General features: G+C 42.4%; 3 protein-coding genes across 5 annotated transcripts in view; all 3 read left to right on the forward strand.

Annotated features, from left to right (window-relative positions):
• Positions 1-4,866: 4,866 nt before the first annotated feature.
• Positions 4,867-19,849, forward strand: kmt5c (lysine methyltransferase 5C). 2 transcript variants are annotated; one of them, XM_083930751.1, is made up of 9 exons: positions 4,867-5,164; positions 7,171-7,303; positions 8,081-8,246; positions 8,437-8,546; positions 8,644-8,807; positions 10,463-10,482; positions 10,655-10,791; positions 10,926-11,098; positions 13,132-19,849. In XM_083930751.1, the coding sequence occupies exons 2-9, from the start codon at positions 7,191-7,193 to the stop codon at positions 18,366-18,368; spliced, it is 6,120 nt and encodes a 2,039-aa protein (XP_083786877.1). In that variant the 5' UTR covers positions 4,867-5,164; positions 7,171-7,190; the 3' UTR covers positions 18,369-19,849. The 2 variants fall into 2 exon arrangements, with proteins under 2 accessions (XP_083786877.1, XP_083786878.1); XM_083930752.1 differs by having other exon boundaries at positions 10,926-11,086.
• Positions 19,850-54,108: 34,259 nt separating this feature from the next.
• On the forward strand, positions 54,109-118,258 carry shank1 (SH3 and multiple ankyrin repeat domains 1; the record flags this gene model as incomplete). Its single annotated transcript, XM_083932075.1, has 26 exons — positions 54,109-54,612; positions 72,691-72,894; positions 73,372-73,443; positions 73,627-73,735; positions 77,713-77,867; positions 78,651-78,818; positions 81,580-81,696; positions 82,241-82,318; positions 82,933-82,999; positions 83,259-83,428; positions 84,975-85,096; positions 85,574-85,722; positions 87,747-87,860; positions 90,038-90,113; positions 102,950-103,032; positions 103,148-103,272; positions 104,252-104,387; positions 104,486-104,566; positions 107,931-107,957; positions 108,062-108,118; positions 108,304-108,419; positions 109,923-110,046; positions 110,713-114,220; positions 114,492-114,503; positions 114,749-115,639; positions 118,171-118,258. 26 exons carry the CDS (start codon positions 54,109-54,111, stop codon positions 118,256-118,258), a joined length of 7,353 nt encoding a protein of 2,450 aa, XP_083788201.1.
• An 11,133-nt stretch (positions 118,259-129,391) lies between these two features.
• Positions 129,392-133,187, forward strand: part of LOC310959307 (protein kinase C and casein kinase substrate in neurons protein 3) — a 21,167-nt gene continuing 17,371 nt past the window's right edge. Inside the window, exons 1-2 of one of the 2 annotated variants that reach the window (XM_083930608.1) lie at positions 129,392-129,651; positions 132,732-132,799. In XM_083930608.1, coding sequence (XP_083786734.1) covers positions 132,740-132,799 — 60 coding nt within the window. In that variant the 5' untranslated portion in view covers positions 129,392-129,651; positions 132,732-132,739. Of the gene's footprint in view, positions 129,652-129,915; positions 130,093-132,731; positions 132,800-133,187 lie in introns of those variants that run through there. The other variant, XM_083930609.1, reaches the window with a different exon arrangement.

Here is a 133,187-nt window from a genome sequence, read left to right on the forward strand (position 1 = left end):
GTCACCTCAGCCAGCGTGAACGCGTTTCTCAGGTCGCGGTTTGTGGAAGGCGAGAGACTGAGGATAAACAGCCCCACAAACCAGCACAAAAAGAACAAAATTAAATCACATATCATTGCATTGTTCTGGATTTTTACTCTGCTGATTGGCAGCCCTATAAAAACGGGTCTGGGCTAAACGGTCGCCTTCAGGACCCCTTGGTGGTCTGGGGGTCCCAAACAAAACAAACCTTACTTGGTTAGGTTTAGGAAAAGATTTTGGTCTTGGGTTAATATACTAAATAATATAAGTACGTTTTCAGCCTTTTAATACTCCCTAACACTCTTAATACTACGTCATCTTGCATCCTCGTCGCGTTCGAGAAGGTAGTGATAAGCAACTGATGACGTCAATTGTCTAATGGCGGTTAACTCTGCTCTTAGAGACAACATTTAATCTTTGCAAATGGAAATGATGTACGTGTTTATTTGCACATAGAGCTGGGATGTAAGCTCAGATCGCGAGTGGTCACTCAAGACACACTGCCGATCTACGTGAAGCTGTCCACTGGGGATCGGATCACTCAGGACGCACGTTAATGCCAGGTCTGAACGGGGCCTAAGATCAACTCAGGAAGTGAAACTTAAATTTCAAATAAAACGTATGAGGAAATCATGTTTATATTCATGTAGTAAGAAAAACACATAGATAAACGCCATTTTCACAAGATATTCACAAGTCCAAGGTTTTTAAGGTGGCTGAATTGACAATAAGAGTGATCTGTTGCTTTGAATCCACCTTTTGTGGATAAACTCGATACGATGTAAAAAGATACAATGTACAGAAATGTGATTTAAAGGCTTTTAGGATAATAAAACGTTACGCTCCGATGTTGTGGAGACCTCTTCCAGTGTCTTCAACAATGCAAAAGTGTCTCCTGTAAGAGATAGAATAACGCTACAACATTATAAATAAATGGTCCAATAAAGACCACTGTCATTCACTTTTCCATAGCTGTATAAACTTCTGCTTATTACATTTTTGTTACTCTATACTTACTCTTGTTATAACCTCTAAGAATCCGGTCTTTTAAGTTGTTTTATTGTTTCTAACTGACAAAGTTAACGCTAGATACTGCAAGCTTATTAATGTAGGATTTTTTAATCAATCAGGGATGTTTTGCACCACGCACTGTCGCTGGGTAGATATGAAATGATTAGATTATTACAGTTAAGTAAGAGAAAACAACAGAAACTCGTTTTTTTTTTAATTTACTTTGTTTTCAAATCAATCACAAATTGTCTCTGTTACAAGGTAGAAATAAAAACATGGACTTTGTATATTTGTGTCTGGGTTTTCTTTCCAAATATTCCCGACTGCAACGTGAGAAACATTCAATCTTAACATTTCACACATTCCACGTGTAAAATAGCATCTTAGCTGCTGGAAAAGACTCATTTGTGAGCGAGGGAGTGTAACAACGTCTCCACGGCTCCTGCCTCGAGGAGAATATTTCTCTAATTTTTCCTTTGCGGAGGCTGTTTCTGCCGTCAATCCAACAGTTCTGCGTGAATCAGCATGGGTGGCGTGGTGCGTGTGTCTTCTCATTTATTTATTTATCAGATATCACCTGGCTTTTCTGGCTTGGGATCAGTACATTTTTTTATTCTATTCTATTCTATTACACGGACATTTACCACATCGAGCAGTTCAGTGTGAAGCTATTTATGTAAAAGAGAAAGAAGGAGAAGAGTAAAATAAGAACAGCCTCTTCCTCCTTCGTCTGGTTTAGTCTGTGTCCATCTTTGCAGCCTTTATCTTTTCCGCTTTTATGGTTTTCTGTCACTCGCTACTGGGATAATAAAAAATCATGTGACATATGCTTTGAGTTCTGTTTCAGAGGTAATGAGCCAGAACAACTGCATTAAAACATGTAAAATGCTCAAAAGTCACTTACACACAGATTTGAACTTTGTCACCATGAAACTTAGCTCAAATATGTTTTGCAAAACACGTTTTCTTTAATTGAATGTAAAAATGAAGCATTATTTTATGAAATATGTGCATACATCTCCAGAACAGAAATGTGGATGAAACAAAAAACTGTATGAAGTCCGGTTCAAAACTCTTGTTTTCATTTTGTTGACATATTAGAGTCAAAGGGTTTTACAGAGGGGATTATGGATATCACATTGTATCACTCCATAAATCAGAAAATACTGGCAACAGCCATAAAAACAAATAAGTTCCTGATTATATGTCGAAATAGACAAATGACAAATGGGAACTGGATGAGAAAGATCTTGTGTGTAAGCATGAACAACACAGTGCCCAGTACACTCATATGCATACTGTATAAACTAACTTTATGATGCACTGTATCAACAGTCGTAAAACATAAGTGCATTGCATTTTCACACATTAAATAGCAAACTACTACAGCTGATTGTTGAGGTGTGTATAGGTGATGATACTATTTTATAACCAGTCAAAAGCATCCATAAACAAACTCATGAATCATTATAAGTCACATCTATAATGTTTTATGACTGTTGACACGGTGCATCAGAAAGCAATAGTCATAAAGCGTTATAATTCACTGTAAACACCCTCGTTACGCACTATAGATGTGTTCTTCATAGAAAGGGAAACTTTCCGTACATGCAGCAGCACTGGTACGAGTGTGACGGAGCTGCAGATTGATGACGGTGCAGCAGGAAGTTCTCTACAGCGAAGTCCCCACCTGTCGGCTCGTAAATCTTCCTGTTGATTTATGAATCAGACTTCTCCTTTACCAGACAGCAGTGCCAAATCTCTGTGTGTGTGTGTGTGTGTGTGTGTGTGTGTGTGTGTGTGTGTGTGTGTGTGTGTGTGTGTGTGTGTGTGTGTGTGTGTGTGTGTGTGTGTGTGTGTGTGTGTGTGTGTGTGTGTGTGTGTGTGTGTGTGTGTATGTGTGTGTGTGCGTGTGCGTGCGTGTGTGTCTGTGCAGTTTTATGTGTATGCACTAATGAGGCGGAGGAGAGACTCGGTGATAACTGTGTAAAACTGCACCATAATCTGTGATGGATGAATAAAATACCTCAGCTGAGCCTTCGTGGTGACAGAGGGGTGTCTGCGTTTCACTTAAGTCGTTGGAGATTGTTGTCTGTGGCAGCTTAAATGCCTTCACGCCTTTTAAAATATGCAGTAGATCTACTCTGGGTTGTTTACCAGTTGGGCTTTCTGAGACATTTCAACATTCAAGAGTTGTTGGGAAATCTATTAATGTTCCTTTAAGCAATTGTAATAGTTTCATTGTTAAATACATGTGTCTGGATGTATTTTCTTTTGAAATAGATTTGCAAAATGCAGCTTGTGGCTTCACAGCAGTAACAAATAACAATGTCTCCTATATACACAGCTGCATATAAGTCATTATTTCAGTTCTTTAAGGAATTTGTACGTCTGTTTTCAGAAGAAGGTCATGATCGATCAACCTGACGCCCTGGAGTTCAAACTTCAAGGACAGGAAGGTGTGCATCAGAAGATATGCACTTCTCAAACAGTGTGGGAGATAACGTGATCTTTCAGAGTTGACCTTTAACCTTAAAGGCACAATCAGGGATCCCAATGTAAACAAAAAGTTTCTAATCACTTTGAAACTGATCGACAGCTCATTTAATAAATATATTAACTCTAGACAACAACTCAATCTGTCATAAACGTTTTTTCTTTAATGTTGTAAAAGGTTTTTATGGAGCTGTCTCAGTAGGTTAAAAATATAGTAAGAAAATCCTGTATTTTGTAAGTAAAGAGAGAGAAATGCATAAAATGACTTTCTTATCCCTGTCATTTATTAGTGTTGTTAAAAAAAAGATTGTGAACAAAAACAAAACACGGTCGGCCCTTTATCTTGGACTATGATTTCAGCTGTGCGTGTTGCATTCCTCATTACAACTGGCTTATTAAAAGCTCACTGCCTAAGCCTTAATTACAGTCTGTACAATAAATAAAATAAATCTGCGTATCTCTCTGAAACAAAAAAGATATTATATTATTCACTAATCATTGAATAGAATAGAACAGAATTACTTTAATGATCCCAGACTGGGAAATTATTTTGTTTGTGTACAGCAGTAGTGGATCAGCAAATAAAACACTTTGTACATAACATACATAGAATCCAATATATACATAGTGTATATATACAGTGCACAGTGTCATGTCATCACAACTGTATGCAAACAATAACTGTTCTTAACAATCCCATCCTAGACACTGAAGATGTATTTAGTAGCCGCTCCGTGTGACAGCACGTCAATAGTGTCAATAAATAAATGCAGAAATAAACGTAAACAATGTGAACAGCACGTGACAGAAACAGTGTCAAACCCGTAAAAATGTTTTAAAAATATTAATTCAGACTAAATATATTTTTTATGGAAAAGCAATACTTTCATTCTGTTCCCCTAAAAACGGGTGTCTAATGGCGGTTAAACGTGGGTGTATTTTTTTTTTTTTTTAAATATAGCTTTTTTCCTACATATTCAACCTTTAATAAGATATGTAGTGCTTTTATTTTTTAATATTACTCCCAATTGAATAATTTTGGAGAAAGAAAATCTGCATTTATTATTTATTTATTCATGAATTTATTTAAATATGAACCAATCGTGTACATCTTATCGACTGTACTGGAAGAAACACTCACCTCTGCTCTGTATAAACCGTATAAACAGAGTAAAGTAAACCCCGCCCACCACAAACAATCTGACCAATCACAGAGTTCACAGTAATATTGACCTTGAGATCAGCGAATAGCGAAGCGTGTGGGCGTGACCAATGATAGTTCGGTTGCACCGGACGATGCCCATCAACTTTTGCTACTCGACGAGCGGTTGTGTAAAAGCTAGTTAGCTGCTGTTGGCTACATAACAACATATCCATTTTTTAACATAGTTTGTCGGGTGTATTCTGCCTTTTGTGATTTAACCTGGGATTATTCGTCGTCAACAACAACCAACAAATTCCAGAAGTGACGAGGAGACTCCATTTTTCGTACGCGGCTGCTGCCCGGGCGAGCCAGAAAAGACGGCGGAAAGCTAGTTAGCTTGTGTGCTAGGCTAACTTTCCCCTGCCAGGCGAACGGGGAGCCGGAGCGATCAGGCGGGCAGCGATACTTTCGTTGACTACAAAAGACTCCCGGGTATGTATTTTTTTCTTTTAAATCTACGTTGCTTCACAGCTCGGCACTGATCTGGTGCAGCCATGTTAACGTTAGTCACCAGTGCTACCACCATGTTAGCTTCCTCACTCCCCAGCTGATAACCCCGCATATTGCATTCCGCTAATGTGTGCTTATTCGCTTCCCCTAGACGTGCCTTTACCCTACTGCTTATTGGAAACATACAATAAATAATGCACATAATAAAATGCATGACGGGTTTGTAAGCCTGCTGCTTTAAAACAAGTGAGCAAGTCAAAACTAATGTTATGCTACCTGCTAATGTCATTTGCAGACTTGACCTGTCTGCTGAGATGGTTGTTGTTTGTTGTTGTTGTCATAGCTTTGGTACTTAGTATATATAATACAAGTAATAAAATGCATGACCGCTCTGTGAGCATGCAAGTAAAAACTAATCTTATGCTGCCTGCTAATGTCAAAGGATGCAAAGGATAGGAAGGTGTGCATCAGGTATCAAAGATATGCACATTTCAAACAGTGCGGGAGATCTTGATCGTGATCTTTCAGTGTCAACTTTTAACCTTTTAAAGGCACAATCAGGGATCCACATCTAAGAAAAAAGTTTTAAATCACTTTCAAATTGATTGACAGGTCATTTAATAAATATGCAAACACTAGACAACAACTCCCAACTTTTTTATTGATCTGCAAAGCCAGGAGGTTTGTTAAACGACAGTAAACAATCTTGTATTTTGAAGTCTGAAGTACAGAAATGCATAACAAAAAAAGGTGAAATGATAATTTTTAATATATATTCTTCGAAATGTAATTTATCACAAGCCTATGGTGCTGAAAAAGCTTGAAAATGGACCTTAAAAGTGATTGAAAGTGCTTGAATTTGACCTTGGAATAGCTGTACGAACCCTGAAAGTTTGAAGTTGAGAAATTAGTAACAATACTTTGTAATCCCTTCCATTTATTCGTGTCTAATGTCATTTGCAGACTGGATCTATCTGCTGACATGCACAAATGCACAGATGATTGTGGTTTGTTGTTGTTGTCATAGCTTTGTTACTTAGAAAATATAATACAAATAATAAAATGCATGACCGCTCTGTGAGCATGCAAGTAAAAAATAATCTTATGCTGCCTGCTAATGTCAAAGGATGCAGAGGATAGGAAGGTGTGCATCAGGTATCAAAGATATGCACATTTCAAACAGTGCGGGAGATCTTGATCCTGATCTTTCAGAGTGAACTTTTAACCTTTAAAGGCACAATCAGGGATCCAAATGTAAACAAAACTTAGACTAGAAAATAAAAAGGTTTTATCATTCATTCATTCATCCATCTTCAACCACTTGTCACTATCAGGGTCGTGGGGGGCTGGAGCCGATCCCAGCTGACATTTGGGCGTGATAGAAAGTTTTTAATCACTTTCAAATTGATTGACGGGTCATTTAATAAATTTACAAACACTAGACAACAACTCTCCACTCTATGGATCTGCAAACTCTGGAGGTTTATAATATTATGAAGTACAGGGTTCGTACAGGTGCTTGAAATCCTTGAAGTGCTTAAATTTTGGATAAAGTGCTTGGAAATGCTGGAAATTGTATCTGTATTCTATTTCTTTCACAACCAATATCTATAGAATTGAAATTTAATTTAATTTCTTGTCCTTCTGTTGTTACAAAACACAAGTTTAGTTGTTTATAGCACAATACCTTCGCTTTTAATGGGATAAAAAAGGTGAAATAATCATTTTCAATATGTATTCTTAGAAGTATGTAATTTATCACAGCCCCAAGGTGCTGGAATTTGACCTTTTGAAAAGGTGTACGAACCATTGGAAGTATGAAGTTGAGGAATGCATAACAATGCTTTCTAATCCCTTCCATTTATTTGTGTTGTGTCTAATGCCATTTGCAGAATTGATCTGTCTGCTGAGATGCACAACTGCACAGATGATTGTGATTTGTTGTTGTTGTTCTAGCTTTTATATTTTGATCCTTGTGGTTCTTGCAGCATGCTGATGGTGGGAGGCAATGGACGGGTGCACTAGAATGAGTGTGAAGGAGCTGTGTGAGACCGATGACCTGGCCACCGGTTTGGTGCTGGACCCTTTGCTGGGCTTCAGCACCCATAAAATGAACATCAGGTAACGCCTGTCACTCAAGCATGCAGGTTTGAGCATGTCATGACACCCAGACCTGTCCGTTAGATGTCTATGTAAAGACACAAAAAATGCAATTCAATAATTACAGTGTGTGGAAACAAATAGCAGTGGTTTACCGTCCTGTATTGTTCAAAAGACAAATTTGCCGTTCAGCAGAGTCCCTACACACTGTCAACTGCATTTACACTTGATGTCTGTTTCCCAACTCAACACAACACATTGAGTACACGTGCTGTAATTGCTTTTGAAACTTTGACATCAGGGAAAATTGACAAGATGCTAATCCAAGCAATCTATATTAGCTTTTTTATTCCACTCCTTTTCATCACTCTGTCACTTTTTTGCGCTGCTTTAATGTGTAAATGCCCCCGTTCTTATTCACAAGTAAACTGTTTGACCCATCATTTGGATCACACTGATTTAGGCTTTATGCTGCCACTCGATTGTGGCTGCTGGCTGAAAAGTTAATTTATGTTTTCTGTCAATTACAATACTCAAATACAACTAAACTATTGTACTAGGAAACATCCACACATGCTCAGTAATCATTATCTCAACAGTGATGTGTTAAGTCCAAGCACAAAAATGTTTCAGTGATTTAAAGCATGCACGATGACGCAGTCTCCTGAAATCTTTCTCTAAAATAGCATTTTATTTTACACAAAACATGCCTTCGACTAACACAGTGATCAGACTTGGTCCTGTGACTGTTTCTGCTCTCCTCATGTGCCGTTCTCTGCTTTTCTCCCCTCCCTTCAGTCCCCCACCAGAGATCCGGCGTTGGGGTAACCTCAAAGAGACCCTGTTGCGCTTTCAGCGTACGCATGACTTCAATGCTACGTTTGAGGCGCTTACAGTGGGTGACCCGGCTGGAGACTACTTTAGTGCTTTGGGATGCCATCGACAGGAGCTGCTGAGACAACATGTAAGCTTACAAATCAGTATAAATATGAAATAATCTCCAATGAAATTAGACAAAATGCATTAAAAACGTGGTATTATGGCATTTTCACTTGGAAGTCACCCTCTGTGTTAGGTTCATAGAAAGTTACCTTTTGATTCCCGGGTTTGTTACTCAAATGTAAGTACACAATCTAAACCATCGGTGTCTGCAGGTGTATCGCTACCTTGGTGCCTTCCTGATGGAAAGCGGTGTGAAGATAGAGTCCTGTGACAGATACTCCTCAGAGACCAACGGAGCAAAGATAACCTCGACGAGGCACTGGTAATCGCCTACTCGCACTCGGATTTGTCAAGGCAGCTTGTTACTGAAGTTTCTTTTTCAGTTGTAGATATGTGACGCCTCTTTTGTTGCCCCTCAGGTTCGCAGGGGAGCGTGTGGAGGTCCTGCTTGGCTGCATAGCAGAGCTGAGCCCCGCTGACAGCGCCGTGCTGAGGGCAGGAGTCAATGACTTCAGCGTGATGTATTCCACACGCAAACGCTGCGCTCAGCTCTGGCTCGGCCCTGCAGCTTTCATTAACCACGGTGAGTTTGTTTGCACCCATGACTCATTATTTCCCAACACACACAAACACACACACACAGATTTATCAGTTCAAAATGTTCGAAGCTGATCGAGCGAGTGAGTTTTAACAGCTAAACATTATCGCCTGCCAGGAGTGCGTTTTTAAAGGCACTGCCTGTGATTCAAATCACAACAAAAGGTTGAATACCAACATTTAAACCACAAGATTGGAAGCGGCTATCCCTCTCACACTGACTGACAGGTCTTTTATTACAAGCAGTCACACTACACAGCGATGAATTCTGAGTCGTTGTTTTCTTTTATTATTTGATTACTGACATACTTACTGAATGTGTATTGTTTTAATTCAGATACTTTCAGAGACCGGCAAAAGGCAGGTTTTTCATGTGAAACCTCTCAGTTGTATATCCAAATATTTCTGCCATTTATATGGTCATGAATGACTCTGTGTCATGTAAGCACTGCAAACACATGCACATCAGGTGAGATTAGTGTCTTGATCCTAGAATAAGTGCTCATGAGCTGGATTAGCACCAGTTTCTGCATGCTGTTCTCACAAATATATATATCTGAAGTCAGTTCTTGTGTTCACTGAACAGAATCAAACATTTATTACTCCATCGTAGTTATTTTGCATCTTTGACAGATTGTCCTCCATGAGTGTGATGTTTGATGCCTGTTTAATTAGCATCACTTTTCTCAACACGAGCAGTTTATTTTGTACATTACTTTACTTAGGATTTTTTTTCTCCCATACTGACACCAAGTGGTAAATTATTGAATTATAAAAATGAAGTCATAAATCACTCTTGCAGTTCCCCAGTATGCTCTTACACAGTTCCTTGCAGAGGCGGTCAAAAAAGTATGTTGTGTAGTTTCCACGACAAACACATTTATCATCAACTAGTTTTGCACCGCAGATAAATTGTGTGTTAATTAAAGGGTAGTGGCAAATGTTTTTTTGTTGCCACGGCTGTATCTGAATTTTAAATATTGTTACAAATCCAAACCCGACCCAGTGTTGAGCTGAAATAAATCATTAATTAAATGGATTTGTTGATTGACAGAACTTCACCTTCGTTCCAGCTTCTAAAATGCAAATATTTGTTAGTTTTCATAGTCTAGTATGATAATGAGTTGAATTTATTTTGGGTTTTGGACCGTTGGACAAACAAAACAAGACATTGAAGTTGTCATCTTTCCCTATTCATTACCATTTTAAAGATCAGATGACTCATCGTGAAAACAACTAGCAGATTAAATAGAAATAAAACTTTGAACTTTTTAAAAATGTATAATTTCATTACATGGACATTTTGTCAAGCATAGAAGCTGCCACGACGTAGAAGCACAAGCGGCGTGCTCTTCACCGACGCCGTCGTCAGCTCAGGGTTTGCACTGAATTGTAATGTGCACAAAATGTCCAGTGAAATTTGAGTTAATTCTTGCGTCCACTCAGAGGGCAGTCTCTGACAAGATCTTAAATAATGTCTGAGAGTTAATCAGCTTAGCCTTTGAGCCTTTTGCTAAATGAACTCAGCCCAAGCGTGCTGATCAACACAATATTGAGTCTTTTGTTCATTGCTGTGATTAAATTAAAACCTTGAAATCTGTTTTTTTCTGTTTTTTCTCACTTTGTCCTTCTGGGTTGAAGACTGCAAACCAAACTGCAAGGTAATCTACAACCTTTATCATCATATGTCATCAAATTGAAAGTGATTGGTGTTTTGCTTGAAGAATTATTGTGAAGTTTTGCACATTAGGTAGATAATTACACTCCTTCTGGCTCCTAACTGTTGATGTATCCCATGGGCGAAACCAACCTTTGTCTTTTTCACCCGCCCAGTTCGTCCCTGGAGAAAAGAATATCGCATGTGTGGAAGCGATTCGACCCATCTCACCTGGGGAGGAGATCACGTGTTACTATGGCGCCAGCTTTTTTGGGGAAGGCAATGAAATGTGTGAATGCTGCACCTGTGAGAGGTGTGTCCATCATTTGATCAGACATCATCCTTATTGTTGCTCTTTAAGCTTTTGGAGGTTTTGTTTATCAGATATAAAAAAAGTAACTGTTTTTTTAACTTAAATTTGATTTTATGATTTTTAATGTTCTTCAGGAATGGAGAGGGGCATTTCAAACACAAAGGGAAGCAGCCTGAATGTGAAGAAACGAAGGACGCTGTGGGGCAAAAGTACCGTCTGAGGGAGAGATACCTTCGTCATCACAGAGAGAAGGGTCACTTCACTGCGAGGCCGATAATACCAGGAACACACTCAGGTATCTTTAAAGGTAAAAGGCTCTAAAGGTTTTCTCTCAAATGGTCTTTTGCACTGAAGAATTAACATATGAAGTACTGTTAAAATAAAAGTAACACAATCAATATTGACAGTCAGCTAATTCAAACAGAAGATCTGCATTGCTGGTTTCCTAAAAGCCCTCTCAGCACCACAGAAGTGGCTCATAACCAACTAACAGGGAATATTAGCCTTCAAATGCAATTATACAGCAGTGATGTTAAGAATAACAGCTTGTAATACTAAAAGCGCGACAGTCTGCGTGTCACTTCAGTGGTTGTTAAATGCACCGTCAAATTGGAAGCCTTAAGGACAACCAACACCGCTCATTGTTCAATAAGGTCCACTTAGCTGTTTAGTTAAGCAGTTTTAAAATGACCATACGTCACATCAACACAAAAAGATTATCTGTGGAATATATCAGTTGCCTCCTGCGTTACTCACAGATTATGTCTAACCCCCACAACTGCAACCTGTGTGCGGGTATAAGAACATTAACTGTTTTAGGAATCGTTAGGTCAAATGTTTTTTGTGGAGATGAGCAAACAAATAATGAGGCAGCTTTAATCGTGCTGTGACTGTAAAATCCTAATGCAATGATACTAGTGTCATTTCCAAAGGGCACCGGTGTTTTATGTGTCAAACATGGTATGACTGCTGCGTTACACCAGATTGGGGTAACGCAGTCTGTTAGATGTAAATGAAGTTTGTTTCACTCTTCGGAGTTAAACAACAGGGTTGAATGGCTCTGTAGCCCCTTTCACGCAGCCCGTTGCGGCGTTATTTCGCCTCACTGTTCTGAATAAAAGGTACGGACACAGGATGGGGGGACAGAATTGTTCTGCTGTGAAGCTGAATTGACGTGTAAGACTGTTGTGTTACACATTCCGCAATGTGTGATTTTAGATTAAATTTCTTTCTGAAATCACAATTCAATTCAATTTTATGTACAGTGCCAAATCATAACAAAAGTTAGCTCAGAACACTTTAAAGAGTAGGTAAAGACCACACTCTATGACTTATTCATTATTTACATAGACCCAACAATTCCCCCGCACACTGGGGCAGCATTGTGCCGGCGAATCTCCTTCATGGCAGTTTTGCAGAATCTCTGTGTGAAAGAGGCGACAGTGGACGCAGTCATCCACAGCTTGTTAAAATACATGAAATAATCTTTTAGGATGCGAATTGTGTTGCTTTGTCATGACATAAGGATTCACTCTAACATGGAATCTGCAACCAAAACTTACTGAATAATTCCAAAGCACTGCTGTTTTCTTTTGTTATTAGTGGGGTTAAGATAATACTAAACGGCAGCACTATGAGTGGCATGCGTATGCTTACGTAACCGTAGCAGAACATGCATCTTTTGAGGAGCAGTTGCGTGAATCTTCTCAAGCACGAGAGCTGTTTCCTGTGACGTTGGACGTTTTATTTGCAAGAGGCAGAATTCCCCTTTTCTACAAACTTCACATACTGTAAGTTTAGGTTGTATATGGATTGCTAACTGAAAGTTTCTATTGTTTTCTCTCTTTTAAAAAAAAAAACCAACAACTTGCATTTAGTGTCTGTGTATTTCACTGCAAAATAGAATATGATAGAATCTGTAATAAAATATGCTTAGACCGTGTCAGTATAATTCAAAGTCAGTGTCGCCTTTTACACCCTCAACAATTCTTTTCCCCCCACACCTTTCTGAGCATCACAAGCTTTAGTACAGCTGGCTATCTTGGCATCTGCGGTGCAGTAAATGGCTCTCTATATTAATGATAGCAGTTTAATTAATTGACCACTTAAATCACAATGTTTCTCCACAGTCACATCTTTGGGGCTCTGGGTTCTGTCACTCAGAACATCTATGGCCAGGCATTTCATAAGTGAAATGGACTTCTTTTGATGATTGAATTCAATTGAATGCATTGCTTAAATAAGAATGATTGTTATACACTGCTCAAGTTGAATCATCATACACGTTATTGAAGAGATGCTTTAAGTTCAACTGATTTCTTTGTTGTCTTTCATTCATAGCCATCCCCTCAAGGAATTCCTTTACACAGCAGATGAGGAGAAATGCCTTGAAGAACAGAAAATTTGGTCAAAAAAAGAAGTGGAGACGAGAGAAACACAGACGATCAGGGAAACAGTGCTGGGCGCTTCCACTTTTGTCCCAATTTGCTTTGAGGGACCTCAAAGTCCGAGTACGGCGCCACTCAGTCGACTTCTTACTCAACTGTAAAGATCCAAAAAGCAAAGAAAGGGCTTTGCTTCTACAACTGGAGGAAGTGAAGCGAAAAGATAATAGGCTGAGTGAACTGAATTCCACCGGTGAAGGAAACAACAGTGAGGTAAACCTGAAGCCTTTCACTCTAAATTCCTCCATGTCAGTTCATCAGAAAAGTAGACCTGCAGCAAGCAGCGCCGGCCTTAATGGGAAAACTGTCAAAGTGGTGGAAAGACGAGTGGCTCCCAAGAGGAGCTCTTCGAGAACAAGAAGCTCGGTACAGACAGGGTCCAGTAACACAGCAGACACTACAACTGTTTGTCCCTCTGTTGAAAATGACAAAACCCGCAGTGCAATAAAACGAGAGGTAATTGAAAAGGCAATCTTGCAGTGTCAAAGCAACAAGTGCAGCAGCGTTGAATCCTGCGTCACCGACGCGGCTCAAAACCCAGTCGCTGAGCAAACGAAGCACATGACCACCAGAGTGTCGTCCGTGTTAAAAGTTTGTCAGAGGGTCACAGATGGAACGAAGAAAGCCGGAGACAATCCACTAATATCGCTGAAGCAATACCTTAGAGTCAACCTAACAAGGGTAGCAGTGCCACACAGCATAGAAGCAGAAAAGACCCCTGAAGGCAGGATAGAAAGGATGCCGTTAAGAGGAAGTGCCAGACAGAGTCCGAGACCTGCGCCTCTCAGAGTACAGGCAGTACGAAAAGCGGCCGGATCACAGCAGGAGCAGGGAGGAAGTTCAGAGATCTGCACAGCTGAAAGTAACAGCGGGGTGAGGGAAATGTTTTTCAAGGCCATCGATAAAGTAAATTTAAGGCCGCGACAAGCAAGTGACTCAGCAGGCGATTTGTCCCACAGCGAGAAAGGTGGGAATGACAAGGTTGTCGAAATACAAACCGTTAAAGATGGAACAGATGACATACAGAAGGAGCAGGACATCGTAAAAGGTAAATCTGGAGAGCAGAAAGGAAAGAAAAATGCAACTGTGGAATGTAAAAGTAACAAGGCTGTAGCAGAAGTGAAAGAGTCAGAATGTAAAATAGTACCAAGTGAAAAAACAAGAGGACAAAATAACCCACAGTGTGTTAAAATTAAAGTCGAGGAGGGAGTTGTTAAATCATCAGCACAAATAGCTCTGAGTTTTACTAAACGGCTAGGGCGTGAAGAAGATATTGTCATAAAGCCAGCGAAGGTTCTGCTCTCTGATATCTTAAGAAAAGATAAACCCTTAATGGATAAGAGATTACACGGAGATATGGTTGGAAGAAGGTTTTCTACCTCCGCCTCTAAAGAAATGCAAATTCCCATGGAGAAAGAACAGCAACAAATAAATGGAGGCAGGTGCAATCGTTCAGGGCAGAGGAGGATTATGAAACGACGGAAAATGAGGCCTAGAGCAGCGAAAGAAAAAGCTAAGCAAATCAGCCAGGGTCACTTGAGCAAAGATGTTCCAGTTAAAGCGCAGAAGACTTTGTTGAGTGAGGACAGTGCGCAGCTTCAGTCACCACAGAGGCGTAACGACCAACCGGCTATCTGCCTCAACTCACTACCTCATAAGTCACTAATGTCAGCAAAAACTACTACTAATCTGCATTCAGATACCAATCCACAGGGACACATACAGTCCAACATACCTCTGAAGAAACGTACATTTCACAGCTCTGTGGAAATAGACTCTGAACAAGGTTTGAACTCTGCTTCAGATCAAGCTTCTAAAGAATTGAATTCATCAGCAGAGCTGAAGCCGGACCCTACCACAGGTTCAGGGGAGAGTAGCCAAGTGAAAAGATATTGTAAAGGCAGATATAGGCAAACAGAACTGCAGAAGTTAAACCCCCCGAAGTTCACAAAACAAAACTCCTTAAGGCGAGTGCTGCGGTCCCGAGCTAATTTAGTTCAGCGCAGCAATTTATTGAGGAGAGTTCGAAAGTGTAAATTAGAGAGGCAAGATGAGGACTATGTCGACAACGATAAGCTCGCAGAGGACAAACAAGCTGAGGATCCTGCTAAAAATCCAACTCTAAAACGATCTCATAACAAGGATGAGGTGGAAACTTTAATGCAGCATAGCGAGGACGAGACGAAGCCGGACATTGATTTTAAGATTCGTTTTAAGAGGAGGAGAGGCAAAGTATGGGAGATGCAAAGAGCAGGTTTGGAAAATTTTGCGTTAAAAGCAGAAAATGGAGAGGAGTTGGTGACGTGCGACCCTTTTAAAGCCATCATGGATTCTGTGTCGATTTTAAACATGGAGATGGAGGCAGCTCGGGCACACGTGCAGGCTAGCAAGAAGTCAAAGAGCAGATTGCATCGCTTGAAAAAAAGAGGCGAGAGGCTGAGTGAAAGGAAAGTCACAGATGCACCCTCAGACACAAAGTCGGAACCTGATGTTAAAAATGCCTGTGGGCCAAGTGAAACGCCCAGTGACAAAGTAGAAATTATAGAGAAGTTAGAAGATAAGGAGCTTCTAGATGGAGTCAAGCTGCTGCCGGAGAAAATCGAGAGTAACTTTTACAGCGACGTGCCAGCTGTAGTGCAAGGAACAAAAATGGAAGACCGTTTTGCAAAGAATTGCTGCTTGTTTGAAACTGGGTCACAACAGAAACTCCAGACTGAATTGGACTCAAACGGTTTTCCGTTACCAGTAATTAAACTACGCAGAAAGGTGGAGGATATTTGGGAGGTGGATAGCAAAGAGGAGCTCAAGCAGACGGAACTTAAAGTAGAGCCCATTGTCAAAAAAGAGACCAAGGGTCAGATTTTAGGGAAACAAAAGAAAGGATGTCTTGATCTTAGCAAGCTCAAAGAGGAGTTCCCTTTGCAGCGACTGAACAGCAACGCGGAAATTCTGAAAACAGAACCGCCGCCGTTTTCCTTGTCTCTGTCGCCGCTTTCTCTGTCTTCCCCTCTTAATGACAATAAAACTGAAGATATATCCTCGGTTGTAGAATTAATCACTGACAGGCCAGAGATGAGCTACGGAGGAAGGAAACAGAGGCACAAAATGGAGAGACCTCGGAAGTGTCTGCCTGTAGAAACACCCTCCACTTGTCTTAGTCACACCCTCCAACAAATTGACAACAGTCTCTCCAGGCTCTCCGAGGGCTTGTGTTCATCTCAGACTTTGGAAAAGCCGACAGCGTGTGCTTCTAATTCTGTCATTCAAGCCCCGTCCCAGTCTCCTCTGTTCGCAACAGCAGATAACATGCTCTCCGGCGAGCCCAACTTCACAAACTGCTGTGATGATATTCTGGACTTTCAGTGTCTCAACTTCGAGGGGTATTATCAGCCACAGAACATACTTCCATCTTCCCCCTCAGATCTGTGTTCGCTAGATCCACCCACAGATCCCTTCAGCAGTCCCCTCTCTCACAGCCCGTCTGATACATGGACCACTGAGACGCCGTACCTTGGCCCTCCCAGTCCAGGAAATAATTTTACCAGTGAGGATCTGCAGTTTTTTCCAGGTCTGATTTCTTCCAAAAGTGACTCTGTTCCTCTGGAATGTGAAGTGAGGGATACCTCCAGAGACAGACACCCACCCAACAACCCCGGTTTCAGTTTTTCAGCTCTCTGCAACTCTGAATTCACCGCTAAGGATCGGATCCTGAGTAAAAATCCAGGAATGAGGCTGTCTAGAGAAGACATCAGACATCAGTCCTATCCTATAGTCAACAAGCCTCGGTTGATGGGTGCAACAACGTCTTCTGTTACGTCTCACGTTCCTGTTACTTTACCCCAACCCTCCAACTCAAGGATGAGTCAATCAAAAGCCCAGCTGAACCTTAAAGCCCAGGGACCCTTCCATCGTATGGCCATTCCTAAATCCCAGTCTTTTTCAAGCAGTCAGCCAAACACAGTCAGAGGTGTCCCCCAGAGCTGCTTGACTAAATCCGTCCCGCCATCTCAAATGTCTAACAAATTCCACTCTCCTCAACTCTTCACTGTGAAAAATCCTAATCCTCCTGACAATCCATTCAAGTACCATGAGAAAACCTCCTCGGTTATTCACAGGGTGCTTAAGTTTCAGGAGGGGAACCAGAGTCAGAACTTGTATAGTGCACCTTGTAAAGACGTCATGGCTGCTGGCAGCCCGGTCGTCACATCCACAATACTTGGTGCAAAGTCAGGTGCTATTGAGAAGACCCAGCAGAGTCAGAAACTAGGTGTTGGTACAGACGGTCATCATAAAGGCAACATTTCTCTTCAAGGGTTTGGAAAAGATGTCGGCCATCTTGTTTCCTCCAGCAACCCCAGCAGGTCGAACCTTCATTTCAACAAACCCAACCCTTTCCCTCAGTCTTTTGTTAAAAGTAATATGTCATCCGACAAACACGAAGGTGTTGAAACCCACATGACGTACAAAAACATACAAAGACCGTTCTTCTTTCCTAGCAAAACGCCTGACGGTTATTTGTCACCACAAGAAAAGAAATCCACTCCGTTGACCTCAGAAAAGCACCAGCCCTGTTACACCCAGCAAGACCCTTTTGATTTTAGCTTTGGCTCGTCTCTTTCGCCCACGCCTCAGCACAACAACCCCCAAGTGGCCCAGAGTACACCACCTGGCACGCCAGCACCAGCAAACAAGAGTCAGTCCTCGACGTCCTCGGCGTCTTTCCCTTACGGCTATCAAGGTCCTCCTTACGTACTAAACTTCAGCGGAGATCATTCATTGACCCTGGGTCTCAGGGACGGGGTTGAAGGTTACCCAGGATTAGGCTCCACAAACTACACCTACCATTGCCTGATGGAGCCGTCGGGCACCCAAGGGCGACTGGTTCTCGAGCCCTGTGGACCCCAGCCGTCTAACCCAGCGTCTTTTTCCTTGGGTGGATTTTCAGGGCTCAAAGGTCAGGACGAACACTGCAGGAAGGACATGCAGCAACAGTGCCAGCCCGGGGAACACCAGGGCGCATCACATTATGGACCTGGTTCATCGTCTCACTCGATGGGTGCCACAAAACCCAAGAGAGTGAGGTTAGTGGTGACGGACGGCACAGTAGACTTGGATCTCCAGTACTCTGATTGATTTATACCCCCGCAGTCACTGGATCCAGGAACACATTTGTGTTTTTCCTCTAGGATTACACGGTATCTGCCACAGGATGTTTTTCTAAACACTGTAATTCATAGTCTACCAGTTATTAAAGCCCGCTGACTGATTGACACTTTTCTAAATCCTTATTTTGATGGACTGTTAATGTATGAATGACTTGTACAGAATTTTATGTAAAATGGGCGTATCAGCGTGTTTTAACTACTGTATGATTTAAAAAATATATATATATATATAAATATCCACTACAATTAGCTGAGAATACCAAATTAAGAAAACACAGCATTACATCCTCTTGTGACTGTAGGAGTTTGAACCTTTAGGCCCTGTAGACATTGAAAATTCCTCTTAACTGTACTGCAACGTAGTTGTATGACTCTTTCTATACCGTGTATGGCCGTAGAGACAGAAGCACCGTCATCGGTCGCTGGTACTTGTATTGGTTGGTTTTAAAAAAGGCAGCTTTGTGCCTCAGTCTTTGATAATGTTCTTGTGACTTTTTGAAAGCACCTGTTGAAACAAAATCACCCCTCGTTTTTTATACTCACAGTGAGCTCTTTTCCTCACTCGGTGTGTGTAAATGTGTGTGTGTGAGCGAGTGTGTGCATGCATTTGGCAGCGCAGGTACCGAGGGATCAAAGTAAGGCGTGTTGTTATAGTCGGATCATTAGTAATTGGTGCATCGGTGGAAGGCTCGTGCATGGACGATGTACAGTGAAAACGATATATTATTCAAGGACAACTCTACACATGCTCGACGCGAACTGCAGCTTTTCACAGATGTTCTTTTGAATTCTCACGTGGATGAGAGAGCGGGAGAAACTGCAATATGTTTGGTTTTGTTTTCAGGCCGACTGGGCTCAACTGTTTGAGGTTATAGTACAACGTTTTTTTCCAGATGGAAACATTTTTGATATTACCGCGTAACATCAAGAAAAGTGACAATCTTCTCACAGAGTAACTCACTTTTTGTCATTTCTTTGGTCTCTCAAATGAGTTAATGTTAAAAAACAGAACAGAAGGATAAGTTATGCATCACCTGCAATAGCTACTGTTATTTTGTTGTGGAGATCCACATTTATAGGTGTTTATATTGTAACCAGAGTTTGGGTTTTATTTGCTGTCGCTTGTGGAAGTCACGCGAGCGCCCCCCCCCCCCCTCGTGTCTCGATGTACTGTTTGTTGAACCCCGTTCGACATGCGTGGGTGGGGGGTGTTCAGTGTGACTGCACAACCTTTTACCTTACTACCATGAAAAAATGTACTGTCTTGATATGGAAAGGCCAATTATTTATTTTAATATCCTCATCCTTGAAATGGTGCTTTAATGTAATTTATATTTCACATTGATTGTTCAAAACTATTAAATGTTTTTTATCATTATTTAATGGGACAAAATACTGAACTGAATATTTACATCAAGTATTTAATTTCACAGCCTTTTGACATGTTATCCGATCTGTTCAGTCGTTACAGGTAAAACTTTCTCTGTCTTTTTTCTAATTGGCAGTTAGTCTTACTGAGAAGTCTGCTGTAGAAATGTACAAATGTAGCCTATATCATTAAAGACACTTAATTCTTTTCCCTTTGTATCTTCTGTCTTTGACTCTCCTTTAACTACGACAAAATGGGATCGTTTGCATCACCACAAGTCTGCAAATGAATGAATCATCCGTGAAATCATTTGTTCGATTGGTTAAAACATCTTTTCCGTTGCTTTTACGACTTTTACACAGCTGGATCAATTCATGTATTTTCTATATGATAGATAGATAGATGGATAGATAGATAGATAGATGGATGGATCGATAGATAGATAGATAGATGGATAACTTTATTTACCCCAGAGGGGAAATGAGGTCATCGTAGCAGCGGTACAAAACAATCAGAAGTACAAAAAATAAAATACAATATAAAATACAAAATATAAACTACAATATAAAATACAAAATATTGACTACAGTAAGAGTACAGTATCGTAGATTTAAAACACTATTACAATATACTATGAGGATTTAAAGGTGCAAGATGAAGAGAGAAAGGTACATTTCAGTAATAAGTCACTTTGAATAATGTGTTTACTCCCTGAGCGTTGCTGTAAAGCGTTGTACAGTCTGATCTCCCCAAATACAGTGACATAACATTTAATAATATTTCAGTGTGTCCTTCATAATGAATTGACTTTATCGCCATTGTATTCAGATTTAGGCTTCAATTAACGGTCGATGAACGTTCTGAATTACTTCTTGATTCATTTATGAATGGTTTTGTCTGTAAAATGTCACAGATTATTTAAAATAGTCGTATAATTTATCTAATTTGTATGAAATCTGATGTTATGAAATAGCAGTGGTAGAATAGTAGTTGAAATACTTCTGTTTTTGCTACTTTCAACACCTACTTTATTCTTTTACTCAACTAGATTTTGATTTATTTTCATTTTGAAACAAAACAAGAATAAAAAAACCAAATGCACAGTAAACAAAGCAAACTCAATAAAAAAAAACCTCAAACTAAATAAAATGATGTCCAAAAAGGAGTAGGAAGAAGTGATGCAAACAAACCATGATATAATAATAACTAAATATTTATCACATATACACCTCCTAATTAGCCAAAAATCTGTTCTGTACGATTATTATTATTTCAATGTCTTAAACAATCACCTCACGTTGAATTATATTGAATTTGAATTAATTTCAGACGTGAAAAGAAAAGCAAATACGAAACTTTACAAAATCCAATGAGTTAAAATACAAAGAAAATAAATGAATAAAGCATTTTACAACATAAATCCAATTAACATGGACGTGTTCAAGAAAGAATAAACTTATCGAATCCTCCTCCTCCTCTTTAACAATTCATTGTTTTTACTTTTGTTCTTGATTTACCTTTTTATGCTATAATGTAATAAAGTACGGTATTAATACGGTAATAATACGGTAGGTATCCAATTTATGAATAAGATATGTATAAAAATAGATATAAAGTAATTTATACATATATACGTCACACATCTATATGCACATGTATATAACCATAACTATACATATATAGCCAACATTTATGCATAAATAAGAATGTTTTTGTGTTTTTAAAGGCCTCTATCCTCCCTGTACCTTTTTTTTTTTTTTACACATGACCGTGTTTGGACTGTCATGTTCATCCACTACACTACACTAAATAAAAAAATATATTCTTTATTGTTTATTTGACAGCTTTAGTTATTCCTTCATCCATCACTACAATAATATATATGATTCTGCTTAATGACTGCTTTTACTTTTAGTACGTAGTTAAAAACATTTAGATCAGCTCCTGTTTTAGCCTGTTTCCATTTGTGTGTTGTTCACCTTCATCTGGATGATTTTAAAAGGCATTTAGCTTCGTTTTTGATCCGTGGACGAATTCGTTTGCACCAATTTGAGGTGGAAATGTCTTTTTTATGTAAAGGAAAACATAGGTGATAATCTTAATTATCGGGGCAGACAGATGTCCGTCCTCCACAGAGCTGGGTCTGTCTGACGTTCCTGTCTGTTGTAGTGAAGGTTTTTGTTGCCACCGTACTCTACGGGGGAATTGTTGGGTCTATGTAAATCATAAATAAGTCATAGAGTGTGGTCTTTACCTACTCTGGAAAGTGTCCTGAGATTACTTTTGTTATGATTTGGCACTATAAATAAAACTGAACTGAATTGAATTGAATCTAAAATATAAATATAAATTGCGTTGAAAGGAGCCAGTTGAGGTGGTTCAGGATCATCTAGTAAGGATGAACCCTGGGGGCCTCCCTAGGGAGGTGTTCCAGGCACGTCCAGCTGGGAGGAGGCCTCGGGGAAGACCCAGGACCAGGTGGAGAGATTATATCTCCACACTGGCCTGGGAACGCCTCAGGATTCCCCTGTTAGAGCTGGTTAATGTGGCCCGGGAAAGGGAAGTCTGGGGTCCCCTGCTAAAGCTGCTGCCCCCGCGACCCGACCCCGGATAAGAGGCTGAAGATGAGATGATAAAATACAAAAATAATCATATGACTCAAAGCAAACTATTCTATTCTAAATAAACAGTGCGAATAGTTACCGTGCTGTATTAGAGATGTTTTTGCCGTGTTTATTTCATTTGTCCTCTGCTGCTTTGATGTTTTTATTGGAGGGGGACAAATGATAATTCATTATTAATAATTAGGAGCTCATGTCCCCCTGCACCCCCCCCCCCCCCCCCCCCCCTCGGGATCTGCACCCATGTTTTTTTTTGGGGGGGAGCATTCGTCCTCCTGGTTAAGTGCTCATTCTTCACCTCCTTCCTCTCCACCTGTGCCTCCTTCATCCTACACGACCCGTGTTCGCGTTCTCGCCCTCGATCCCCTCCTCTCCCGCAGCCCCGTGACCCACTTCTGCTTTTCTTTCTCGCTCTCGGTAGCAGGCGAGCAGTTAATTCATGATGCCAAGTATAACAGTTTTCTCATAATGAGGATGGGAAAAAAAACGAGGCAGAGATTATCCCTGATAGTAGTGAGGGAGAGGGCGTCTTGGAGATTAAACAAGACAAATGTGACATTAATATTAAGACCCAGAGTTTCTCAGCTGTCAAAACGGAGTTCACATTTGTTTTCCTAAGATGAATGCGAACATTAATCTGTAGATGCAGCAATTATGAAGTAAACTCCTTCAGTTTTGCTTTTTTTAGGCGGCGGACAGCGGATCTTTAGGGGACGCAGCAGGTCGGCAGTAGACGCCACATAGAAGCCGTGTACAGCATCTAAAAGCTGAGATGCAGCTCTGCTTGGTGTTTCAAGTTCTAGTCATAAATCTGCAATAAACATGGTTTTATTAGCATAGTAGTGGAGTAAAAAGTAAAATAGTTCCTTTTGAAATGTGGTCATCTTATGTTTATTTTGTGTTGTTTTGTACGTCTTTGTTGTTGTTTTGCATCTATTTTTTTGTCATTTTGCATTTTTTGTGAGGTTTTTTGCATTTAAATTTAGTCATTTTGCATTTTTGTGTTGGCTTTGCATCTATTTTTAGTAATTTTTGCATTTTTGGTGGTGGTTTTGCATCTATTTTTAGTCATTTTTCTTTTTTTTGTCAGGGTGTTGCATCTATTTTTAATCATGTTGTGTGACTTTGTGTTCGTTTTGCATCCCTAAAGTAATTTGTTATTTCTTTGTGGTCATTTTGGGTTGTTTTGTGTAAACTAGTGATCCTTTAGAATCTCTTTGTGGTCGTTTTGTGTTTACAACATTTTCAGGTCAGGGTCCCTGACTTTATGGGCCCCTGGGCCTGTGCCCTGTAGGCTTGTTCAGTAATTCAAGTATAAAGTACCATGAAATAGAAATAATCAAGTACGGTACCTGAGAATTAAGTACACTTCATGAGTACATGTTGAGTTACTGTCCACCAGTCTACTCCATGCAGCGCTGCTTCATCCAAAACACAGTAGATTTTCCATTTTCCGCCACATGAAATATTTTCCAACCATGTTGTCCTTGCTAGTTTTCCACATTGAAGGCGTGACCTCACTCGCTCCCCATCTTGTATACATCACCATTCCATTAAACTCTAACTGCATGTATGTATGCAGCTCACACGACTTCCCCGTGTTCAGGACTCTGGGGAGTATAATCTGCTGTATGAGCGTTGCACGGCAGCAGCAGCAGCAGCAGCAGCAGCAGCAGCAGTAAGTCTGTGAAATGGCTGACTGTGTTGAGTTGCTGCTGTTCTGGAGAGCTTGAACCACTATCATGAGCAACACAAACAGGGTCTTTAACCCTGAGAAACAGGAGGGGGATGGAAGAAGAGTACACATTCAGAAGAGAGACTTTCGAACGGTGTACTGCATTGCACATTATTTCCCAGGTGACAGGTGGCAGAGGCTCCTAAATGACTGGCTACTGGCTGAGGTGTCGGTGCATTAGTGTAAATTATGACCCTGCGTGTCTGACACACACAGCTGAATAAATATGTCACCCGCACAAGCAGGGATATTGCTGTTATCATTATTATGGCTATCTTTCTTTATTAAGTCTGACTGTCTGCTATTAAGTCGACTCCCACGTCTCCTTGTTCACGCTGCAGTTGCTTATGTGGTTTTGATGAAGCACAGCAATGCGACTGCTTCTTCTCATCCAATTAAGGCTCTTGGTCCGGCCTGAGCCTGCAGAACAAAACCTGTTTAACGCACCCTCCGATGCAAACATACGCACTCAATCAGTCAAAGGAGCAGCTCTGGCAGATGCAGGCTGACGAATCAATGCAAAGCTAATTTAAAGAAAACCAGTAGATCACATGGCGTAATACTTTGAATACTGCGTGAGAAAGTTACCTCTGCATGAGTCACCGGCTGAGTGAAGAGGTGGACAGCCCCCGCTGAAGCTGTGCGAGGTTTCATTTCATTCACATTGCTTTCTAAATGCCCATCTTGTTGCTAATGGATTCAATGTTAATGCGAGAGAGAAAATAGAGCGAAGTACGGTGATATTTTATAGTTATTTATACCACTTTCAAGAGCTGAGATGTCAGGGTTTTCCTGTTAGGGTGACCTTTGTGTTGAAGCACAGACTGCCTCGCCATGCCCTGGATAAGATGCCATGATATGGCGTTTGCTTTACTCGTGGTAATCATGTGAAACATGCAGTGTGGCATTTGTGAGCACATCTAACGTTATATTTAACCCAGGTACAGGATGGCAGACGGATGTGCAGAGCTGCATTTATTTTGTCGATTGACAGGAAAAGTATCTGCAACTTTATTTTTCTAAGATTTTTAAAACAAAAATGCAAAAACATCCAACTTCTTGACTGGTGTTTTTCTTTATCTTACATTATAGTAAATTGAATATAGTATATGGTTATTTAGTTTATGGCAGCATGGTCGCCAAAAATGTTGACATTGTTTTTTCAGCGGAAATTTACACTCTTTTACGTTTGTATGCAATGTACCAGGCTTTTAACTGACTAGACCAATGTTAAATTATACACGTTAATATTACACTTCCAGAGCAGGTGATGTAGTTTTATGAGTCCCAAAATCTGCTTAGGTCAGGTTGGATGGTTGGATCAAACACACATCAGACTTTCACCCAGGAGAGTGTGGTTTGTGTCCCGCCCCCCGGAAAGTCAAACTTAATTACATAACAGACCTATTTGAACCCAAACTAGAATATTCCTCAACCTTTACCATGTAGTTTTTACGCCTAAACTTAAGTATCGTTAATAGGTTTTGGTTGAATGGTGACAGGAAGGGAATGAGAACGACTTGCAGCTGTTCAGAACATATGATATAACATATCTGTGGTTTGCAGAAACGTACAACGCCAAATTTGCCAAAGCGACTGTGTTGGTTTATGGATAAAGTAATACATTTAATGACCATACCTGGGGCTCTAAGACACTGAGTGGTATTTTTTTTTCATCGGCGTAAAGCTGGCCGATGGACTATATATATACTTATACAGCGCCTTTCTAGTCTTCTGACTACTCCACCATTCACACAGATGGCAGTGGACATCTACATAGCATCTAATCTAACCATTCACACCACATTTACACACACGAGGAGCAATTCAGGGTTCAGTGTCTTGCCCAAGGACACTTCGACATGTGGACTGGGGGAGGTAGCGATTGAACCGCTGATCTCTCAAATGGAGGACGACCCACTGAGCCACAGTCGCCCCAGTGGCTAAAATCTTCTATCCCGATAAAGGTAATTTCATAACTCGATAACACGATATAGAATGTTTTTGTCAATATCAAATAACTACGTTTAAGCCTATTTGTTATACTCCTGTGTCATTTTGTTAAGAACTCTAATGTAAAATGAACATTACTTGAACCATCTGAACGTAAAACGTCGTCTGAATTGCGTAAATGCTGCTGTAATGCAGTTCGACTCCTGGTTTTTCAAAAACCACGAGATAGAAAAATATATAAGAAAGAGTTTTTTAATATAATTTTGACTTTATTTCGTCTAATTCTGAAGATTTTTCTAACTGAAATGCAAAATATTTGACTGTTCCAGCTTTATGATTGTGATATTGTTGCTGCTTTTCTTTGTCCTACATGTTAGTCAATTGAATATGTTAACCAATAAAGCAATACAAACATTTTTGCTTCATAGACCAAACAATCGGGAAAATAGTCATCAAATGCATCTGTAAAAATCATCATCATTAGGGCTGACGATTATGTTTATTGATTAGTTTGATGATCTATTTGCTTGATTAATTGTTTGGTGTATGAAACAAAAAATGTAATTGTATTTGTGCAAGTTTATTGGACTAAAAGTTATCACTTCAACCCAACAGGGTCTCTGTCAGATACACACACAGCATGAGAAACGGTGCAAAAACCAATAACACCATAGTGTGAGATTAAGATCCTTGAATCCTCTTAAGAAGAGAGAAGAATCCATGAACGGAAAAACTGAAACCTCTATATCACAGTTACAGGATGACCTGCGAGATCAAAACGGGGCCGGCACAATTTTGGAAAGTGTTTCAGCGTAATAAAAACAAGCAGATGAGACGAGGAGATTTATAAGAAAAGCTTATCACAATGTGCACCGGGACAGGGAGAATAAATCCAACGAAGGTTTGGGCAATGTTTCCTAGTACAATAATCATTTTTCACATTAAATTCAGATTTATTTGGTCAACATTTCACATGCAGCGTCACTCGTCAACATCAACTGGAACCAGACAGTTTTTTCCGCCCGGGGGGGAATTAATCCAGCAGATTGTTTTTCTATTTGGGGGCTCACTTGAGCATCCCCGAGCTCTTCTGCACAGACTTTATAGTTATTACAGCAGCGAGAGGGAGATCTGCTGCTGAAAAACATCTGTGTTCTCTCTGATTGTATGCTCGACCATGTTGACCCCCATCTTCCATCTCATCCCCAACTACTAAAGAGATGTCAGCTCATCAAAGCCACGCGGCGAGTTTGACATGCTTCACTTATCACTGATTGGTATAATGGAGTTGACTTCTACTTGCTATTCAGTTCAGCTCGTCAGTAGAAAGCTCCCTCTCCACCCACAGCCCCCCCCCCCCCTCTACGTATGGTAATAAGCATTGCAGCAGTGGCTTCCCTCATCCTCTTATACACATCATTCATTCCTAATTCATATTTCTGTGTGTGTGTGTGTGTGTTTGTGTGTGTGTGAGTGAGAGAATACACATGTTGGCTTGCACCCCTGCAGATTGAGCTCCTCTGCATTCTTGATTTTGGAAATAATCGTTGGATTATGGGAGGAATCCGTTAAAGATGAGAACATTTTGCTCTAATTGATGGTTGTTGTTTTGTTATTGATATCGCGCAGTAATTATTGGATAATCTTTATGTGTGTGTGTGTGCAACTCCGTGCACCGTTGGGTGTTTCAATGGTGCTCTCAGTTCTGTGAAAAGAGGAGGGGAAAAAAAAGCCAGAGTTTTCACAGCTAAGAGTATAACTCCAAAACATCAAAGACGGAGAGAGAGAGATAAAGGGAGGGAGGGGTATGCCCTGTATCCGGGTAATGATGGAGGAGAGAGACGAAGGGAGGAGGGGGGACAAAAGAGAGACAGAGAGGTGAGGGAGAGAAACCAGCCAACCAGTACAAGGAGAGAGACATAGAGAGAGAGAGAGAGAGAGAGAGAGAGAGAGAGAGAGAGATGCTGAAGGGAAGGAGGAGGGAGGATAGCGAGCGAGGGATGGGGAGATTGCCGGACCGAGCAGATAGAAGTGTTACTACAGCTGCTGCTGCTGGAGGACGGGCTGGGAGCCGAGGATAATGCTCCATCCCTCAGCGTACAGCGGTGCGCCGGACACCTTGTAATTTCTCGTGGCGGCGGCGGCGGCTGTGAAGGAGGAGGAGGGTCGTCATTGTTGCAGCAGTGATTGTCTTTTTCTTTTTTTCTTCTTTTTTTCAACCCACAGTTTTTTTCTTCATCATCTTCCTGCTCACCCCTCCTCACTCCTTATTCCTCTGCAACTGGCAGCCGCTGGGCTCCCCCTCCTCTCTTTTTCTACTTCTGCCCCCCCCCCCTTTTTTTTCTTCTTCTTTCCACAGGAGGGATTTCTGTATTTCATCAGGGATTGTAGAAGACAGTAAGAATGTTTTTCTGTCTTTTCTTGCTTTTCAGTTTTCATGCATGGAGATGGAGAGAAGGAGGGAGGAGGCGGGGAGGGTGCATTGCAAAGCAGAAGATAATATGAATTAATGTTTCTGGAGGGATATAGTCTTAAAGGGTGTGTGTGTGTGTGTGTGTGTGTGTGCAGCAGGCAGCAGGCAGGCAGAGGGGTGGGGGTTATTGCACGTTGCAAGTTTACTGCATTGATGTGACACAGTAACTCGTCTTTCACACAGCTGTAATATCCCAGATTTAAATTAAGATAGTACAGCAGTTGCACAAAATAAAGGTGGGAAATGAAAACGAGAAAACAGCTTAGTATGATTCGGCTGCACAGATGCAAGGGGGGCGGGGGGCAAACTGAGCGGTGTTTGGCAGTGGATTCCTCCTTGATGCCAGCAGCTTTAAAGCTGGGCAGAAGAAGAAGAAGAAGAGGGGAGAGGAGAGAGAAGAGCAAGTGGGAGAATAAAACAGGAGGTGCAGGGACACAGATTTGTAGACATGACAATGTACGCGGACACACAATAAATAAAAATAGAGATATAGGTATAGATGTATGATAGATTCTACACGCCGGCTCTTTGGATTTATCGTTGTGTCAAAGATAATCCCACCCACATACATTTTTGTGCATGCAAAGGGTTGCTGAAGATCTGGTGCACAGCTCAGCGCTCAGTGTTCACATTCAAAGACTAACCAGTGCATAAAATCACTCACTTTGGCTGCCCTGACACATGGACTGTTAGGCAGGGGAATGCATGGATGGACACGGACACAGATGCACCTTTAAAGCAGTGAAGAAGAATGCACTCATGAGCAGATGTACTGAGTGTTTTGCCATGCATTAAACAGCAGATGAATCTGTTGGCGAATGTGCAAACCGCTGCCTCTACAATGGAAGGGTCACCCTGCCAGAACATGTGTTTGGTCTGCCCCTGTCATTATCTCTCCACCTGAGTTCAGTCTATCTATAGATGCATTTGTCTCTACTGAACACAGCCCACAGGAAGGTGATGGCAGATCAATTCACAGGGAACACATAATTAAAGCACAAAAGCTGTATTTCAGTCTTACAGAGTGACTAGAAGGATTTCAGCACAATGTAGTCGAATTGTAAGTTAGACTGCGCATAACTTGTCAGAGGTGTTAAAGTGCAAGAGACTGGGCTTGCAGTTCTGGTTTCACAGTGGCTCAGACAATGGCATACCCCCCACCCCCCCACCCACACACACACACACACGCACATACACAACCATAGTAACTCATGCTATTTATACTATACATGTGAAGTGTCGCCTCAGGGGCGTGGAGGTAGAGGATGGCAGAGCGGATCATCAGGGAAGACAGCCAACATTAAGCACCATGAACTCAATTTGTGACAGTGAGAACTTCTAATGCCACCGTCAGTTCATCAGTGGTGGATTTGGAGAAGTGTACAGTCTGTATCGGTGTATAAAAGTGAAGCGCTGTTGACAGTGAGGAGTGATTATTCTGTTAGGCAACGGTGTGTCTCTGCTCTGAGTTCAAACACTTGTCACATACAAATGTCAGACAGCTGCCACATACCAGTGGATTGCTACCAGCTCTCTATAGATCAGTTTCAGTGGCATTTCCGTTGCTCATATAGAAAAGGATAAGTCTTAATTTGCCAAACATGTTGAATCAAAGCAGTGCAATCAGATTCACTTTTATTCTGCAGTTTCTAAGGCAGAGAGTGGTGCTGGAGGCTGGAGTTCAGGTCAAACTAATCATTACAGTTGGGGATTTCACTGATTTACTCGTCTGGCTTTTGTATACCTATTTATTTATTCATTTTTAACATGCATTTGTGCTAAGATATAGCCGTTTTCCCCTCCTCACTTACTGAAAATACTCTGTTTTTGGTGAAGGGGGAAGCCTGGGTAGAGCTTCCAGGGGGGAGGACATGATGCCGTTCAACGTATGCTCGTCAACAGGTTCTTAGGATATCGTCCAAAAAGTTCTGCACCAAAATTCCTATGAAATCTTACGAAACGACGGAAAGTCGACCGCGAAGGTTGCTATTGGTGTTGGTTATTGTTTAGGCACCAAAACTACTGTTACGCGGCCGGTTTTAGCCGACAAGAGGTGACAGTTAGGGTTAGGCATTTAAACCATTTGGTTAGGATTAGAAAAAAGGTTAGGGTCATCTCCTGCTTTTAACACATGGAATACACATTAAATAAATATGTGGTAAATGCACAAATTACTGCGCAGTGCTTTTTGTTGATATATGTACGTTAAATGCATGAGAACAGCAATCAGAAGTCACAGCACCCTGACGGAGTCGGTTCATATTTTGGTCATAAAATAATAATTCTCTTGAGAAAACAGGCTCCTACAATCACGATGGATGCACCCGATTGGACGAATGCTTGACTCGTTGGCCGCCTGCTCCTTGATTTCAAAACAGACTAAAATGGCGGCTGGTTCAGAAGCTTTTCTCTTTTATTATGAAAACATTTTATGTGTGTAAAAAGCGATGCATTTACCGAGTCTATCGTTATTTTAGGTTTGTTTTTCGTGAGTCCGTGGTTTGCATAAAGTAGCCTGGAACTTTATGCAAGAGGAGCAGAAAACTCAACATCCTGTCACTCAAAACTTGCCACCACACCACCACAATGCATTGTGTCTCACATAGACAATAAACGGTAGGCAGGAAATGGCGGTCCTTGTACCATCACCGCTGAAGCCGCACCGCACCGCACCGCACCGCACCGCACCGCACCGCACCGCCTGTCCATCTCACGTGCCATGAGTTAGCGTGATAAAAAGCGATTCCTTCACTGTCACACCAGTACGACACTTAACTTCTAGCAGTAGATTTAGTTCGCCCCCAGGCTGGTCAGATTTATACAGCGTGTGATGCCTTTGATGACAGAAAAACTCAGCATCAAATTCGTCTGTCAGCGATGAGGTTCAGAAGTTTCAGAAGAGTCCAGATCAGTTTTGTTTGACTCCCCGGGAGCTCAATTAATTTGGCCCGTTCATGTCAAGTTTATCTGGTTCCCTGGCCACTGTTGAGTGTTGATTAACTGACTGTCATGCCGTTTAAGCATCATAGTGAGTCAAGGTCCAGCAAACAGCCACGATTCGCCACCCGAGCAGATGACTTAACACTCAGCCCACGTTGGCAGCGAAACACCTTTAATTTCTTCTTGGAACACCGCATTTTACTTCAGGACACAACACACAGCTGACACTTTATACCTGTTCAGTTCCTTCATTATGGATCGGGATGTCAAAATCTCTTCTCGCCACTCATTCAGTTCAAGAAAGCTTGGGGGGGGGGGGGGGGGGGGGGAGATTTATTAGCACAGTAGGGCTGAGTTTACCTGCCTGGAAGAGACCAAATTACACGATTAACTGGAATGAATTTGATTTGTGTTTATTCAGGATCTCAGCACTCAGATAAACGGCTAAATTGTTTGCTTATGTATTGTGGGCAAAAACCAAACTCGCTTCACATAGACGCCGTCATCGTCCTCTTATATATTCAGAATCCTCTTCCGCAGGGGAGAAAAGGAGGTAAATGCTGTGTCTTTTCGGACCGATTATCCCCGTGTTGAGTCGTTGTGGTGCTGACAACTTGTCAAATTCCCATTGTCAGAGCCTTATTTTCCTCTGAGCCTGTACAGTTTTCAATCTCTCTCCTGTTATATACTCGCCCAAACGCAGGAGCTTAACTTTCTTTTCAATATTTGCAACGCTGATCTCAGAGGGGGGATGTAGTTCATACCTCCAGATTTAGCCATCTCGTTTTACTCCCTCACTCCTTTCTCAATCTCTTTCTCTATCATTCCTTCTCCCTCTCTTGCCGGCGGTAGACGACTGATCTGGGACAGACAGGCCTCCCCTGCGCTCTGTCCTACTTGAGCGTTGTCCTCTCTTTTGTTTCTCCTTATTCCTTTTTCCTCCGTCCTTTACTTTTATCCTCAGTCCTTCCGTCTCCGTTAATCATTACGACGTCTCGACTCTTCCATCAGTCTGTCAGGGTGCTTTGGAGACAGAGGCGCCGTCATTACCTTTACCAACAGTACATTTCTCTCTACCTGGCGTGATGTTCAAAATTGAAGCCTGTCTGCCATGAAACACATTTGCTTTGATTTGAAGGGAGGAGAAGTTCAGGACCAAGTGTAGCTTCAGAGAGTTTGTGTGAGTGTTCAAACTGCCGTGTGTGTTAAATACGGTCATCTGTGCGGTTTACATACTGTACGTTTCAAACACTGTGATGCCTTTTGTTTGGATTGTCTTGGAACGCTGTAGGTGCTGATGTTTGTATAGTTCAGATGATGGCCGCCACTTGTCTGCAAACTCGAATAATATACAATATTGTCAAGCCAGAATTATGGTTTGTTATTGGCTTATTTTATGACATTTTTATATATATCTATGTGTTGGCAGACATACAATAAGAAACTTCCGCTCACAAACGTTTTATGCATCAATTTTGAATATTTGTGGATGTTATTTCTTAAAGTCAAGGTTGAAGCTTTCGAATTTATATTAATTCTGCCAAGGAGGCTCCGTTTTTCGCCTGTTTGTCGCAGGATTATGGGAAAACTACTGGCTTGATTTCCATGAATCTTGGTGGAAGGGTGTAGCATGGGCCAAGGAAGAATCCATTACATTTGGGAGGGGGTTGGAATCACAGGGAGGAATAGACTAATTATTTTGCGCTCTTGTTGACATTGCGAGAGAGAGCGTTTGTGCCGCATTTCTGTGGTTTCGGAATAATCGGACACATTAGTTCCCAACTGGGAAAATTCACTCTGCATTCACATTGTGACATAGGCCTTGCTGTGGTGGAGGTCTGTACCATGGCTGACGAGGGCAAACACGCTGCAAAGTCCTCGTCAACTTGACAACACATGCAGAATTTTATCATCAACTTGAAGACACACTTTTATCAAATCGATGTTTTAGTTTGTTGTTAAGTTGGTGAATGTTTTCTAGTTTCTGCAGATGTTTTGTCAAGTTGACGAAGATGTTTCTTTACTTGCATGTATCTGCCCTCTTCGGCCTCCGTAGGTCTGCGCTCTCCGATTGCCCTTCTAGTTCATAATGTTATCATTCACTATTGCTGTCATTGTAACTGTGGCCACCTGCTAATGTTGGAGTTTGAAACACGGCTGTGAGTCAGTTGTTTTGGTTGCTGGATTTACTGTGTTCGCACTTAAAACAAGCCTCTTCAGCGATCGATTGGATGCGAGCCCATACCACCTTTTCTTGGCGATCCCGGCACCCCTTGTTTTGTCCCTCTTCTGAGTAGACTGTTGTGTTCATACATGTACAATCGAACAGATCTATTGGAGGAAAACACTCCCAGTTTCGGAAACAACCGCTCCAAACGATCCAGGTGTGAAAACACTGACAAAATATTTTGGCTCCATGTGTGTCTGTAAGTGTGTATTTGTCCCTGAGGAAATGATGCCAGGCTTTGCTTCCTAAGGGAATACCCACCCTTTGCAGCACTACTATGTTTCTCCCTCTCTCACTATCTCCTACCTCGTCTCCTTACAAACAGATCACATCTGTCCCGTTGCAAAGACTTCATTCATGATAATCAGGAGGAGGGGCGGACGGCGGGGGCTCAGGGGGGCTTTGCAGGGCTTTGGCCAGACTCCTCCATGCATCATGAATCCGCTCTCAGTTTATTAGGGCTAATTGCGCCATTGAGAGGCAGAGAGGGAGGGAGGGCGGTAGAGTGGGGTTTTTTGAGTTCTCCCTACAGTCACCACTGCATCATCAAAGTGGGGTTGCTATATTTAGAAGCAGCAGATGCATGGCAGCAGCGGAGCAGTGCTGGCCCGGGATGATGATCACAGTGCAGGGTGGGGTGGGATTTGTGTGTGGGGTTTGTGTGTGTGTGTGCACAATTGAAGGCGGCGGCATCTAATGTACCATTCAGGTCCTGTGGGAAAGACAGTAGATATGATTTCTTTTTTGAAAGCACTGTTCTAATCAGCTTTCAGGTGGTAAATTCGACCTGGCAAACACTCAGATACATACAGGTATAAATGCTACAGCAGGTGGATTTGTGGTACAATGATTCAGTTGTTGTTTAAAGAGTCTCCAGATTCTTTTTGTGACCCTTAAATGAGTTCAAACACACAACCACCTCCATGTTTTTTTTGTGCTGAAAATTAGTTCCCACTGTTATTCCCATAAGCCTTGAGAGCAGCTTGACAGCCTGATAGGATCGTGAGCAGCGTTCAAAGCGCTCTCAACCGAAAGCGAGCGTTTCATGTTCTTTTATCTATGAGAGACTTATTCCATTAATCCAAACAGTGAAATGTGTAAGAGCTGCGTGAGATCTGTAGGAGGCATTGTGCCATATATTTGACTCAAACCATTCATGTGATCCTGTCTCGGCAAAACGCATGCTGCACTTTCAAATAGATATTCATGAAGATTCTTGCAAATCAAAGCCTCTCTCTTCCACTCTTTTATGACTTTAATAAATATTATGATATCAGATTGTTTTACGAGGCCGCCCATATGATAAAGTATGTTGAGTCACCGAGATTTCTTTTGACGTTACTGTGGACTCTGGCAAATTGGAGTCAGGTTTGCTGCTTGTGAATGAATGGTGTCAAGCTGCATCTTTTTTTCATCCCGGAGTACAAACCCTGCCAGGAAACTGCCGTCTGCATGGTGTAACTTATGACTCTTCTTTATCTAATGTAGTCATGAGCTTTGGCATTACAAAAACAGTTTCTTAGTTCCTCTCCCTCCCTCTGCAACCTCTCTAAATAACAGTATTACATCTCAATTTGCTCCTAAAAGAAAATAGAGCCTAATTCAATGCTTCCATGTTGCATTACAGCCCTTTTCAAACAGTAACTGATCTGTCATCAAGATGCAATGTGTTATTTTTGGTTTTCCAAGCTGATTCTTCCCTCTCTGCCTGCCTCCTCCTCAGGCAATGAACTTGTCATGGACAGAAGAGTGTGTGTTGGTGTGTGAGCTGTGCACCTTATATCTGCATGTTTATTTGTGTCCGTTTGCACCAGCAGTAGGCAGCAGTGGGTGTTTTAAAGTTTATAGGAGATGATGAATCGGCCATGTTCTGGCTAGGGGAGGTTTAGGGTTTAGGCGTCTTGCTGCATTAATAATGGAAGAACAGCTGGCAGTATTTATAGTAACAGTGGAAGGGGGGCATGACTGCATGAATGGTGTTGATGTATGAGAGACAGTACGTCCTGCCAGCTCGCCTGTACACCAGACAGTGTGAGTTCCCCGCGGTGGTGGTGGGGGTCTGATGGTGACATGTGCACAGACACACCCATTCACATTCACAAAAGCATGCTCAGACTTACAGTGTGCATGCAAGCACGTGTCCTCCTCTGAATTCTGCAAAGAAAAGAGCAGCTGATGATCCGAAAGTTGTTGAGATCGTCAGCCCGAGCTTTAGGAGGAGAATGAGTAGAAGAGAGAGAAGACACAAACTACAAATGGAGGGTGGGACGCATGGAGATACAGCCTATAGGAGACGTTTGATGTGAGGCCATATTGATTGGCCTACATAGCTTAGATTAAAACAGTGAAACATGTGATGGCTTTCCCCCCTCTGTGGTTGGAGTTTGTGATGTCTGATTGAATCTGTGGCTCGCAGTCGTTCGGCTCCTCTGCTCCCTTTTGTTACTTATCTGTCACTTTCAAGGCAGATAGCAAGGAACACAGATGACAGTCGCACATAAGAAAGCGGCAGAGTCCCAGCGGATTATTGAAATGAATGAAAGTACAAGGACGTGAACCTGAGACGGCAGGGATGGGAGGAAATGAAGAACAGTGATATAACGCTGAAGTGTCCCGAGACACGTGACTTCTCTGCTGCGGAAGAAGAACTTGGATACTTTGCTGAAGTAGACAGAAGTGTCATCAGCCACTTAAAGTATCAAAAGCACTCGTTCTGCAGGAAATGGCCTTTTTGACAGTGTTGTATTTCACATATATAATATTATAGAATTATTATAACTGGTGCATTAATGTGTACGTAGCCTGTTAGTGCAGCTAAGTTGTCCAGCTAAGTTGTGGCAAATCTTAGTTGATATTGATTTTTTTTATTGTTGTTATTCACCATTAACTGGTATTTGTTCAGTCTGTAAGCGATAGTATCGAGAGGGGGAACGAAGTGTTAAAGTGATGTGTCTATTCAGGATGCTGTATCTGTCTCAGGAGATAGATTTTCCATTCAAAAGCCTTGAAACATGAAACCACAGACCCTCCTGGAAGAAGTGCTGATTCAGCCGCTGGTGAACCGCAGGGAGCTCCTTTGACTGGGTGAGACGAGGTTTTTCTCAAACCATGACAGCTTTGTCCTGCTTTTGCCCCTCCTGCTCGTTCTTCCTTGTTTTGTTCGACAGCGTATGAGTGAGTGGGAGTCACAGCTCTCATCATGACTCCCGGTTAAAGGTGTTTAAAACCATCCACCATATAAATATATATATTTTGTGTGAGCTGCACGCTCATCAGAACCCCAAAGCTTTTGGTCAACTCCCAGCGGGTCAAGATCAAAACTCCCCGTTGCCGCGCCGACTCTGCTGACTGTCGGTGCTTTCTGACAGGACTTGAAAGGACGTTGTTCTGAAGAGAGAAGCAAAAATCCTGCTCATGAATGTGAACAAGCGAGACGTGTGAAGTTGGATGGGTGATTTGTTTCCTGCAGATAGCAAAAAAAAAAAGGAAAAAAAAGGATGACCTGGAGGTTGCCACATGGTCCCATTTGGCGCCTGAAGCCGTGAAACAGCATCCACCTTTAATATTTCACAGCCCCTCGTATGTTCAGGCGGTCTCCTCCCCTACAGCTACTCCCATGGTGGCTCATTTATTCATGAGCTCCCCCATGCGCTGCCAACAAATAGCCACCAACTTGGCCCCAGATTGCAGCAAGTGGGTCCTGGCACTCTTGAGCCGAAAGCCACCGCTTCAGCTCCTAGGCCAGACGACAGAGATGAGTCTGTGTGATTAAGGATATCACTCAGCTCTCTGAAGCAGCCAGCATATGTAGCTGCTATCAGAAAATACGTACAGGATTCTGAGAAAGTCCCACGGAGATTTAGTGGCGATGACGAATAAAGTTTGATTAATTAGCAGGCTATTTGAATGGGATGTCGGTTCTCTGGCTCCCCAGCTGATTGACTGTCTTCATCTCTTCTGTGGAGAATAGAGAGGCTTTTACAAAGACATCATGCAGAGACTGTTTGGCTGTTGAGACTGTTTGCACTTGTGCAAGACGATTAGTCAATTAATCAACTAGTCAATCAACTATTTGCGTCATTTTTTTTTATTTTAAAGCAAAATTAACAAACATTCTCTGGTTCCAGATTCTAATTTGTGAGGATTTTCTGCCTTTTCTTTCTTTCAGCTAATTGAATAAGACTTTTACCGGACTTTTGTTGCTGCTGCTGATGTTTTGTACATGTCAGACCTGGGCAGGAATGAGGACTCAGATGCGGAGGTACGCAGATCAAGCTGGTGTTTATTCACAAAATCCAAAACGGCATGCGCTTAGCCAATAAAACACAGAAAAGGTCGCTCCGAACAGGAGGAAAAAACAATTCTCAAAGTTAACAAATCAAACACAAAAACAAAGTCCCTCCGACCAGGAGGAAAACAGGGAGGACAAAAGGGCATTCAAAAAATCAAAGTCTATCTTACTAGGAAAAACAGGGAATACAAAAACCTGAGCGAGGATACTTGGATCTCTTGACATGAACAAGGCTGTGGAAACGGGCTGGAAACTTTCGGCATAACGGACAAAATATTCTGGCAACGAGACAGGGGAAGACACGGACTATATACACATGAGGGAGGGGGACACAGCTGGAAACAATCAAGGATCAGGGGATGATGTCAGACCAGTGACACAAGAGCAAGGGCAAGTCACCTGAAACAAGAGGAGAGTTATTCTTCAAAATAAAACAGGAAATTCACAAGACAGAAACCCAAAGACAGGACAGACCTCACCGCGGTGTGACAGTATGCTTGATATTTAGCATTTCTTACCTTATTTGTGCCTTATTTTATTCTCTGTAAATATATGTGAAGTCCCTTATACAATGCACCATTTGAGACTGACGCATTTGCAATTTTGTCGTGTTTGCGAAACGACAATAATTTTTTGGGATTTTTTTCGTCACACTGAACAAGATGTGAATTCAGATGTGACCTTTCAGAAACTATTTTCAGACATTTCACAGGCCAAACTATTGAGCGATTAATAAAGGGAATGATTGCCTCATCCGGCTGTTAACTCTGACGTAACACCCTTTCAAAATACGATTTCCGGGTCCAAACGCTCCGTTGAAACAAAACACACAAGAACGACCGAACATGTGAACAATTACGATCACCTCTTTCATCAGTTAGACATCTTTTTCATCCATAAGAAATGGAGAAATACGAGACTTGGACCGACTTGGACCCGGAAATCATATTTTGAAAGGGTTTTATGTCACGTCTTAACAGCCGGATTATAAAGTTACACATTATTATATTGCAGTCAAATATACAGTGTTTGGCTAAATGTAATTCACTGCATTGCAACCAACTTATACCAATATTTCCATATGATGCATTCACAATCCAACTAAATTTGCATCTAAGAGGAGACGACTTGCAAAACTTTCATATACATACATGCATCTTGCACAAACTGATACGACATAATAGTGATTTGATCTAACGTTTGCTGTATTAACAGGGCCTATAAACCAGGTGATCTCTGGGAATGCAGTACAGATGCACCGCTTTTGGAACCACAGAAGATTTGCGGATTCAGTGTGTACTGTAGCCGTTTTTCAATTCACATATTTTTATGCACATTTTAAAATATCACATTAAAAAAGCTGTATGTAAATGGAAACATTTGATATAACTTCCTCAATGGCGCAACTTGAGGTGTTTTTTGCAGTTGTTGAATAAAGAGTTGACGCGCTTAACGGGATATGGAAAACGCCTTTGCTGAATACTGACGAAGCGAACATTTAACTCACATGATTGATTGGCTGTTTCTGCTTTTTGTGTCTTCTTGGAAATGATATTGTCTTTGTCTCCGGACAGCATGAAACATAGCTGAGGACATTGCTCCATTGCTTCTATCGTACATGAGTTATATGGCCAAGGTGACTCTCTGCTCTCTTTTCTGGTGAATTACAGCATCACTTGACGATGGAAACACATCTCAGCTTTTAAATTTAGAAACCAAACTATAAAATCCCTTGCAGTACGTTGTACTATCACCACCAAAGCTTTATAAAAACAAGATTTGTAGCTTTTTGCTCAGTCAAACGGGCGGTTGCTTTGTGTGCGGTGGTTCTGACATTCATCGACTGTCAACATTTGACAGCTCCTTGTAAACAACCTCTGCTTGATCAATAGCAAATGAGATATCCTCTGGCTCAAGGGACATCTGCAACCTTGTAATAACATTTGTATATTAATATCACAGGTGACCTATGAAGTCCACAAAAAAGGGAGTGAATAGAAGCTTAAAGGCAGGAAAGGAAAAGAGATCATCATAAATTACTGGTGCTGATGATAATTTTTCAGGTTTGACCGGCCCTGCTTCAGGCTAACATTTATTAAACTGCTTAATCGTCTGGAAAACACGATTTTGACTGGAAAATACCTTATTAGTCACAATGTTGTGAGGCGAGGTTTGGTAGCCTGAGGTAAACACCATTTTGAACCACAGGGAAATGGGCTATGAGGTCACTCTTACCCCTCAGGAAGAGCTCACACGCTCATTTTCTTTCTTGTGTCTTTATGTAGCTTGGTACACCCACTCACATCTTCACTGTAATCCACTGTTGTCTATATATAGGGAGGCCTCCGGGAGTTTGTTTTATTGCTTCCCCCCAACAGATCTCTAAATCCTCTTACTGTACTATGGTGCCATTTCTTTTGATGCTCAAAAACAGGGAAGCACAATTGGACAGATGTCTTTTGGCTTATTGCCGATGTCACAGCTTGTCATAGATTTTTTGTAAGCATTGTTGTGTTGGTGAGTGTTTTGTAGTTGGAGTGTTTTGACCTTTGTTTACATTACAATATGGTTCAAAGTGAAACTTTATAATCTGAGTAGGATGTCTGAAAGAAGGAAACCATACGTTAATGAAACAGAAGGTTCCTTTTCATAAAGTTTCTCCTTCCAACACTTTCAGATCAAGAAATCTCAAAAACTATTGGACAGATTGCCACGACACACAGTTATCCATCATTTTTTAGCAGTTTAAATGTTACTCCACAATATGGATTGCCACAGAATGTGGTAAAGACATTCATGGTTCCCACATGATAAATCCTGAATGCAACAACTTTGATCCCTTGAACAAATACCTATAAATGAATGACATCAGCTGTACTGTCTGTTCAGTGCAAATTAGCAAATATTATCAGGATAACATGCAAAACAAAGATGATCAGTATGAGTCTGTATTTTTCATCCCGAATAGTCACACTTTCGCATCATTAAGGTTTTCGGAACAGGTTTGTTTTTCTATGTTTTTTTAACACCTGTCAAAAGGAAAGTTGTTTGACCACTCAGAGCCCCCGTCCATGCAAAAGTCATCATCCACAATGTATAGACAGGTATAAATATACATCCACAAGTGAATATCACACTTCTGCAAACCCAAGCTGCTCCAGAAAAAATGGATCCGGCATGGTAGCAGGGAGTTCCATGTAAGTTGCTCCGTAAGTTGGACACACTGAACTTCCTGAAATAGACCTAGAAATGCAGCAGCTCCTTTATCAGCAGGTGAAACTCTCCTTGCTCTAAGGAACAGAATAATAAAACGCATCAGGCTCAGTGTGCAAGGTGTTTGTAGCTCTTTGCATATGAATAATGTGGAACTGTGCTATGTTTTGATAAAGCCATGACACTGTCCGTGATGCTGCGGTAGTAGCTGTATTTGAAAGTGAGATTTTTTTTCCTGCCCTGCTGTCACTTTTGTCTTGGATCCATAATATTCTCTGAACTATATAGTATGGGGGGTATTAAAAAATACAGAATCAAAAGAGTCGTGCATTGGGTGATTCACGGGTAAACAAAATAAACCCGTTCCAACCCTCCTGCTTAGCATTAATTGTTAGCACGCCAACATTAGGACTTAGCTCAAATCTTCGCTGGATAAGTACAGTGTCATAAAGCCGCATGGATGCTTGTGTTTCCGTTGGCTGAGTGTGGATATGATACGATGGGTGAGTGTAGGTAGCCTCGTGAGACCACCCTGATCTCTGAGCTCCATTGTATTTTACTCGCAGATCAGTCTGGTAACCTGCAGCGGAAAAAATTCGGAGAAACTTGCCCAAGCAACCGAACCAATCAGCTTTGGTTTTGAGGCGGATTTAAGAAACGAAACAAGAATCCACTGTGCAGTGTAAACAACAAGGCGGCTTCCGCGGATGTGATGAGTGCAGGTATTGAGCAAGCCGCTCACTAACTCTTTTTTCTCTGGATCCTTCTGTTGAATATGGACCGGGCACCTGAAATTGTGCCTTTTATCCCTGAATTCACGTTACACAAATGGCAAATATCCTTTACTGACATGTTGTTTACCTTCTGAGCTTTGCCTAGACGCTGTTGGTATGTCATACTCTTTGTTGATCTGATTGGTTGATATGGCCCGTGTGTTGGTGATAGACAGATGGTTTATCCAATCAGCAACCAGTATTTTCGTTCCTTCCCAAAAGATCTTCAAACGAGAATTCCCAGATGGATATGCTGAGCAAATGAGAATCATGCAAATCAATCCATCTGGCAGAGTCAGGTTAGAGTGTAGGCTGCTCAGAAAGGGGAATTTAAAATACACAAATAAATGTTTAATGTGGCCCTTGGATTTAGTTGATTTTGTCACATATATGAATGAAATGCTTAGCCTACTCATTTATTCAACATTTTAATTACATTAAAATTATTAAACCCCTTAAAATCAAGAGGGCTTCGCGACCCCCCCTTGATCTTTGACGCCCCCCTTGGGGGGTCGGGCCCCCCAGGTTGGGAACCACTGATCTAGAACACTGGTGACGCTGTTGTACACTCCGCCCTTTCCTCTCAAACTCAAACCGGGTTCCTCCACCGGCGCTCACCCTAGTTTAATAGCACAAGGGACGGTTACATAAGAATGTGCGTAGAAACACTTGGCTTCATTCTCCTTTGCTTGAGCTCCCCCGGGTCCTTGCAGTTTAAATCGACATTTTCTGTGACGTACAGCTACGACGTGGACGCTGAGGATGATTACATATGTGCTCAATCGACCAGAGGGTCAAAGTTTACCCACATTATTAGCCCTTATCCATCTGTTTGCACCGCTTCGTGGGATGGTGGATGCAAGTTCCTGCATGCACACATACACATGCTGCACAGGAGTTTTGTGTCCATTTGTGCGAATCAGAGTGCCATTTTGTGTGTAGATGTCAAACAAGGAGGGGAAGGAAATTGGCCGTTCCAGTTTAGTGGCTGGAAAGTGGGGCGATCTGTTCTTTGGAAGTTTCCCAGTGAAATTTCCTGGGGACCAAGACACTGAAAATATCTATCTATATACACACAATGTCCTACATACTGTAGAAGAGAGGATGAACCAGAGAGCGAGAGAGGGAGAGTTCATGATGATACATGTGTGGTTGGGAGAGATAAAAAGAGATTGGGAGGGGAGGTTAAATGTCACTGTGCTGGTGGGATATCAGTCTTTTGATGGCATCACACGGATAGATAGATTGAAGCTTAGTGGAACCAGGTCAAGATTCAGGCAAGTCACCCACAAAGTTACCTCATTTCCCCTCTCACTTGTGCGACACGAAAACCCCTCAAGTCAAAGTAGAAACGCTGCCTCATAACCCCATTTCCTTCTGCTAATTATCTTCTGCCACCAATGATTGAAGGATTTATTTGGATTAAAATTTCACCTGGCAACTGTGTCTTGAGTTAACAAACAGAGATCAAATCCACCTTTCCCCTGCCAAAACACAGATTCGCTAAACACGCCGCATGCTCCTGTGAGTCTTTTAAAACAGATGTTAAATGGCTCATCTCACTGGTTCCCCATCCATGAATATCTTAACATTTCCTATCTGTTACCACCCGGGCTGCCAGCCACCTGTTTCATTGCTGATTTGAGTGCATGTTGGGTAAATTACAACTGGAGTTTAAAATTTACTACAAATGTAATAGAACAACAAAAACATCTTCGTACGGCCAAAAGAAATGCTAATACCAGGATGAATAACACGTGAAACAGATCTGTGAGAACCATGTGTGTAATATATAGATTTCTTTACAGCCAACAGAGCAACAATGAACGATCAAAATGCTGTGTCACATGTTGCAAAGGGCTACTGGAAGGTGATTAAGATTCAGAAATACCGTTACTGTGTACACAACACAGCGGCATATCAACACATCATAAAAATGCAAGAATGACATAGCCTGTGGGTGCACAACACACTGCTGTGTCTTAAATCTCAGACTTAACAACAAACACAATTGAAAGCGACACTGCCGACAGAGCAGATAAATATAAAAGCTGTCAGATGTTTGCGAGCGTACAAGGGAATTTACAGCAAATGTGCCAAGGCAGGGGCACACAATCAAACACAACCCAACACCGCTGGAAAAATGTTTAAAGTTTTCCATCTCCTAATGCCCATTATTGACTCACTACTCTGTATAGCTTAGCATGCATATTAAACTCAGGATTAACCCTGTCCCCATTTAAAGGAATGGTTTGACATTTCAGTTTCTTGCCAGGAGTTAAATGAGGAGATCGTACAGTAAATATAAAGCTACTGCGAGCAGCCGGTTAGCAAAATCTAACAAAATCTGTCAGCAGCTCAGTCAAGTCAAGTCAAGGTTTATTTAAAGTGCATCGCCACATGAACATTTGCAAAAACAATGGAAAAAACAACAGAAACACTACTGTCCAATAGAGGAATGAGTCCTAAAACCTGTAAATGTGTTTTTGCACTTCCAGTTCCTTTGACTCAAAGTCAACAGGTTTTCTGTATGGCTTTTTGTTTCGATGCCTGAGATAAAATATGTGGTTAACACAGGCTTAAAGCACCAATGGGCTTCTTCCTTATGGATTGCATTTGGTAATCGATTTGAATGGACTTTACTATGAGAGGAGCTGGTACAGGGGCCAGTTGGTAAGTCTTTCAAAACTCTCTTTTAATAAACTCCAGGTTCAGCAGCTACGTCATGCCACTGTGCCGTAGTTCATTTATAGCCTTTAGCTTTTTGCTTTTGGCTTCAATGTGGTGTTCATTTGTGGAGATTATGTTGCTGAACTTTCTGCAATAATCCAAAATAAAATCAGGACAATGCTAACTTCCTGGTCGGCCTACAAAAATAAGTCATCCCTGCAGCACTCTACAGGAACAGTAAATAAAGTACAGATAAAACACTAAACTCTTAAGCCCTCTAATGCACCAGTGCTTGCATGTCTGGCAACCTCACAACAATGAGAAGACTGTTGCACAAACAGGGTGTTCTTACTTCCCATGTGATCATCTATGATTGCGCGACGAGGTGAGGGTAAGCAGGGTTAATAGAGTTTTAAGTTGTTGAGACCACCGAAAGTGTTAATGATATGACCTGAAACTGAAACAGCCAGCTCTCCAAGGAGAACGACATAGATAAAGATTTGCGATAGCGAGATTTGAAGCCGAGGAGATGATTATCTCTTGTTGGCATTAGGCGGTATCTAATCGCTCCATCGCCCTCTTCATCTCCAGCCCAGATAGACACACATGAGCTCATGCACACAGAGCATTCATTATGAAGGTCTTTTATGTGTGAGTCATGACTTTTCTCTCGGGAGCTGATTATCACTTTCTCTCTCTCATAATTTTCCCTCTGTCCTGACCTGTTCCAGCTTAATTGACGATGAGTGATTTTCTCAAAAGTTTGGATTCAGCCTTTTCACTCTTTTCTCTGCTGCATCCGCCAGGGTCAAAAAAAAGAAATATATATTTATATATATGTTAACAGATTACTAAGAAATGTGTCATACCAGCAACTTTCAAAAGCCTGGTGATCACTGTGTGGTGTGGGATGATTTCACTCAGCAGCTTCAAGGTGTCACTGTGAAACCTGCATTTCAAGCTACTTCTGCCTTAAAATAAATTTCATTATGGCTTTCAGCTCATTCACTGTTATATACTGTAGACTGTATAAAAAATGGACGTAGCCTCTCCATCGAGGTCTGTTTTCAGAATTTGATCCACTCGTACTCGCCTATGGTAGTCGCCATCTTGTCAGACTTTAACTCCCACTCATTTCCTCTTGCCAAAGAAGGGCATGTATGTAACGTTGGGGGGAGGGAGATGCATCCATCTGGCTGACGCATACCTCCGAGGAGAAGTGTGGGTCAGCGGCTAGCTGTCATTTAAGAGGCCACGCCCCTAATTATTCATAAACTTTAACCTCCAATAAAATAATAACTAGCCTGGTGGAAAAAAATTCAACCCCCCCAGTGTTGTCATGGAGATATGACCTAAAAATACAGACTAGAATGTTTTTTTTTGTTTCAGGCCTAAAATAAGTCTAATTATGCTGTGAAAACGGTCTGTTTAACATGGGGGTCAATGAGAAACTGCTCTATTATGCAAACTGCCCCTAGTGGACACTCAGAGAACTACATATTTTGGCACTTCCCGATTGGATCAAACAGGAAGTCGCTGTCATTGGGGTTTGTTATTATATACCACGAAAAGTAATGCACACAGTGCTGAAATAGTACCGACCATTTGGGTATTTGTAGATGCCGCAGTTGAACTTTTTTGCCGCCACTGAAAAACTTTCATAGGAATGAACGGGACTCCAACTTGATCTCCAGCTCTCTTAATACATCTATAGTCCCAAAACAGAAACAGGACTTTCACCCTGGGGGACCTGTATTCAAGTCCCAGAAGTACTAAAGTCTCATTTAGGCACCCATTTTGTGCGTAAATTGAGACGTACGTTAGTAACGTTTTAATCGCCACTGCCCTCATGCTTTCATGCGTCCTTTACGTTGGAATGGACGTTGAGCAAAACATCCTCTGGAGGGCCTTGTTCAGATTAAAAAGTTATTCCAATAAAGTTTGAAAAAAAACCGTTTATGACATGAACAAACATGGCGACGACGCAGGAGATAACGATCCTGCATCTGTTGAGAAGGAGGCAAAATGGCGTGCAGCGTTGTAGACGTCAGTGGTCTGTGAGATAGTAAACCAGTCAAACCGTCCAGTCATGGATTTTACAGATGAAAGGAATTTATGACGAATGTCACTTTCAGTATTTCAGCATGCCCCTCTTGGCTTTTGATGACTTGCTCGCTCCTGATATTTACGCCACTTTTTTGTGTTCAGTGCCCAACACTGCCCCCACGATTTCTAGTGGTACTGCAACATTTGGTCCGTATCCGCAAGCTTGCAGGATACGTGCAGAAAAACAGACAAAATGTACGCAGAGCATCTGTATGTGTATCTCACGTAGAGCATAAATGAGCCCTAAGCCACACACCACAATCTTTTTTCTAATTTGAACCAAGGCGTTTTGGTGCATTAACTTAACCGTCACTTTTTGTTACCCAAACCAATGCAGTCACACACCAGGCGTAGTTTCACAGCGTTAACTCTCGTTTTAGAGCCTTTTCTACAAGAACAAATTTTTTGGCATTCATTTGCAGAAGAAGTCCAAATCTAAATAAAAGGACTTTCAATACTAGTTCTGTTTTTTTGGCAGCTTCTGCCAAAGAAATATTGGCGGTTGTTTCGTGGTTCGACCCAACCTTCCTCCTCTCTGCTCTCTACCACCCCGCCCTTCGAGTTCACACCTCTGATTTCACAGCCACTTCGCACATTCAACTCCTTTCCTGGTTGTTCTGCTTCAATGTTCTTTTGTCTCCCTGTTTCTTCACAATATCTCTATTTTTTTTTGTTCTTTTCTACCCTGCCTCTCCTTCCTCTCACTATCACTCCCTCTCATCCATCCATGTGTGTCATTTTCTTGTCTCTCTGGCACCTTTTCCCTTGTGATGTGCTCCTCTCTCCCCTTAACCAACCCTGCTCATATTTTTAGCCATTCAGTGTGGCTCTACGGATGTCAATGTTGGTCTGTCGGTTTTCCACCACATTGGTCCCAACTGAAATGCCTCGACGACTTCTTGGTCCTCTTACTTTTCTTTTAGCGTTACCATGAGGTTGACATTTGTGGCTCAGAGGGACCTATCTTGAGAACTATTGTACCCTTTCCCCACCAAAATGAGTGGCCAGGATGACCTTTAATAACGTTGGTGATTCTTCAACCCTTCCTCTAATGCAGAGCATCAGATCACATTTTTTAAAATTTGATTTTGACCAAATAACTGCAAAACTACTGACATTCCCACCAGCATCAGCTACTATTACTGCTAAGAAGTGATACCATGCTAAGATGCTAAATTGCGACGGGTTTCTTTGTTAAACCACTCATATTTGTATGTCCTTCGTGACTTTTTTCCCCCTTCTTCATCTCCGTTACTGTTGTCTTTTCATTCTCTAATCACACCCTCGTACCTGACAGCTTCCCCCCTTTTGTCCTCTTGCCTCTCCTTCCTCTCTCGCTTCCCCTACCTTTGATTACTCAGCACTATGCAATAATATGGATTGTTCACATTTATTATCATATCCACTTTAGGTACCCTTCCCTGGTTGGTCAGCTTTCTGACAAGTCTGTACAAACGTTGCATCTTTCTCCCTCTCCCTCCTCTCTTTGTCTCCGTGCCCTTGTCTCTTTTATTCACCAATTCCCTCCAACAATTTGGTTTCCAGCCCTCTTCTCCTCCCCTGTTGTCTATTCTCTCTCTGAATTTGCCCCACAAGCTTGCTTTAATGTTGTCGTTCTTCTTTCACTCCTCCAGCACTCCTCCAAATTGTCAGGAACAGCTTTATATAAGAGGCCTCATTAATTTTAATGTACATTTAAGTGAGGTTTTTTTTCTGAAGCTTTAAAAAATGTCCAGTTTATACTCATTTATGTTAAAATTTAATAAGGTACTGTAATGTACTTTCTACTTGACATACTGCGCTGTTTGCTCCACAGCATTTATCTCATGGCTGTAGGTAATATTCACAGCTTTCGACATAAAAGTTTTGCATGCAAAGCATTGGATGAGGTCATAAAATAAGATGTATTGATATTGATTTAACAACAGAAGAGTGCATATGCAGTAGTAAGAGTAATATTTCAAATGCCGCTTCTAGGTTAATGCATCAGTAATGGTGAGACACACAATAATAATAGTGATTCATCAATTACCCAGGTGTCAGCTCGGTGTCCTCTGGGGTTCTTGTCTATATTAGTGAGTGATACGATCTGAATGATGTGTCTGTCAAACCTGCTGCACACTGGTCTAACATCTCCAACTTTCTCCATGACTGTGAACAGAAGTTTCAAAAGTTGGAGGCTGAAACACTACCAGAGAGTCAATTCAATTCAATTTTATTTATAGTGCCAAATCATAACAAAAGTTATCTCAGGACACTTTACAGAGCAAGTAAAGACCACACTCTATGACTTATTTATGATTTACATAGACCCAACAATTCCCCCGTAGAGTACGGTGGAGACGAAAACCTTCACTATAACAGACAGGAACGTCAGACAGACCCAGCTCTGTGGAGGACGCACATCTGTCTGCACCGGTTGGGGAGGAAGAAAAGGAGAGAGAAAGAGAGAAAAGACGGACAGATGGACAGAGAGAGACAAAGACAGACACAAAGACAGAGACAGACACACTTCCAGTACCTATAATAATATCTATAGTAATGTGAATATGACTTATATGTTATGGCAGTTAATACAGCAGAATAGTAGAAACAAGCACAGCTAAGGTTATAGATTATAATAGTAGCAGGAAGCGTCATGCAGGACCACAGCAGCAGGCACCACCACGATCAGCAGAGACCTGAGTCAGTGTTCGTCCCAACTGGTCCTGCATCAACAGTGTTTTTGTTTTTGCGAGAAGTGAGGAGAAATGAAAAGAGAAAGACAATTGACGTGAGGTGTTTTCTCACATGAACTCCTCATGTGCACTGTGGTAGCGTAACGGCAAAATTCGAGCTGCAGGGCCTTTAAGTTGAGTTGCCTGCTTCTCATTTGCATAAAGTTGAGTTCCAGGCTACTTTGTGAAACTCCAGAAAATCTTTAAAATAACAGCTCTGGAGACAGATTCAGCAGCTTATTTCTCGCCTTAAATGTTTTCAGAAATGCCACGTTGGTCCGCTTTGAAATCAGGGAGCAGGTGGCCCAGGAGTGAGCTATCGTGGTTGTAGGAGGTCATCGCCTGTTTTCTCGGTTAATCATTGAGGAGAAATTGATAACTGCTGGTGAAAAGCCCATCGAGGGGGTGGCGCCTGGGTAGCATGCAGGAGCTAGGAAATGATGTGGATTACACTGCGGTGCGGTCACATAGTGGGTTCTTGATTTCGCCATAAAAAGGGTTGGATACAGAGCTCTGTACTTTTAAGGGAACTGACATATGTATTTATTTATTTAACCTTTATTTGACCAGGAAAAGACTCACTGAGATTAAAAATCTCATTTACAAGAGTGTCCTGCCCAAAACACTCCTGTAAAAGAGATTTTTAATCTTAATTATCTCTGTACCACCGAGTACTGATCCATAAGGAAGTAAATCTGTGTCATCGGATTTTGAAATGAAAAAGCCGTTGGATTTCTATGTTGTTAATGTTTTGATTCTATATTGAACTCTTTATTTTTCAATGTTCACAAATTCAAGGTTAAAAAAAATCCACTTAAAATATATGTAGATGCAAAATACAATATTTGCAATTCAGGGTTAAAAATTCAAAGTTAAATACTTCAACGGGCCAAATTCAGCTGGAAAACTCATTGTATAAAATTCAGTGTTGACATACGGGGAACCAAGGAAGAGCGATTGCTTCTAGATACTACTCGCAGAAAGCTGTGACAAGAGTGGCTGTCTAATTCCACCACAAACTGTGGATATATAAACGTTATGATCTATGGATTATTCTGTGTAGTGTGTAAAGTATTACAAACAGATAAAATAATGTTAAATGTAAATATGTCAAAAGGATATATGGACGTATTTTTTACTAAGTGAAATTACATTTTTGACTCTTTTTCTTCACCCGCAGATCTCTGTTTTCTTCTGATTTCATGGCAGACACATGATAGCTACATCATTAACACGCCCACGCGCACGCTGTGAATTCTCCGCAAAACTACCTGCTCGTCACCGTTGTGACAAAAAGAGAGCTGAGCCGGAAGGCAAAGCTCTCGATCTACCGGTCAATCTTCGTTCCTACCCTCACCTATGGTCATGAAAGCTGGGTCATGACCGAAAGCACGAGGTCGCGGGTACAAGCGGCCGAAATGTGTTTTCTCAGGAGGGTGGCTGGAGTCTCCCTTAGAGAGAGGGGGAGAAGTTCAGCCATCCGTGAGGAACTCGGAGTAGAGCCGCTGCTCCTTTGCGTTGAAAGGAGCCAGTTGAGGTGGTTCAGGATCATCTAGTAAGGATGAACCCTGGGCGCCTCCCTAGGGAGGTGTTCCAGGCACGTCCAGCTGAGAGGAGGCCTCGGGGAAGACCCAGGACCAGGTGGAGAGATTATATCTCCACACTGACCTGGGAACGCCTCGGGATCCCCCAGTTAGAGCTGGTTAATGTGGCCCGGGAAAGGGAAGTTTGGGGTCCCCTGCTAAAGCTGCTGCCCCCGCGACCCAACCCCGGATAAGAGGCTGAAGATGAGATGAAGATGAACTACCTGATCTATTCACGCATGGGCTCAGTCGGACATTACACTGTCTTTGTTCTAGTGAGCTGCCAGAATAAGGTCTTTTTGGACGTTTGCATTCTCACGTACAGCTCCTCCGGCTAATGTCCAGATAATGCTCAGGTTTGCAGTGCATGTGTGAAAATGCGAACGGCGATCCATTCTCCAAACAGAAAAAATGTCAAGTTAACAAACGGTTTAGCTGCAAATTTGAGCTTAACATTGTGTTAGATCGAGTGAAGGATTGTGGCAAGAATTCCAATTTTCTGTAAAGCCGTTTCACTTATCTTCAGTATTGCTCCACTGCCGTCAAATAAATGATTCAAGAATCTCGTATCGAGTTGCATCAGAGAAAGTTGTTGCGAGATGTGAGACATGAAAGGAACATTCTTTGCCACATGCTGTGTCCTGATGTCCACCTTTTCTTTTTAGTTTCACTGTAGCACATTTTTTATTCTCTTCTCCCGTTTCTTGCTGAACTGGACAGCTGGTAGTTTCATCTCAGTCCCACGAGGAAGGTCTTAACATTATGTGTCTAACACTTTTTTTCCCTTCACAACATGGCTCTGATTCCCCCATGTCTTTCAGCTGCTTCACCACGAGCACACACACACGCACACACACACGCACACACACACACACACACACACACACACACACACACACACACACACACACACACGCACACACTCCATTTACAATTTGAAGTCGCCTCATTATTCTGTACTTGATATTCATTTGCCGTAAAATGAAAACAAACAACAACTCGATACAGATTTTTTTCTTCCTGATGAATGTTTAGATGAGAAACCAGTCGGATGAAATTGACTTTTTTTTTACAGTTTTGTTTGTGCCCAGTGTTCAGATCACTGTTGCAAAGTAGAAATTCCAAAAGAAATGAATGTCAGCTTAACTCAGGATCTTTATTTGATGTTTCTGCTCTCTTTGTTGATTGCTTGTGTGAATTTGAGCGCCCGTCTCTCTCACTATTTGTCATTCTGCTGTTCGGCTCAGTGCGGAGCTGTCCTGAATCTAGTGGTGCTGAAAATACTGAAACAAGCGCGCAGAGCCAACCAGGAGCCACCTGGGACGGATCTGTTATCTTGCTCAGCTTGTACTTGAATGCAGCGCTGCATCATTGATGCATCACTGACGCTCTGAAGTGGCTTCTCGGCTCTCTCAGGGGTGATGGCGAGAGCATAAAGAGTGCATAGGTTATCACATGAAGAGCTGTTGTCCATTACGAGAATCTGAGTAGAAGATGTGCAGTGACGAATAGTCTGCTGTGAAGAGTTAGACCGGCATTAGTTTTACTGAGGATGATGTTGGCTTTTTCAGGAACTGAGGAGTAGTTTTGGTTGAAGGAGACACTATTTTGGTTCTTCCAATTCCAATTTCAAGGAAGGTCTAAGCAGCTTTTATTGTACTGTAGTAATACTGTGTATTACAATACGAAATACACAGTACAATATGCTGGATGTTGCAAACGAATCACTGTTAGTTTATTTTTAGAGCTTCATCAGTAGTGAGGCCAGGTTTGTCCTGATGGAAGTGCTAGAAGAAAGGTCATGGCATCATTAAAATCAGAAGGTTAATCCTCCAGGGAGCAATTTGCTTAGTATTTCCTCCTCCAAGGAGCTCGGTTTGTTTGTTTGTTTGTTTGTTTGTTTGTTTGTCTGTCACCAGGATTACAGAAAAAAATTCTGGCCTGATTTCCATGTAATTTGTTGAAAAGGTGAAGCAGGGGCGAAGTAAGAACCTATTAAATTTTGGAGCAGATCTGAATGACAAATTATATTTCACTTTGGTTCACATTGCAACATAGGGCTTTCGTGCTGCATTCATGTGGTGTGGGAATAATTTGAAAAACGTGATCCCGACTGGGAAAACTCACACGCATTAACATTGTAAGACATGGTGATCCTCCCCTTTCTAGTTTGATATATTTCGGCTGAAGATGTCACTAAGAGGGCTTTCGAAGTAACCAAAATGGAAAGTGGAAAATTTGCCGGATGTACCCAGTGAATGTCATGGAAAATCCTCATCCAATAGATAAAAGTGGTAATTTTCCTGATGGTTGTGCTAATCTAAAGGTCAGGAGGTCACCAAAGTACACACCAAATTTGATGATCCCCAGTAACTGCCATAAAATGTGGACGTATAAATAGACGGATGGACAGAGAGAACAGCTGATGTCTTTATCCCTGGGACGCCAAAAATATCAACATCAAACGATGTCTTTTATATCCATCTTTCTTCCTCTCAGGTTTTATTCTCACTGTTATGATGTAAATAGGACTCTAATTCACACTCTCATGTGCAGTAGTGCCCTCCAAAGTAGTAGCAGTGCTCTCTTTATGAGCATATTTCAATATAGTGTAATACTAGCCGCTGTAGTATTATCGCCCAGGGTGAAATATTGATATATTTCAGGCGTCAGACACGGGGAGCTTCAGAGGGTTCAGTCATGTGGACCAGCACAGCAGGGTGTCTAAATGTCTGCTGAGAGTCTGGAAGCTGAAAATTAACTGCACAAGTGGGTTCATTTGTACATCAGGTGTGAATAGTATGTCATCATGCGGTCAGGGTTTGAAGTACTGCCTGTCTGTAACTGCAGCAGTCTGTTGCCATAGGGACCAGAGTTTGTTAAGAGCGTGGTGGTATGGAGGCCTGGAAGTTAGTGAAGAAACTTATCCTCCACTTATCCTTCTTCTTCTTTTGATCACGTCTTCTCTTTCCTTCTCACGTTGCAGTGTCTCTCTGGGAATGATGGTGTCGCCACTGGTGCCGCCCTCTCTGTCGCCATGACGATGCCCTTCAGCCCCCTGTCCAGCGACGAGGAGCAACAAAGGATGCTGGGAAATAATCGACATCTCTATCCAGGGGCAGAGGACGAGGAAGAGGAGGAGGAAGAGGAAGAGGAAGAAATGGATGAAGACGAGCGTGATGAGGAGCAGGAGGAGGGGGAGAACGGCGAGCTGGAGGGGGAAGAGGAGGACGAGGAGATGGTGGAGGAGGTCAGGCGAGGAGGCCTGCCGCGGGGGGGCAGGGGTGAGGGACACAGGCAGTCAGGTAAACAGGCCGGAAGACTGACTGGGGACAGACAGATACGGCCAGGAAACCCTGGACACACCACAAACCCCTATTCGTCCAATCCTGGGCCCACGCACCAACAGCCAGCCAATCACATACAGCAGCAGCAGCAGCAGAGGAGACTGAAGGAGCGCAGCACGGGCACAGTGCCATCTGAGGACGCCCACATTGCCATGATGGTGTTTCGTATCGGCATTCCAGACATAAAGCAAACGGTCAGTGCTGCACCCACCCACAAAACCTGCCAACAGCCTCATAGCAACAGCCCCTGATACGCTCACAAACACAGTTAACGCAGTCAACACACCATGATCAATTAAACTCTTAAAAAGTAGGTCAAGATGTGTGTCTTGTCATAAGAACAATAAAATGTGTTTGACCAGAGAATGGGTCACCTACTGTAAGCAATAGATATAGTAAAGATAAAATAGGATAAACTGACTTTGATAAGGTAAAAAGGCATAACACGCAACCTATGCATCATAATTTGCATCGTAATTTGCATCACTAGGCGTTGTCTTTAAAGACATTGTTTGACTTTTGGTGAAAAAAAATTTTTCACTTATTGGCTGAGTGTAATATGAGAAGATCAAAAGTTAGCTTAGCTTAGTTTAACACAAAGAGTGGAAACAGGGGGTAACAGGCTCTGTCCAAAGGTAACAAAATCCACCTACCAGAAACTCTAAAGTTCATTAATTAACACATTTTATCATGTGTGTTGTGCAAAACCCCACACTTTACTGTTTTATGGAGGCCTTACAGTATGTGCTGCAGAGGCAATGCTAGCTGTTTCCAGTCTTTGTGCTAAGCTACCTAGCTGCTTGGTGTAGCTTCATGCTTATTGCAGAGAATGGTGTTGATTTTCTCGAAAGAATTTGAGCGGTGAGAATTTCTGTTCCGCGGAGTCGTTCGTTCCTCCTGCTTCTTTGCTCAAAGCTGTTGAGCTGCTCCGCTCAATATCGCTCCGCAATCCACTAGATTTAACCCTGCTCCACTCAAGTCATTCCCAACAATGTATTTATCAGATGAACATCACTTGCTGTGAGGGAAGGCGGGGGGCTACGTCTAGCTGCATGTAGTGCTGCAATAATACAGACACAAGCTCGAGCATGGGGGAGATTTAGGCGAAAATCTGATCTGCGCTCCATCCGAAACCTTTATACACCAAGGGCGCGAAGGATGAACAGCGTGAAAATGTGAAGCGCTCGCCTGTGAATATTCATTCGGCCTGCCAGATCGGCTCAACAGTCAAAATTGTCTGGGGCTTTTATTGTGAAAGAGTGGATGTGGTGTGCGCTGCCTTGTCAAGGTTGACAGGATTAAAGTTTGCCGTTGTGTCGTTGTTTTCTAAACATCGTTCCTTTATTAGCAGTGCGAAAGATCAGAAAACTCTACCTTGTTTCGTAAAAAACAATCTGCGGTGTAATATTAACGTTCTGTGTGAAAAAACAATCAAATCAAGAGTTCTAAAAACCATAATGACTTGCAAAAAAATTGCACCAAGACAATGTCCCCGGTGTGTAAAGGCCTTAAAGAATATTAAAGTGTGTCCGAAAGTGTTGAACTATTCCTTCCACCCACATTGTGTTAAAACCTGCCTGAAGTGCTCAGGGGACCTCTGTTCGACGTCATTTTTGTGACCCTGCACAGGACGAGTGGCTATGAAAAATGGATGAGTGGATGGATTTCTTGTTAGAGTAAAAAAAGCCTCAGTCAAAAAGTCGGCCTGGGCGAAAAAAACACCCTGAAGGAAAAGCTTTAACTTTCACTTTAAAGATGTCACAACACAAGGAAGCCTCCATGACACTTTGAAAAGAGAGTGGCTCCACGCTGATACCATGCAGCATGAGCTCAGGGACGTGATGTTAGGCAGGAAGGATCCATGTTTTGTGTCCTGGGGCCCATCGTTTTCATAATCTGATCATATGTATGGTCACTTTAAAAACCTGCAATGTGCAGTGCTCTCCAGAAAACACTACTCCAAGTCTCCAAGGATGGGGCTTATTACATCGATTAGATTGGCTTTCTTTCTCTCTCTTTTTCTGCATCGCCGAGAGCTTAGCGCAAACGATCGTCAGCAAAGTGTCTGATCCGCAAGGGTTGAGAGAGGCTTTTCAAGGTGACCCGGCTCCGGAGAGAAAGAACAGTGAGATGGAGCCGAATCGCATACGGAGAGCAATGACGAGGAGAATATGTGGGCAAGGATTTGATTTTAAGAACACTACAAGCCAGAGAGGATTCAGAGAGAGCCAACAAGCGGGAAGTTGAATTGACGAGGGGAAGGACAACAGGGGGGGGGGGCATTGCCAAAGACCTTCCAAATGGGGCGATAAAGCATACTGTGAAAAAAGCCTTCTGCGGTGTGACTGGTTTTAAAGAGGGCTGACCAGAATCACGATAGAACGATCCGCCGTCACTCTCCATTTCCCACGTGCGTTCTTAACATTGCATCCGTGCAAAAGCTTCCATCAGAAGTGTGTCTAAATCGACAGCACGCTATTCTCCCACTCTTGGAAAAGAAAAGAAATTAGGCAGTCGCTAGATGCCAGCCGGTTGTTTTTGTTTTCCCCACTCCGTGTTCGTCTGATGAGAGATCTGTTTGAGTGAATCATCAGTGGGAACACAATTGTACTGATAATTGAATTATGAAGTGCAAGGGATGCAAAGGGACTGAGGCGGCATCCGAGTGTGTTTTTGTGCAGAAGAGAGAAAAAACAGACGAAGAGGAAGAAAAGGGAGGGACAGAGATAGAGAAGAGAGCTTGCATCTTTCGCTCAATGCCAGAATTCAGCTGAACCAGACTGCCTTTGTGTTCGACAAACAGAAGGCCGTTTGTTTTCAGAGGTGATCTGTCCTCTTTTTCTCCTCCTTTTTCTCGATCGAGGCTTCTGTGATGTGCAGGCTCTATAAATCATTAGCGAGAATGAAACTGCAAATTAAATGAATGTATTTGTGAGTGCCGGTGTGTATGCGTGTCCATATTTTTTATATTTACCATACCAGTGTACTATAAATGCCTCACTCATCGCTTCTTCCTCCCTCTTGCTGCTTGTGTGATTTATTATTGATCTGTGCATGGGTGTTTTCAGCAGTGTGTGTGTGTGTGTGTGTGTGTGTGTGTGGCTACACAAGTGTGCTTTTTAAATCCAACCATAAATAATTCATCACTCCCTATTTAATCTAACACATCGGCATCAAAGTTTAATTGTAAAAAGATGGATAAATGGGATTGCTTGGGAGGAGAATGCTCTCTCTAGCTTCAGAGACGTTTTCTTATTTGAACTCCAGACAATGTCAAACGTATCAGGTCCGGAAATTGTCTGAAGTTGCCCGTTCTCACGTGTCAGGCTATCCTCATTCACTGTTCGGGCATGAACGAGAAGTGATGCACTCATCAACGTATTTATTTCTGCAGAACTTACGTCCAAAGCAAAGAAGGAAATCAGGTCAGGTAGTATAAGAGCACCAGAATCTGTGTTGGGAGGAGGGTCGAGGAGGTGGATAGGTCCCAAAGCTACGATGGCACTGAGGTGCTAATCTCATCTCATCCAATATCATCTCATCTTCAGCCTCTTATCCGGGGTCGGGTCGAGGGGGCAGCAGCTCTAGCAGGGGACCCCAAACTTCCCTTTCCCGGGCCACATTAACCAACTCTAACTGGAGGATCTTGAGGCGTTCCCAGGCCAGTGTGGAGATACAGCAAATAGGGAAACACAACAACAAATCATTAAACACAACAACCAAATACAAAACAAAACTGCATTAACTTCTACCTGAAAAGGTAGGACCTATCTATCAGAGGATCCTCCTGACTGGACAGATGGACTGTCTGTCTTTTAAAGGCTCATTTCTGCTCCCACTTTGTGTGTAAATAGAGACGTACGTTATCAGCAGTCTAATCGTCCGTGCCCTCATGCTTTAATGCGTCTTTTACGTTGCAATGGACGTTGAGCAAAACATCCTCTAGAGGGCGACACTCAGATTCAAAAGTTACTCGGATAAAGTTTGTGATGAGAAAAATTCCCGACGAACGTGCACATATACGAACGAAATTTACGCAGAGTACAGACAGAAGGCTCCGTCCGTATCCGTATGTGAATCTAATGGAGAGCATAAATGAGCCTTAACAGAAAATGAGTGCTCACTCACTAGTCTGCTAGACCTCATCCCTTTATTCTGCGGCAGACAAAGTTGGTAAAGGATGTTTTTCCCTCACTGTGGGAAAAAATTGGACCAGCCGATCATGTTTTATGTATGCCCTGCATCAAAATAACTCATGATAAAGTATATAAGTGAAGTATAGTATAAGTAAAGAAAGTATCTCCGGAAGTAATCTTGTTTTCAAAAGCTTTTCCGTGTGTTTTTCACCTATCCTTCATGTTAAAAGACAGTCCGTCTGTCCAGTCAGGATCATCCTCTGATAGATAATGTTGTTGTGTTTTCCTATTTGCTGCTTTGATTTGCACTTCAGGGCCACCGTACGAAACACAGGACGTTCAAAATGGGACCGGTGTCTGTGACCTGGAAGTAGTAAACCAAACCACAACCTTTTTTCTAATGAGAACCAAAGTCGCTGTGTTGCCTGAACTTACTTTACTTAACTTTCACAGCATCAGATAGAACGTCGTATTTCCCTATGATATCACGCAAACCTGTTAATGAGAAAAGGTTGCACTTGCAGCACACAACAGGAGATTCATACTGTAAAATACTCATAATATTGAGAGGAGGGGTGCCTGGGTGGAGCGTCCAGAAGGGAGGACATGATGCGGATTACACTGTGAACATGTCCCGTTTATTATTTGGTCATAAACAACCGAGTCTCTTTCTGAATTTGTCTGACGATTTCGCCGTTGGTCTTTACAAAAAGAAGATCCTCAATCTTGTTATTTTTGTTGGCGTCTTCGTGTAAATCCCCCTTCTTCTTCACCTTCTGTATTTGTTTTCTTCCCGTTTTCACCCTGGCAACATGATAGAAGCATCACCACCAATTGGACATTACAAGGTCTGTTTTCATGAGTTCAGGGTTTCAGTGCATGTGTGAAAGAGGCTTTAGAGGGTGTTTGGAAGCAGAAAGAGGTACAGGGGGAGACAGTGGATAAAAGAAGATAAAGGTAAACGAAGGTAGACCAAGATAGAAGCAGATCAAAGTAGATCGATGCAGGAAGGAGGTAGATGAGAAATGCAGGTTGAAAAGAGATAATGGTCGATCGAAGAAGACAGAGCAACAGAGAGAGACAGACGGATGGTTAAAGTGAAGCCGACTGAAATAAATAAAGGTGGAGTGAGATTGAAGTACATAGAAATAGATGTAGCGAGAGCAGAGATAGTTTGTTTATTGAAAGGTGACTTTTCCCTCTGAACCCCAAGCTGTTTCTGCCGCTTTTTGTTTTTGGTCGCTGCCACATTTTTCCACTGCAATATAAAGTCCTGCACCTTTATGTGAACTCTTGTCACATCAATTCCCAGTCGGGTGCAAACAAGTGCAAAATGTCACGTTTGTTAAAGGACCTGGGTCGTGCAAATGGATTATCTTTGGCGAAATTTTAAATGAGATGTGTAGCCTAGAATGAAGAGATTTTCATGAAATGTCACCGTTTTCAACTTCAATTTAGTTACTTTTCCTGAGTGAAGCGTTCAGGGCAGATGATGCATTCAGAGACAATCGAAATCAAAGTTGAAAAAGTTTTTACAGTTTCTGAATATAACAAACAAAGGAAAAAGAAAAGAAAATATGCTTTTTATCTTAAGATTTAACACCCCTTAAAAAATATGTATGTTTTTGTCAGGCCCGGGCAGGAATGAGGACTCAGATGCGGAGGTTCGCGGATCAACACTGAATTTATTAACTTGACGACTGGGACGTGGCACAGGGAAAAAGCCACAAACAAAAAATCACTCCGTACAGGAGGAGAAAACAAAAGGCAAAGTTAACAAATAAATCTCAAAACAAGGAAAAAACAAAGTCACAAGAGAATTCAAAAAGGGAAAACTTACTTGGACAAAAATAAGGAATACAAAAACCCGAACGTGGAAACAAAGAACTCGAAAGCATGTACAAGACTGTGGGAAAAAACGCTGGATACATTCGACACAAGGTATGAAATAATCTGGCACTGAACAGGGGGGAAGACACAGACTTTTTACACATGAGGGAAGGGGAACCACAGGTGGAAACAACAATCGGGAATCAGGGAATGACGTCAGACCGGTGACACAAAAGGAAGAGCAAGTGACCGGGAACGAGAGGAGAGATTAAACAGGAAAATTCACAAGAGAAAAACCCAAAGACAGGACAGACCACACCGCACCTTCCAAATGGAATAAGTGAAAGAAATGATCCTCATAGACGTTCAGTACCCTTGAAATAAATGTGTAACATTTCTCAAAGTTGCTCATTTACTTTGTCAAGAAGAGTAACAGAAAATAATCAAGGCGCTCCTGGTCTGTCTGTCCCTGCTGTTTCAGATCATTTCACAAAAATAAAATACAAATATGGCGCCGCAGAAGCAGTTCAGTCATCGTGGGAGGACTGCTTCACCTCTCTCTCTCTCTCTCTCTCTCTCTCTCTCTCTCTCTCTCTCTCTCTCTCTCTCTCTCTCTCTCTCTCTCTCTCTCACCTTTTAACAGGAGAGATTTTAATGCAAATCATTCTGATCTTTGTGCTTAGCAAGAAGGTGGAAATGAAATAATGAATATGCATTTCTAAATGTTAAATCACAAGTGTTTTGCCTCACAACTGAAATGTTTTAGAAAAGTTCTTTGAATGCTCTGAAGTGTTTCATCATAGAAATTCAACCGTCTTAAAAAAAGGCAGAAATGATCCCATTCATCGGTCTACTCGTTCAGTATATCTCTCATCTATTTTGCAGTTTTGTTCTCGGTGTAGCTACATAAACGTATGCACTCAGACGTGCACATACACATTAACATATGAAAGCACCAAAACATGGCCTTACAAACTTCCTGCCAAGATGCACTGACTCAGTACAAATTGTCTTGCTCCCCAATGTCATGAGTAACAACCCACTAACGCTCTGACATTTACCGTCTCACTCACTCACTCACTCACTGTCCTCCTATCCTGAAACAACCTCTTTAGGCCATTTCTCTTTTGCATCCTTCTCATTCAGAGTAAAAAAAACCCTCTGATCTTTTTTTCCCCACTGGTTCTCCTCCTCCTCCTCCTCCTCCTTCTCCTCTCACTGGTGTTGGGTAATATCACTTTACGTTCCCAGTACATTAGGTCTGTTCTACATGTCAGCTAATTCACCCTCAATAAACTCTAATTGCTTGTTAATTGTGTTGTAATGAGACGAGGGAGTGACTGTAGCACGCAAATCCAAATCTTATGAATAGAGGGAGGAGTGACGTCAGAGCGCACACATGCCGTTAGTGCAGAGGATACACTTAAACACACACAAACACTGATAATTAGGGTGGTATCTGATTTGGTGTATACAGTCGTATGTCAGATGATCAGTGTTGTGCATCGCTGACATGATTCGATTGGATGCAGTTTAGTTACAGATTTATCTTCGCCAATTGACTTTGATACGGCAATTTGTGTTTTGGGTCCAGTGGGACTGCTGCACACCCAGCTGCTTTTATACCTAACTATATACCGTATTTGGGCCTGATATGGAAAAGAAGCTGAAAAAGACACATCAACTCATGATCTTTTTGGGCACTTAATTTCTGCCACAGACGTATTATAACCAATTATTTTGGCAAGGATCCCTCAATTATAGTCGGCGTGGAAAGTAACATTACATTAAACTAACAGTACTTTCACTTTTACTATTATTTATACATTTTCAATACTTGTTTATAATAAAAATAATAATGCTTTATTTTTTTAAATAGGGACAGTGCACATTAATGTACATATATATTTACATATCTCTGTAAACATGCCGGATTATAATGAAGCTGCTAATTTGCATCCGTGTGTAGAGAAAGATGTTATTATTTTTGTTTACTCAAATACTGTACTGTAAGTTCTGTGAGTTTGAGGTACTTGAGTGTTTCCAATTTATTCTATTTATACTTTTACTCAAATTACATTATTTAATCATTTTAGTTATTAGTTAGTTCACAGATTCAGATTAATAGGAATAAAAAATCCCTGCAGTATATAAAACAATTGCATTGAGCTCCACCTTTAAAGACTGCAACATCGAAGTGATAAACACACTAATTAATCAATAGTTATAATAAAATACATATATATATATATATGTGTGTGTGTGTGTGTGTATCTGAAAATGGGCCATTCTGCATAATGAGTAATTTAACTTTTGGTACTTTTGGTATATATTTTGATGCTGATACTTTTGTACTTTTCCGAACTTGTAACTGAATATTTCTACACTGTGGTTGTGCTACATTTACGAAGTAAAAGTTCTGAGTACTTCTTCAATAAAGAAGAAGAAAGTTGTGATAAAGATACAGCTGATATGTTACAAAGAAAAAAAAAGGCGGGAGAACATTTAACATTTGATGCTCCTGCCTGCTGACCTTTGTCCAGAGGTCTGTGTTTGCTCCTCTCTGCTGAAACCTTTGCACAGAGCCCTCAGAGGAAACTTCTGGTGATACGTCCTGCCCCCCTCAGTGGGACTTACCGTATTTTCTGCACTATAAGGCACACCCAAAAACAGTGCGCCTTATAATCCGGTGCACCTTATATATGGACCAATATTGAGCCACAACAGGTCTTGCAACTACGGTGAGCAGCCGCCGACTCTATTTTCCCCCGCAGAAGAAGTAACGCGCGGTGCATGTTGAGATATATGACTGCGCGAAGCGTGCAGTTTCATTTCCATTTGTGTGTTTGTGTAAAGAGCCCAAAATGGCTCCTGTTAAGAGACACGATTACGACACAGAGTTTACACTCAAGGCGATTAGTCACGCAGTAGAACACGGGAATAGAGCAGCAGCGAGAGAGTTTAACATTAACCAATCAATGGTGCGGAAGTGGAGGAAGCAACAAGACGACCTCCCCTGACTGTTTTGTTTACATTCCCTTTAGCGCAGCTTCATCTAATGGATGCCGAACGTAACCCCAGCCTCGACTGTAGCGTCTATTCTATGCGCCTTATAATGCGGTGCACCTTATATATGAAAAAAGTTTCAAAATAAGCCATTCATTCAAGGTGCGCCTTATAATGTGGTGCGCCTTATAGCGCAGAAAATACGGTACCTTTGCTGCTTCAAAGGTCTCTTCACAGAGCTGCACAAACCTACTGGGGAGGTCTCTCAAGGCACTGTCAGTTAACTTGGCACTGCTGGTGCTCTGACAGAGAGATCTGTGTAATCAGTGTGCTACATGTGTCAGGAGGAGATTTGGGCCACATGTGGAAAGTATCTGGGGTTTAGTAGTTATTTTTTTATAGGTCAGACAGAAACTCAGTGTGATTCTATCACCGTGTGCCGGTGAGACAGAGAGAGATCAGACGAAAGTTATTTTGCACTGTGACTGTTTTATCTTCTGAAGGTCGAGGCTCTTCTTCTTCAGAGTTTCTTCTTTTGGTGATGCAGGTCAAACAGTGTCATGGAAAGGAGCTACATTTGGTTTAAATGTTTTTTTAGATGTCTAAGTGATGGACAGTTGGTATTTAACAGCATTTCAATGATTGTTTAAGGGATAATGTAGAGCGAGTTGGTAAATGGTAAATGGACTTGTACTTATAAAGCGCCTTTCTAGTGTTCTGACTACTCAAGGCGCTTTTAGGGCGCGCTCACACTGTCCATCCGTACCGTGCCCCGTGCTTTAGGGTACTTGCTCCCCCCTCCAGGCCCGTTTGTACTCACACTACCTGGGCCTCGCCGAATGATTCTTGCTGCCTATACGTTATCACGGATGCGTCTCTTTGTTTACAAATCTTTCCATAGACCTCAGAGTTTTTGTGCGTCTTGTCGACTGTTTTTGAATATTTTCATGCGACCAAATATACAGTAAACACTCCACCTCCGCATCACACCAACGTGAACCTTTCACCGCCATTGTTTTAAATGTCCGCGCATGGTCCCTCCTTCTATTTTCTATGTCCCAACAAGCGCACATAAAATTACCTCAGAACCGCCGTAGACCTCGTGCTCGTGCTTGTGCTCGTAAACATGCGCACGCTCGTGCTCGTACATGTGCAAACGTGCTTTACAAAAGCCCACCTCTCCCAAACGGGCCGTGGACGGCAAGCGATACAGTTGCCCTCACACTGGTCAAATGAACTAGGCTTTACCCGCAAAACCTGTTTGGGCACGGTACGGATGGACAGTGTGAGTGCGCCCTTACACTACTGCCACATTCACCCTTTCACACAGACATTCATAATGATAACAGTGGACATCTACTTACCATCTAATTTAATCAGCCATTCACACCACATTTACACACCCATGCACAGTCGCCCCTTGGTCATTATTGTGAGTTCAATTATCAACAATCTTTCTACAGAATCACAGACTCCACTTTAGTACATTTTGCCAAAATACAGTTGTTTCAAAAGTGGTTTTATGGCTATAGTTCAACATGTTCCGGCGGCTTCACATTGACGTATTAGCCGCGTTTCCATTGACGTATTTTAATGCCGTTTCTAAAGTCTCCATTAGAAAAGCTTCAAGGAACAGCAAAAATGCAAAAAACCCTCCTCGACTGTGTATTAAAGTTTTTACCCTCGCTTTAGGTGTTTCTTCCATTTTTGAAATAGGGTTGATCAGCTATTTCCGCTCTCAGTGTCTTCTCAGATTTTCTCAGAACCTTATAACCTATAGATCTTCGTCCCCAGACAGCTTGAAACATGACTGATACCAGCTGACATAAAAGAACAATTAAAAAACGTGCAAATTTAAGAATTTGTGGCTGAGGATCTCTGCATTTTTCTATCCTAGATGCGGTGAGATGACGGAGTCAATCACAGCCATGCTGTTAAGTCTGATAGACCTTTTAAGTGGAATGCAACAGCCTCGGTCCTTGGTAAATCCCTGTCAGCTGATGTCATTCATACACACTGCAACAGGAAATAAACTTGGACACATTTTGAAGGTTTTTGAATGTTTTAAAAGTGAGATGGTTTTCAGCACCAGTCTCTGACCAAACTTTAGCTTATCCAATCCAAAACCAGTTGAGGAAAACACATAATTTGAATTTCATTTTCTGCGACATTTCAAAAGTTAAATGGAAACATCATTGAAATTCTTCTAAAACACTTCCAATTTCCACTTCATGTCTCCAACCAGCTCAGTGACAACTAGTGAGGCTGTTGAGGAGGATCTCAGAGTTGTCCCTGCTCGTCTCTGCTCTTCCTCTTCCACTGGTGGCTGATGGAAAAGACGCAGGTCCATTAACTCACTTGCGTGCACAGCGACTGCCAGATATGTGTATGGCAAGTTGCTGATATGATCCTGCCGCAGCAGCAGGGGGTCCAGGCAGTTTCGTTTGCAGCTCTATTAGATTGTCAAACACACGCACATGCAGTCAAGTTGGCATTTGCTTGTCGAGTGCATTAAACAGCGTGAAACAAATGAGTTTTTCTCCACAGTTTGACTTAAATCGTGCAAACTCCGAAGCACGAGCAGCTCAGCCCCTCAGGCAGGAACTTGCCCCACAAACCCTTTCACTTTGAAATACAGATACACGCAGGAACACATATATTTCAGTGCCTATTCTGAAGATATGTGAAGTTCTCCGGCGAGAAGACAGTTGTCCACCATTCTACAGCTCACCCACAGGTGAACACAAGGGTAGAGATAATAGAGAGTGAAGTACGGGAGGCGGAGAGGAGGGAGTGAGAGAAAGACAATGGAGAGAGAAAAAGGCTCAGCAAGGGACGACAGGAATGAATTTGCTCTCTTGAACTGCTGTAGAGAGGAAGAAAGGGGGTGGATGGAGTGTGTGAGAGAGAGTGAGAGTGAGATATGGAGAGGAAGTTGACTTAAATGTTGACATGGCTGGCGCTTGTATCTGTGTTTAGTTCAGGGGGGGGGGTATTTCCCCACAGATCTAATTAAAGGCTTCTAGTCCCCCTGCACTTGGCCTGCAGGAAAAAGGCCAGAGGGACAAAGATAGAGAGAGAGAGAGCTATAGACCCGAGGAAAGAGAGGAGCCACTCTTATTTCTGCATAGATAAGTGACAGAGCTGTTACAGAAAGAGGGAAAGAAGCAGGGAGGTGAAGATAGAGATAGGCAGGGGGAGATAAAGAGCAGCACGGACAGAGTGAGTGGGCGTATGCGAGTGGGAAAGTGTGATCACAGCTTCAGGAGACAAGACAGAATTTTTGGTCTGCATAATAAAAAACCACGAGAGAAACAGAAGGCCTGAAAGCAGCGTTAAGATTTTAATGTAAAACTGAAAATCATATGGTTTTTAAGTTGTGTAAAAGCTGTGTAATTTATATTTGACTAGTATCATCTTCAGTGGTGGAAGAAGTGTTTTTCTTCTGTTTCCGTCCACTAAAACATCTGACTCTGGCTATAGTGACTTGTGTCTGTGCAAGGTTTGTCACTAGAGACGTGTTTTCACATTCCTCCCCTGAAAGAGGAGATATCTCTGAAATTTCAGACTCAAACGTATCCGGGGAAAGCTTGTACGTCACTAATCTATGAACCAATCACTGTCAAATACGAGAAACAAGCTAACAAGCTAACAGAGTACAGGAACAAATGCTAACTAAACGTACTATTCTTATACGTCTGATAGTTAACGATTCTAGTGCACAACAGACTCCTCATCTGAGTCTGGGTCTGACTGACGCTTTTGGGTACAGAACGCTGAAAATGTACCGTATTGTCCCGATATAAGACGTCCCTGATTATAAGACGACCCTCCTTTTTTAGGAAGCATTTTCGGAAAAATACTTTTTGAAGATCAAATCCAAAAAACAAGTTTTTTCTCACAATCCAATGATTTCAAACCCATGGTTCCAATGAAAAAAAACAAAATTAGTTTTTCTTCTCAAACTAGAAATATTCCTCTTCAGGAACCTGTTAAATAAACATTCATTCATCTTCAACCGCTTGTCCCTGTCGGGGTCGCGGGGGGCTGGAGCCGATCCAAGCTGACATCGGGTTGTGTCGCCTCACAACCCTCTTATTGTGAGGCGACAGTGCTGACCACCACACCACCGTGTCGCCCCTTAAACAAACATGATCAGTCAAAATAACCGTTGGTCAACAAAAACAAAACCAAGTGATACCTCCTGCGTCTAATAGACCGGCTACGTAAATCTCCAACGTCAAGCCTCCCGTGTTTCTCGGCTGCTTGACTCTGCAGTGTTAATCACCATTATATCAAAACGGCATCATGAATCCTCCTCAGTTGCTGCTAACTTGACCGACTTTTGAGCCTCTTTTTTCGGGGCGATCACTGTGTCCCTCCACGTTTCAGGCCTCTGTCACAGTAAGCTAGTTGTCTCTGTAAACAGTGTTGTGATTGACGGCCTGTCATGAAAGGAACTGGTTTTAGATATTTTTGGCGCCATCTGCTATTGTGTATATTGGCATGTAACTCTCACCCTGTGACCCAGTGACTGTGTCTATAGAAGAACTTACTTGGCCTTTAAAATCTAGACCCCGAAAATACGACCACCACCCTTTTTCCGATGGATTTCCAGGAAAAAGACACCGTCTTACCACACTCTGCCATTGCAGATCACCAGTGCGTGACTCTGTAAGTCGCCCATCCGTCCAAGAGGCTCCACTGCCCTGTCTCCTGTCTGAAGCCGAAACAAACTCTACGGTTGATTCTCTCAGATGTGTAGAGTACCTGATTACATATTTCACCGATCAACTTCGGGCGAAATTTGTCACCATAGAGTCTAACGCGAGCACAAGCAGCGGTGGGCGGGGCCAGATCCAGAATTTCTTAGCGATGGAGAAACAGTAGATGTGCTTCCAACCTCTAGGTTTCTTTTCACTTTATGTGGGAAAACCATGTTAAACAAAATATTAATCACACAGTAGTTTTTATATTAAGTACTGTAAGCTAAATGTACTTAAAGTATTAAAAATAAAAGTACTTTTTATGTTGAAAAACGTCCCCTGTGGGTGTTGTTTTACTACTGTATATATTATATATTATATCACTGGATTACTATTAGTGAATGTGAGTAGTATTTTACTGTTGTTGCTGGTCAAGGTGCACTTAATTTTAACTACTGCATATATTCCTTGGCAATTTCATCTCCACCATATTTGATTTAATTTAAAAAATGTGCAGAGTACAATGCAAACTTTAGCTGTCAGATAAATATAACAAAGTAAAAAAAAGGCAGTATTTCATTATTACTGAAATGTTGTTGACTAGAAGTATAAGGTAGCATAAAATGAAATACTCAGGTAAAGCAAAAGTACCTCAAAACTGTAGCACAGTATTTGAGTAAATATATGTAGATCTGTTATCCTGGTTTCATATATCTAGATAAATAAACTTGTTTCTGCGGATGAAAACCAGGATAGTGTGGCGTATAAACCTCACTTTACCACATGCGCAGGTGCATCATCAACTCAAGTTAGTGGCAGTTTATCAGTAAAATAAAAATATGATGTTACAGGATGGAATGAATCATTTGACTGAACATAAATTGTGTTGTCGTTTTCCATTTCCCATGTTCCATCCATCCTGTGTAGTGGTGAACGCAGCAGAGTCACACACACCTGCTGCTCAGAAATGATCACAAACCTGGTCACTGTTGTAATCACATAAACAGGGACGTGAATAATGGCGTTTGTCAAATACAAACTGTAGCAGGAGGGTGTCAATGTTGTAAATGTTTATCCTTTACTTTCTAGTTTGGTCCCTTTTCCACCAAAAGAGAGATTTTCACTCTAACTGTCTTCATGAGATCATATTGTACAATATTTAACATTAAAAGTAAAGAAGGAAAATCTGATAATGTCATTTAAAATCATATATAACTCGTCTCTCGTCACAACAAACACTTTGTACTGATTTGAATGCATATTTTTTTACTTGTAATGGAGTATTTTTACATTGTTGTAATGGTACTTTTTATTAAGAACTTCTTCCACCACCGAGATACAGCGAGTCCCAGTTGATAGCACTTAGGATTGATGCTGTTAGTGCTTTCTGTAATTTAGTGAATGGGAACTGATTAGCATGAACAAGCATGAATTTAAAGGGACACAAACATCTTGGCGTTTACACACACACACACACACACACACACACACACACACACACACACACACACACACACACACACACACACACACACACACACACACACACACACACACACACACACACACAAAGCTCTGTCACCGCTAGAGGGCGCCACAAACACTCAACTACAGGTGCACCATTTGAGGTTTTTAACAAGTTGCAAGGCTGTCTGTGACTGTAACCATGATTCTAATGAAGCATGCTTTAATATTGTATTACTAACAGTACAAACAGGTCTGCAGTAGTAGGGTGAAGCAGTGTGGAAACCGTTTACATAACCAAGCTGCATTTGAAGGCCTTATAGGGATGAGGAAACTGTGGTGAGCTTTTATTGTGCGGCCGGTTAAAAGCTGTAGGATCAGTCGTATTCCTGGAGGTATATACAGATCAATAAGCTGCACGGCTGCGGTTAAAATCTCAACTATCTGCTTCTCAGGCCCCGAAGCAAAGTTATTACACAGATTTGAATCTCAATTATTTTATGATGACTATCAGTGTTTTATAATTGTTCAGGTTGACTGTGGGAAAAAATGGCATCCTTAACCTTCATTCTCTCCCGGTGAGATTGGGATTATCTTTGAGTGTATTTCCATCCTTTTTTGGACTGGAAGTGCAGTGTGCGTGTGTGTGTGTGTGTGTGTGTGTACTAATACAAACAGACACACCTTTTCATTCCCTTTTGCTCTTATACTCAAAGTCTCTTAGACACCCCCATTTTACTCCACTCTCTTTTGCCAAGCTGCACACACACACACACACACACACACACGCACGCACGCACGCACGCACGCACACACGCACGCACGCACACGCACGCACACACACACACACACACACACACACACACACACACACACACACACACACACACACACACACACACACACACTCAGATCCATCCACACTGATGCACATGCACAACCTCCCAGTACCCCATCTCCTAGGGAACACAGTGATGTCGCTATGGCAACAAGCAGCTTGCTCCACTAATGAACCGGTTGCCACGGCGACCGGGTTGGCTGTGCGCGAACGGAGACACTGAATAAAATAGAGGGAGAAAATGTTATGTTACTCCTCTGCACAAATCCCCCGTGCAGGTTTTTTTTAATCTCTCTCTTTGTAGGACATATGCACAAACACACATGCACAAACCCACACAAACACACACACACACACACACAGACTTAGAAACGTGTGTCTATGTGTGTGTATGTAAGTGATTAAGATGAGTGACAATGACTGAAGACGTGTTGGCTGGAGAGAAGAGCCCAAGCAGTAATGCAGTAAGAGGCAGGGATTCTTGCAGCTGGCTGTACTCTGCATGGGCCAATCATGCTGCGGCTGCTGCCTCAAGGTCAGAGAACAACCTGACTCCACTTTGGCCAAGGAGAGAGAGAGAGAGAGAGAGAGAGAGAGAGAGAGAGAGAGAGAGAGAGAGAGAGAGAGAGAGAGAGAGAGAGAGAGAGAGAGAGAGAGACAGTGATAGTGCCAAAAACCTTCTCTCAGCCATCTGTGTATGAGTTACGTCCCACTTTGCTGACAGAGCCTGCATTTGCCCATTCACGACCCCACCTGAGATACTTAAAGCTACACCAAAACTGACATTCATCATATCATCTCTGCTGACAGAGGCCACTGGGAATCACCCACATTCCTCCTGGGCTGTCTCCCCCTGCTGGCTCACAGGGGGAACAGCCCCAAGGTGCTGCAGTCAAACTTGTCATCATTGAGGAGGATTTCAAGTTTTAGAGACTCTGTTTCCTGCATTCTTGTGACTTTTAAATAATGAAAATAACAAAATACACATTATGTGTACAGCATTTTCATGTTAAATTATTTAAATCTGACTTTTAATTCTCAGGAAAGAATACAAAACAATTAGCCTCTACTCCATGCATTAGTTTACATTCATGCATTCATTTGTTTTGCCCCTCGCCATTGCTGCTTCCAGTAATTGTAGACGTTTCCATCCAGTAATATCACTGCAACAAATATTGTGGGTCATTTAAGCAGCAAAGTTAAAAATTGGAGTTATAAACTAGACAGAGGAAACAGTACAAAACCTTTAGCTTCTAAAATAATGAATGAAAATACACTGCTGTGTTCCTTTTGTGTAGCAGCAGCTCTGCTCACATTTTAGAGAATGTGATTCATATTTTACCATATAGATCTCAGTGTCTCAAGACAAATATTTTGGAAACTACTGTTCTAGGACTTGGCCGACACGGTGGTGTTGTGGTTAGCACTGTCGCCTCACAGCAAGAGGGTTCCTTGTTTGAATCCCGGTTTCGGGCCCTTCTTTGTGGAGTTTGCATGTTCTCCCCGTGTCTGTGTGGGTTTTCTCCGGTTTCCTTCCACTTTCCAAAGACATACCCGTGTTAGGTTCATTGATGACTCTAAATTGCCTGTAGGTGTGAATGATTGTCGGTCTCTATGTGCCCTGTGATAGACTGGCGTCCTGTCCAGGGTGTATCCCGTCTCACCCCCGATGTCAGCTAGGATCGGCTCCAGCCCCCCCCCCCCCCCCCCCCCGCGACCCCGATAGGGACAAGTGGTTGAAGATGGATGAATGAATGTTCTAGGACAGATACTTAGGCCACATTCACACCAAATCGGACATTGTGGCGGAAACGCCTGTCCATTAATTGGAATGTGGTTAATGCAGATGCTCTATGACGAAAAATGCAACAGAATTAACTTTAGAGACACAAATGGGCCAATTTAGTGACACTCTCACACCGCCTCCCGCACAACTCTGCACTAATTGCTGCAACGCCTGATCTGGTGTGAATGTGGCCCAACTTGGTTTATGTCACTTTGTCGTCTCCAGCTTGTGAAATGCACTGCTGTGGTTCATTCTGCTACAAAAAATATTATCGATCGCTTGTCATTGACTTGATTTTTGTTGCCTTTTTTGTTTCTTATCTTGTTTTAAATGCTTGCCTATATTGTCAAATTACTTCATAATCTCTTTTTTCTTCATGTATCATGTAATATATTTCATAATGTAAGTAACGCTTATTCCCTGACATTTAGAGTTTCCCACTTAACCATGGATTACTGCTCTATAAACTTAAAGCTAAGCTATGTCTCCTTCTATGTCTCCTGCAGAAATGTTTGCGCTTTAACCCAGATGCCACGGTGTGGAAGGCCAAGCAGCAGGTGCTGTGCTCCCTGACCGAATCTCTGCGGGACGTCCTGAACTATGGTCTGTTCCAGCCTGCCACCGACGGCCATGATGCCAAGTTCCTGGAGGAAGAGAGGCTGCTCAGAGAGTACCCTCAGTCCTTTGAGAAAGGGGTACCATATTTAGAGGTACAATTCCAGTCTTCCTCTGACTTTCAATAATGTCATTATCTGTATCAAAACACAGAAAGTTGTGCACTACAGCATTATACTACAGTAGACTCTACCTACTGTTGATGTTCATTGTGTTATCTAAGGTTATAGAAAACTCCAAGTTTCATATACACTTCTTAGAGGAAGGTCACAGAAGTGTTCCCTGCTCTGATCTCTTATCCACCCTGTACAATCACCTTGTTTTCATGCTACATTATGACCCAGCTGAGGTTCTAAACTGTAAATCAAGACCATTTCTTTCACATTTCTTGTCTTCAGTGAAGTAGAAAAGGGGGTTTGTACAGCAAACCAGATGAAGCTTCACTGTAAAATAAACCTGCCTGCTCCGTTTTATGGATGTAGGCCAAAAGCTAAGAGAATTAAGAACAAACGCCCTGTGTGCTAGGATTAACTCTTTGCTTCCTTTCTCTTCTTCTTCTCTCCTGGGTTCAGTTTCGATACAAGACCAGGGTGTACAAACAGACCAATCTGGATGAGAAGCAACTGGCCAAACTGCACACTAAGGTATGAAACATATACACACACATTTTCAGCTGCATGTTTCCGTTGTAGAGATGATCTGTCACAGAGTACACACGCATTTACAGTATTTGTGCCTGTGCATATGTTCCCTTTGTTACTGTACCACACTCTACTGTTACGCGGAAGAAGGTAGGGGTTGTAACTGTTGTTTCTCTCTGCATGCAGGCTAGCCTGAAGAAATTCATGGATTATATCCAAACCAGCGCTGTGGATAAGATGGTCAAGTTCTTAGACAAAGGCCTCGATCCCAACTACCAGGACCCTGACACCGGCGGTGAGGAGTACCCCAGAGTCTGAGGATTTTTCTCTTTTACCTCCCTTCTGCCGTTTAGCATTTTCCTCAGCTCAACATAGTCATCTTTCTCTCTGCCTGTTATCTATCCATAATTATTACAGACTACACTTGTATTGCAGTTATGTGAAAGCATGGTTTACAAAGCTCTGCACACATCAAAATCACCACATTCATGCGATGAATGAAATGGCCTAAAACAAGGAAGACAAAAGAGTTGGAGTTAGCTGTGATAGTGATTTCACCTGCTACAGCCTATTTCATCCATCCGTTCATATACACTATACAGTAAATGCATCCATCTACACGTTTGATATCTTCCTTCATCTGTCTCTCTCTACATGTGCCTGAGATTTAACATCCCCATTCAGTTACCCATCTCCTCTCAGCAGAATTAGCACGGTGATGGGGCAGCGGATTTGTGACCTGCGGCTCTGCCCCCTCCTCTCCGTTCTCTGCCCTCAGATCTGCAGCCTGTTGGCCTAACACTTTGTCAAGGCTCTGAGTCAGTGCTGTTCACAATTCTGTGTCTTTTCCCAGATCCTCTTAGAGCTCAGGGGGCGCAGCAGACGGCTCATTTACAGTCAGTTTGGGTGTGCTGTCTCTGTGGCACTCCATCCGCTGTGGGAGCAAAGTGTCACAACAACACAAAACACAGCCGGGTGTAAGACACAGTTGCATTTCAGAACGCCGGAGGGCAACAGAGAGCCCTGATGAAGCCCCCCACACTTCCTTGCTCCACTCCAGAGGTTCTCAATCTTTTTTCAGCCAATGGGCCTTTACACAAAAGAAAATATATATACCGGGAACCTTGGTATTAGTAGTTTATGTTCTATAGTTTTAGTTATGTGAAAGAACAACACAAGAGAAATGTATTAGAAAGCTATTAGACATGTATTAAGCATATTTGCAGATAGATTTGTTAGATTAGAATGTAATCTATGAACTACTATAGATTTGAAATTTAAAATATTATTTGTCGTCCGAAAATTTCTCATGGATAACCTTGAATTGAAACAGCTCAAATCCCCCTGTCAGAAAAGGGCTAGGGTTAGGCTTTTGCGTGAAACGCGGCGCCCAAGATGCCCAACACAGGGGGCATGGGCACAAGGGGACTCTCTGTGTCATTAAAACACTTTAAAAACCTCCTTAAAAAGACCTGAGTTGGTTGTTAAAAGGTTATAATAATGGTTAAAATATAAATTTTGATTTAAAAAGAGATTCGGGGTACCACTGCACAGGACAGTCAGCCGGAGATGATTTGATTATTCAAATACCCTCCTTCATGCACAGACATCATGAGATACCATTCTATCATCTCATTTAAAAGATAAAAAATAAAGAAACTAAAAAAAACGTTAAATTATTTATTAAAATGTTGTGCCTGTGCACTATAAAAATCATATATATATATCCAGGGTAAAAGGTTAAAGGTTAAAAAGAGAGTGCTATAATATTGGTGCATGCATTTGCCCAACATCAGCCATTAAAATCACACCATAAAATTTAAAACAATTTATAAGAATAAATGCAATGCACATCAGTAAAATATAAATTAATCTAAATAAAATCAGGTGGGTATAAACACAGGCAGCAGTTTATTATAGTTAGGGTTAGGGTAACCAAAGAAAATGTCAACTATTGAAACTTGATGGCTTAAAATCGTTTCCTTTTCACACATGTAGCACAACAGGAGGTTGTCTGTGTCAGACGCGTTCTCACTTACTGTATATGCTCTGTTTGAGGTTTAGGCGACTGGTGGCGCCTGGGTAGAGCCTGCAGGAGGCAGGACATGACACTGCGGTCTCAGAGCCAGTCCGTAATTTGGTCATAAACAACCACGTCTCAGCTTCTTACAGACATAAGTTCCTGAATCCAGTCGTCTCTCCAGTAAGACATTTTCACATGATAGTAATGTCATCAACATGTGCGCTCACTCACCCTGAATTCTGCTGCTCCATGGGCTCAATGACATGGGTTCAATGGCAGCGTAGAGTCTGTCTAATGTCAGATCCACCTCATTTGGACATCGGCGTTTTCATATACAGCTCCTCCTACTGTCTAGATAGTTTCAGGTTTGCAGTGCATGTGTGAAAGGGGCTTTAGTCCATGAACTATTAGGTGTTAGCGAGCCCCAACCACAGCGACTTCCTGGTTGATCCACTAAGGAAGTACCAAAATTGCAGTTCACCAAGTGTCCACTAGGGGCAGGTTTCATAATAGAGCAGTTTCTCATCGACCCCCATGTTAAACGTCACATACGTGCTCTTTTTTGGTAAGAGGAAATGAGGAGGAGTCAAAGTCTGACAAGATGGCGACTCCCATAGGTGAGGACGATTAGATCAAGTTGAGAGAACGGACCACGGCGGGGAGGCTACGTTCATTTTTTTATACAGTCCATGGGTGTTAGGTATTAGGCCTGTGCATAGCGAAGAGGCGATTAAAAGCCTTTTCTAAACACTTGTAGATATCCCCACTGTTGTTAACACTATTACATTTGACCTGCCAGTCTCTCTGAAACTCTTTCTTCAAGTTTCCCACCCAGCAGAAGCCCCACACTGAGCGCCTTTAATAGGACATAAAATGATTCCACCATATTCAGCGTGGCTGCTGTCAGCGGGAGCTCACTTCCATCTCTGCCAAAGGAAGCATTTAATGGGCTTTCCCTACTGTAAGTCATCCCGACATGGTAACTTCAGAGAAAGTGCAGTCAAAACATTCCCCCAAATTATCTGTACCTGAGCTCTACAGAAGCAGTTGGAGGAAAAAAGCCCTCAGTCATTTTCCTCTCTGCCAAAAACTCCCTCGTCGCCATGGCAGCTGGCACTCTGTACCATGCTTTCACCGGAAACATTTTGAATGTTTCTATTCTTCTCGATGCCATGTGTGTTAAGTGAGGTTAAAAGTGTTGTGACGCAGCTTTCTTTTATTTTTTGAAATAGTCCCATTCATTTTCTTTGCTGCTTTGGTTGATGTCAGCGTAATTGGCAGGCTAATGTTGCTACCTGTACGATGAAACCAATCTGGAGAGGTAAATCTCTAGAGAAGCTTTTATCTTGGCAGATGTGAATTTGAACATTTGCAGGAAACTTTACAGTCGGCTGAGGGTTTGTAGTCGAGTAACCTGGGAAAAATTTAAAGTTTCATTTAATTCCTAACTTTCTGTCAGAAACTAGACATGTTCCCCTTGTAGTCTGACCAATCACGTTTGAGCAGGCTATGGTTGCATGCAGGTGTAAACACTCCATGAAGAGAGAGCAAAGGAGGCCGAACCCGTTGGATGAAATGCAATCTCTGACGATTTAGACTTTTATTAGCTTTTTTTTTACATTCATATGCAGATGTCTGTTTATAGAGACACCATCTCTCAATTCAAACTGCATTCTCTGGTCTCAAATTGCTGATTGGACAGTAAACAATGACACACAGGGGAGAAAGTGGTGCAGATATACACAGGTTACACAGGAAAGCCAGAACCATTGCCCGTAGCGCTTATTGGTTGAAATACTAAATGTAAACAGAACTTTTGTTTAAAAGAAAACTCCACAGAAAGTCTTTAACAGTAGTCAACAGAGTTAAATCTGTTTTTTTTGCCTACCAACGTGCGAGGAGAAAGCTGCAGGTGTTCAAGAATAAACCCTCAAAGCTGGAAAAGAAGAGTGTAAATAGAATTGAAATGTATTGTTGAAACAGTTTTTCAAGCAGCCCCCTGGGAGCAAACAATCTGTCCAGTGCCCTTCCAAATTAATTTGACTTTCAGACCAATTCTTCTGAACATTAAAGACTCTATTTGAATCTGTGTGTGTGTGTGTGTGTGTGTGTGTGTGTGTGTGTGTGTGTGTGTGTGTGTGTGTGTGTGTGTGTGTGTGTGTGTGTGTGTGTGTGTGTGAGACTGTGTGTGTGTGTGTGTGTGTGTGTGTGTGTGTGTCTGTGTGTGTGTGTGTGTGTGTGTCTGCCAGAGACTGCTCTGTCCCTGGCGGTGCAGTGTGAGCCGGGTGGAGGTGAGACCATCCGGGTCCTGGTGGAGGGAGGGGCTCACATTGACTTCCGTGCCAAAGATGGACTCACACCGTTACACAAAGCTGTGCGAGGCCACCGCCATACAGCCCTGCTGGTAAACATTCACGCACAATGTTGTCCTTTTTATAAATGCTGTTAGCACAAGTAATGAGTTTTCATTGAGATGCCATAGAGGGAGAAAATCCATTGACATCAGGGTGTGTATCTGCAAGATGGATACTCGCCCTGAAACTGATGCAGTATTGTCTTCATTGGGTGTCAGTGTATCAGCAAACAAGCTGAATAAACAGCAATCCACACCCACACACACACAAAATGTACATGAACTCAAAAAGATATTATTCTATTCAACAAAAGAGAGAAAACAGTCATTCAAATTCAGATTGCCTGGTTTTAAAAGTACAGTACATTTGCATTTTAGCCGTTTGTCAAGAACTTTTGGCTCCCAAATCGGCAAGAAGACGGGTACCTGTAGAGGGGGAAACTCATTCAGGGGGAGGTAATTGCATGGCTTACATTGTCAGTCCATGATTTTTTTCCACAAAGGAAAGAAGCAGCTGCTAAACTCCATAAACATTTACTGCAGACCCTGATTGAATACATAATGCTCTCTAGCCTGAGGCGCCGCATGACCTCTCTGAACCTCCCGCTATGTGTTCCAAAATTCCATGAATATTCTTCGACGTGAAGTTGGAAAGCACCTTAAGATATTTTTCCTGGCTGCCTTTTTTTATTGTTATATTGTTAGCTCATCATTATTTTACTGCATATTAATAATTGCATACTTAATTATGCTACCTTATTGTTATAATTACCGCCATTATTTCGAAAATGGCCTCTATACGACCTTTACCTTCTCTGCTGTGTCTTCCCGCAGGTCCTGCTGTCTCTGGGTGCGTCTCCGGACTATAAGGACCGGCGAGGGCTGACGCCGCTCTATCACACTGTGCTGACAGGGGGGGACACCTCCTGCTGCGAAACACTGCTTTTCCACCGCGCCAAACTGGGCATCAGGGACGAGAACGGCTGGGACGAGACACATCAGGTACGTGTGTGTGAATTATCTGGGTCCCTTAAAGGGATAGTTCAGATTTTTTGAAATGGGGGTTTTACTGTATGAGGTACTTGTCCGTAGTCAGTGTGTTACTTACAGTAGATGGCGCTCAGCACTGCCCCAGTTTGGAGTAACAGGGAAGAGGACAGGCACGCAAGTAAAGCTATTCACTGCTGTGGTGAGGGCAGCAGCTTAACATATTTAAGCCACCTTAAAGTGTACACTATATTTAGAATATTTTCATCACTTTATCTGGCCATTAAACAGCCCTGTTTAAGTTTGCATGAGGGGAACTGAAGCCGTGAGCTTTGCTCTCGTCAAAGCCACCCGACTCCATTGACAAAAACAGTCATTTTACCTTGCAGAACAAAGGAGTTGCTGATCTGTCGGTTAGTTAGTTTGTTAGTTTTGTTCCTAAGCGCTTTTAAAACACCAAATTCACACAATAACACAAAGAAACTAACTGATCGAGGTAGCAGTAAACCAGCCAATCCTATATTCTAAGAGGTAAAATTGATGTTTTGTCAATGGAGTCTGGTGGATTTTTTTTGTTTTTAATTTCTTTTATGAGTTTTTGCAGACAGGCAAATAACAGTACAACATACTGAGTCGGAGCGTCTACTTTAAAGTGAAAAGGAAAAATAAAAATCCCTGAGATGAATCCCACTATCCCTCTCAACAACCCATGTCAGACGCAGTCACAGTAAATAACTAGGTTATTAACTAACATATAACATAAGTAAATGATTAAGGTACAATGACACAACATAGAGTAAAAAAAAAGTAAATAACAGTAAAAGTGAATGAACTAATTAAAGAAAAAAAATCTGGTGGCTTTGACGAGAGCATAGCACAACTTGCCTCCATGTTAACTTACAGTAAACAGGGCTTTCTGGCGGCAACGTAAATTGGTGAAAATGTTCTTTATATGGGGTACACTTTTTCTAAATCAACAGCACAACTTTTGGGAGAGGATCCTTGAGACAAAATCTTTCAATCTAACGGGGTCAGTGGCCTAATTTGTGTGTCTATTTATGGGTTGTGGTTTGAAAGCACCTGCAGAAACATCCTGCTTAGAGGTGTTAGTTTGTCAGATCCTCTTGTTTGTATTGCACAAGTGTGCGTGCATCCTATTTGTAATGTGCCAGTGTACTCTGTGTTCCAGTGTCTGCGTGTGTACAGCGTCTGTGTCTACGTCAAAAACCATTCATGCCATGAAACACTGCACTTCTCATCTTTTATCTCGGACACCTTTCACCCTCCATCCCATCCACCCTGCTTCTCTGGCCTCATATTCCAGCGGTGAAGTGGACGGAGAAATGAAGGTATCGGTCTCCTCCTCTCAGCATCTGTCTCTTCAGCTCTCTGAGCCACTCGTGGCCTCCATCGTGTTCTGTCTGTGGGATTTCACTCATACATTTAGCACTGATACTGAGTTTTATATTATTAAAATTTTTGCTGATACTGATATCTTGACATTATGATATTCCCATTATATTGTATTCCTTATCAATGTTATTGTCCCTGTCATTCTTTAAAAATATATATACGTAGTCCACCAGTGAGTTAACTGGTATGTAAAACAGCATGAAACAGAAGTAGTTGCTATGATTACCTGCAGTTTAATCATGGATGGATTAACATGTCAGCGGTCCCACTGGCCTTCACCGGCAAAATGTAACTTAAAGAGATGGAAACTAACCGCAAAGAAACATAAAATGACCAAAAGACACAAGACAAATACAAAGAGACATAAAATGAGACATAAAATGACAAGAAAAGAGACAAAATAACTATAAAGAGACACAAAAAGACCGCAAGAGGCACAAAATAACTGCCAAAGAGACACAAAACGAGTCACAAAATGACCCCAAAAAGAAACAGAATGACTAGGTAGAAACACAAAAGGACCCAAAAAGAAACCAAATAACAATAAAGAGACGCAAAACAACTAGAACCTGACGCAAAATAAGTCAAAAAAGTCCCAAAAAGAAACCAAATGACAATAAAGAGACGCAAAACAACTAGAAAATGACGCAAAATAATTCAGAAAAGTCCCAAAAAGAAACAAAATGACAATAAAGAGACGCAAAACAACTAGAAAGCGACGCAAAATAAGTCAGAAAAGTCCCAAAAAGAAACAAAATGACTATAAAGAGACGCTAAACAACAAGAAAACGACGCAAAATAAGTCAGAAAAGTCCCAAAAAGAAACAAAATGACTACAAAGAGACACAAAGCAACTGCAAAGACGCACAAAGCAACTACAAAGAGAGACAAAACAACAACAAATAAAGAGGCAAAAGCGTCACAAAAGTCTGTGTCCAGGCGCCATTGCCTCGTAAACATGAAGTGTCCTGATGTGTGATTGCGGTGGAGAGCTGCCAGCCAATCAGAAATGAGTGTTCAAAGTGGCCATGGCATAACTGATGGATCGCCTATGACTAAATAATAATAATAACATGTATACAGTGTTGCTGTATGATGTTGCTGAATGTCTGTCCATACAGTGATGACTGTCACCTGTGTTCTCTCGCCCTCTGAGTTTTGAGGCGGTGTTAATTAAATGTGGCGTCGCTTAATAATTGTCACCTCCTCTCCCTGTGTCACTGTGTGTTCTTCTCTGTCTCTTTGTTAAACACATAAATCCTTCCTTTTTTCTACTCTTTGCTCCATTTTTTGTTGTTGTTTACCTCCTCAACAATTTCTACATCTTCCTGCACTCTCTCACAATCTGTTCGTCCTCTCTCAGGCCTGTCAGCACGGTAACTCGCAGCATCTGGAGCACCTCCTCTTCTATGGGGCAGATTCTTCCTCCCAGAATGCCTCTGGAAACACTGCCTTGCACATCTGTGCTTTATACAACAAGGTAACACACTCGCAGAGATCAAAAGCGAGTTTCTGCAATGCTCTTAACCTTTGTGTACCTATTAAATTGACACAGCTTTTTAGGTTAAACATCCTCAACCTGAAAACTCCCACATTCTTCAAAGCCACCAGACTCCAGTGAGAAAAACAGTAATTTTACCTCACAGAGGGCTGGAGTTGACCACTGCCGTGATCAGTTGTGTTTTCTGTGTTATTGTGTGACTTGGGTGAATCTGAATTTACCCTTAAAAACATCAAAGTCATAGAAACAACAAAAAAACAAACACAAATGGCTGTCTGGTTGCATGTTCTAAATGTAGTTTACACTTTAACGGATATTTCGTCCATTTTTACGTAACTTTCTTGAATTTTCACCCTACTTTTCTTTATTATAGCACAAGGAAATGCACACAAAGTCAAAAGAAGAGAATACTGTGCTTTCCAAAAGCCAGTGCAAACATGTGGACAGATTACATACATGAAGCGGCGATTATACACATTTTATTTTACGATTAATGTACATGAATCAGTGCTGTTTGTTGCAGGAAAGCTGTTCTCGAATTCTGCTCTACCGTGGAGCAAATAAAGACACAAAGAACAACAGTGGGCAGACCCCCTTTCAGGTAACGGCTGAGTGCCTGGCTGGGTAATTATGCGTGTTGGGTGGTTGTATGGTTTAGTGTCTTATTAAGTTAACGTAGCAGAGAGTGCCAGGGCATAATTTTACTTTAAACCATTACTGTGCTGCGATGCACGCAGAGGTCCCAGGTGGCAGGATTGCATGTGACCCCTTAATCTAGATGTATTAACTCTGTCAGTGCAGAAAAAGCCGGCTGAGACAATCTGTTGTGTTTGTGTGTGAGAGCGAGAGAAGAGAAGAGGAGACAACAGGGAGAAGGCTTTGATATTTGTCAGATTGTGCGCTGACCTGTGCAGTTTCTAAAAAAAAAGCAAAAGCATCTGTGTAAAAATGGAAAGAACACAAATATATGGTCTCACGTGAGAGTTGAACATATTTTTTGTATGATAATATGATTTTAAACATGCAACAGATCTGGTATTCAGCACTAATGAAATGTGCACCAACGAAATGGGCTAACTTAGAAAATACAGAAGGATTAATGCTTTAGTATAAGTTCCCAGAAAGCTACAAACCAGTTTGTTTCAACCTTACATTTTGTGCATTAATCTTCCCTATGACTGTATCCCAAAATTGTGTGTGTGTTTATTTCATCAGGTGGCTGTTATGTCCGGCAATTTTGAGCTGGGAGAGATAATCAAAAACCACCGGGATACTGACGTAGGTAAGTCGCTGAGGTCTGGTCTGAATGTTGCATGCCATTTTGGAGACGTTTAAGGACATTTTGTTAATCAAAAATGATGACATCAGATCTTCAGAGGGGAAATTAGGCCTTTAATCAACAAATAAAAGGGAGCAGTGATGGCAAGAATGTTAGGAATAAACTCTAGCAGTATTTACAATAAAACAGAAAGAAACTAGATTAGAGTATATAAAGTATTAGTGTATTTGCATCTCACCTTTTTGCTCCTCATACCTTCCAGTTCCCTTTGTGGAGTCTCCAAAGTACGCCCCCCAGAGGCGGGAGAGCGCCCGTACGCTGACAATACCCCACCCTCACCCCTTCCTCCGGGCCAACAGTGACAGCAGCATGAACCTGCCAGACTGGATGGCAGTGCCCAACGCCCCAGGGACCAACATCGTCTCTGTGCAGGTGTGTGTGTGTGTGTGTGTGTGTGTGTGTGTGTGTGTGTGTGTGTGTGTGTGAAAGATGATGTTCGCAGTTTTCTTGACTCAGCTGCCCTAGAGCTTTCAGCTGAATCGGACAGTCGTCATCAGTAAATTAAGTTTAACCTTCCAAGATGAGCAACCATAGAACTTGTCATCAATGTTGACTTACAAGCAGTAGATGGTTTTGAGGGGCGGTTAGGTAGGATGCCATCCCCAAAATGAGCAAAATGCATGCCCCTTAATAACCTGCCAACCCCCCTTCTGCGTCCCTGTGTAGCAGAGAGAGTGCAGGGGCATAGGGCTTGATTTGTTGAATATTGATAGTGACTCATCGATCCTTTATTTTAGTTTTGTGCAAGTTAGAATCTACGGCCCGACCATAGCTCTGAAATATCAGTAGTCTTTACCAGTGATGGGAATAACGGTGTTAAAACATAACGACGTTACTAACGGCGTTACTTTTTTCAGTATCGAGTCATCTAATTAAATACTCTTCCCATCGTTATAACGCCGTTACCGTTACTGCCAAAAACTGCAGCGTGTTACTGTAATTATTAGCTAACTGGAAGCTGTTTTCATCAGAGCAACCGGATCTCTGAGCCGAGCGGCAAAGACTGTTGTTCCTTAATGAGGGGGGACAAGACAACCACATACATGATGATGATTGGCTGAGGTAGAGTAAAATTTCATGGTAAGCCAATCAGAGGAAGAGTTGGGCATGGAAAGCATGCTTGGGTGCACACACACTTCTCCGTTGTGTGTGTATTTCTGTGGCAGAGTTTCAGCACCACATACAGGCCGGGCAGGTGTACTACAGCGTTTTGAGTCGGTTTCACCGTCATTATATCATATGATAATATTATTACAAGTTCCAAAATTTCTATTGTGTTATTTTTTATTGATGCAATTTATGAACATCGTAATTATAATATCTACAATAATACATGAAATTTGATTGGAGAGTAGTCTCACACTGTCCCACAGCAACATTAAAACAGTTCAGATTTGTGTACACTGTTTCTGTTAAACATTTATTGTGTGTCCATTTCATTATAATATTTAGATTTATCATAAATAATTCAACACGCACATGTATTTTCAGTTCCATTAAAGAGGGGTGGAGGTCGGGTCCACATTTTTTTGGCACAATTGAGCGTTTAAAAATGGACTTGAATGTAACGCACTAGCTACTTTCAATAGTAACTAGTTACTTTTATCATTTGAAACTCAATAACTAATCCAGTTACTTTTTGTGGGAAGTAACTGGTAATTGAAACTAATTACTTTTTTAAAGTAACGTGCCCAATACTGGTCTTTACACACCTGATGGAAAGGTGCTTGTCTGCAAATATTCATACCAGCAGGTAAGTGGTCACGCAATCTCAGGCTTTTATTGTGAAAGGTAAGAACAGAAGGAGTGGATCTGGTATGCAAATAACTGTTATAATAATAATTATAATAATAAATGTATATTTATATATTTTGACATGCTGGAAACATCTTTCATGTCCCTTTCATGTCTCTCTCAGGGCTACAAGCATACAGGAACCCTGCGGAGCTCCAGCAGTCCCAGAGGGGCGAGGACCCGCTCCCCGTCCCGAGGAAGGATCGGAGACAAGGAGGACCGGAGCCGGCAGAGTCGGAGACAGGGGTGAGTGGCAAAGACTGACATCAGGGAACAAGATGTTGTAGAACAAGAACCCCGCTTCCAATTGTTTAAGTGCAGAATATTGCAAGGTCCCAAAAGAACCTTAAGGTCTTAAAGGGCTGTAAAATGTTGAAATTTGAGTCTGAAATATAGTTTTTAACGTCTTCAAATGTTTTTTTTGTGGTGCAATAAGTGATCTTGTAGTGAGAAACTGTAGTAGAAGATGTAGTTACTAATAAGGATAATCCAACTTCTGTTAAGTGAGTGTACAGACCTACAAAGCTCGTAAATTAAACCATTAGAATGTGACCAAAACGAGAACCCTGGGCTGTTTAGGACATTTTTTGGGGGAAAAATCCTTTAAATTCCAGTCTGATGTAGTCAATTTAAACAAAGTAAGTGTTGCATTCAACAATTTACTCAACCTTTAAACTTCAATCTCAAATATCCGCTCCACCACCTTCTGCTCCCCCTGCTCAGACCTGCCCCCGCCAGCACAGCTGTACAAACCGCAGGCCAGAGGAGACGCCTCTACAGCGCCGTCCCAGGACGAGTCTTTGTAGCTACTCGATCACATTCTGCCCAGGGAGAGCGAGAAATCAGCTTCAATAAGGGAGACAGGGTCAAAGGTGACTATGTGCAATTTCATGTCATCATACAGTGTGTTTGTGTGTGTTTGTGTGAGCATAATACACATTATGTCTTCCGTGTGAATTCCGAAGTGTCTGTCGGCTTGGGAGTCAGTGTTTATGCCTGGTGCTAATCTCCTCATGAATCAGAGAGACAGCTTTGACATGAGTGTCATGAGTGAAGGCACGTTCAGAAACAAAGCAACGTTTCAGACACCTCTTAAAGGATGTAAATGTTACAAAATGCAGAATCCCTCTTTGTTTCGGACTTTGGCGGAGCACCAAACGGCTCCTTGTAATGTGCATGCTGCTGACTGCAGCGGTTTAATTCTGGAGTTGAGATTTAATTAGCAGCTTTTAAGCTCACACCATTTATCTAACTGATGAAGTATTTTGGACACAACTCGAGATGCTGCATCAAAAGAACATTTACTTCCACCTGATATTATCTAACACCGGCAAATATCCACTGACTGCAACACCATACGAGCATCAAAAACACACATAGCCTAATTATACCATTGGCTCATATGACTAACCAAACACATGCCTACGGAAACAGTCAGCAGACACAGGGCTGAGGATGCTTCTGCCTACAAATGACATGGGGACAAACCTGATGACAGTGGTGGTATTCAGACACCAAAACAATAAATGAGCTAAAAGCTGTGTTGGGCTGCAGAGTTTGTACTTGCAACCCTTTAACATTTTACATTTTTAACAAAAAACTCCCGTATTTTCCGCACTATAAGGCGCACCATTTTATAAGGCGTACCTTCAATGAATGGCTTATTTTGAAACTCTTTACATATATAAGGCGCATAGAATAGACGCTACAGTCGAGGCTGGGGTTACGTTAAGGACCGCCTCTAAATTCAATGATCTTAAGTTTGCGTGCTAGCGCTGTTGCCTCCAGTCGAATAGTGATTGTACTGACACTTCTACTTGCTGCTCTCTGTTCAACAACCTAAGTTCGAGTTTGTCCTCCAGCTGTAGCCGTCTCGCTCTGTTCCCTCGGAAACTCTGTTTAGTTTTCTTTACTTGGCGCAGGTCATCTTGTTGCTTCCTCCACTTCCGCACCATTGATTGGTTAATGTTAAACCCTCTCGCTGCTGCTCTATTCCCGTGTTCTACTGCGCGACTAATCGCCTTGAGTGTAAACTCTGCGTCGGAAGCATGTCTCTTAATAGGAGCCATTTAAGGGTCTTTACACAAACACACAAATGGAAATGAAACTGCACGCTTCACTCAAACATATATCTCAACATGCACCGCACATTACTTCTTCTGCGGGGGAAAATAGAGTCGGCGGCTGCTTACCGTAGTTGTGAGACCTGTTGTGGCTCAATATTGGCCCATATATAAGGCGCACCGGATTATAAGGCGCACTGTCAGCTTTTGAGAAATTTGAAGGTTTTTAGGTGCGACTTATAGTTCGGAAAATACGGTACTTCCGGCCTCAAAAGTTTGACATTTTCAGTATTTATATCACTCTGAAATCTGTCCAGCACATAACTATGACACCGTATTAGAACCATTGTATTGTTGTAAAGAGAAAAACTTTAAATCTTACTTTAAATAAACTTTCCTCACATCTGATAGAAGATTGTAAAGGAGATGTTTCAGTCTCAGAGACACACCAGCACCCAGGCCACATCCAAGTGTCTTCAGATGAGTGTTTAAAATGTCCTAACATGAGTGTAAGGTCTCTATATATGTCTGTATTCAATTTCTGCAGGTATGAATATGTGTGTGTTTGTGAGTGAGTCTAAGGTGTCTCCAGGTATGTATGTCTTGACGAGTATGGAGAAAAAGGTTCGCATGTCCCTGTGTGTGTGTGTATGTCCACATTATTTATTTTCTGTCTGTATAATGTTGTTGTTGTTCTTTTTTTGCGTGTGTTCTTTTCTCCTTTCGTGTATTTGTGTGTGTTGGTCTGTGTTTGGTTGCTTTTTCCTGATATGTGGCTCTTTCCTGCAACCCACCCACCACTACCAACCCCCACTCCCCCCTTCTCCATCTAGTGTTGAGTGTTGGCGAGGGCGGGTACTGGGAGGGGACGGTCAGGGGTCGCACGGGCTGGTTTCCCTCCGACTGTGTGGAGGAAGTAATGCTGCGAAGCCAAGACAACCGATCAGGTGATCAACACACACACACACACACACACACACACACACACACACACACACACACACACACACACACACACACACACACACACACACACACACACACAGTGGGCTCATCCTTTAAGGGCAGCATCACTTTAAAGGGAATAAAAAAACACATCTTTTAGTCCGGAGTTGCATTTTTACATCTACAAATTTTCAACTGATTTAGAGCCTGACGATGGGTTAAGATGCTAGCTTTAGTCCTGTGTGATGATGTAGATGGAAGAAAATAAGCTTCTATGTTATTGTATCAACTCTTCAGGAAGTCGCTTCTCTGTGCCAAAAAATAGTCGAGCACACAGCCCCCCGTAGACTCACAATGTGTGTTGTTTTTACACTTCAGCCAATTACACAAACAAGGTATAACTTGGTAATTAGTGAGCTTTAGGCTTTTCTTTGGACAGAACCAAGTGCAGCAGTATATGAAACCATACACTAAACTTGGGAACGGTATTAAAAATATAGACTAAAATATTCCTCAACCACTTTGAAGACACTGTAGAGATGACGGGGGACAAAGTAACATTTGTACTGAAGTACAATTTTGAGTTACTTGTACTTTACTTGAGTGTTTATATTACATTACATACTTCAACTGAGTCAAACATAATACTTTTTACTGCATTTATTTGATAACTATATTGACAAATTCAAAATTAATATTACGAAATATAATCAACTGAAGTGGGGGGGCAAGGGCCTTAAATACTTCCTATCCCCCTGTTACTGGCACCCTTGTTAGGATGATGGCGTTCTTGAAACTTGGCCTTCATTTAGATCTCAACTTCACACCAGTGAAGTTTCGTGACTGTATCGCAGGGTTGCAACGCCGTCGTGGCAACAAAATATGTCCACAGACAGACAGATGGACAGACGGACATAAAAAACCTAATACTCAAAGCTGTACTCTACTGTATTAGTCACCGTCGTGGGTAGGTCAGGAAAAAACGTAATTGATCCCTGGGGGGAAATTCATATGCTATCCAGCAGATAGAGTATATAAAGTCATTAAAATTAGGTCTACCAATAATTATAATGCGTTAATATAATATATATCTCTCTGCAATGGGCCATTCTACTTAATAACTACTTTTGCTTTTGTTATATTAAGTATTTAGATGCAAATTTCACTTTTGTACTTTTCTAACATGACTTCTACTTGTAACGGAGTATTTCTACAGCGTGGTTTTGCTACCAGTTCAAAATAGAAATACATCTTCCACCTCAGCTGCACCATATTAGGAAAATATCTTATTGCGATTATTTTGCCTGATGCTCCAATCACGATATGATTCACGATATCGAAGCAAAAGTTACTTATTGCGTCATTATTCTCATTTTCTTTGAACGCATTCAAATTATTATGTTGTGACTGCAATTTAGATATTGCACTAGTCTTTTATGCAATTTTTATGAAATTGTGATTAATCGTACACCCTACCTCTGACCAAGCTAGCTGTTTTTTCCCCGGTTTCTGGTATTTATGGTTGTAGCTCCATATTTATTGTACAGACATAATGATGGGTTTCTTTTCATCTTACTCTGCAAGACAGTGAATAAGTGAATTGCTTAAAAGTGTATAATAGTTATGTAGTAAATTAAGCATTATAAGCATTAGCCCTGCAAATACAAAGTAGAATTTAAATAGTAGATTAATCTATTGATTATAACTTTGATTGATTGTCTCAGCAATAAAAATGCCCATCACAACTTAGCGAAGTCAAAATGTTCATATTGTTTGTTTTGTCCGACCAACAATTAAAAACAGTCAACACACAACATGTACAATGACCTACAGTAAAGGAAAGAAATTCAGCAAAATCCTCTCGTATTTGGAATTCTCTTGACAAATGCTTTAAGCCATTAATCGTTTAAGTTAGTCAGACAGGTAGGTCATTGTTTTAGCATTAATACACATATATAGTAAGTCTTAAGTTTAGGTTGTAGGTCTGGTGTCAGTTAATTTTGATTAGTAGATCAAATGTGTTATAATGCAGAAAAGCCAGCAGTAAAAGAGATATTCTCCTGTGATGGCGATATGTTATTATAGTGATAGGGTAAACATGAACAGCAATAACAAGCCTTGCAAATGGGTTTTAAAACAGGTGCCACCACGCTGATGTCCCTGTGATTTCATGTTTCAGAGAGCCGTGGAGAACGAGCCAAAAGGCTGTTCCGCCATTACACCGTGGGATCCTATGACAGCTTTGACGCTCCCAGGTAAGACTTACCTTGCCGCAAGCCATCGCTGATGTACAGCAAACTGAACAAATGCCAGTTTTATCCAAAGAAGCAGCGAGCTGCACAGATTCTCTGAGCAGCAGGGGCAGAAAAGAGAAATGAGAGAGAATATAAGAGGCCCTGCTTCAGCTTGCAGGGTTAGGGGTTGAGTTCATTTAGGGTAAGGTCACACAAGAGCGGTACTTCACCTACCAGAGGGGTATTTGAGCTGAACACAAGGGCACTTTTGGGCACTTGGGCTGACGAAAGAGACATATAGATGCTTCAGTGTCCGTTTGATGTGACATAATGAAGCATGAAAGTATCCCATTATGACACCGACACGCCCTGGTCACATAAAGGTTGAGAGAAGTGCAGTTTGACATTCAGATTATTAGCTCCACCTAAGAGTCGGTAAGAACTACTACTGCTGTCTACCATCGGTCGCAGAGCAGCTATGTGAGGCAAGAAGAGGTTCAGTGTCTCGCTAAAAGAGCATGATGTAACTCCTCCATCTGCCCAGTGGGTAATGCAAATCAAACTGACAACCTTTTTATGATGACCCTGCTGCTCCAATGTTTAGACACACAGCACATGTTGAGAGGGGATTTGTTTGCATAGTAACATACTGTATACATCTCTCCAGATCAGATGACTCATGCAGTGATTCATACGTTCCAGTGGTACTTTTGATTCGTGTGATGTGATGTGTTGTGAGTGATTCATGCGGCAGGATGATGCTGTGTGAGGGTTCACTGCCTCGGGTCTAGAAACTGATCCGTCTGCTTTCATACTGGAGTCATCCTCGAGGCACGTACAGGTTTACCAGCTGTGTATGAAGAGCTGGTTTTGCTTGAGTTTCACCTGCGCAGTTTTTTTTTTTTTTGTTATATCAGAATTTCAGAGTTCCTTCGTTTGTATGTCTGCCTTTTGGCTCTGAGGTACATTCTTGTGTTGCCGGGCTGCAGGTTTTTAGGTGGGTTGAACTTGCCGGTGATGGTGCTTTTTCAGACCGCTCTGATGACTAAGTCTGAAATTTCTTTGTGTTGCCCGAAGTTATAGCATCACCCTGTCGTCATTACTGCCCTTGATGACCAAAACAGTCGCTGAGATCTTTAACTTCTCATAGAAGGTCATTATGCTTCCTCTCGCTGATGCAGACATCATCCACCTACTGCCACTTCATTACCAGAAAACAGTTTCTATTCTTTTTGAGTATACAGAGGCAAAGTCCCCCATTCCAGTGTAAATATATGGATGGTAGTCAGCGGTGAGTGACAAATAATTGTGTGATCCCTTTTGAATTGTGCCGTGAATTACGCATATAATGTTTGTCAATTTAAAAGTTTAATTAGCAAGTCAAGAAAGTCGCAGTTTTTCATAAGTTTGTAGTCGTACCATTTAGTTTTTTGTGAAACTGCTCAGTGGACTACATTTCTCATCTTGCACCATATATGTCAACCTTGTGAGACCATCCTGATTTTGCGAGGTCCATTGTATTTTGCCCGCAGATCAGGTAACCTGTGGCGGAGAAAATTTGGAGAAGTTTGACCAGCGACCGAACCAATCAGCGTTGGTTTTGAGGTGGATTTAAGTGACGAAACGAGAAGCGACTGTTCAGTGTAAACAACATGGAGGCTTCCACGGATGAGATGAGAAGCTATGGAGCAAGCCGCTCACTAACTCTTTTTTCTCTGGATCCTTCTGTTGATTATGGACCGGGCTCCTGAAATTGGGCCTTTGAGCCGTAAATTCGCGTTACGCAAATTAAAAATATCCTTTACTGACATGTTGTTTGTTTGTTGATCTGATTGGTTGATTTGGCCCGTATGTTGGTGATAGACAGATGGTTTATCCAATCAGCAACCAGTATTTCCACCCCTTCCCAAAAGATCTTCAAACGAGAGTTCCCAGACGGAGTCAGGTTTTTTATGGATTTCCAGCAACACTTCCTGGATAACTAACTTAGAGTATATCTACCATGCACGACGGATGTGTTTTATCCAGCATCTTCATATCAGCCTCCTGGTTTGCTTGCTAGCTAGCTATCTAACTTAATTATATTCCATGGACTCATGCCATGTTATCTAATGTTTACCACAAACTCTCTTTTCTATATTATATATACTAAATTATATTTTAGGGGCGGACTGTGGCACAGTGGTTAGAGCAGTCGCCCCATGTAAAGAGGCTGAAGGTCCTCGAGGCAGCAGCCGTGGGTTAGACTCCGACCTTCGACCCCATTTCCTGTCTGTCCTATATAATAAAGGCTTGGAAAACTGCCAAAAAAATAATCTAAAATAATAATGATATTTTAAATCGACATGTATATTCATGACACAATTCATACAGGAATAAATGCATATTTATGTCTCGCCGTTGACTATTGTACACATTTTTTCCCATGGTGGTCCACCAGAAGAGGAGGGACTGGATCTTCTGTGGAGCTAGTTATCTGCTGACACGAATGAAACTCTCCTGTATTGACTTTAGGGAGTGTGATTTCTCCTCATTAACTCTAATATAATGTCATTCCCTTTAATGCCTTGCATCTGCATCATGGTGAGCACAGCGTTGCTCTGAGGGAAACTAATTTCAGGGTCCATGACTTGGACTGAGCGAAAGAGAATTATTTACATAGAAAGCCATTATCAATTGCATTTATTATTTACACAAAAGCCCCGCCCTCTGCCTCTCTCTTTCCCTCTTATTCATCATCATTCTTCATCCTTTCCCCAACTTTCTCTTTCAGGCCCTTTCTTCTCATGCTTTCTTTCTCTTTATGTCCCTCTGCAACTGTGTTTCTCCCTCGCGCATGCGCACAGTATCATTCATTATTAACATGCTTTTCATCAACAGTGACATTTCATGCAAGCGACGCACTCAGTCATGCAAACTCACACACATATGTTTGGGCACACACGCTAACACACACATCATGGATAATTAAAGCCATCTACTGCAGAATAGACGGAACTCAAGACTATTTGTTTGTCCAGGCAGGCAGGCATGGCTGACTCAGAACCGCCCTCACAAAGGCCTACTTTCACAGCCTTTATCACTACATGTAATATCTCACCTATCTATCCTTTCATCCCTCTATATTTGGCCACATCTTCTGACTATCTCTGCAACCCTCCTTCGCTTTCTTTTCATCACTGTATTGCTATCCCCCACAGTACTTTTTAATTTTCTTTCTATCACCCTCTCTCTCCTGTGGTGTCTCCATCTGGAGGTCAGACGGTGAAGGGCACTCTAAAGGGGGAGCAGGGATGAAGAGGTTGGATAAAGGAAGGAGGGCATCCTGTGTTCATAAATGGGTGAAAAGAGGAAGATGCATTGTTTTTGTTTGTGCAAGCAACAGGGGACCAAAGCAGGTTAGAAGAAAATACGAAGAAGGATGCCCTCTGCAATGTTTAAACTTTTTCATTCCGACTGTGAAGACCATTATGAATATTCAAGGCTCATATGATGCTATGGTGGTGATTTTTTAAATTAGTGATGGCAATATCAGCTGGTTGGTCCACCACTTTGGTCCTATTGGATGGATTGCCTTTGTCAAATTTAGTTTTTGGTTCCTGGATGGTGAATCCTAATGATATCTGTGATACCCTGAGTTTTTGTCTGATGCCATCAGGTCATAAATTGTATTCCTTCTTTCAAAAGTTACAACGTCTTGCTGTAAGGCCTGCAACTAGTGTAGAACAATGTGTAAGCTCATGTTTTTTTTCTTCCAAGTCCTTCCCATCTCACATGCAACGGGTCTCTTACGATGACTGACAACTTGCGGAGCCTTTGCGCTTTACACAAAATGCTTGATGATGTCACCTTTGGCACAGGCACCCTCGCACAGAGGACACTACAGCGAGCATAAACCTTGAGTTGGCAGCAGCTGATGTGTTTTGTTGAAGTACTAGTTTCAAATTCCGACGGCCAAAACAGCAACACCTGTTCACAGACATATTGATGCTACACCATCACAGCTCATAGCTAGATAGATAGATAGCTAGATAGATGGATAGATAGATAGATAGATAGATAGATAGATAGATAGATAGATAGATAGATAGATAGATAGATAGATAGATAGATAGATAGATAGATAGATAGATAGATAGATAGATAGATGGATAGATAGATAGATAGATAGATAGATAGATAGATAGATAGATAGATATACTTTAATGATCCCAGGCTAGGGAATTTCAGCGTAGCAGCAGCATTACACACAGTAACAACTGACAGACACATCAAAACAGCAATATATAAACTATATAAAAAGATACATAAAAAAATGTAGAAATAAGCCGTCTAATTGTTGTAAACGGTCTAATTCTAGTCATCTCTGCACGCTGTAGTCTGTTCACATTTGTCTATTGCTCAGTGATACATCATGTATTTCATTGCTCTGATTGGCTGTAGGTCTATTCAATGGCGTCCAGATGTATTTCTGTCTACAACTCTTTATAACACCTCTTGGAAATTGAGAAATGAGCTGAGAGTTTCCAGGCTAACTCGCATCTAGGATTTGGTCAGGTGATGTCGGGCTAGGTTTTATTAAATGAAGGTGTACTGAAATGGATCTGATTTCCACTGAGGCCCACTTCGGAAATAGATGTTTTGAGTAATGCTTTTACTGACTTACCCTGACTCACCGGATGATTTGTTTCACAGAATCATCATATAAGCCGTCATTGGGAACTGATTTTTGAGAGGGTTGGCACTTTCAAAACATACCTGGCAGGTGATTGGATGAAACATCTGTCCGTCAAACTCTCGCTGAACTGAGACGGGAGAGGAGCGAAAACGTCTTTCTCATTGATAAAAGCCTTCAGTGGCGTTCTTTGCTCTTGTTTCAATGAAGAAAAACTCTCCAGTTCCAATCGCAGCATCTACAGGAGCTGCCATTGTTAGTTTGAATGAACGGTCGCCTTGGTAACGTCTTTACCATAACGCTGCCCCCTCACCTGCCAGCGGCTTCTCACAGGACGCCGATTGGGCCTAGTCACTGTGGCTCAAAACACGAACAGATTACTGAAAGCCTGGTGATGAATCTTCGGGTGATATCGCGAGAATCCAGCTGCCCTGCAAGGTAACCTTTGAGTTGTTGTGCTTTTAAATTTTAGAATAGAAATCATATAAAATCATATCATATCAACATATTGGTCCATCCCTAATAAACAGAGTCGTCTCATCAACACCTTCTGTCCCGCCCATAGCCTGTTATTGACAGCTGGATATATTTGGTAGCGTGGCATTTTACAGCATGAGACAAGGCTGTGACATTACATCTAAAAAGGTGTGATAATCAAAACCCTGCAGTCCCCACCTCAGATGTGTTTTAATCACCCCTCTTCATCCTACTTTACATCTTTCCTCCCCTCCGCTCCTCCTCCTCCTCAAACCCTGACAGACTTTTTTCCCCTTGAATGGCTGTATTGATATTGCCCAGCCAAATCCTCAGTAAGTCAGTCAGTGAGTCAGTCAGTCAGGAGACATGCTTGAATATTTCGGTGCTAACAAACCTCATCACAGGTATAACATATCTTTGACCATCTTTTTCGTTCTGTAAACATTTTCTACCTTTGCTGTTTTCGCAGCATTTGCTAGCTTACAAAAAACCCCACCGCTGTTCTCAACAAAAAGAGATGGTGGCTATGAACCGATCAGTTCATCAGATCTCTGTCTCATTGCCACAGATGCACTGCTTAAACTGTACACAGTTTGTACATGCAGCTGCCGCTGCTCCTCTCCCAGCCCACATGACACCAGTTTTTTGGCCAACAGCGGGTCAAATGAGGACGAGTGAGCGCACACAGTTTGGAGGAGAGAGAGAGAATAACCCTGTAAAACGCTGCTGTAGCTGCTAACTCTTGTAACATATTGCTTCTTATTGCTACATAATTTTTTTCTCTCTCCAACATGTATGATTTCACCTGACTTGACCTTTTGGCTGAAATTCAACAATGGCATCAAAGAGATACGCAGATGCACACGAACACCTAAAGGACACATTAGCCAGACATGATACACATAATCACACAATCATTTGGACCTTCTGTCCACGATTGTTTGCCCTCCTGCTCCCTCCCCCATCTCTCTCTCTCTCTCTCTCTCTCTTTATTTCATGCCCTCTCTTCATCTCTTTCTCATCAAACATGCACGCGCACACACACACACACACACACACACACACACACGCACACACACACACACACACACACACACACACACACACACACACACACACGCACACTGTATCACAGCGGTATAGCCTGACATGCAGGGAGAGAAACAAAAAGGCGGAGATGTGAGAAAAGAGGGGACAAGAGCTGTGATCGTCCTCGAGTGCAGGAGGGTGGCAGAGGGAGAGAGAGAGAGAGAGAGAGAGACGTAGAGAAGGGAAGGAAGGAGGGAGGGAAGAGGGCAAGTCGACGGAGGACAGCTTCGACATACGTGGAAGGAGGCTCTGACTAAGAGATGATGTGAGTGCCTGTTTGAGAGAACCTCTCTCTCCCTCTCTCTCTCACCCTCTCTCTCTCTACGTCTCTCTCTCCTTCTCATCCTCTTCCTCCTTCCGCCACTCACCCGCCAGCTGTTTCTCTGTCCTCTCTTCTCTTCCTGTCTGCGTCGATGCGTCTCCTCCTCTTCCCTCTTTCCCTCGCTCTACCCTCTCATTCATGCTTTGTTTACAGCAAATGTGAGGCAAAAGCGTGTGAGTGTGTGTGTGTGTGTGTGCGTGTGTGTGCGTGTGTGTGTGTGTGTGTGTGCATGTTAGAGGCTGGAAAAAAAAGAAAGAAAAAATGTGGTGTGGGTGCAGGTTAGTTATGTGTGTTTTAAAGACACGTGGAGCCAATAACAGCAGGGAAGGGACAGCAGCAGAGGCTCCGGGATGCGCCGCGCAAAGTCAAATTTGTAATATTACATAACAGTAATTTGACTCGTCTTTTATCATTATATCACAAGATCATGGGGATACCTGTTCAGTAGTTTTTAACTTCAAAGCCCTTCCATCGTTTCCCGTTGAATTCCTTATTTCAGAAAGGACTGTATATGGCAAAGACTTATCTCAGTCACATCCGTTTTTATGAATGGGAAATGATGACAGTGATGGATGGGCAGGGTGAATACTATACATTGAAAACCATAGGAAGTAGAGCAGTGGATATAATTGAGAAAATGGTCAGAGGAGGGTGGAGGAAGAAAGGAAGGAATGAAGTGAACAGTATGTGGTGTTTGTGGTTGTGTACGAGTTGATTGCATGCATGTTTGGACTCTGTGTGTGTTTATGCGTGAAGCCCTCTGCAAACAAACCCAATCGCCTCTCACTCTCTCTCTCTCTCTCTCTCTCTAAATTACCTCATTTCTCCCTCTCCTTTTCTTAAGCCACCTTTTCTTATTCCCCCTCCCTCTCCCCCTGCTCTTCTCCTCCCTCTCTCTCTCCTTCTCTCTCTCTCTGTGTCGCAGTCACAATGAACCATCTCCATCTCTCTCTCTGTCTCTCTCCCATTCCTCCTCTCTCTCTGTCTTAAGTATGAAGGGGTTGGGAGAGCTGCTCGGCCCTCTCCCTTTCCCTTCTTCCATCTCTCTCTCCTCCTGCTCTTCCTCCTCTCCTCCTCCCCCTCTCTCGCGGCTCGCGCTCGCTGCTGTCTCGCTGGAAGACGAGAAGGAGAAGGAGCAGGAGAAGGAGGAGGAGGAGAGGGAGGGGAGGAAATGGCGATGGGGGCATGCGGCGAGGAGGATCTCTCCCTCTCCCTCTCCCTCTCTTCTTCCTGGCCGTCGCTCGGCCCTGTGAATAGGAGCATCTGGTTCATTTACAGGTACCTGCCATGGCTTTTTATACCCCCTTACCCTCCTCTCCCTCTCTCTCCCCTCTCTCTCCCTCCAGTTGCCTGGGGAGATGGGGGGGGTTCATGCATGTGAACATCATGGATGGCAGGGCAGGATCGATTAGATAGATTGACAGATGTTGCAATGCATGCTTGCAGACAGATGTGTTTGAGTTAGTGTGTCTCAATATGTGTGTGTGTGTGTGTGTGTGTGTGTGTGTGTGTGTGTGTGTGTGTGTGTGTGTGTGTGTGATGTAGCCTGTGTGTGTGGACGAAAGCTGCTGCTGCACAGCCCGGTGTATGAGCAGAGATGCCGTTCTGTGTTTCACTGTATGAACATGTGTGCGTGTGTCGTTTTCTTTCTTGCTCTCTGCTTTAAATCGCTCTCTCTGAGCTAACGTCCTCTAGCAATGCTGCACCGGCACAAGTGATGCTCGCTGCTTTTTTACTGATGTGCAGATTGGTTGGCGTTTTGTGGGTATGCGTGCCTGTGTTTGTGTGTGTTTGTGTGCATGGATGCTGTGTTTGCTGTTGTCCATCAAAAAGGTGAGAGAGAGAAAGAGAGAGAGAAAGAGAGAGAGAGAGTGAGGGAGAGTGAGACTGCAGACAAATTGTAAACAGTGCATGGTGAGGGAGTTTTAACGATGCAGCATGCATGACAAGTTCCAGCTTCTTTCTGACACAGCTATGGGAGCCTGCATGGCCAAACCTGTTTAATATCTTGGCTATTGCAGTATTAGACGTGCACTGTATACTGTGCTGGATTGTCCAGCTCAGTTGCTTTGCATCTAAGATACTGGCTCGCTAATACTGAGGATGTGACACTGTGGCATTATCACTGTGTCCCAGTTCAGCTGCTGGAGTGATCATGTGAAGGACCTCAGCGGCTGGACCTGCTCTTCTCTCCAAATAAGGGAGATAGAGCCCCGCAAAGAGCAAAATGAATGGTGTGTTCAGGTGTCAACTTGTAAAGACAACAAGTTTCAAAGTTTGTCACTAGGAAATTTATCTCGAACACCAGACAAGGCATAATTAAGAAGGATATGTTTAATGCTACCCAAAGTTGCATTACAAGTAACTTAGCAAATATTGTTAACATTTCAGTTCTATATTTCTGTAATACACTGTGTTCACAGGCTGCTAACTAGAGCTGGGTATTGCCTACAACCTCACAATACAGACGTTACGATAAGTATCGCTATACACATTGATTTTGAGTAATGACCACGTCCTAGGGCTAGATATTGCCGCTTATTTCCATATTCGATTTTTGGTAGATTGTGCTTGGATATGAAAGAGATTCTCAGAAAACTAAAGCTGTAAATTGTAAAAGCAATTCCTTAAGTCATCCAGTTTCTATGATAGAGAAAAATATCAATATTTCATTTAATTAATCAATATCAGAGCATTCAAATGAAGATTGATTGTAATTGGAAAATATATTTTTTTCAACCTAGCCCTCCTACTACTAACAAGAACAAAACAGTTATGTATATGCGTAACTTCCACAATTTACACCCTATTTTTTTCTTATTCATGCAATATATGCTCTACTAAGAGAAGGCTTCCTGACCACAAACAATTGCCAAATATGTAAGTAAAATTTATTTTTATAGCCCTTTTCATAGACACAGTCAAGTCACAAAGTGTGTTACAAACACAGAAGGAACACATCAGGAAAGATCACAATACAGTCAAAGAAGGAACATTACCTGGTATGTTATATTTCCTGACTTTACGAGTTGAAGAGAATTGTAAAAAGTTGACCGGCGCTCAGCAGATTTGGGGATAATGGGGGCTTCTAAGGATGCACTGGTTGTGAGCAAATGAAAGCTGCATTTGGAGAAGCATTCAGTCCAGACATGATTTGGACTTCAGAGGATCCCGCCACTGAACTGGGACAAGGCTAATGTCACTTGAAGTTGATAAAAGGCTTGAAGACAGCAGAGCCCGAGTTAGCTGTGGGCGCATACATACACTCTCACACACTCATACCCTCACACACCGTGAGTGAATATAGGATAAGTAGTACAACATGAATATGATAAATAGGACATTTTGGCCATTTTGCTAAAAGATGGCATCGCTCCTTAAATCGCTTTCTGCTTATAAGGCACCGTTTGTTTGAAGACCAAGACTTCAAGTTTTATTTTCAGTCCCAGTGATGGATGAAATAGGTCTTCAGGTGTTGTTATCATGCTAGCTTTACAACGGGTCGATCTACTGTCCATGAAACTAAGCAACATCAGTCGTGAAACAAGGGTAAAAATATGATCTGCTGTTTCTATAAAACGACTTGTTGCTTGTGTTTTCTAAGTAGAACAAACTGATAGCTGTAGAGAGAATGTGATGTGTGTGTGTTCCCATGTGTACATAACTTTGTACCTAGTCTTGCTTTGCCAGACCATACTCTAGTGCTGGAGTATGGTCTGGCTATACTGGCTTATCATTCTGTTATAGGGAGAAAACAAAACGTCGTCTTTATACCAGCATTGTACATCCGGTAAACCACACTGCTTTGTACCTAATTCCCAGTTGTGATGTACTTTCCCAACTCAAGCACACCTTAAGATGCTTGTGAATGTGTTTGTACGTACAGTGTGTGCTCATGTATTCCCCTGGTCCCTCAGAGCGTTTGAGGTCTGGGCTGGGCAACAGCGATGGACAGAATAGGCCATGAATAACAAAGAGACAGAGCCTTGGCAGAGGCAGAGAGGCTCCCGCGGCCTGTGGAGAGCATCACACACTCAATAGACTGAATGAAAAAGAACATGAGGGGGGAAATGTGATTAGGAAAAAAGTGAGTGGAAGTTTGAAGAACAAGGGGAGGAAGTCAATATAAAGGGAGGTATGAGGTAGGCGGGGCCATCGGGACGTAAAAATGTAAAAAAAAAAAAAGAGAAGATAAACAAGTGAAAAGAGAAGATGAGAGGGATGAACAGATGGAGTGGGCTGGGACTATTCTGGTGCACGATGGGATTATCAGCATGTGGTTACAGTATGTTACAGCTGACACAATGTATATATACCCCTCTGACTCACCCACTGACTGAATGATGTTTAGAACGTCTTACCATTCATAACAAACAAATCTGTTAAAGGTCAGTGGCCCTGAAGTGTTTAAAACTCTCATGAGGACACAACTGTTTAGATATTTTTTGAAAACACATTCTCAAGCGTTTGATGTGGTGGTTAGCACTATCACCTCACAGCAAGAGGGTTCCTGGTTAGAATCCCGGCTTCCCGGCCCTTCTGTGTGGAGTTTGCATGTTCTCCCTGTGTCTGCGTGGGTTTTCTCCGGCTTCCCCCCCACAGTCCAAAGACGTGTACGTGGTAATTGATGACTCTAAATTGCCCGTAGGTGTGAATGGTTGTCTGTCTCTGTTCGTCTCTATGTGCCCTGTCATAGACTAGCGTCCTGTCCCGGGTGTTCCACGCCTCATGGCCAATGTCAGCTGAGATCGGCTCGCAACCCCGATAAGGACAAGCGGCTGAAGATGAATGATTCTCAAGCGTTGAGCTTTAATTGGTAGCAACTAGGGCTGCCACTAATGACTTTTTCTATTGATGATTCTATTGACTATTTTATCCACTAGTTGATTAAACGATCAGTTTTCCTCCCCAAAAAATTATTGGCCAATTAATTTGTTAATTTTATTTTTGACAAATTGTGTTTAATTGTACAGTGCAGCACATAACAGCCACATACATGTTAAAATGCAAAACTGTTAAACTGGCAACTGCAACATAATAAAAACAAATAGGCCAAAATAGTAAAAAGGAGGCTTATTATTTTGTTTTTGTCGAACCAAACCTGAACAACACACCACATTCCTTTCTCAAATGTAACATTTTAAAGTTTATTTTTTTTAAAGTTCATTAAACTTCTACATTTTTTATCAGTTGCTTTTGAAATCCACATGAACCACTCTTCACATCGGCATAAATTAGATTCTAAGCATAGAGCTTATTTCCAGAAGAAAATGCATCACTTTTAAAGTTGCTTTCCCTGTTACTCCTGTTGTTAATGTCTTCCTCTTCCAAAACAGTTGTGCAGTTCACTACCGAGCCTGTTACCTGTCAACGACAACATTACGTCCACCTCACCTGTCTCTCCTGTAGCGGGCATGCAGCGGCAGACGACCGTGCCCATGTATTTAATTTGCCCCCACACTTGGTGGAACACGACGCAGCAGAGGATGTTATGTGTAACATAACCTTCTTTCACATTAAAAACACCATATTTTGGAAATATAACTGCTTCAAAGAGAAGGGTCTTGCTGCAGAGCTCCAGACTCGAGCCCCCCTCCTCCATCTGACCCCATGGGTCCCCAGCTTGGAAAAGACCGGCTGATTGTAGTCAACAAGGGAAATATCGGTCCTAACCTGCAACTATATTCAAATGAATGTAAATATGTAAAAAGTACCATGAAATGTAAATAATTGACCACCTCAGAATTGTACTTCAGAACAGTGATTAAACTGAATATATTTAGTACCTTCAACCACTGTTTGCATATTTCCCATCAGCATGCAGTGCCTGTGATCTGCTGTGGGTGACAACTGGCGTACCATCACATGGCTCTGGTGTGGACAAACCCAAGCAAGTTTGCCTGTATCCAGAACGAGCTGTTGCTGAGGCAACAAGCACCACCATCATACTGTATATAGGACCTCTTCTTCACTGAGGTTCTGGTAAAAACTCGCTGTCAAAAACATACAGGCTTTTTTGTCCCAGATCAGTTTTAACAGAGGCAAAAAGGTTTTTGCCGATACTGGTGATGATGTCATCAGAGTGGGACACAGGAAGTGGACAGCAGAGGAGAGGAGTGGTGTGGCTTTCCACACATCATCTCCATTGATTAAGGCAGAGGGTGAATGCAGGCGTGCAAGGATGCACAGTACCTGTCCTCCTTGTCTTCTTCTGTCTTTCATTTCTGCCTTGTGTTGTTTCTCTCTCTGTCTCTCTCTCTGTCTCTCTCTCTATCTCTATCTTCTGTCTGCTAGTGACTATATTATCAAGGAGAAGACAGTGCTTCTGCAGAAAAAAGACAGTGAGGGTTTCGGCTTTGTGCTGAGAGGGGCCAAAGGTAAGAAATGTGAAATAAACACATCTGGCCTTGCAGTCACACTCAGTGACTTGCAACTTCTAATCATACTGTATCACATGCATAATGCGTTGTTATGTCTCCGTGGTGTCTCCAGCTCAGACTCCTATCGAGGAGTTCACCCCCACCCCGGCCTTCCCTGCCCTGCAGTACTTGGAGTCAGTGGACGAGGGAGGTGTTGCCTGGAGAGCCGGTCTCAGGATGGGGGATTTTCTGATAGAGGTGCTGCCATGAATTACCACTGCATTATGGGTTTCTTAACCTGTACAGAAGTAGAATGTTTAATCTGCATCTGGATCTGAATGTTCAAATTGTTGTATTATATAAAACTACTGGTATAATACTGTTGTATTATATAAAACTTCTGAATCCAGATCAGCACAAAAAAACAAATATAAGTTCATTGGAAGCTGCTATAGGGCTGGTAAGTCCCGCCCCTTCCAGCAGAACCCATGGGACCTCAACTCCAAAAACAAATGTGTCTATGGAAATGAAACAATTATTTTCTGGTCCCAGTCATTATAGTCATTATATGAGTATTATTATAGTAATCCCAGTCATTTGGGGTGGCAGTAGCTCAGTCTATAGGTGACTCAGCTGGGAACTGGAGGGTCACCGGCTCGAGTCCCTTTGTGGACCATGAATGGAGCGTGGACTGGTGGCTGGAGAGGTGCCAGTTCATCTCCTGGGCACTGCTTAGGCTCTGACATCTCTCCATTAATTGCATGTGTATATAGGTCCTCTTTGTGCATGTGTGTGTGTTTCGGGCCTGTGTGTGTTTAATATGAATAATAATAGGGTGAAAAAATCTAATTTCTCGTTGCGGGATTAATAAAGTAATTCTTCTTTATATGTCCTGGATTACACATATGAAGTCTGTGGAATTAAATGTTACTTTTTCATGTAAAGAGTTTGACACTTTATTGTAGGATTGTTCAGTTTCCCTCTTCTTCTCAACTCTGAGTGCTGTGTCTCTGTCCCGTTTCACCGCCTTGGCAAAAGACCATAGCAGAAGACGCAGCAGCAGCACTCAGAGTTGGGGGTCTATGGGGAATAACTCCCTTTTGGAGCCAGCCTCAAGTGGCCATTCCAGGAACTGTTGCCACTTCCTCGTTGGCTTCATTATTTGGCACCACAAGTTTTCTGCTTGTATTAAACTCAATAACTTCTTTGTCCCTCTCTGTATCTGTGTCCGTCCCAGGTCAACGGTCAGAATGTGGTGAAGGTCGGCCACCGACAGGTTGTCAACATGATCCGGCAAGGTGGCAACAGCCTCATGGTAAAGGTTGTCATGGTTACCCGCAACCCCGACATGGAGGAAGGTTCGAGGAAGAAAAGTAAGCATCTATCTACTGCACAATGTTCTGCTGTAGGTAAACGCTCGTGGAACTGCTCGACTGACCGCTGCTGTGTTTGTCTGCTCCCTCCCCTCCAGTCCCCCAGCAGAGCAAGAGGCTGAGCACTCCGGCTATCGCCCTACGGTCCAAATCTATGACTTCAGAATTGGAGGAGATGGGTAAGAAATTGGCATAGATAAACTTTTTCGGGGGGGTGAAAGGAGAAGGATTACAAAGAATACAGAAACAGACAGACAGGGAGATGTAGACTAATAAGGAGCGCTGAAGAGGGGTGAAGGGAAAAAAAGTTACTGAGAGAAATAAGATTGAGGTGATGATAGAAACAGTGTGAAACCAGAGTGTTGGGGGTTGCTAAAGATGCTGAAAGTGTGAGTTGAGCTAGGACTAAATTTAGACAGCAAGAAAGTAGAGAGGGAGATAGTTACTCAGTGACAGAAAGGAGAGGGGAAGAAAGAAGAAGATTGGCTACCGCCATGGACGATGGTCTCAATGCATTTCACTGTTCTTTCAGAGGTTCCACACTGTCACTTCCAGCACCCCCACTACAGGTAACCCCACCCAGCCAAAGTGTCGCCATCCACCCTGTGTTCCCTCTTTCACTGCCCGCCTCTCTTACCTCTTACCCCCCTGCACCCTCCCCAACTGCTCCCTGGCCAGCTTTAACCCCAGCACCGAGTAGCCCCGCTGCTCAAAACACACACGCTCACACACAGAAACAGTCAGAGAGTATTTGTTGCCAAGGTAACACTGCAGGGGAATGGGGCGTCACCTGAGAAGAGTTTTCCAGGTGCCACAAACATAATGGCTAAGTGTCTGTTCTTCAAGTATTAGTGAGCAAGTCGCAAAGATATATTCTTTATTTTGTGTGTGTTTGGTTGACATCTTTTGTTGAGAACGTCTTTGGAAGAAAATCACGCCCAGGATAAAATTATTGAGATGAGTAATAAAGAAAAGCAACTTTGTTCCAGGTCTGTTGCTATGGTAACAGCGTTATGTGTGGCTATGCTTTTGCCATCTCTATTTGAGGCAAAATAGTGGGAGGAGAGTGCATGGTGAGGGTCAACACCCCCATTTGCAGATCAGAACATTTGCCTGTGTTTTATTGGCGATTGGGTTGTGTTCTCTAAACATCTATTGGTGTTCGTCGGGTTCTGAGCATGTCCGGTGAGTAATTGATGATGTAGGAAGGCTGATGACATGTGGAGCTGCTGGAGGGGAGGGAGGGGGGATCTGCGGGGCTTCGTCAGCTGGTCTCAGATCTGGTTGCGGTACTTTCTCTGACAAACAATGACTCGTCCAAACCGGTAAACAACAGCAAGAATTACTCGGGCAATGCTTCTGTCAGTCAGGATGAGACTTTAGTTTATCCTGAGTGTAGAAATCAGCCCTTTGCTTTGTTCCTCCCCCCATATCCTCACCCTCACCTGCCTCCTCTCTGTGGTGTGACCTCACTCTTCCAGCACACAGCATGAGAGCCCAGTTTGAAACACAGGTGCCAGTTTCTTGAACCCCCAACCCACCTCCCTTCCACCATGAGTGCTCACTCTATATATTATTATCCTACCACCAGCACTGTGTGTATGCAGTGATACTGTATTCATTATCTCAATAATAGAGTATCACTCTAACAAACCTAAAGGTGCTACAAATGAATCTGTTTTACATTTTATAATACAGTGTTAGGTAGGAGCATCTGCTGGATTGGTTTATGGGGAAAAACACACTAAGGTGCTCTTCTTCCACCCCAAATGAAGCTACATCCTCTGCAAAAGGAAGCCATGGTTTTGAGAGAAGATACGCTCATTCGCCAGTCACCAGAATCAAATGGTGGCATTGAACTACACGGTTAGATGGTAAATAGACTATATTCATGCGCTTTACAATTTAGCCTCTCATTCACACACACGCTCACACACTGATGGCAGCAAGGTACCTTGCAAGGTGCTGGCCGACCTTCAGGAGCAATTAGGAGTGCATTATCTTGCCCAAGAACACTTCATGTGGGATCGAACTGCCAACCCTGCAATTGGTGGACATCAAAGTACTTGGTTAGGGTAAGGGAAAGATTGGGGTTTGGGTTCAATTGATTATGTTTATTATGTAATTAAGTTTCACTTTCACATGAGACCGGACATGAACCGTGGTCTCCTGGGGGAACGTTTGGTGTATGTTTGACCCAACCGTTCACCCGACCTCCTCCCTAAGCAAAATGTTTGACGCCCATTATTGTACGTGACCTGACTTCCGGAGAGCATCGCCCAAACGTTCTTACTGCTTTCCGTCATCAAGGTCACTTTCGTATCATAATTTGACATGTAAATGTTCATGTACAAATATGAAATTTCACTAGTAGATTCTAAAGCGTGTGTAAATAAATTCTACTTGCACTTGGATGGCGATCATCCAGTAAAATCACCACGAATAGACCGGAAAATACGGCAGACCGGATCCGTCGGAATAGGGCTAATACCAGCAAACGGTGTCCGACTGGTGATACAGTTACGTTAATCATCATCATCATCATCATACCAGGGTACTGAAATGAAGTAGATCCTCTTTGCTTTTGCCTCCTTCTGGATCAAGGTGAGAAGAGCCATATGCTTATTCTAATGCATAAGAATTCATTTAGCTGTGATGCCTATTAAACTATCTCACCTCTGTGATTGGTGCAGTTTCCCAGTTCACCTAGAAGTCACACTGGAAGAGAACAAGGGCATTAAAATGGAAATTATCCTGCAGTGCACTTAAGTCCACAAATTGTTGTTTTCCTGACATCAATTTCAAGTGTTTTTTAAATATGTTCGGACATGTGTTTGGACAAAACTATGGCTTATTTTTTGAAGGGATTTGTGTGGCGCAATTGTATGTAAGAGATGAAATAAAGACAAGTTCAGAATCTTTTAATGCTTGGTTTAACCCTTGGACATTACATTTTGATTTATGTTTAATTAAGCTCAATAAACTACACATTAGGAAATATTTCGGCTTTAGTACAAGTATGCCGAATAACCTTATTCCTATTAAGTCCACTCACAAGCTCACTCACACCATTGGATGCAAACACTCAAGGGTCACCTCTAATTCTTCCTCTTTTCTCCCCCTGTAGACTTGTCCCTTTACCGTTCACTGGTTTAACCACTAACTCTGTCCTTCCTTTGTCTCCTTTGTCCCCACTTCACCGCTGGCTGGATCCTGACCATTTAACAGTGGAGAGAGGTGGGAGTCAGCTGCACACCAATTCCGCATTTGTGTCTTTTCAAGTGTGTTAAAGTGTGTGACAGCAAGCAGCATACTGTATGTGTGTGCGGCAGATTTACTGTAACATAAGTGCGCATGCTTCAGCTGTCTGAAAGTGTGGGTGTGATGTACATTCTTTTACATCGGAGATCGAAAAAAAAAAAAAACCCTGGCAAGGTGACTCAGTTTGTCAGGCTCCGGTGAATATGATTAGTATTCACTGTAACAACGCTATCGCACTTTCACTCCTGCCAAAACTTAAGTCTCCTTTTGTCCTCCTTCCAGCTGCTACCCCTTGGAAAAAAAAATCAGGTATGCTCTGGTACACAGTCGCTTAAGGCATTGTATTTATGTCTGTCCAAAATGACTTGGCACTCACCGCTCACTCACTTATTGGGCTCATTCTTTTCTTTTAGAGTTCGAATCCTCACAAGTTACAGAGAAGAAGAGGACAGTCTATCAGATGGCTTTGAGTAAGGGAGCTCATGTTTGTCAGTGGATGTTTCCTGAAACTCCTCCTCTCCTTTCTCATTCACCTTCATCAAGTGTGTCCCTTTCCGCTCCGTTCATTTTGTTGCTGTCCATTTTTCTGTTTCATTCCTGTATGTCCCTTTCTCTCTCTCTCTCTCTTTTTCTTTCTCTGTCTTTTTTCTCTCAGATAAACTAGATGAAATTCTTGCAGCAGCTCAGCAGACAATCAGCACCAACGAGGTGCCAGGGACACGGGGACAGGGGCCAAAAAGAGACAAGGGAAGAAGTTTCTATGGCAATGAGGTGTGTATTGTTAAACATTCTTCAACATATGTACATGTCCTGAGAAATGTGCGTGAGAAAGCAAAAAATATGTAATATTAATGTTAACCATTCGTTTCAACAGAAAAATTTGAAACCTGTACAGATTTTTAAAATGTCCCTCCATTCCTGCATAAAAGTTTAAACCGTTAAGGACATTACAGGTGAATAAGGTTACATTTGTAACTAAGAAATCACAATAGAGCTTTCCCAGTTGATTACTTACATAAAAAAAATGTTTTGTTACAAGGTTTCTGAAATGTTGTGTTTTTATGTTAAAAAATGCAAATGAACTTATGAAATATGAGATAATTTGCATAAATGACCAGAATAAGGCAGCTGTGGCTCAGAGGTAGAGCGGGTCGTCCTCCATTCTAGAAATCTGCGGTTGGAACCCCGGCTTCTCTGGTCCGCATGTCGAAGTGTCCTTGGACAAGACACTGAACCCCAAATTGCTCCCTGGGCTGCCCATGGGTGTGTGAATGTGGTGTGAATGGTTAGATTAGATGATATGTAGATGTCCACTGCCATCAGTGTGAATGTCTGTGGGAATGGGTGAATGTGACAAGTAGTGTGGAAGTGTCTTGAGTAGTCAGAAGACTAGAAAGGCGCTATATAAGTCCATTTAACAAAAATGTGAACAACACATATCAATCCATAAATCAGAAAATACTGTCAGCAGCTATCAGAAGCACTTTTGGCCATGTTTTAAGGTATAAAATGTATCAGGCAGTAAAAACCTTCAGAATATAGATAAGAATAAAACTGGAAGGTTTAGTGTCTCTTAGTGCTGCTGAAGTGGAGACTTCTGGCTCAGAGTTAGAAAAAAGTCAGATTGTAAAAGCGTTAGGTTTAAAATATGCAAATAAGGCATTATCTAATTATTTTTGGTGAATTTAAGAGACATTTAAAGACACTAACAGGGAAAGTATGGTAAAATAAACATGTGTATTTAGGCTATTTTCTTTCCAATGGTTTGAAAGAAGAAATGTTATGGAAACAAAATAGCCCAAAATCTGAAAATTGACCAGTGCAGGAAAATTTTTATTTTTGGCGGGGGTGTCTCCCCTTAAAGATCCCTATTGACTGAGACCCTTAGATTTGCATATACATAAACTTCAGGCAGGTATAATCACCTGGCCTGAACACAATTTTCACATTTGTGTGGAGCAGAAAATGAAGTCTGAAAATGTGTCATATGATAGTATCTGCAGCAAAATCTCACTTTTCATATAAAGCCATAAACATGCTGCTGTTGTAAACGACTACTACACCAGTGAGTAAGTCAGTATAAATAAGTCTTTTACTGACCCACTTAAACCTGCATTAAGTTATATTTTAACATAAACAATTACCCAATCATGCAAAGGAGTCCCTCATACACAACTTCCAGTCCATTTTAGCTTATTATTTTAGTTCTCCAGCCCACACTTTGAGTCTCATGTCACTCTGTTTTCTTTCACCTACTCCTTTTTTGATTTACAGCCAAACTACGGGGATCAGTCCGGGATGGGGATGATGTCGTCGGGGTTGGGCCTTGGCTATGACCGTGGCCAGTATACCTCAGGTCACGGCCCACCGCACGGTATGCTGCGGCAGAAATCCATCGGTGAGGCTGTCTGTTTTTTTTCTGTCTGCCCCTCTTTTCGCCTGTCTGTCCGTCCTCTGGACCAGTGGAAGTCTACACTGTGCTGACCTGTTTGTCTGTGGCCAACAATGTCTTGTCCGTGGCCAAAAATGTGCGCACTTTGTATCTGTATCTGATCCTGTGTTATGGACTCACCTGTTTAACTAACTGTATCTGTACTGTAAATATAAGATGTTTGCCTTACACTCACCCTACTACTATTTGTTCTATACAGTAGTGCCACTAATCTCCTTGTTTTATCCTGGTGGAATATTCTCTGGTTTGTTGCTTACTAAAGCTTTGCTAACTCTCCTCCTGAAATAGTAATGTGCTCTCTGGTGACCAACAAAACAAATGCTGCTGTGTGATGCTGCCCAGTTGCTACTTGTTTGTGGAATATATATAGCACTAACTGACTTACCTACTAACAGACATAGGAATCGAGGACAGACTTGCTGGCAGGTAGACGGGCAGTCAGATTTAGACAGACACTCTCTTTCTGGCTCCATTTCCTCACTACTCTTTTCTTCTTTTCTCTTTCATCAGCCTCTCTTATTCTCACTCTATAACATCTGTACCACCTTTAAATTGCTACAGTATTTCATCTCAATTTGTTGTTTTTCTCCATTTGTGAATGCTGTACTGCAGGGGTGTGTGAGGAGGAGAGGCAGTTCCTGCATCCTCCAGCCATGAAGTTTGCCCGCAGTTTGTCGGTGCCCGGCCCAGATGACATCCCTCCTCCTCCCACCACAGCTCCACCAGATCCTCCATTCTCCTCTGCACCGCCACTAGGATGGAGAGCAAAGTCATCCCAGCAGCCCTCTGTGTCCGTGTCCCAGTCCACATCAACATCCACCTCTGCGCACTACCAGCCCTACTCCCAGCCAGTGCACTTCACTCATGGGGGCAGGGAAAGGGCAGGTGGTCCCAGCACTGGCCCCAGTGGTGGAGCTGTGGACCACACAACCTCGTATGTACACGCGGCTGCCCATACTGCTCAAAGCAGGACTGCTTCGCGGAAGGTTGCCTATACTGGGGAGCCTGTTGGAGCTGGCATAGGGGCTGGTGGAGGGGCCAAGGCAGCAGGTCTGAGGAGAGGCTACAGCACCGCTGTCCCCCCATCCAGCATAGCCACTGTAATGCCCCAGCAACAACAGACTACCCAGAGTCAACCCCAGCGAGCTGACCGCAGTGCAGGCGGTCCTAAAGGAGGGGCCAGGAGAGGTAAGGGCCCTCTGGTGAAGCAATCCAAGGTTGAGGACCTGCGCGCGGCCCACGGTACACTGGGGGACAAAGGCTCTGTGGAGAAAAGCTCCATCCCCATCCCCACCATCATCGTCAAGGCCCCATCAACTAGCAGCAGCGGACGCAGCAGCCAGGGCAGCAGTGTGGAAGCCGATGCTCCTGCATCAGGAGAGACAGATGATGCCAAAACACCCCACGGTCCTTCTCCCTCTACGCCTGCTCCACAGCCCCCTGCTCCGCCTTCCATCCCAGCACCGCCGCCTCCGTCCTTGCCTTCTATGCGAGCCCAGGAAAATCTGGACTTTACCAGCCAGTTTGGGGCTGCAATTGTTGGCGCAGCTCGCAGGGACAGGGAACGGTTTCACGAAGCCCGCAGAAAGTGTGCATCCATGTTCATGTCTGCTGAGGAGGATGTGAGTCTTGGGGGAGTGAGTGATGGAATACCAAGGACTCAGGTGTCACAGCAACAGCTTAGCACACAGGCTGAAAGTTCAGCAACGCGGCTGCGTCCGTCCAAATCTATTGATGAGGGCATGTTCTCTGGCGACACCTTTATCCATCACACCCGCAGTATGCCCCCAGCCTTTGGCCTCCCTGAGTACTCCTCAGCTGCCCTGGACTATCAGCCTAAGTCTGTACCCACTGACTTGTACACAGCAGCAGGCAGGCAGCCAGCACCCTCCAGTGCCACTACATTCATTCACCCTCTAACAGGAAAGGCTCTTGACCCCACATCGCCACTTGGCCTTGCCCTGGCTGCCAGAGAGCGTGCACTGAGGGATGACAGCAGGTTAAGGAGGGGAACAGAGCACCACTTCACCCGCCAGATGTCGAGTGTGGCATTTCCTTCGTCTTCTGTCACCTCTCAGCCGGTGTCGTCCACAGCCCAGTCCTCTAGCTCCTCTTATCTGGTCACCTCGTCTTCTCTGGCGGCTACCACAGCCTCTGTTGGCCGCCCACCCTCACCCAGAATCCTCAGAGGAGTTGGGAGTGTGTGGAGTGAAGAAGGCGGTGGAGGAGAGAGGGAGCGGGAAGGAGGAGGGGCTCGTGAGGGGCTAAGGGTTCGCTTCTCTGAGGACAAAACAGTCCACACGCACCACTACCAGTCTCAGCCATATCAGCCAACATACAAGGAGAGGGAGCGGGAGAGGTCGAGGGAACGGGAGAGGGAGAGGGAGCTGTCGAGAGAAAGAGAGAGGGACAAAGAGAGAGAGGGCTACATGAGGAGGGCAGAGCAGGCTGCTGCCAATGCGGCTGATAGCTCTGCTCAGCAGGCGACCCAGTCTCAGCAGTCTCGGAGGCCCACTTTTCTCAGGATGGAAAGTCAAGCTGATGCCTATATCTTGTCCCTCACCCCTCCCTCTCCTCCAGCCACCAGTACTCAGCAGTCAGCAAACACTACTGGGAGTACTGGGTCTGGTATGATGGTTCTTCCTCCCCCTGCCCCCTCAGTTGATGCAGACGATGAATTTGTCTACGCAGACCCTCTCCCTCCTCCTTTACAGTTTGCTAACAGCTTTGACAGAGGTACTGGGGGGTTATCAGGGTACTCACAACACGGGATGCGGCACAACAGCCTGACCTCCCGCCAACAGCAGGTCCCACCGCCTCCACCTCCTCCTCCACCACCACCACCCCCTCCACCCCCCCAAAAAGAACCATTTATAAGTGGGTATCCTGCTCATACACCCCTTCCCTCACCTCAGGCAGGAGACTCCACTGCCTCTAGTCTGACATCTTACGACAGTGAGGTGGCGAACCTGACTCAGTCCGCTCACTCACCCTCCCAAACGTCTCCCAACCCACCACCCCCTCACTCACCCTCTACCCTGCAGCCCACCTCGATAGCGGGACCTCCGCCTCCCCCGTCAGTCTCACCACCACCTCCCCCCGGATCCTATCACAGACCCTTCTCTATGTCCCACCCCCACCACCTCTACAACAGCTCTCACACTCCTGGGCGGTCTTCCCCCACGCCTCCCCCGCACACAGTTGCACCTCCCCCAGCCTACCGTGGTCCCCCAGCGCCCTCCTCCACTGCTGCCACCTCTGCTCCATTTAGGGGCACTGCCTCACATACCACGACCGCTAGCTGTGCCGCTACAACCACCACTGCTGCCACCACAACAAGCACCTCCACTCAGCTCTACCAGGAGCGCACACACTCCACACATACGACATCCTCCACCGCCATCACAGGTCGCAGGACCGGGGAGCACCGACGTACTCCCCCTGCTACTAAGAAAGGAGAGTCCCAGGAGACGGTGGTGGACTCTGGGATTGAAGAGCTGGACAGCCGCAGCAGCAGTGACCACCACCTGGACAGCATCCTGGCCAGTGTCCGGGCAGACAGGCTGGACCGAGGGGAAAGAGGAGGACGGATGGGAGGGGGAAGCGGGGCAGGGGAATCAGAAAGGGGTGGAGATTTTCTGGAGTCTTACATGAGCTATCTGGACGGACAAACTTTTGAGATGCAGAATGCCACAGCAGCAGCCTCTACGTACCCAAAAGCCAACAGGTTCAGAGAGGGAGGTCGCAGCAGTGATCTACACAGACAGACCAGCACCGCTCCTGCGTCCTTCCACTCCCACAGACGAAGGGATGAGCCGGATGAGGAAGAGGTCGAGGAGGGAGTGGATGAAAGTGGCCGGGATGGGTATGGGGTGAGGGACATACACAATTTGGGACGTCCCATTTCACCCTACTTCGATCGCCCTCGCACTCCTGAGATGAAGCCTCTCTGGGGCGAGGGGCAGATGGCCAGTGATCAGTCCAGTTCACTTTTAGAAGGGAGGAAAATTTACCCTCCTGCATCCAGTATGAAGCCCAGCATCATAAATGAGCTGAACAGTAAACTGCAGCAAAGAACCAAGGACACCTGGAGCAGCCAGAGAACACTGAGCAGACACAGGTACCCACCAGTAAAACTTTTGGCTTTATGTTTTTCATTGTCACAGCATAAACTACAGTTGTTGTTGTTGTATTTGTTGATGCACGGCATTGTTATTCTATTCATGTCTCACCTGTGTGAACGTATCACTGTTGTACCTGTGAGTCCCACAATTGATGTTCAAGCTTTCTGTGCAAAACTGTCTGCTGTCTATGTCTTGTGTAAGTGTTGTGTCTATACTGTGTAAACCTCTGCTTTTATTTCTCTGGCTTTTTCCATGTGTTTCTCTCAGAAGCAGAAACAGGTAATAGAGCCACTTCCACACCTTCCTTTTTTCTGTCAGTAAGAACATAAAACTTTGACACCTTCTTGTTACCTGTTGTGAGCTAGTAAGGAAGGAGAAGAAACCTTGTTTAACTTGAAACATTTATGTTAACTGATAGACTTAGCGATGTCAAGATGTTGACAGTATAAAATCATTTATGTTTTTCATTGTAGTCTTTTGTTTTCCCTCATGTGTTCACAATTTCTCTCCCTCTCCATTCACAGATTTTCAGAAGACTCAGCCTCAGCTCTGAGCCCCCCCTCAGCTCGATCCCAGTCACCGTCTCCGATTTCATTATCGCAGCCATCGTTATCCCCATCCCCCACCCCTGCCTCCCAGTACCCCAACTGGCGACGATCCCCATCTCCTCAGCCTCCAGCTGCCTCTCAGCCTCCACGTTCCCATTCCCCACTGTCCCCCACATCTTATGCCCCTTACCCCACTTCCCCTAAACACAGACCTGTCTACCGGACCAAAGCCCTGGAATTCCAGTTCATCCCCAGCCGCGAGTCCCGTAAAGCAGAATCACACATGTTCCAGCGTAGGCGAGCACCCAGCCCCCTCATCTCTCCATCAGAGAGGCCCAAGCTGGGTCCACCACGTCCATCATCCCTTCCGCTTCTCCCCACCACACCGCTTTACAGTGCCATGTACGACCTCCGGGGTTCAATCACCCCACCATCACCTGGGAACCCCCTTGGAGATCCTTACTTCTCACCCTCTCCTCCCCTGTTTGCCCCCTCTGGTGCCCCTCCTCCTCAAAACTCCACTTTAGTTGTCTCTCGATCCCTCTCACCGACTCATTTCCTGTCTGGGACATCTTCACCGCCCCTGCACCCTCTCCCTCCACCTACATGCCTGAGTTACCCACACCTACCGCCCCCTTCCCCTACAAAGCCTTTTGCCTCCAAGCCACTGCCATACTGGACCAAGTATGATGTGGCAGACTGGCTAGGTTACCTGAACCTGGGTGAGCACAGAGAGCGTTTCTTGGACAACGAGATTGACGGCAGTCATCTGCCCTCCCTAACTAAGGACGACTATCTAGATCTGGGTGTGACACGTGTAGGCCACCGCATGAACATTGAACGGGCCCTAAGGACCGTAATGGACAGGTAGGGCTGCTTCTTCTCCATTGTCATTGACCATCTCACTTATTAGCAGCAACGACAGCACTGCTGGTATTGTTCGTATGAGTTTGTGCATGTATGTGTGTGTCATCATGGAAAAATGTGCTCCTGGAGACACGACTGCAGCGAGAACTAACCGTGCAAGATGGTGTAGTTGAGATCAAACTACTACTAACTATCATACTTTACTATGACATTTTAAGACTTTTTGCAACATACTATACCATGACTTTCACTTTTTTAGACATACAATACTATGACTTTTTTTCACTTTTTGGACATGCCAGGACTTTTTATGACTTTTGTCGACACACTACATTGACTTATTTCGACATTCTATACTATGACATTTTATGACATTTTTGCTTCATACTATACCTTGACTTTCCACTTTTTAAGACATACAATACTATGATTTCTTTTCATTTTTTGACATTCTATACTATGACTCTTTATGACTTTTTGCGACATTCTATACTATGACTTCATTTTGTCGACATACTATGACTTTGTTTTCTTTTTTTCAAGATTCTTTTTTGGCAGTTTTCCAAGCCTTTATTATATAGAATAGACAGGAAATGGGGTGAGAGAGAGAGGGGGAGACATGCAGAAAAAGGCCGCAGGTCAGAGTCGTACTCGCGACCGCTGCCTCGAAGACCTTCAGCCATTTTACACGGGACAACTGCTCTCACCACTCAGCCCCTTACCATGACATTTTACCACTTTTTTTGACATACCATACTATGACTTTTTTAAGATACTATACTATGAAGTTTTTCACTTTTTTCTTTGCATACTATACAATAACTTTTTTGACATGAAATATTGTGACCTTTTTTCAACATAACATACTATGACTTTTTTCATTTTTTGGACATGCTATACTAGTCATAGTAAAGTATGTCTAAATAAGTGAAAAAAAAAAGTATTTGTCCAGGTTTTCTTTATACAGTGGTGGCAGTTATATTTTGATTTTTTTTTTCTTAACATACTATACTTTGACTTTTTTGGGCTTATTATTTGGACGCACTATACTATGACGTCCCTTGACTTTTTTCAACAAACTATGACAGGACTGTTTTAGACACACTATCTTATAAAGCACTTTTGGATGCGTTATATTTTGACTTTTTGTGACTTTTTTCGACATACTATGGACTTTTTTATTTTGGCTTATTTCTTGGACACATTTTTCAATGACTTTTCTTCAACAAATGGCATAACTTGTTAAAAAAAAAAGTCATGAAAAAGTGTCCAAAACATGAGCCCCAAAAAGTCACAGTATAGTATGTCAAAAAGAGTCTTAGTACAGGGCAGTCGCCCCACGTAAAGAGGCTGAAAGTCCTCGAAGCAGCGGCCGCGGGCTCGACTCTGACCTGCGGCCCTTTGCTGCATGTCCCCTCTCTCTCTCACCCCATTCCCTGTCTGTTCGACATAATAAAGGCTTGGAAAACTGCCAAAAAATAACCTTTAAAATAAAAAAAGTCACAGTACAGTATGTCCAAAAAAGTGAAGTCATAGTATACTATGTCGAAAAAATTGTTACTGTCAGTGACTGATTCATGTGGACATTGCTATTCCTAACCTGACAGACACTTGTGGCTGTAGTTTGTCGCAGTCGCCCAGCAATGTAGTAAATTATTCAGAATGAAAGTATTGAAAAAAAAAGCCATGATTAATATATAATGACACTCATGTAAAACGGCCACATAAAAATACTTCTGAGGGCCGTAGCCCGCACTATAATATGCTGGAGTCTATCATTGCAGTAATATCTCCACCATCATTATTAGGTCAGACAGATTATTAATGATTAATTAATAGTGCTCATATTGAATCAGACTTTACAAATTGCTGCACAACTTAGGATAAATCAAAAGACCATCAACAGGGGTGTAATTGCTTAAATAACAAAAATGATTAAATTCATCACTCAAATAATTTTAAATTAGGTTTATAAATGCGCCTGAGATTTAAATTTTACAGAAGGCTACACTGCAAACATAATCAATCATTGAAACTGACAAATAACTTAAATAAAAATGGTTTTACTGCAAGGTTATGTCTCGCTTTCTGTTTCATGTCCGACCTATCGTTAACCTGCAGCTGTCTCAGGTAAAACCTTGCGTACCCCTGGTTTAGGAGTGAGCACAACAATTAATATACAGACACAAACACGTCATACGGTGGTGGTCTGCATGACTAAGGGTCAATCAACTCTCAAAGTGGACCAATCAGGGCACAGCTGGATAACAAAGCCTGCCTCCACAGAAAGGGCGAAAAACAGATCAAAACATCAGTAATATTGTAATGCAGCTGAAGAAATGAACTCAGCTGTTGTCTGTCATCAAGTGTGCGACGACCAATCGGTAATGTAGCGAGTTCACAGCACAAGAGCCACCGCACACCTAATGGACAAACTATTCTCTCCATTTTAAAAAGCACGAGTCACACACACACACACACACACACAAAAGAGCATCACTTGAGTCCTGTGTCTGCTCTTCTGTCCTCAGGCTGTCCAGCAGTCCATTTCCCATTTCTGTTCTCTCACCTCGGGATGGACAGACTGAGAGGAGGAGGGACGACGGGAGTCGGAGCTGAGGTTGCAAACGCAGAGGCAGGAAGAGAGCGAGAGAGAGAGAGAGAAAGGAGGGGTTGGAGTCAATGAGGGAGGAAGACACAACTGCTGCTATCCATGGTGGATTCACACAACAAATGAGGGGGGAACAGATTTCACACAGAGAGCGACAGAGAGAGGGAGTCAAGTCCCAAAGGGAGATGGAAACACAGGGATGGAAAACAAAAAAGGGCTGACGATCCATAAAGACAACGTCTGGCGCTCCCCAGTTATGGCAGGCTGACTTACACAAGAACACTCCCCACATGCATGCACGGTCACACCAATCAACAAAAATGTAACACCAACACACCACCATCCAAAGTGCAAACGAAGACACTACGGCTGCAGCAGATATTAGGAGAAGAACGGCGAAGAAACCCAAACAAATACTATGAGAGGAACAATCATAATCCAGTTTGATTTTTATAAGACATGAGCAGGTTGTATTGTTGGCGAGCTAGAGAAGAAGCTAAAGGTGTTATTTATTGTGCAGCCATTTTGTTGATTTGTCCTCTTACGCCCTCAGCCAGCTGGTTAAATCTGTTCAGGTTTAAGAGTGCAACCCACCGAGAATATTTAGAGTGCAATCAATGACAACCCCTCCCCGTGTACCTGGACGTTTCAAACCGTGTCTGATGTGTCTATCATTGGGGATTACTGTCTGCAGGTGTGAGGCTTTGTCTGTCTGCGTGGTGAACGTAGGAGGACGCAGGGCCGTATGTCGTGACAGCTTCCACGTCTTTTAGCGGGGACGAGGGCGCAGACGGAGAACTCGGTTCAAAAAACGAGGAGGCCGTTGTGTTTTCGGCTTCGAACGGTTACGTCTTGTTTTTTACCTCACCACAGGTAGGGCTCCGTCCTCACTGCAGGTCCTGAGATCAGGATCTCACGTGTTTCTCTATAGCTCTTTATCATCTTAAGTCTTATAATGACATATATACAGACTGGTCACTGTATCACAAATTTGTAGCAAAAATAAGTGCCCAGACCAATGAAATATTAATAAAGTATTAAAAAAGAAAAAGAAAAAAAGAATCACACCGATACACACACAAAGGCACCCGAGTTACTACTATACATGCCTGCATGCATACACCAACATGTAGACACACACACAAACACACCATCACTTGCGAGTGATTGTGTTAAGAGTTTATGGGACACCTTATATATAGACACTATATGTTTGGATCCGAGATATACTTATATAAAAGGAGACAGACTGTGCTTTCAACTGTTTAGACGGGCAACGTGACAATGTGAAGGGAAATTCCCCCGAGGAGTCGATACACCGGGAAAGACTTCCTCTGCGTCGAGGCAACTGTTGTACAACCAGACCTTCTGTACGAGGGAGACTGGAACGGAGAGGGGAAGGGGAAGAGGAAAAACTGCCATTTTCTTGCTCTTTCCCCACCCAATCCCCCCTGCTCCTTCCAGGAGCGGCCCCCCCTCTCTTTCTCTCGACAAAACCCAGGAGGAAACGAGCAGCCAGCCGGCCGAGAGGGGTCCGAGAGAAACGCTTATATCGAGTTTTAATACTATGATTGTTCTTACGATTTTTAAACTTTAAATGGGAATACTGGATTATTGATATGAAGAGATTTATTGTTACTATTCATCATTATTTTCATCGTCCTTACTGTTATTAAAGCTTTAGAGAGTTCCTGATAATGGCGCTCTTGTGCAGTCGGTGTCCTGACTGTGTGATGAAGATAATAGTGTGTGTTACATATATATATATATATATTTATATATATATGTATATATATATATATATATATATATAAATATATATATGTAGGTATTTTTGAATTGATAGATGCATATTATTCAGTGCACGGAACCCTTAACATTGCTTCTGTGTGATGAGAAGCATTGCAATGTAATGTGAAGCGCATTTTCAGAAACACTTTCTGTTTTTTAATTTATTTTTTTGTCAGACTGTGAAGCTCTAGTAGGGATGCCTCCCTAGGGAGGTGTTCCAGGCACGTCCAGCTGGGAGGAGGCCTCGGGGAAGACCCAGGACCAGGTGGAGAGATTATATCTCCACACTGGCCTGGGAACGCCTCAGGATCCCCCAGTTAGAGCTGGTTAATGTGGCCCGGGAAAGGGAAGTTTGGGGTCCCCTGCTAAAGCTGCTGCCTCCGCGACCCGACCCCGGATAAGAGGTTGAAGATGAGATGAGACTGTGATGCTTCAATCAAAGCGACATCTCGACCATTATGGCCTCATAACATGACGTCTCACTCCTTTAAAAGTCAGTTGCCACTTCATAATATGCAGATGCTGAAAGTGGAGCAACTGTCGGGGAGGCCCACGACATATATGAGTGAAACTATGGATTAACGATTTATTTAGCCTAAGCAGTACTTTAACAGCTACGCCCTTTTGACTGACTACAAGTTTCATTATTTTTCCACCTCTCGATGTGCAATATTCACCTTTTATTTCCCCGTCAGCTTCCACTGCACGGTTACATCATAACCTCAGTCCTGCTTCTTCTCACTGTCGCTGAGATCAAATATAAGGGCTCTCTCATGACCTCTCTACCTTTGAACAACACTTCACCTCTCCTGCTGCTTTTGAGTCCTCGAACACATATCAAACGTGCGTTTTTACATAGGCAGGGGGGGCACAGATGGCATCGTTACGCTCCTTGCCGGCCCTGCAGTCTGTTTCTTGCTAAAAGATAATTCTCATAGATCACGATGCATGTGAACGAGTGAAGAGGTCGTTAAAGGTGGATTCGTCTGTCTGATGCTTTGCGCCGGTGGTCAAAGGTGAGATTGTATGTGAACGCGAGGGAAATAGCAATAAGGACGATGAAAACAATGGTCATCTAATTATGGTTTAAGATGTAAAAAGAAAAAAAAAGTCTCAAAGTTCTAAAGAATCTCTGTCTTCCAAATAACGTTTAACATGAAAGGTACAATGTCTTTATTTAACTGCTGTGCTTTCTATACAGTTGGACCCGTCCTCTACATCTGCCCCCTTCCACCGTTGAACACCTGACAGCATTAAGAGCTCCCGTCTGTCTTTGCGCTCATCGTTTGCATCTCTGTGTTTGTACGAAGCTCCTTCTGCAGACGCCGACGTAAGCCAGCGCGCTCTCAGCTCGTTTATTACAAGCACATTATGCAATGACCCTGTTTCCATTAGCAACGGTGGCTTTTTACGTTTCCCTTTAAAGGTTTCGAAGTCATCTTCGGCCTTAAAAAGGGGCCGTGTTTCTGAATCAAGCAGAGCGTGGCGTCCTATCCAAACTCGCTTCACAGCCACACTCTGCTCGTTCCCATCAGGTCTTTAAAACCTCCGCTACTGTAAAAAGGGCCAGTTAGGGACTTTGGATGAGACATTTTGACAATGATGTTCTTGTTAGAGTGGCGAGGGACTTTTCTTTTTAACCCTTTCTTTGCATTTAGCCATTCTGATCAAGATACAGCGGCTCTGCGAAAAAGTACGATGTGAAGGGAACCAGTCCGACTCTGTAGAAAGCATTTCTTTTCCTTTAAGAGATCTTTTAAAAAATATATATGAGAATATGAACTGATGAAAGGTAACTTACAGAATATATATATGTATATGTGATAACGCATATACACACATTCATATAAACGTATGAATTTCAGATGTTTTAAGAAATAATAAATTGTTAGAATTATAATAAAGATACAGAAACAAAGTTCTAATTTAATGTTTTGTGATTCCTTGAGTGAAACGTTGGGTTTTAAATAATGAGCGAGAGCAGGTGGAGGTGGATTATAGGAAAAACATGCCATACACTCCTGAACATTAAGCTACCCCAACACGGGTGTAGAAAAATACACCGTCATTCTTAAAAGGTCACTGTGAATATTGATCCAACAGGATCAGTCTCTGACCTTCCATTACAGCTACGAAATCCAAAATATGAAACTCTCACTCTGAAACAAACTTCAGATTAAACTGATTTGCATTGTGCACACACACCTGAATGTTCTTTATACTGTATATTGTATTAATGTTTGGGTGAGTTCGTGGATTCTGCAGGTGGGACATAAAAGGTCATTCATCAGTTTTGATCAGCAGATGGATCCACTTCAGCTCGATTCTCCAGTATTTTATCATTTTACTAAACAGTTGCAGCTTTAAGACATTTACAGGCCTATCCTGAGGTTTGTTCTGCATTGCAAAAGTTATGTGCACAATATCAAGACTTCCCTATCTCAAAATTGACATGATTGTATATTTGAATATATAATTTGAAGTTGATTGCAATAACATTCACGTTAACATAATTGTACTGTATACTATAACTATTAAGAGTTGGTTTTCACATCGAGTCTTACCATACATAAAATGACAGATTTGCAGGCTGGTATCTGCAGCACACAGCCAAAACGGAAAACTGTATAAACATTAGTGACTCCATTTAAACTTGAAATATCTTGTGTTTTAGTTTTGACACTCCGTTTAAACTTGATAGAAATATAATTCAGTATCAAGTTCTCAGTGCCGAGTCAGTCCACAGGATAAACAAGGCAACATTAAATACTGCACTTCAACCACTGTCAAACAAGTCACAAGTTGGACTGCAGCAGTTGCCAGTTTCAAAATATACCACACTATGAAAGTGTATCGTTACCACTGATATATTTGCTTAACTGGCATCGAAACATTTAATATAGTCATATTATTCCAATAAAAGGTTTGCTCAACCAATGGAAATCGGCCTAGTTCCATTCCTTTAAGGGTCATTGCAACTGATAATTGTTTAATACTCTTAACTGATATTTTCTTCTTATGGTAATGTGAGAATATGCTCTTGCATCATAAGTCATCACATAGTTTCAATTATGTACGATCTTACCCCAATATATTTGTAGAAATGAGAAACAAAATTAATTTAAATGAATGCAGTTTTATTTTATTCAATCAGGAAAATACAGGATATTAAGCTTTGAAAACAAAAAGGAAAGTTCAACACTGTAATAAAGAAGTTGCTTGATCTCTGCAGGACGACCAGTACCTGAAAGAAAAAGGGAAAGTGTCAGAATAATGTGAACCCCACACGGTTTAAATAAATGTTTTTGCAATTGTCTCTTCAGAGTCTGCCTTGTCAGGGGCAGACTGCACTTTGTCATCACTACTTTTCGGAGCCCAGTGCAAAACATCACAAAAGATCAGCATCCAAACGCATTAAAAGGCCAAGAGACCGTGTTTAAACAAACCTGATTCAAGTCCAGTCCACGACAGGCTTTACTTCCTTAAACACCTGAAGAAAATACAAACAGTTAGCACGCCATTATAATTCTCTTTTTTGAGCAGCATTGGTTTATTTTCTCCTCAGAAACTCTGGCTTGTCAGGGCCAAAGACGCACGTTGTCTTCAAATAGACTCAGAGCCCAGTGCAGGTCATCAGGGGAGACGGGCGGCTAAATACACTCACTTTTACTTCTTGCAGAAATTAATGTCCATAAAAGCACCGGGTTGCAGTGGCCAATGTGTAAAAGTAAATCCTGTTTCACAAACAATCTCTTAACAAAAGCCATAAAAAACTTTAGGTTTAATATACAAAGTCCTCTTACCATTTTGGTGATTATGTACTCAAAGCAGACTACCTGACACAAATGGACTTTTCATGAAGACTTCTTTTGGCAAAATACATCAGTGTTTAGCCTCAACGTGCCAAAAAACACCACAACAAGGGTTCTTTAAGTCTGCTTTGAGCACAACATCCACATCTCTGAAGTCGCAGCAGATAGGGTGCTAATTATAATGTAGTGTTCTCAACAGAGGACACATGTACGCAGTTACGTTTCATTTCTCATGGAGTCGAGTGTAAAATCATGTGTTCATTGCTCTCCAGTGGTCACAGTTCATAACTACACCTTTGAATAAACTTTTTTTGCAATTTTTAAAAAGGTTAACACCAGTAGACTTTGTAAAAATGTGTCTTTCTTCACGGTCAGTGTTGAATATATGCATTTCACACACCTTTTTGGACGCAAGCAGAGCCAAGGAGTAGTCCCACGCATTGACATCAACCTGAGAGGATAAAAGCATGCGTTACTGTGTTGCCAGGACCATAACCTTTGACAAACATTCACTGTCAATGTTCTCCTCAGAAACTCTGGCTTGTCAGGGCCAAAGGAGCACGTTTCTCTTCACACAGATTCAGAGCCCAGTGCAAGTCATCAGGGGAGAAGGACAGTTAAAACCACATTGTTTTATTAATGTTAAAAAATAAAATTAAAGTGCAAGTGGTATTTGAATCACTTGGGTTGTGCTGCTACTTAGAGTGTAATGGGAGCGTGTCTATATTCAGATTAACAATAACATTAATTTAACCTACTTTTCATATGTATGCTGGGTTTTCCCCACTCATTTTATGAGTGAACCAACAGAAGACAATGTAGCTCAGACTAATAGAAATGAGGGGACATTGGGATGACCCTGTGATTAATACCAACTAGCTGTTACCTCCAGACACTGTTAGCTACCATGCTAATGTCGCCTTGGAGGCCTACCACGTGGAGTTCGGCCCACGTGGTTACAGACTGGCCATGTGAGGGGAAAAACAGTAGAAACAGTCTAAAACCAAACTTCAATTTAAGAAAGTGTCAGTTTGAACTTTGCGATGTTCAAAACCAGACAACACGTGTTCACAAAGTGACCACGTGCGCTCAGTAGTTGCCTCATGTCACAGAGTTAAATTCGGCAAATAATTTACCCACTTCAGTCTTATACTTCCATAAAGCGCCATGGTTAATTTAAAATCAATCAGTTCCGATTAGTTTAACGTATAACGTCGGCCGTTGACGTTGGCAGCTACCGTCGGCCGTTGGCGTTAGCAGCTACCGTCGGCCGTCGGCGTTAGCAGCTTAAATCGGCCGTTAACGTTAGCAGCTAGCGTCGGCCGTTGACGTTACCATCAAGCAATTCACAGCAATGGAAGCTAACGTTACATTTACAGAGCAGAAAGGCGGTTGGTTGCAGTGACTTTTAGTTGCATCACTACAAAACTCTACGAATTTAAATGTGATAACATAAAAGAAACTCCAAATTCAGGTGAAATTCATATCATTCTTACCAGCTCCACGCGTGATGCTTCATTCAAAGGGACCGGCGACCAAATGACTGGAGACGCTGATGCTTCCTCGTTTTTGAGTATCGGCGGTTGGCAGCCATCTTGTAAGAAACGTACCGCCGCCTGCTGGGCTGGAGTGGAGCGGAATGGACTAACAAAGAAAGTCTAGACTCTAGAAACCTTTGTCTGCCATATTAAGATATTATTAATATTAATATGCGCTTTACTGGGCATTCCCAATCAACTCAAGGCGGAGATGTTTGCTCCACCTTGTATCCACAACACACATAAGCTACTGGTTGTTTGGAATAAGTATGGCTAACGCTGCCCTCCTGTGGCCACAAGGCATACCTACATCTATTTAATTTTAATTTTTAAATCTCTATTTTATTGTCTTTTTACCTTCAATTTATTTTGTATTATTTTTTGTCGTTTATATTGTTTGTTAAAATCATCATATCGTTTCTATTGCTCCGTTGACGTGCAGCCTATGCGTATAGTTTTTTGTAATTTAATCTGTCAAAGTACTTCTGTAAACTTCTGTTTTTAAAGGGGCTATAGAAATAAAGTAATTATTATTATTATTATTATTATTATTATTATTATTATTGTTATCATTATAATTATTATTATCATTATTACTAGCATTTTTATTATTATTATGTCCATTATAAATGTTATGTTTTGGAAGTATCAACTGGAAATATTGCTATCTTATTGTGTATTTTTAATGTTTTATTTTGAAAGGTTCAACAGAAATATAAATATAAGCTATTGTGGTTGACTGTATTATTTTATATGTCATATTTTTAAAATATCAACTGGGAATATAGAATTTTAATTAATATTTAAATTAACTCAAATTAAATTAAATTTAAAAACTTAGTTAAATTTAATTAAATTAAAACTCATTAAATTTAGCTTAATTTTATTTAATTTTACTATTACAGGCAGATAGTATACACAAACACATAATAATACAATACAATGGTAAGACAAGCAACATCTGCAACACAAAGATTATAAGTTTAATTATCCTTATTAAATTATTCATAAAAAATAAATAAAATTGGGAGAAACCCTTTAGTAATTCAAGGAATTAAAGTTGAGAGTACCAATACGTTTAGTTATTGTGTTTTACTTTAATTCACTGTAAGCAGAAATACTAACATACCAGTGTTGACATTATCAGAGAAACAAACAAAAGAAAATAAAACTTTATATTTTTATTTTCTGCATAAAGTAACTTTCAAGGGCTTTAATGTAAAAAGAGTCAGACCACCTGTGTTTATTCATAATAATGAGTTTTTCGCCCTCTAGAGGCCAAAATGACGAATGACAACTGCACTACAGATGTAGTTACACACCGCGTCCACCAGAGGGAAATACCCATTATTCTTAATTTTAAATACGTGAGTGTTGACGTTGTCAGATTTAAATAAAGGTAAAATAAAATAAAAATGCAACAGTTTCCCCCTTTTTTCTTCTCCTTCGTTGTACATTAGAAAGTAACTTTAAAGGACTTTTTTTTTTACTAATTATTATGGGGCACCTTTACAGTACATCACCAGTGTGTGAGCCAAACAAGCCATGTGCATTTAGAATAATGAATATTTTATTTATTTATCTTAAATTGCCGGTAGGTGTGAATGGTTGTCTGTCTCTGTTTGTCTCTATGTGCCCTGTGATAGACTGGCGTCCTGTCCAGGGTGGACCCCGCCTCACGCCCGATGTCAGCTGGGATCTGCTCCAGCCCCCCCGCGACCCCGACAGGGACAAGCGGTTGAAGATGAATGAATGAATGAATAACTGCACCTATCTTACTACTGTGCCACTAGGGAAGTGTGGTTGCAGTTACTCACTGTGACCACTAGATGGAAACACTCAGGTTTAATGTAAAAGTAAATTGAAATTAAAGAAAAAAAGAAATGCAGCGGTTTTATTATCAAACCATGCAGCGTTTCCCCGAAACTATAGATAAAGTATCTAATTTCTAACTGTTGATGCGTTGTGTTAATGCCCAAATTACTTTCTTATACAGTTCACACATTGATGCAGACAGCATGTTTATTCATATTCATGTTTATTTATGCCCTCTAATGTCCACAGCGCACAACTACAGTTGCTTACCACAAAGAACAAAGTCGCAGTTTTTCCACTATGACCACAGGGGGGCATAATATGTGAATATTTAAAACTAAACGTTTACATATACACTATTACAACATGATAAGAGCCGGTTCACTTATTCAGTGTAATTGAATCAGTCTTTACTGTACAGAATGTCAAAAACCTGGAAATGATCAATGATTTTAAACACAACAACATGAAGAAGAAGAAGAAGAAGAAGAAGAAGAAGAAGAATTCCATTTTATTTATCCCGCAAGGGAAATTACATTTATTCACTCTGTTATTATTCCTGTTACACACACACAAAGGCCCGAAATACACACACATGCACAAACAGGACCTATATACATGCAATTAATGGAGAGATGTCAGAGCGAGGGGGCTGCCAATGGCTCAGCGCCCCGAGCAGTTGGGAGTTCGGTGCCTTGCTCAACAGCACCTCGGCAGTGCCCAGGAGATGAACTGGCACCTCTCCAGCCACCAGTCCACGCTCCATTCATGGTCCACACAGGAGCCGGCGACCCTACGGTGGTTGTGGTTCAGCGCTTCACAAAGTCAAATTATTTCACACATGCAGGTGAGAAACAATTCACTTCTGTTTTAGATCAGTTGCACGTAATCGTTTAGTGTTTGTACATTTCCTCACTGTCTGTCTAATAAAGGATTATCTCATCTGTGTGGGTGGTCTAAGATTTGCCTTAAAATACTTCTTATGGAGCCTGGTTTCATTTGTAGGTTAAAAAACAATATTTCATCCACAGCAGGTAAACAAGGTAAATGTACTCGTGAAAACATTTGTAATCAACACGGTTTTAAAGTGCACTTTTTGCACTTTAAAACTGAATAATAATAATGATCAGCTTTAAAGTCAATCGTGATTGAGCATCAAGGTATTTTTACATTTACATCAATGCATTTTAACAAAGTTGGCAGGTGTGTACTGTACGTAAAACATTTCAGGACTCTTTAGAGAGTGCTCACGTGAAATTATTATAATATTCCTTTTTTATTTTACTATTTACAGCTTGGCTCTGCATGGTGAAGCTACATAAACATCACCTGCTTGTTGACATTGTCTGCCTCTTCTGGCTATTATCACTTTAATCACAGGATTCCCACAGTTGTCGTCATGATATCTGTCTACTATCCTTCCTGATTTTAAATGATAGGATTACTAACAACGGGGATTACAGCTTTTCTAAGAGGCGGTTGTAGCCGGGGAGCGTGAACCTACACATAGTAGCAGCTGTGTATTTACATGGCGTGTTCTGGCACGGCCAAAAAGTTGCACAAGTTTCAGCATAGCATGAAGCCAGAACGGGTTATGTGTGTGTGAGCGATTCTTCTTCAGGGGGTCTCTGACTTCAAAGAATGTCTGGCATTAACACACACACTCACACACACTCACACACACACACCGGATGTGTCCTCCAGCTGTGGAGGCAGGCCTACCCAACTATCCCGAGGGAGTGTTGAGAGGAGGAGAGAGGGGGTATAAAGCAAGGGGGATGAAGTTGTCCTTATCTGGTCATGCTGCGTTTTGCTTCTTTGCAAAATAGTGAAAGATAGTTAATAGAGCAGTTGACACACACACACACACACACACACACACACACACATAGACAGACTCTGGCTGGGTGACTCAGCTATTGTGTGACTCACCTAGAAACACACACACACACAAACAAACACTAAAAATAAACAAAAAAAACCCGCTATCACATGGCGAGGTGACGCGAGTGAATGAAAGATAAAAAGAGAAGGGATGATCTGCAACAAGTGGTGAAGTACACAAAGAACAAGAGGATACGTTTCCTGCAGCTGTTTTGGAGGGAGAGAGAGAGAGAGAGAGAGGGAGAGGGAGAGAGGGAGAGAAAGAGGGAGGGAGAGAGGGTGTGAGGGAGGAGAAGGAGGGAAGAGAGAGAGGGAGAGAGAGAGAAAAGAAGCCAACTCATCTGACACAAACAGTGGGCCAAAGAAAGGGGAAGAGCAGGAGCAGCTCTGTCCAGAACGAATGGAAAATTAAAAGTTCGAGAAGACGAGGAAGGAAAAAAGTGTCAAAGAAGAGAAGACGGAGAGAGAGAAAGAGCTTAAAACTGGGGGAGCAAGAAAGCTGCTAAACAAAAGAAGAAGAAGGGGGTCGAAGCAGAGAGAGGGCCCCAACTTTTTAGAGAGGTAAGCAACTGTCAGCTCTGTGTCCGACGGGAGTGATCGAGGTCCTATTTCTGCTCCATGTGTTCATTTCATTACTATATATTTCCCCTATGCGGTGAGTTATGTGTGACAGATGAAACGGGGACGGGGGGAGGAGTGGGAGTGAGTGTGAGCGCCAGAGTGGGTTCAGGATTCAAGGGGTGAAAGAGTTGAGTTGGCTGCGAGCTCCAGATGGGTTCTCATAACTGTAAATGACCTTCACTTCACTTAAAGTTAGCTGTTGGGAAGTTTTTGACACGTAAAAGTTAGAGTTTTAGATGCTGGGAGGGCTAACGCAAGTCACCGGATCGCTGCAGGACTTCTGAAACAGTGGGGGGAACTTATTTCCTGTCTGACCTGCAAAGGAGACTATAAAAAAAGTCTGGAGGACCCATGTTGTACTTAGATCTGTGCTGCTAGGTGGTGAGTTATACAGACAACTCTCTGTTTGAACTTATAAGAAGGAGTACACGACATATTCTGCTCTGCAGCTCAATGAAAGTCAGGACTATATGCCTTTCAATGAGCCAAAGAGCCAATTGGGTAGTTCCAGTCAGGTTTTCCTACTCCAGTTAGTCTCATTATACATATGTATTTTAAGATTTAGAGGCTAAAGCAAGGATGCAACACAATCAGGGCCCGTGGCAGCCCTTTAGAGGATGTTTACATTGATTCTAAAGCCTATGAAAAGATATTTGAATGGCCTATCACATTGATTCCAGCGGATATGGAGAGTTGCACAGCACGTTTGCTCTTGCACACAGACGGCTCATAATGCCTGGGAAGAGTATGAAATATCGGTAGATCACAGCTAAGACTTTGCTTCCCGCAGTTGGGATTCACAGTAGTCTGCTTGCGTCATGAGGGTTTGGGACTACTGGGTTAAAGTTGCAGGAATGCAGCAAATGATTTGATATTAGGCAGCAGAGCTCCCCCACCCCCCACCCCCGACGTTCGTCCGAAAACTCGACCACAGCCGTACCCAGAGGAGAGCAAGTCGGCCAAGAACGGGAACAGGAAGTCCAGTTCAAGGGTCAAAAGGGAGGCGATTCATTATTGTTCTGACCTCCTGCAGAACTCGGGGGTTGTGTAAGCTACAAGACAGAAACATGGCGAGGAAGATCCAGGCAGGGAGAGGGAGTGAGGCATGGCATTATGCTCTCAGTTGGAGCATGTGATGCCCTGTGAACAGCAGGATGTGGAGGAAAATCATCGAATCTAATTGTGCGCCTCGCAGAGCCACAGGGAGAGACGGCTGCAGGGAGGAAAAACAAGGCAAGACATGAAGGCGTGGAGTCTGGGTGGAGTTCACTTCAGGGTGCACGGAGGGTCTGAAACACCAGAAGGCAAAAGTAGCTGTGCTTAAATATTTAACTAGGGAAACTTTTTGGAACCAGACGAGAATATCCCAAATACTTTCTGCAGATCACTTGAGTGAGACAGGGTGAATGATAAGGATGTGTGGACCTTTACCCCCCTGTTTATTTTAGGATGGCTCGTGTTTCAAAGCCGAGGCACGGTACTCAAAGCTCACTGTGAGACGCTGCCTCCATTTACTGTACGCCGCCTGCTTCAAATTTACTGTACACACCAACTACAACTCTTAAATGTGTTTAAAGAGCCTCTGCCGCGTTACACCTGCTGTCGTTTATCTGAGGGGAGATCAAATGCTCCTGCACCGCAGACCCTCAAATAGATACACTGTCTATTAGAGCAGTGATTTCCAACCACACACTGTATTTAATATGGACACAGTCTTCTTAGGTTTCTGAAGAGCTGGTGTGAAGCTGTCTTTTTTTTTTTTACCAGGCTGTAAACTCGTTCATTTCCATTGTAAAGTCGGAGGTCTATGGGGATAGATGAGTGGACTAGTGCACAACCAGAAGTACTGCAGTTCTACCCCCAAACGCAAACTTAACTAAACCAAAACATATCGTGGCAGCCTCTATTATTTCGGCTTTTGCCATTAATAATTACATATCCAGTTTAAAAGCAGTTCACACTAGGAGACCATTTGGAGAAGGCCACGTGGACGTCTTAACTAAAAAATGACCGTGTAGGTTGATTGTGAAAGTAGATTATAACGGCCGATATTCATGTTTGCTGGTAGGATAACTGCTGCAGCCTTTGTTGAACGTCGCGAGAGCAAACAAGGATGTGAGGTGACGTAGAGCGTTAAACTCTGGGTCGATGTCAAACCGGAGTGTGTGTCCCGACTGTGAAACCGACTGTGAATGGTGATGGTTTTTTTTAAGTGAAGACACTTCCGTCCCTGACAAAGTTACATCCATCACTCACTTTAAGCCAGTGCATGATTTAATGATCTTTTAAACTTTTGACTTAAGTTTAACTTAGTTTCATAAAAGTGGGGCCAGTAGTTTTAACATAATGCAACCGACAAACAAACTGAGAAGATAACGTCCTTAGCAGAGCACGACAAAAGGTTGGGAGGACATGGTTTTCATGGATATGTGGTATTAAACTGAGTCCATGGAGTCCCCTACGGAGGGGTTTTGCTGGTGCTTTTAAACTGAATTAAATCAAAATGTAGGTGGGGACATAATATAAGAGTCAAAAACGATCTGTGGGATCACTGAACTGAAATGTAACATCACGGTGAAGACTAGCCCCTCAGGGAAGGCTTTTTTTTAATTTTTAATTTTTAGATATATATATTTATGCACAATGATAAAAAACAAGAATCATATTTTATAATACAAGGCAAATATTTGTGCAGGAGAGGAAAAGAAGCCCAGGGCTTCTATAAAATCCTCCCCCTAAATACAAAAATCACTAAAACAGATGAACTAATAGAAGAAGAAAAGAAAAAAGGGAAAGAAACAAAGAAAAAAACACAATAATCAAATAAACACAGAGTGAAAAATAGCCATAAAATTGCAAATTCATTTCAGTTATACTAGACATGAGTATTATTATGCCTGGATAGAAGATACCTCACCAGACTAGTTCTAAAACAAATTTATAATATCTATTATATGCATACAATATTTCTATTTCTGATAACACTGTTCAAAGTAATCATATATTCTTCACTTTCTCAGAGAACACGATGTCGACGCTACCATCAGAAAACAGCACTGAAGATGCCAACAGCCGCAGCTTCTGGATGGTAAGACTGTGTGTGTGTGCGTCTGAGAGAGAGAGAGAGAGAGAGAGAGAGAGAGAGAGAGAGAGAGAGAGAGGAGAGAGAGAGAGAGAGAGAGAGAGAGAGAGAGAGAGAGAGAGAGTCTCTGTGACCTTCCCGTCAAAACAGACTAAACAGTTTTGTCGTTGAGGCTTCGTATCGGTATAAACAAGGCTGTGCTTTCAGTTTTAAATGTGAATAGTAAGCATTGTACATCCAGAAGTACCTTGGGTTGACTATGCCTCGGGAAGGTTTCAGTGATAGTGCTTCAATCATTAGGTATGCGATTGTCTGTGTTTGCTCAACAAATAGACAGTGTAGCACAAGGGTCATGTCTGTAGGGATCCAGGACAGGTTTTTTCCATTTTCCCTG

The sequence above is a fragment of the Echiichthys vipera genome (assembly GCF_963691815.1).
Source record: "Echiichthys vipera genome assembly, chromosome: 17".
NCBI classification, from domain to species: domain Eukaryota; kingdom Metazoa; phylum Chordata; class Actinopteri; order Perciformes; family Trachinidae; genus Echiichthys; species Echiichthys vipera.

Excerpts from the sequence above, each read along its gene's own strand:
- kmt5c (XM_083930751.1), top strand. The coding sequence starts at position 7,191 with ATGGACGGGTGCACTAGAATGAGTGTGAAGGAGCTGTGTGAGACCGAT. Across the intron at positions 8,547-8,643 it reads ATAACCTCGACGAGGCACTG|GTTCGCAGGGGAGCGTGTGG; the intron begins GTAATCGCCTAC and ends GTTGCCCCTCAG. Across the intron at positions 11,099-13,131 it reads ACACTCAGGTATCTTTAAAG|CCATCCCCTCAAGGAATTCC; the intron begins GTAAAAGGCTCT and ends TTTCATTCATAG.